This window comes from Trichomycterus rosablanca, chromosome 3, assembly GCF_030014385.1.
Source record: "Trichomycterus rosablanca isolate fTriRos1 chromosome 3, fTriRos1.hap1, whole genome shotgun sequence".
NCBI lineage: Eukaryota > Metazoa > Chordata > Actinopteri > Siluriformes > Trichomycteridae > Trichomycterus > Trichomycterus rosablanca.
The window spans coordinates 47,038,669-47,163,686 of record NC_085990.1 but is presented as its reverse complement, the minus strand read 5'-3'; the positions used below and the strand labels follow the sequence as shown (position 1 = coordinate 47,163,686).

At 39.0% G+C, this 125,018-nt stretch overlaps 5 protein-coding genes and 1 non-coding gene across 9 annotated transcripts; 1 reads left to right on the top strand and 5 right to left on the bottom strand.

Moving 5' to 3' along the window:
• Positions 1-3,360: 3,360 nt before the first annotated feature.
• LOC134310555 (glycoprotein endo-alpha-1,2-mannosidase-like protein) lies at positions 3,361-16,469 on the top strand. Its single transcript, XM_062992170.1, has 4 exons — positions 3,361-3,856; positions 5,688-5,797; positions 14,054-14,130; positions 15,770-16,469. Exons 1-4 carry the CDS (start codon positions 3,361-3,363, stop codon positions 16,404-16,406), a joined length of 1,320 nt encoding a protein of 439 aa, XP_062848240.1. The 3' UTR covers positions 16,407-16,469.
• Positions 16,470-17,984: 1,515 nt separating this feature from the next.
• yrdc (yrdC N(6)-threonylcarbamoyltransferase domain containing) lies at positions 17,985-24,478 on the bottom strand. Its single transcript, XM_062991397.1, has 6 exons — positions 24,316-24,478; positions 22,997-23,192; positions 21,794-21,908; positions 20,641-20,760; positions 20,412-20,542; positions 17,985-19,173 (listed from the first exon to the last, which is right to left on the bottom strand). The coding sequence occupies exons 1-6, from the start codon at positions 24,476-24,478 to the stop codon at positions 19,107-19,109; spliced, it is 792 nt and encodes a 263-aa protein (XP_062847467.1). The 3' UTR covers positions 17,985-19,106.
• A 3,836-nt stretch (positions 24,479-28,314) lies between these two features.
• Positions 28,315-28,388, bottom strand: trnan-guu (transfer RNA asparagine (anticodon GUU)). The gene has a single exon. It is a non-coding gene; the product is annotated as a tRNA-Asn (tRNA).
• Positions 28,389-34,392: 6,004 nt separating this feature from the next.
• Positions 34,393-50,657, bottom strand: mtf1 (metal-regulatory transcription factor 1). 3 transcript variants are annotated; one of them, XM_062991391.1, is made up of 11 exons: positions 50,575-50,657; positions 46,268-46,748; positions 40,510-40,748; positions 39,218-39,349; positions 38,981-39,054; positions 38,664-38,797; positions 38,059-38,136; positions 37,250-37,346; positions 36,166-36,740; positions 35,281-35,338; positions 34,393-35,111 (listed from the first exon to the last, which is right to left on the bottom strand). In XM_062991391.1, the coding sequence occupies exons 2-11, from the start codon at positions 46,742-46,744 to the stop codon at positions 34,660-34,662; spliced, it is 2,316 nt and encodes a 771-aa protein (XP_062847461.1). In that variant the 5' UTR covers positions 46,745-46,748; positions 50,575-50,657; the 3' UTR covers positions 34,393-34,659. The 3 variants fall into 3 exon arrangements, with proteins under 3 accessions (XP_062847461.1, XP_062847460.1, XP_062847462.1); XM_062991390.1 differs by lacking the exon at positions 50,575-50,657 and adding an exon at positions 49,989-50,022; XM_062991392.1 differs by lacking the exon at positions 50,575-50,657 and adding an exon at positions 49,376-49,454.
• A 2,637-nt stretch (positions 50,658-53,294) lies between these two features.
• On the bottom strand, positions 53,295-77,105 carry inpp5b (inositol polyphosphate-5-phosphatase B). 2 transcript variants are annotated; one of them, XM_062991393.1, is made up of 18 exons: positions 77,047-77,105; positions 74,768-74,849; positions 67,806-67,979; positions 66,855-66,956; positions 66,548-66,662; positions 65,290-65,406; positions 63,494-63,681; positions 63,298-63,409; positions 62,201-62,310; positions 61,958-62,093; positions 61,756-61,866; positions 61,461-61,626; positions 59,910-60,145; positions 59,323-59,433; positions 57,445-57,529; positions 57,238-57,365; positions 55,792-55,903; positions 53,295-54,226 (listed from the first exon to the last, which is right to left on the bottom strand). In XM_062991393.1, exons 1-18 carry the CDS (start codon positions 77,069-77,071, stop codon positions 54,129-54,131), a joined length of 2,208 nt encoding a protein of 735 aa, XP_062847463.1. In that variant the 5' UTR covers positions 77,072-77,105; the 3' UTR covers positions 53,295-54,128. The 2 variants fall into 2 exon arrangements, with proteins under 2 accessions (XP_062847463.1, XP_062847464.1); XM_062991394.1 differs by lacking the exons at positions 53,295-54,226; positions 55,792-55,903; positions 57,238-57,365; positions 57,445-57,529 and adding an exon at positions 58,971-59,208.
• A 9,173-nt stretch (positions 77,106-86,278) lies between these two features.
• On the bottom strand, positions 86,279-89,501 carry LOC134309932 (type II inositol 1,4,5-trisphosphate 5-phosphatase-like). The gene is made up of 5 exons (XM_062991395.1): positions 89,446-89,501; positions 88,915-89,012; positions 87,167-87,196; positions 86,930-87,040; positions 86,279-86,343 (listed from the first exon to the last, which is right to left on the bottom strand). The coding sequence occupies exons 2-5, from the start codon at positions 88,997-88,999 to the stop codon at positions 86,291-86,293; spliced, it is 279 nt and encodes a 92-aa protein (XP_062847465.1). The 5' UTR covers positions 89,000-89,012; positions 89,446-89,501; the 3' UTR covers positions 86,279-86,290.
• Positions 89,502-125,018: the final 35,517 nt, after the last annotated feature.

Genomic DNA, 125,018 nt, shown 5'->3' with positions numbered 1-125,018 from the left:
TACAGTAAACCCAGATTCATCCATCAGCAGTAAGACAGAGAGACAATGGGCTTCAGAGATGGAGATTTGGCTTTCCATAGTATTGTTCTGAACAGGTAAAATAATTGTACTGATTATTTCTTACTACGCAGCGCTCTCTAGTGGTCATGTATTTCACTTTCTATGTAAAAATACTTTGCTACATGCTAAAATATCACAAGCACACAATTTATCAGTGTATGTTTGTTTATTGGGATTTTAACATCATGTTTTACACTTTGGTTACATTCATGACAGGAAACGGTAGTTACTCATTACACAAGATTCATCAGTTCAGTTATATCGAACACAGTCATGGACAATTTAGTATCTCCAATTCACCTCACTTGCATGTCTTTGGACTGTGGGAGGAAACCGGAGCTCCTGAAGGAAACCTACGCAGACACGGGGAGAACATGCAAACTCCATACAGAACTAGAGTGGTTCTCTTGTTATAGCCCAAAGGTGCTGTGACCCCGCCTTAGTTCCCCGGAAGTGTACCGGCTTCTGGTCCGAAGGAAAGCCCAGCATCATGTTCTTGGAGAAAAACAGGTTGCCAACAGCGGAGCTTGCAACTCCAACAATTCCACCTAGAGCCAATTAACATTCAACAAGGTTTAAATGACTGTCAGTTATAAGAGACCAACATGTACATAATCTGCACATCCATGCTCCTTCTGGGGCAGCACGGTGGCTCGGTGGGTAGCACTGTCGCCTCATAGCAAGAAGGTCCTGGGTTCAGTTCCCAGGCGGAGCGGTCCAGGTCCTTTCTGTGTGGAGTTTGCATGTTCTCCCCGTGGCTGCGTGGGTTTCCTTCAGGAGCTCCGGTTTCCTCCCACAGTCCAAAGACATGAAAGTGAGGTAAATTAGAGATACTAAATTGTCCATGACTTATTAGTTTACAAGTTTAATGTCAAACACAATCTTGTGTAACCAGTAACTACCGTTTCTGTCATGAATGTAACCGAAGTGTGTAGAACTTGACGTTAAAATCCTAATAAATAAATAAACATGCTTCTTCTGCTAGCCATAAATGGCAATGCAGATTCTGTAACAATGCCCCCTCATTCCCAAATGATTTTTAAACATTACTGACATTTTCTTGAAGAACAGTTACCATAAACTATTTAGGATGTGTATGACAGCATTTCATTTGTGAACTAAGCTGTTTTGGGCACAACTATAGCTCGCACATGGAGCAAATTGGCACAGCATTGGCAGGTACAGTAATGTAAATAATATCTACAGCATTGTTTAGTGCTGAAATGTTAACAATAAAACAGTCCAGTACTTCAACTGCTGAGCCACCACTGACCTTATGTTCTTAACCACAGTTAGCTAATAGATATCTACCTTGAGGCATCCAAGATTTATCTTTATCTTTTAAAGACAGACCCCTTTTACACCCGCCCCCCTGTTTTGGCCACAGCGATAGTTAGCTGAATTATGTCAATAGCTTGTTTGTTATTTTGTCTAGACTCTATATTGCCAAAAGTATTCACTCACCCATCCAAATAATAAAATTCAGGTGTTCCAATCACTTCCATGGCCACAGGTGTATAAAACCAAGCACCTAGGCATGCAGACTGCTTCTACAAACATTAGTGAAAGAATGTGTCACTCTCAGGAGCTCAGTGAATTCCAGCGTGGTACCGTGATAGGATGCCACCTGTGCAACAAGTCCAGTCGTGAAATTTCTTGGCTACTAAATATTCCACAGTCGACTGTCAGTGCTATTATAACAAAGTGGAAGCGATTGGGAACGACAGCAACTCAGCCACGAAGTGGTAGGCCACGTAAAATGACAGAGCGGGGTCAGCGGATGCTGAGGCGCATAGTGCGCAGAGGTCTCCAAACTTCATGTGGCTTTCAGATTAGCTCAAGAACAGTGTGTAGAGCTTCATGGAATGGGTTTCCATGGCCGAGCAGCCGCATCCAAGCCTTACATCACCAAGCACAATGCAAAGCGTCGGATGCAGTGGTGTAATGCACGCCGCCACTGGACTCTAGAGCAGTGGTGCCGTGTTCTCTGGAGTGACGAATCACGCTTCTCCGTCTGGCAATCCGATGGACGAGTCTGGGTTCGGCGGTTGCCAGGAGAACGGTACTTGTGTGACTGCATTGTGCCAAGTGTAAAGTTTGGTGGAGGGGGGATTATGGTGTGGGGTCGTTACTCAGGAGTTGGGCTCGGCCCCTTAGTTCCAGTGAAAGGAACTCTTAATGCTTCAGCATACCAAGAGTTTTTGGACAATTTCATGCTCCCAACTTTGTGGGAACAGTTTGGGGATGGCCCCTTCCTGTTCCAACATGACTGCGCACCAGTGCACAAAGCAAGGTCCATAAAGACATGGATGAGCGAGTTTGGTGTGGGAGAACTTGACTGGCCTGGATAGAGTCCTGACCTCAACCCGACAACACCTTTGGGATGAATTAGAGCGGAGACTGCGACTGACCTGTCTTCCCAGAAGAGTTGAAGCTGTTATAGCTGCAAAGGGTGGGCCGACATCATATTAAACCCTATGGATTAAGAATGGGATATCACTGAAGTTCATATGCGTGTGAAGGCAGACGAGTGTATACTTTTGGTAATATAGTGTATGTACCTAATACATACAGCACTCTGCTGTACTTCGCATCCCGGCGCGCTCCCGTGGCAGCATTGAACTTGAGCGGCGATCTGTGAGCGCGCACCAAATATGCAGCGACAGTGAAATCGTGTCCAGCTCTGGCGGTGTACAGTTACAGTTCTACGCTGTGCAGTCTGCGGTGCTTTACAGGATGGGACGTCCAGCTCTGTATAAGCATCGGGTTGTGTTCTGCTGCAGGATGGTTCTTTGGATCTTCTCGGGAAGATAAAACCGGCGAGTTTTATTTATTTATATTATTTATTTATTTTTGCAGAGATACAAACCGGACATTTAAATTGCTGGATTAACTGGATGAGGATCTGAAGTGTTGCTGGACATTAGCAACTAGATTTAATTACAATCAATGCACGGTGTGTGTTGTCTTGTCTAACATTGTATTTTGAGGGTAGCAACAAAACGGTGGAGTGTATTAGCCTGGCACGAATAGATGCACTTCATAAAGCAATAATTAATGATATTGTACCTGAATATTTTACAGGGACAGACGAGTTGCAGCTACAGTATTAGAGGTATAAGCTATAAACCAGTAATGTAAAGATGTGCAGTATACACTGGTGCTGTGTCCACATATATATTGGTAAAGTGCATTAAGTTATGTTACTTGCAGGTGTGTTTTTTACTTTATTATAAAGCCTAAATTCCACACAGTCCTCTCTTTTTTACCCATTCTCTCACCCCAGCTGGATTTTACAGCATGGTTCGATTGCGTAAAAGATTTTGCTTGTTTCTGTTTCTTTTTGCACTCCTGGTGTTTGGAACACTGATGGGATTAAAGACTTATAAATCCTCTGATGGCTTCTTAGCACCAGGACTTGAGATGTTGCCAGTCATGGGAGAAAAGTTTGACAGACGCTCAGTATCCAGTGATGACCAGTCATCACCCGCACAGGCCGAAGATGATCCAAAACAAGCGGTCACAATCCCCAGTCTGGAGAAAGGTGTGTCCTATGATGTTCACATATTTTACTGCACATGGTACGGGAACCCACAGATGGACGAAAGGTATTTGCATTGGGACCACATCCTGGTGCCACACTGGGACCCTAAAATCTCCTCCAGCTATCCGAGAGGGAGGCATATGCCCCCGGACGACATCGGCTCAAGTTTCTACCCTGAACTGGGTCCGTACAGCTCAAGGGATCCAGAAGTGATTGAATCTCATATGGAGCAAATTGACACATCATTGGCAGGTACAAGACTAATGTTCATCTTAGTGATTTTTACAGTAGTGTTTATTTATTTATTAGGATTTTAATGTCATGCTTTACATTCATGACAGAAACGATAGTTACTCGTTACACAAGATTTATCAGTTCACAAGTTTAATGTCAAACACAGTCATGGACAATTTGGTATCTCCAATTCACCTCACTTGCATGTCTTAGGACTGTGGGTAGAAACCGGAGCTCGGCGCCTGCACAGGGCTGAGGAATAATGCTGATGGGGGTGTGGCCCTCCGTACACAGCGTCCATTAGTGTATGAACTCGACTCGTGCAGGTGAAAAATGCAGTCTGTACTGATTGCGTACCGGAGGGGGCACAAGTCAGTTGAGAGGCGTCCTCAGTCAGCGGTGAAGGGTCGAACCAGTATAGAGGACGCAATCAGGGTAATTGGACAGTACTAGAATAGGGGAGAAAAATAGATATTAATAAAAAAAAGATTGTTTAGTGCTAAAATGTTAACATTGTTAACAATAAAAACAATAAAACACAATAAAACAAAATTGTTATAGTCCACAGCTAACCCAGAATTATTTGTTATACTTTTAACATTATTATCTTTAACAATGCTTTATTCTAATTAGGGTGGTGGTGGGTTAGGTGCCATCTGGTAATAATTAGCTCTAATATACCCAGAACTGAATGCCAGTCGACCAAGACCCACATACCCATGCACTCACAAATATGTTCAGAAGACTATACCCAGTTTATCTTCCTCATGTTTTTGGGAGGGTGGGAGACAACTGGAGAACCCAAAGAAAACTCACATGGATATTGTGTCCCTAATGCCATGCTGTACTGACACTGTGTGCTGCTCCAGATTTGAATTATTATTACTTACAGTTATGACTGAATATAATTAGAGCAAATGAGGGTTAAGGGTCTAGCTCAGAAGCCCAACAGTGGCAACTTGGCAGAACTGGGGCTTAACTGGCAACCTTCTAATTACTAGTCCAGAACCTTAACCGCTGAGCTACGACTGACCTAAAGTTCTTAACTACAACTATTGGTCACAGCCAATAGACATCTACCTCAAGACATCCAATGTTTATCTTTATCTTTTGAAGACTTACCACTTTTGCTATTTGTCTGCCCGTCTTTCCCCCCAAGATAGTAAACATACTGTATTAAGGCCGTTACTTATATAACATACAGTACAATCATGTGCTTTTGTAAGATGAGATTTAGTATGATTAAAGGAGACACTTGGTCTGACAAGTTTAAGAACCATTTCTCTAGGCAGGCAACACATTTGAATATCCTATAGGTACATTATAAATTTCAGTAGTGTTTATTGGACAGCTTCTCATTGCTACCTTTACAATTTGGCATTTGGATTAAAACCTTTTGCCCATGGGTTTTTGCCCATACAGTTTGATTAAAATCTTTACACATTTTTGACATACAGATAAGGGATTGCATTATCACAACTGTGTCTGGTAGTTGACTTACTTTTGGTCTTAATTCATCGTGTTGTATTGATGTAATACATTTTAGTGCAAGGTGATGTAGACCGTGGTGTTCAAAATCTTTTTCCAAAGAAGGCTGCACTTTGCCTATTTAAAAAACAACCTGGTTTGGTTTTGCCAAACCATATTTATAATTTATGAACACAATCAACCCCAAAATCTATTTAGATATTGGTGCAGTACGGTGAAACAGCTGTTAGGGTGGGTGTAACTCGGTAACATGGGTCCTGGGAACCTGTTTGATGGATGCTTCAATGAGAAATTTAGCTTCCTCAACATACAGCTGCTTTAAATTGTGTTACAGTAAATAATTTCCCTTGTCTGAGTCTAGGTGTGCTGGTGCTGTCCTGGTATCCTGTGGGTTTGGCTGATAACTATGGGGAGCCCTCGGAGGATCTTGTACCATCTATTCTAGATTCAGCGCTCAGACACAATTTAAAGGTAACCACATCAGCAAGTATGGCTCCCTTGGTCTTGGTTAAGAAAAAAAACCTTTTTTTTTCTTAAAAGTAGTCATTCACTTATATTTAATATACAAACAGTGATGTCCTCATTATCAGAATATTACTGTTTTAAAAGGAACAACTTAATTCACCTCATAGATCCAGAAATACACGATATGGACAAGAATATGTGGACTCGCTTTGTAATGAATAAGTTTTTGTATCACATCAAAATGAATAGAGGCTAACATCTGTATTCCTCCATGATTGACTTCAAGCCCCCCACAAAAGTTCTTGCATTGTTAAGTAAGCCAACAGTGTTTGTAAGTGATACCCTTTTAAATTATTGTGTTACAGTCCATGGCCGTAGCCATGAATTGAACATTGGAAGGATCTGCTGAGGGTGGGGATTGGGGAGGGGGGTGGTCATGCCATTCGGATACATTTCTGCCATATCAAGAACTGATGGGAACACTGATGGATTGAAACATTATATAAAGCTAGTGAGTGGAATATGTTTATTTATAATTTTACATCAACATATTGGAGGGGATAAAATATCTCTAATATACATTGTGATTTTAGCCATGTCACACCCATTGCTAAAAGGTGTAGAAAATCAGTGGTATCGTAGTTTGTATGCTTTCTACTTTGTGACAGCTTCAGGAAAATACATGGCTTGATTTGAAGGACATGCATTTGATGTGAAGGAAATCTGGTGGCCTGCACAGAGCCCATCATCTGTGAACACCTTTGGGATAAATTGGAATGTCAATTCCGTGCCAGATTTTCTCACTCAACAGTAGTGCCTGACCTCACAAATGCTCTGTTGACTAAATAGGCACACATTCCCAAAGACCCATGTTTTGTGAAATACCTTTGCAGAACAGTGTGGCCTTCATTTATATTATTTCAACTACTAAAAGCATTAAAATACTATATAATATTTTATGTGCATGTAACCTTAGATTCTGTTTTTGTGTCTAAAAAGATATAATTTTACTATCTGATGCTACACAGTTTGATATAGTAGTATAGTGGTGGTGATACATGACCAAAAGTATGAAAACCTTAGGTGAACTGCTGAGATAGACTGTTCTAGGTTTTAAAAAGCTCTTTCTTTTTCTTTCTTTTCACCTGCTGTTAGTATACAGTAGCCCTCATTAATCTTTTAGTTTGCGTAATCCATTACGCTGCTTTATAAGCAAGCCCATCAGAATTCAGCTTCTCATTACTTACAGGCTACATGAATTACAGTCCCTTAGAAATAGCATATGGTAAATGGCTTTAATACATTACTATGTTAATACTGTCACACGTTTAATAAAATCTTTAAATTGAGACATATTCTTTCTCAAATCTGGTTTTGTACAATTAGGTTTGTGGTAAACAGGAGCAGCTGGAGGGCTTTATGATTTTGTGTATTTTAGCAAGCAGCTATTTTATGCTGTTTTAAACAGTGACACCTTAAGGCTTTTGTAAAATACACCGATCAGCCATAACATTAAAACCACCTCCTTGTTTCTACACTCACTGTTCATTTTATCAGCTCCACTTACCATATAAAAGCACATTGTAGTTTTGCAATTACTGACTGTAGTCCATCTGTTTTTCTGCATGCTTTGTTAACCCCCTTTCATGCTGTTCTTCAATGGTCAGGACCCCCACAGGACCACTACAAAGTAGGTATTATTATGGTGGTGGATCATTCTCAGCACTGCAGTGACACTGACATGGTGGTGGTGTGTTAGTGTGTGTTGTGCTGGTATGAGTGGATAAAACACAGCAGTGCTAATGGAGTTTTTTAACACCTCACTGTCACTGTTGGACTGAGACTAGTCCACCAACCAAAAATATCCAGCCAACAGTGCCCCGTAGGCAGCGTCCTGTGACCACTGATGAAGGTCTAGAAGATGACCAACTCAAACAGCAGCAATAGATGAGCAATCTCATGAGCAAAGTCTCTGACTTTACATCTACAAGGTGGACCAACTAGGTAGGAGTGTCTAGAGTGGACAGTGGACAGTGAGTGGACACAGCATTTTAAAACTCCATTAGTGCTGCTGTGTCTGATCCACTCATACCAGCACAACACACACTAACACACCACCACCATGTCAGTGTCACTGCAGTGCTGAGAATGATCCACAGTGAGTGGACATGGTATTTAAAGAAATAGATAAACTACAGTCAGTAATTGTAGAACTACAAAGTGCTTCCATATGGTAAGTGGAGCTGATAAAATGGACAATGTGTGTAGAAACAAGGAGGTGGTTTTGGTTGATCTGTTATGGTTGATCGGTATATATGTACATGCTGTATAGAGCTCTACATAAGAATATGTGCTGAGCAATTGGATAGCTTGGGAGCAAAGCTCCAGCTGATAAGAGAGATGTGTAAGGCCACCACTGAGCCCAATCAATAATGTACACTGTGTGTTCTCTCATTGCATGTCTATTTTAGCTCTCCCAATACTCTTGTTAAGAAGTGACATGGTGTTCTGTAATCCCTGCAAAAATTCTTTGTTTTTAAGCCATTTACTAATGGTAAATGGTTTTAGGAGAAGTAGTTTAGGACAGGGTGGTTGGTCTTTAAAAATACTTTTAAAGGGACAAAGAAGGTAAAAAGAGCTCCAGTGGTTACAAGGTTAAGCACAAAAAAGGGATTGTCTTGTTTGCTTCTTGAGTGCACCTTTTATTAGTACACATGCACAAGAATACTTAGAATACGTGATGCCCCATAAAATTCATCCACTCTACAGCATTTCTTACTCAACCTAAGAAACCCAAGACATTTATTGACAGTACAATGAAGAAGTATTTGTCTCCTTCTGGTTTTCTATTTCAGACCCTCCAAAAGGGTAATATAAGACAAGAAGAACATAAGGAAACACAATCTAATTAAGGTTATTGTTTATATACTGAAGAAAAAAGCTTATAAAACAATTATATATCACCCAGCAACAACTGCATCCACTATCAGGAGATTAAATTGAGAGAATTTGGGCCCACTCTTACTTTTCTTACTGCAGTGAGCTTTTAGGACATCTCACACAAATATGAAACTAAAATTACATTATTTTAGAATTTTACATAACAATCCATTAATATGCACTTAGGATTAACTACATACTGTATCATTGCTCAGGTAATTAATTGCCCTCCTTACCAGTGTCACATTGAAAGAATGAAAATGAATTGGCCTGAGCCACCTCAATCCATTAGTGTCTTTCTGCCCCAGGTTTATATAATACAAAACACTTTGTCCAGTAAGCTGAAGGAACTGTAAATGATAACTCAAACCGCCTAGTCATCATTTTATTTGTTGTACATTGTGTACAATTGTGCACAATCAAGTTGTAACAGTATAGAAAATGCAAATAAAAAAAGTTTCTTACATTGACTTCTATTTCATTTCAGACAGCATGAACCCAAGATATTTCATGTTTCGTCTGGTCAACATTTTATTTCTTAATAGACATCCATATCTGCATTTCAGGCCTCAACACATTCCAAAAAAAGTTGGGACAGGAGCAATTTAGGGCTAGTAATGAGGTGAAAAAACTAAATAATTATGTGATTCCAAACAGGTGATGTCAACAGGTGATTGTAATCATGGTTTGGTACAAAAGCAGCATCCAAGAAAGGCTGAGTCTTTAATGAGCAAAGATGATCAGAGGATCAACGGTGTGAGAAAACTATTGTACAATTTACCTCAAAGAAAGATTGGAAGGGATTTGCATATTTCTCCCTCTACAGTGCATCATTAAATGATTCAAGGAATCAGGAGGAATTTCAGTGCGTAAAGGCCAAGGGCGCAATCTTAAGCTGAACGCCCGTGATCTTTGATCCCTCAGACGGCACTGCGTCAAGAACCGCCACTCAACAATAGCTGATATAACCACATGGGTGAGGGATTACTTTGGTAAACCTTTGTCAAGCACTACAATACAGAGTTACATGCACAAATGCCACTTAAAACTTTACTGTACAAAAAATAAGCCTTATGTTAATCATGTCCAGAAGCGGCGTCGACTTCTCTGGGCTCGGAGGCTTCTAGGATGGACCATCACACAGTGGAAACGTGTATTGTGGTCATATAAATCAGCATTCCAGGTATTTTTTGAAAAAAAATGGACGCCGTGTGCTCCGGACCGAAGACGAAAAGGATCATCCAGACTGTTATCAGCAACAAGTCCAAAAGCCAGGGTCTGTCATGGTATGGGGGTCATGTCAGTGCCCTTGGCAAAGGTCATTTACACTTCTGTGATGCAGCATTAATGCAGAAAAGTACATTGAGATCTTAGAGCAACATATGCTGCCTTCAAGACATCAATTTTTTTTTTTAGGAAAGTTCATGCATTTTTCAACAAGACAATGCAAAACCACATGCTGCACACATTACAAAGGCATGGCTGCGAAAGAAGAGGGTGCAGGTACTGGACTGGCCTGTCTGCAGTCCTGACCTGTACCCCATAGAGAATATGTGGAGAATTTTTAAATGAAAAATGTCACAATGACGACTCGCACCGTTACACATCTTAAGACGTGTTTGCAGGAAGAATGGGACAAAATAAAAGCTGAAACACTAAATCACTTGGTCTCCTCGGTGCCAAAACATCTTTTAAGTGTTGTAAGGAGTGGAAACAGTACAAAGTTAAATGATTTACTGTACCAATGTGTTGCAGGCCGGTAATACAGAAATGAATGTATATTAACGAATGAACTAAACTTGATTAAAGAAAACATGAAATTCTAGGTTCATACTGTCTGCAATGAAATAAAAGTCAAAGTAAATGTAAGAAACACTACTTTTTTATTAGCATTGTTCATACTGTCCCAACTTTTTCTGAATAAGGGTTTTTATATCTTTTAAACCCTATTAAAAGAACTACAGTCAATATTGAAGGAATCATTTTTTAAAGCCATGCAGGAAAGGGTTGTGAGCGTAATTCAATTAGAAGGCTGTCAGCAGGAATATTCTTTGAGTGCGGTTGTGTTAAAATAATTATGACAGTATGCTGTGCAAAGTGGTGACATCAATTATACCATTTACAGCTTTACAAAGACACCCCACTCACCCCCAGGGTCTTGCCCACATATTCTTTATTCTCATACATTTAAAGTCATGTAGGATGTCAGGTTGAGGCTCTATCAGTCTGGACATTAAGAGGTTCTTGACTCATGGGCCATATTTGATATGTTTGGTGTATATTGGCTATTCTAAGACATTCACAAATTGTTTTACTGAGCTACAGCTATACTACAGTGGACCCTTAAGTTAGGAACGGTTTACCATATGAACATTTCGAGTTACGAACAATCTTTTTCAACTTAACGTATGAACAGAAATTCGCGAAACATGTGACGTCACAAACAAGTTCACTCCAACCTTCTCTCTCTCTCTATATATATATATATACAGTGAGCGAACATTCGGATAGCGTACAGTGTTTTTTCAGTGTTTTCTTTATATTTTGTAAAATTCTATATCAAAATGTCCCCGAAGAAGGTGCAGAGAAAGCGTAGTGGTGAGAAAATGAACAAATCTATTACTATTTGTTGTGTTGTATAATTACTCCTGCCAGTAGCTGTCACTGTGTATCAGACAGAGGGGACAGTCAGTGAGAGAGAAGAAGGAAATCGCTGAGTAAAGTATTCTTTCTTTCATGCAATTACACCTACAAAATACAACACTATTGAAATAAAGAAGGAAATAATAGAGAAATATGAGAGTTATTGTTGTTTCTGGTAGATACATTTTATATAAAAAGAAGGAAATGTATTATGGTGTATGGTACAGCACACTTACTGTACTGTAATGTGATGTGTGTTTATGTACAGTACTACTGTGTATTGTTGTTTATTATTGTTTATTATTGTTTATTACTGTAATGTCTTCTATAATTTAAGAATTAAGGTAAAATATACTTGTATTTATAACAAAAAAGACCATTTAAGACATTAGAAAGGTAAGTTAAGGGGGTGTTTGGGAGGTCTGGCACGGATTAATTCTGTTTAAATTATTTCTTATGGGAAAAATAGGTTTAACTAATGAACATTTTGACTTAAGAACAGCCCTTCGTAAGTCAAGGGTCCACTGTATATAGAGGCTAAGCTAAGATTGTGGACTATTATTATCCTTAACTAAATAATGGAATTTATATGTTAGTAGCACCGATTGCTAACAGACATATAAACTGAAAAAAATTATGTACTTGTTGTAGAGTATATACTTCTAACCTTGTAAAAAAAGTGTGAGAATGGCTCTTTCCTGATTCAGCATGATTGTGCTCATGTGCCCAAAGCGAGGTCAATCAAAAATGGCTTGAAAAACCTGGTGTGGAGAAACTTCTGTGGGCAGCATATTATCCTGACCTCACCTCACTGAAGGCCTTTTGGATGAATTTGAACATCAATTTTGCATAAAGCCTTATGGTCCAACCTTCGTGCCTGACTTACAAATTCTCTTTTGAATGAATAGGTATAAATTCCTACACACTCCAACAACAGTGAAGGCCGTTACTGCCTTTACTGTATTCATTCCCATGGTTTTGAAATAAGATGAGGAACAAGGTCATAATCAGATATCCACATGACTTTGTCCATATAGTGTGTTTTACCATACAGCAGTACAAAGAATAATCCTAGTGAAAAAGAAAAATGTGGCTAAAAGAAAATGTGTGAAATAACCTTGAGCAGGTACATGAGTGGCATGAGTACATTTCATCAGTAGTAATGGTTCAGCTTCAATTAAATTTGAAAAAAGAGATTAAGGTCGGCAAAAATGCATCTGGCCTTACACAGTTTCTAAAGATATGAAAAGGTAAGATTGGGTATTTCTATTGTAAGCATCGTGTACAGTTTTTTTTTTTACTTTATCAAGGTTAGTTTGGTTAGTCTTTTTAATTGCTTTTACAAGAAGTGACTTTGGCAATGAGGACAATCAAGAATGCTACAAAAAGCAGTAGTAGCTAAGAAGCGGAGGTATCAGACTAGTAATCAGAAGGTTGCTGTTCAAGCCGCACCAGGTGTCCTCTGTTGGGCCCCTGAGCAAGGCCCTTAATCCTTAATTGCTTGAATGTAATTAATGTCATAAATATAAATTGGTAAATTTGCTATATATGCATAAGATGCTGTACTAAAAGAGATAAAAGCTTTTAAGAAATATGGCTGAATGTGATTGCAGTAATGTGTCATACAATCACAAGATTAAAGCAGTATGGTAATACCTAACAAGAACTTTCTTGCTATACACTGATGAGCCATAACATTAAAACCAGCTCCTTGTTTCTACACTCACTGTCCATTTTATCAGCTCCACTTACCATATAGAAGCACTTTGTAGTTCTACAATTACTGACTGTAGTCCATCTGTTTTTCTGCATGCTTTGTTAGCCCCCTTTCATGCTGTTCTTCAATGGCCAGGACTCTCCCAGGACCATTTACATTTACATTTACATTTTCAGCATTTAGCAGACGCTTTTATCCAAAGCGACTTACACAATGAGCGGAACACGATGAACAATTGAGGGTTAAGGGCCTTGCTCAGGGACCCAACAGTGGCAACTGCGTGGTGGCAGGGCTTGAACCGGCAACCTTCTGTTTACTAGTCCAGTACCTTAACCACTGAGCTATCACTGGACCACCACAGAGCAGGTATTATTTGGGTGGTGGATCATTCTCAGCACTGCAGTGACACTGACATGGTGGTGGTGTGTTGGTGTGTGTTGTGCTGGAATGAGTGGATAAGACAAAGCAGCGCTGCTGGAGTTTTTTAAACACTTTTAAACATGAAGGTTTAGAAGATGACCAACTCAAACAGCAGTAATAGATGAGTGATCGTCTCTGACTTTACATCTATAAGGTGGACCAACTAGGTAGGAGTGTCTAATAGAGTGGACAGTGAGTGGACACGGTATTTAAAAACTCCATCAGTGCTGCTGTGTCTGATCCACTCATACCAGCACAACACACACTAACACACCACCACCATGTCAGCGTCACTGCAGTGCTGAGAATCATCCACCACCTAAATAATACCTGCTCTGTGGGGGTCCTGACCATTGAGGAACACTATGAAAGCAGGCTAAAAAGTATGTAGAGAAACAGATGGACTACAGTCAGTAATTGTAGAACTACAAAGTGCTTCTATATGGTAAGTGGAACTGATAAAATGGACAGTGAGTGTAGAAACAAGGAGGCGGTTTTAATGTTATGGCTGATCGGTGTAGTTTACAATTTACTTTTTTTAGGTGGCGTTTCATATCCAGGCTTATGAGGGAAGGACTCAGCATAGTGTACATGACAACATCAAATATATCATTGACAGGTTGGTAAAGTTCTAATTTTCTAAAAGAAACACAGTATTAACAAACAGTTAAAGTCTTAAGATATATTTGTAAGAAACGCATGTCTTCAGATTTTTGCAACTTTGTCCTGTCTGTGAGTGAATAATTGGAACATATGTTATTGCTCAAAATTTTTTTGTTTTTCCATGAAAGTGATTGAAACATATTAATCTCAATTTAAAAAAATATATTTCGCTCTGTCATAGCAATTGTACAGTTGGTAAAAAATCTAAAAATGTGGTAAATCTTTACAAAAGTGATGGCCTACCTCAATTTCCACAAGAGCACATCAAGGGCATCTTTAGTTTACAGATCGATCTGCAGCTTTTGTTTGGCGTAATTAATGTCAGAACCCACGATTGTAGCATTGTAATGAGACTGACCAAAAATAGTATTCATTAAAGAGTTGCAAAAACAATGCAGGAAAATAGGGTACAAAATTTAAAACAATGCCAGGACACGATTAATGGCACCCATTGTTTGGTTTGAAGCAACAAACAAAATCAGACGAACCTATGAGTAATTAGGAATTAGACTCATCTGTCCCCAGCTTGTCAGTGCTCACATGACTTTAATTAGCCTATGAACGGTGGTTTGATGCTTAAAAAGGTCAGTTTTATTCCCTGTTCCTTATTCACAATGGCAAAGACAAGAAATGCTACTGTCACCACACAGTCCAGTGGCCTAGCAGTCTAAAGTGTACAAGACTATCTCCAAAGACGTTGGCAACTTCAACAATTCAAAATGTTATCAAGGAATACTCATGGAACTCAAGAAGACCCCACTGCTTAAACAAAAGGCATTAAAAGCAACTGAACTTTGCCAGCATTTACATAGACAAACCACAATGCTTCTGGAAAAATGTTCTATAAACAGACAAAATCAAACTAGAGCTTTTTGGCAATGAAAACTAGCATTATTTTATAGACAAGGAAATTAAGCCTGTAAAGAAAAGTGCACCCTACCTACAGTGAAACATGGTGGAGGATCCATTATGTTGTGGGGCTGCTTTGCTACCTCTGGGACTGGAGGCCTTGAATGTCTTACAGGAACAATAAAGTCAGAGGATTTTCAGAGAATTTTAGAGCAATCATGCTCGTAAGTTTAAGAAAACTAGGATTGTGTCGTAGATCGAACAGTAGAATACTGACCCAAAGGACACATTTAAAAGTTCACAAGAATGGTTAAGAAAAAAATCTACTGATTTCCAACTGACCAGCAGCCTTCCAATCCAATTAAAGTTTTTTGGAGAGAGCTAAATTCTGCTACTGGGAAAAGTAACACTGGAAACACTCAAATGTCCAACAAGCTAATGGTCAGGTGTTCAAATACTTTTGGCTAATATACATTATCAATACAATAAACAACAGAATGCAAAAAACCCAATATGGATACTTGATACACCCCCAGGTAGGTCTAGCCCAAGTATAATGCAATACATGTGATTGTGTGTGTGCAAGTCCTTGTACTTGGGCTCCAACAATGGAGGCCAAAATAGCTGATTTAATTTACCAATTTTAGTATGTATTGTATATCTCAATTAAGGCTTTGTTTTATTTAACAGATTTTATTTAAAGGTTTACAACATTTCTCTAAAGGGTTTCTTTCATGTGCATTTAGGTATGGAGATCATGGGGCATTTTACCGCTTCACAACCATGAATGGCAAAACGCTGCCTCTTTTTTACATCTATGACACTTATATGACTGCACCTGAGGCATGGGCAGAGCTGCTATCCTCCACAGGCACACGGAGTCTGCGTGGAACCCAATATGATGGTATTTTCATTGCACTAATTGTGGAAGACAGACACAAGCAAGATATCTTAGCCGGAGGATTTGATGGGATGTACACATATTTTGCTTCTAATGGTTTCTCCTATGGCTCCTCACATCAAAACTGGAAAGAACTCAGAGCCTTCTGTGATGCCAACAAACTGCTTTTTGTTCCGAGTGTAGGGCCCGGATATATCGATACCAGTATACGACCCTGGAACAACCACAATACACGCAAGAGAGTGAATGGCCGGTACTACGAAACCAGTCTGCAGGCAGCGATAAATGTGAAGCCTGAGATTGTCACCATCAATTCTTTCAACGAATGGCATGAAGGCACACAGATTGAGAGGGCAGTACCAAAAAAGACCAGGAGGCAGGTGTACCTGGATTACCAGCCACATGAGCCAGATCTGTATTTAGAACTTACCAGAACTTGGGTGGAACAGTATTCTAAAGAAAAAACTCAGTGGCGTACATGATGTGTGGAATTGTCTGAGACATGGAGGGTGTTTGCTATAGTTGTTAAACGTGTTAGATTATAAAATAATAGCATTTAGACTTTAATCTACTGTGTGTTGTATATTCTTAAGAGTTGTCCACACCAACCCTGTCTGCGTTTAGAACCAACCAGAGGACCAGGAGTCATAAGTAGTTTATACACAAATACTGTAGGTTAGGTCATTATTTATTCATTAGGATTTTAATGTAATGTTTTACACCTTTTGTTTACATTCATGACAGTACAGGTAGTTATTCGTTTCACAAGATTCATCAGTTCAAGTTTAATGTCAAACACAGTCATGGACAATTTTGTATCTCCAATTCACCTCACTGTCTTTGGACTATGGGAGGAAACTCACGCAGACGCAGAAAGTACCCGGACCGCTCCACCAAAGAATCGAACCTAGGACCTTCTTGCTGTAAGGCGACAGTGCTACCCACTGAGCCGCCCTTGAGGTCATTAATATTTCCCTCCACAGATTTCAACAAACTATAGATTTAACAAGTTGTTTAGGATGTCTACCTTGTACATGACACAATCCAACAAAGGTTAACAAACATATTTTTACTTCTAATTCACTGTATAAAAATTTCACTGGATCAAAAGTTTACATACACAAAGTCAAATGTGCCCTTTAATATCAAGGCTTTAAAAGATTCTGATAGGCTAACAGACATCATTCAAGTAAGAAAGTTGTTGTGGGAAGGTGGGGGAGGTACACTAAAGGAAGGACTTGAGCACTTCACCATGATGATTATGATTAATAAAAAAAATTATGTAGTGATATTAAAGCAGCATCTCAAGGCATCAGCCAGGAAGTTAAAGCTTGGGCGTAAGTGGGTTTTCCATATAAACAATGACCCCAAGCTTACTTTCAGAGTTGTGGCAAATTACTTGTGGCAAATTACTTGTGGCAAAAAACAAAGTGAAGGATAGCTGCTCAGGTGGCGCAGCAGTAAATTACGCTAGTGCACCAGAGTTGGGGTTCTGAATGCATCGCATCTCGACTCCGACTGGGCTGGGCGGCAGCATGAACAACAATTGACTGTTGTTCAGGGTTAGAGGGTAGAGAGTCAGATCATAGGTCCTCATAACTGGTACGACTGCGGCCCCTGCTGGCTGACTGATGGCGCCTGCACAGGGCTGAGGAATAATGCTGATGGGGGTGTGACCCTCCGTACACAGCGTCCATTAGTGTATGAACTCGACTCGTGCAGGTGAAAAATGCAGTCTGTACTGATTGCGTACTGGAAGAGGCGCAACTCAGTTAAGAGGCGTCGTCAGTCAGCGGTGAAGGGTCGAACCAGTATAGAGGACGCAATCAGGGTAATTGGACATGACTAGAATAGGGGAGAAAAATTGGGGGGGAAAAGTGGGGGAAAAATAGAAAATAATAAACAAACAAACAAAAAACAAAGTGAAGGTGATGGAGTGGCCATCCCAAAGCCCTTACTTTAATCCCATAGAGAGGTTATGGCCAAACATTAAAAAATGTCTGCAAGCAAGGAGGTCTACAGACCTGACACAGTTACTCCTGCAACTTAAGCAAAGTAACCACCATCAAAATATGTACAAACGTACAAACAAACAAACAACAAATAAACTTCTATTTTGATTTATTTCTTGGAAAATAAAAAAAATCAAGTGTACATATATTAAACATAATTTACCAATATGCACAATAACCAAAATATATGAAAACTGAAAACCATTTGACACTTTGTTTTATGCATCTTACAGGATGTAGCTGATACGAGACATGCTTCCCAAAAAATTTTCATTTTGTATGATTACAATAAACAGTAAAAACCTGAGTATAAACTGTTCTTATTCAAATGTATTTATAGTTGGTTATCTATTAACTAGTTTTATCTACAATTACATCTTGTCTGAGCATTTGTATGAAGTGTGTCAGAGTATTATCTTAAGAAACATTATGAAATACCTCATTTAAAGTTGGATTACCTGATGTATTTTCCTATATTTAATAATCCCAAAAGGTTCTGCTGCCAGGTGCTCATGAGCCGTTTTATTATTTTTCCCCAGGTTCAATTTGTTTGCAACTGTAAGGCTTCTAAATAGATCTAATCAACTTTCAGCTCTGGTCAGCATATCCTGCTTAATAATTTGCTAAACAGAAATAGTTGTTTCATGGAAATAACTAGAAATTGGAACATCAAATTTAAATGATTTGTAAATAAGGGTGATGTGGAGTGGCTCAAAATTACGTTCAAATTACTCCACATGTGATGCATCTTAGATGAAGGTATTGAAACTGGTACGATATTGTGGGTTAAGGTGCCTAGAATAGTCTAATCAGATTTAAATCTGCAGTGCATCTTTAGCGTTTATTAACAGTAACATTTTTATAAATACCTAAAAATATAATTAAATTCTGACCCTTTAAAAAATAAATCTAAAGATGAATAAAATGACCACTTTTAGAAGGAGTCGGAGTGTTCAGCAAGGTCTAACCTTTAACTGACATATGGTTTAAATCCTAAACACAACCCCTGTGTCACTAAAAGAAAGAAGAATGAGCCTTACAAACTGCATTACAGTACATTAGCATAGCAAGTTTCCACAGAATTTTCAGTTCATTTAGAATCCAGATGGCTGCATCAGTCACTGGTTGTGCATTTTGGCCTGAGCGGAACAGTGGAGAGCTATAAACTCATTAACTAGATGAATCTTCCAATAATGCATATTTGTCCCTGAGTAAAGCAACTGTGGCTGAGAAGGCACTGTAAATAAAAAAAGAAAAAAAAACAGTGTTTATAAGCTTACAATGACAATTTATCTAAGACACATCAAAGAAATCTGAGGAGTAATGCTTACAAAAATCAACATGCTATTCCACAATTTCAAATGAGAAAAAAATAACATTCAAATGTAAAGAAAAGGCTCCTTAAACCTGACTGGTTTGAGCAACAGGAAGAGCTACGGTAACTAGAATAGAATGTACTGTACTGACAAAAATGTGTACATTTATACATAACAAATAGAGGCGTTCTGACTTAATCACACCTTACACAGGGGTTAAAAAAACAACTAACCAACTACATAAATAAGCATAAAAGAATCAAATTGTAATAAATGTTTGTGTTTAACTCAGACAGATAAGCAAATGTGCAAAATAACCCGAACATCAGCACAGATCTATGTTTGCATCAAACTGCTTTTTATAATTTATTACCCATCCACTTCAAAGTAAAAAAACAAAACAAAAAGGTAATTACTTCAATAAAGACTTATTTAATAGTCTAAACAGGCCACTGTTACATTAGCTTTTTTAAATGCATTTTTTCCCCATTTTCCTCTCGATTTAGCGCAGTCAATTTGTCTTTTGCTGCTGAGGGACATTTCCGACACTATTCTTCTCGCCCCTGCATTCTGCACAGGCATCTCTTCCGCCAATCAGGGTCCTTACACAGCATATGAAGATCCCACCCACACATAGTCCGGTCGTCCCGCCCTGGCAGACACGGTGGCCAATTAGTATCTGCTGCAAGTACTGTCAACTATGCCCGCCAGATGGCGCCCAGCCGACCGGTGGCAATGCCAAGTTTCGAACTGAATCTCGGTGCTGGTGTGATAGGGGAAAATCCCGCGGAGCCTATTTTCACCTTTTTTTCTGTGGGTTTCTTTACATTTAACAAAATAAAACAAAAGCAAAAGGTTAAATGGCAACTTTGGTTCAAGCGAGTCTTACCCTGCAACAGACTGCTGCACTGTCCAGGACATACTCCCATACTCTGTTTTAAGATGGCTCCAAACATAATAACTGGGCTAAGGTGGGTCTGGCTCCATCCCAGGACCACAGTCATACACTTACATTAACTCTGACTCATATAAAGGAGCACTTTAGAGCATCACATATATACCGACAAGATCTGACCCATGTTGTTGCACAGCACTCACATTCCCAGCTGTAGCTGGTACAGAAAATGAAATGTATTTTTATTAAGGAGAACGTACTCACCATCCAGGTCTTATGATGCTATATCTGCCAGGTACAGATAGGTCGACCACTGTTGAGCCTAGTCGACTTTGATCTGCAATTGTACCATCATCTACTACAACAGCCAATCTTGGCCAAAGTTCCTTAAACTCCTAGTTTTTGTAATACAGTTACAAGAAATAAACACATTAAAAATGTTAAACCAATAAAAGAATAACTGTGAGAAAGACCTGAAAACATCTGGACTCACATCAACTGCAACAGTGCTGGTCTGTGAACTGATATTAGCGCTTGTTAGAGCAAGTGGTTCTTCGCACATCTGACATAAGCGTCTCATGAAGGTGTGATCTGGGATGCGGACGCCAACAAGCTACAAGTCAGCAACACAATATGTAAGCGATATTTAAGAATGTATTACAATTATAAAACCAGATAATTAATAACACTATATTTTTATTAGATAGTGAGTTACAGTAAGTTACAATACAAAAGCATGTGACCCATATTACACGTCAAATTGGCCTGCTTTTCTAGTCAGGGTATATGGAGTACTGACCATAGCCATACTGGTCAGACAGGACATTTCTCAGACAGGAAAAGTTCCCATTACTCCAACTTAAAAGTGGCTTACAAGTCATTAACCAGCATTAGCATTAAGTGTATACTTGTTATTATTTAGCAAATATCCTTCTACAAATGTCCTGTTACTAAAATGTTACTTTCTGATTTCCAGCTTTGGTTTGGTAATGCAGAACAGCCAGAAAACTGGTTTGGCTTTACCATTTTAGCTGATAAGCAAACATGCTCGTGCTTTATTGAATCCCCACGCTACGAATTAGTATTTAAAAACAAAATAAGCTGTAATAAATCAATCAATTTCTAGAAGTGTTGAAGATCCAGATTAAAGCCATTAGAACTGGTCTAAGCTAGTGTGTAGGGTTTGAGCTTAAAGTCTTGACAACCCATTGACCTGCTGACAGCCCAGCCATGTGCTCTGAAACAGGCTGTACCTGCATCAATTCTTTTTCATATGACTGTAACTCTGGTATGGAATTTTCTACATGGATCCCTACTGAAACAGAGTCCATAGATCTTTGTTCATTTCAGTTGATTTTATGGTGGTGTTTCAAACAATTCCTCAATCAAGTTCATTCAGCATCCAGGCCATGGCTTTAGGTAGTAACCTTCCATAGCACCTCGTGTTGGTAAGTGACATCGGCTCTTTTTCCAAATATGTTATTATATATACACCCAATGTCTGTAATTCTAACAATTTCTTAAGAGATAAGATGGTTGCATAAGGCTGCCTGCCTGCATCAACAACCAGACACCACATAATATCCAAAAAGACATTCCCACAGTCACATGTACTGTTTTGCAATTAAAAACACTGACATACTTACCTTGGTGAATGGATTGAGATCTGCGTTGAGTGTTTCAGACCTTTCAAGAACCAGTGTGACTGGTCCAGGAAGGAGATCTTCAAGCAGTTCTTTTTTTACCACAACTTTACAGTACCTGTGCAGAAAATATGCCTTCAGAATAGTGTTATAATGCAGGGGTTTTCAACCTTTTTGGACATGCGCCCCCCCTTCGTGTGCCAACCGTGAACTTGCGGGAGCCCCCCCCCCTCCCCCAACTTGCGCCACGCCCCCTCCCCCAACTTGCGCCACGCCCCCTCCCCCAACTTGCGCCACGCCCCCTCCCCTTCGTCAACCACCGCACAGAAATCATTGAGAAAGCTTCTGACAAGCTAAAAGAACGTAATTAATGTTGTGCACATTATATAATTTTGCTGATTGAAAATATTATTTTAAAAAGATAATACAGTCCGACCCCATCTGAGCCGATTCTATCAGCACATTATATAAATTCGTGGTTCACTTTGGTAAATCATAAGCGGTTCTTGCTTTTTGATGTAGATGAGAGCAGAAAACGTTACTTCACAGAGCATAGACAAAAGTTCATCAATTACTAAGTTGGTTAGTTCGGGATCATCTGCTCTGACTGAAAACGTTTAGCTCCACAGGCAGAACGACTCTGACTCTGTGGTAATACTCAGTATAATTAAGCCTGAGCTTTTTGAGGTAAGCGAGTCACACAGAATGTTCTGTGGTAGTTGGTGTTTATTTACAACCGCAACATTCATTATAACAGTAAACACGGAGAGATAACCGAGAAAAGAAACTTACACTGCGCTTAAAATGAATTGACTCCCGAGTCACTTGTAATCGATACTGTGAACAGAGCGTCTCTCTTAAAGACACAAACACGTCCTATAACAGCGGTCATTGCTTTTGACACCGGTTATCTTTGCTGATAGCTCTATTTTGAAGGTTTTATTCAGATGGAACTGAATAACATTAAACGTGCGTGTGAGCGTGGTCAGTTAGAGTAATGAAATCTGTCTCCCGTGGGTGAAAAATGAATTGCTTTAGTTTTAGAAGTAAAAAAATCTTGTAATGCCAACACCCCCCCCACTTGCGCACTCGCGCCCCCACAGACAAGTACTCGCACCCCCCCTGGGGGGGAGCGCCCCACAGGTTGAAAAACCCTGGTAAAATGTAACCCTGCTCAGGTAAATAATTTATACTTTAAAAACTCACTTATATATGTCTTCTACTTCTCCCACACAAATAGCTAAAGGTTTATTGCCATTTCTGCCCTTGATATCATACACCCTCCTGATGGCTTCGGAACTCTGCGCCAGGCAAGCCAGTCCATATATCGTGTCGGTTGGAACAGCCACCACCTGTCCTCCTTTTAAAGCCTTTAATGTGGAGTGAAGGATTTGGTCTGCATCTGAAATTCATGAAGTCAAAAATTATTAAAAAAGACTGGTTTGTGCAAAGAGAATTGTGCAAACAACTACAAAAGGTACACGTATTGCCATATATATATAAAATATATAATATATAATATATATATATATATATATATATATATACATACTGATCAGCCATAACATTAAAACCACCTTGCTTCTACACACATTGTCCATTTTATCAGCTCCACCTACCATGCAAAAGCACTTTGTAGTTCTACAATTACTGACTGTAGTTTATCTATTTCTTTACATACCTTTTTAGACTGCTTTCACGCTGTTCTTCAATGGTCAGGACCCCCGCAGGACCACCACAGAGCAGGTATTATTTAGATGGTGGATCATTATCAGCACTGCAGTGACACTGACATGGTGGTGGTGTGTTAGTGTGTGTTGTGCTGGTATGAGTGGATCAGACACAGCAGCGCTGCTGGAGTTTTTAAATACCGTGTCCACTCACTGTCCACTCTATAAGACACTCCTACCTAGTTGGTCCACCTTGTAGATGTAAAGGCAGAGACGATCGCTCATCTGTTGCTGCTGTTTGAGTTGGTCATCTTGTAGACCTTCATCAGTGGTCACAGGACGCTGCCCATAGAACTCCATCAGTGCTGCTGGGTCTGATCCACTCTTACCAGCACAACACACACTAACACACCACCACCATGTCAGTGTCACTGCAGTGCTGAGAATGATCCACCACCTAAATAATACCTGCTCTGTGGTGGTCCTGACCATTGAAGAACAGCATGAAAGGGGGCTAACAAAGCATGCAGAGAAATAAATGGACAACAGTCAGTAATTGTAGAACTACAAAGTGCTTCTATATGGTAAGTGGAGCTGATAAAATGGACAGTGAGTGTAGAAACAAGGAGGTGGTTTTAATGTTATGGCTGATCAGTGTACTTGTCTTATGGTAAATAAATCAAACAAAATCAAGTTGGCATTAAACATGTGGATTAAGAGTTAAGGGTGCTACACAAACTTGTTAAAATAGTTTAATCCACAAAACAATATAAAACTAGACTAGTTACACTTGTGAGAGTGACTTGATGTTTCACTGTGGATGATGTGAGAGTGGCATCATGTAGCTAAACTCACCTGCTTTCTCTTCAGGTTGTATCGATGGTCCGTTGGTAGTTTGTGGTAATATTCGCAGCACTGTGGTCTTCAGCTCTTTACACATAGTTCTGATTCTCTCCGGCTTCTGGTGATAAATCTGAGAGGAGAATTTACACAAGCGGATACATGAACACACACTCATAGACTAACACTGAGAGCTGCAGTTTAACTCCAGCATGCTTTACTACTGACACACGAACAGTGAAGCGTCGTTTAGTGACACTTCTAACCTTCAAAATAAAAGTCACTGCTCTCTTACGAACATAGACCACTGAAGTCGTGTCGTCATTTTGTAGGCCACGCCATGTTGTTGCCCATATTTGGTAACCCGGGTCTAAGAGAAATTTTGAATGGGAAATATGAATGGAGATTTCACAAATTGCCTCTCTCGCATCCTGTAGTCATACAAATTTTTCCAAAGCTGTTACGTTTTGTCTTATGGAGATTCTTCTGTCTATTATCACTGGATCCTCTGAATTATGAAGTCGTTAAAGAGTCAAAATATGAATATTGCTACATGTAAGCTAATGCTACTGCGCACTGAATTGACGTCACTAGACTGGAAGCCTCTTAATGTTTTCTTTTTTCTTTCTTTTATAAGCCTCTTAAATAAGCGCACGAAGCAGCGCGATTCACCGGTGTAACTGTGGAGTGATATTCACAAGTTTTGGTTGATATTTTTAGTAGCTAGCTACATTAAAGTAGAAAGCAAGGATGGTTGGGTGTTACGCCTTTGGTTGTACTTAACAAAATCGAGCCGCTCGTTCCGTTGATTTGATTGGTGTAGTTCAGTGACGTCTAATTAATGTGCAGTAGCATTAGCTTTCGTGTAGCATTATTAGTATTACGACCCTTTAACAACCTCGTAATTTATAGGATCCAGTGATGTACAGGAGAAAAATGTACACAGGACAAAACGTACAGGGTTCTGAACATGTTTATTTAGCACAGGATAAGTTAGAGCCGGTTTTTTGAAAACCCCATTCAAATTTCCCATAGGAAATCTGAGTTAGACCCGGGTCTCCAAATATGGGCATAACGAGGACTACAGAATGACGCACGACTTCAGTGGTCTTTACACCAGATAAAAAGCGACATAACTTTATGATTTTAAAATCATTGTTGATAGCAAATTACTCTTGTACGAACGTGGATCTGTTTGTTTTACCTACAGCATGTAAAGTCCATCGTCCTAAAACTAAACAGGACTGAAAACTCTCACAGTATGTGGCTGCCCAAACCACCCTGATGCAATAAGATGCAAACATGTACAAGTTCTCAGTTCTCAGGGGAACGAAGCCAATTAAACTCCAGCGATTACAGAGTCTTTACCCACGAGAGCTCTTTGTTTGTTCTCATCATTGCAAACATTGTTTAAAGTACCCAAAAGTAACACCTGAGAACTACTTTTAAACTAAAGTTCATTCAGTCATTACATTTTACTACCAGCTTGGCTCAGTGGATAGCACTGTCCTGGCAAGAAGGTCCTGGGTTCAATCCCCAGGTGGGGGTGGTCTCATTTATTTCTTTGTGAAGTTTGCATGTTCTCCCCGTGTCTGCGTGGGTTTCCTCCGGGAGCTCCGGTTTCCTCCCACAGTCTAAAGTGAAGGGAATTGGAGATACAAAATTGTCAATGACTGTGTTTGACACTAAACTAAGCAAGCCGTAGCCTAGTGGTTAAGAACTAGTCTAGTTCTAGTAATCCAAAGGTTGCTGGTTCAAGCCCCACCACTGCTAGATTGCTGCTGTTGGGCCCTCAGTTAACCCTCAGTTGCTCAGACTGTATACTGTAATGTTGCTTTGGATAAAGGCGTCTGCTAAATGCCGAAAATGTAAACTTGTGAACTGATGAACCTTGTGTAATGAGCAACTACCTCGTTCTGTCATGAATGTAACCAAAGTGTGTAAAACTTGACGTTAAAATCATAATAAATAAATACATTACTACCAGTTTCATTTTATGACGCCACCCAAAGGACATGAGCACCAGTCAGAAACACCTTCTTGATAGTGAGTGTCTGCTTGAGTTTCCTCCGGGTACTCCTGTTTCCTCCCACAGTACAAAGACATGTAAGTGAGGTGAATTGGAGATAAAAAAAAATAAAAAAAAGTGGCCATGATGGTGTTTGACACCATACTTGAACTGGTAAATCATGTGTAATCTGTTACTATTTGTCATGTCATGAATGTAATCAAAGCATAAAGCATGACATTAAAATCCTAATAAACACACAAACAAACAAAGCAACTCACATTTACAGCAGCCCATTTTGCAGCCGTCAAGGAATTACTCTATTTGTCATAAAGTCCTACAGGTGCATAGGACAGAATTTTGGCTCAGGCGATTACAAGCTAAACAACAGCCACAGACTATGTTTTTATTTCTGCACCTTAATATGAGATGCTAAAAAGCCATGGTCAAGTTTTTAACAGTATCAGGTAAACTCTGACTTGACAGACCAGTTATGTTTCATTTTACTGAATCATACAAATGCTAAGCCGACGTGTTTGCTATTCTCTCAGACTGTATGTATGTGCAAAGTGGCTAATAATACTTTATAAAGTACTTTAATAACCAAGCAGTTTATTAAAAACATATTACATTTTTGTGAGATTTATGGTCGATGTAGCTTTAGATCATACAGACTAGCAGTGGGTGGCATGGTGGCTCACTGTCGCCTCCCAGCAAGAAAGTCCTTGGTTCGATCCCCAGGTGGGGCAGATGTGTCTGTGTGGATTTCCTCCCACAGTCATGCAAGTGAGCAAAGATGTCCATGACTGTGTTTGATGTTAAACAGATGAATCTTATGTAACGAATAACTACCGTTTCTGTCATGAATGTAACCGAAGTGTGTAAAACATGATGTTAAAATCCTAATAAATAAATAAACAGACTAGCAGTAGGTTTTAAGATCAGCAGTATTATACTGATGTTAAATAATTGTGACGCCAATATTAACAAAATGCCCTACTAATCTAAAATACTACATAATTCATCTTATATGTTCACTTGCTTTATCACTTAGCTGATAAAGATTTTTTAAAATATTTTCTTTATGCATTTTCTCCCTTTTAGCGTGTCCAATTGCCCGATTGCATCATGCTTCCTCTCCACCAATGCCGATCCCTGCTCTGACTGAGGAGAACGAAGCTAACCCACACCCCCTCCGACACGTGGGCAGCATGCCGTATGCATCTTATCACCTACACTTTGACGAGTGCAGTGCATCTCAGCGTTGTGTACGGAGAGACACACCCTGAGGGCATTCTTTTCTCATCAATCAGCCAGCAGAGGTCGTAATTGCACGAATGTCATGAGAGAGAGACCCCATCGGCCCATATCTGAACAACAGGCCAATCGTTGTTTATGTGGCCGCTCATCCTAGACGGCAGGCAGAGCTGAGATTCGATACGATGTATTCGAGATCCCAGCTCTGGTGCCAGCGTGTGAAAGATTTAATCTTTAAAGCAAAATCTATCTGTACAGAAAAGTGAGAGCATTTTTGGGTAGTTGGATAAGAGTGCAACTGTACATAAGACTGTACCCATTTAGAGAATGCTAACTTACTGTTTAGGATATGCCAAAAAGTTCAGACAGGAGTCTGATTAAATTAAAAGTTCAGTTATCAGTCCATGGCATGGGACAGAATTTTATTTATTTATTGTTGTTGTTGTTGTTGTTGTTGTTGTTGTTGTTGTTGTTGTTGTTATTATTATTATTATTATTATTAATAACCCAAACGTACCCACTTTTAAAGAGTATAAAAGAATATTGCTCAATTAAGGAGTTTTGCTTGCTACACTGACATCTAGTGGCTGAATTTGGCAGCACAGTTTCGCTGTATGCTGATCAGCAATTACTTGTATATATCAGATGCCATCCATGCGTTTACACACTTCTCTTTGTTGAATTCGTGATTAGATAAATAGATAGATACTTTATTTATCGCGTGGGAAATTCTTAAAGAAAAACACACTCGTCCCTGGGTGGGCTCGAACCACCAACCTTTCGGTTAACAGCCGAACGCGCTAACCGATTGCGCCACAGAGACGCAGCTCTAGATGATTCCTGACCAAGGTGACTTCTTAGTTAGCTAATTAACAAACGGCAACCCACCCCATGTGCAGGCAATAAGGACTAAGCTTCAGGGCTAATTAACTCACTTAGAGTTTGCTTTTCTACTCAGAATTCAGGATGGCGTCCAGTACAGGTAAGAAATATTACATTTTGAACTATTAAACAATTCATAACACGTGTTCTGGTAGCATATTGTTTTATTTCAGGTGAACTCGAAGACAGTGAGCTGACCGACTCTCCTGAAAAGCAGGTGAGTGTCTTTATATAGACCTCTAAGCAAGCACATAACATAAAAGCCCAGGTGTATTTTATTAATCTTGTGTTTTTTAGTTCCAAGATGATCTAAAAGCTCTAGATGTAGCGGTGTCTGTCACTGAGGAGAAGGTCACTCTATGTGACACGATCCTGAAAGATCTGGTAGCAGTTCAGAGAATTGTAGAGGTAAATTTGTATATTAACTTGTTTGTTTGCTGCTTTAATCTGGGAATCGTACAGCATCAATGCTTATTATTCACAGGAAAAAGGCCTTTGTGATGCATTAATTCAAGAACAGAAGAACCAAACTGATATTACTATGTGATCAGTACAAGTTTATAAATTGTTTGTGAATAAAGAGTAACACCAGACAAGTCTTGTCAAGATTTTACTGATATATTGCTTAATTAAATTCAAAAAGTTAGTACTTTTTCATAATACATAATACTTTTTGTTTTACAAAACAAGCATATGATCACATTTTCACATTATACATTCCTTAAAAATACAGATCCTTTAGTTTGTCCTCACACTTTGGGTATCAAAAGCAGTCCATAGGAAGCATGGTTTCCTCATTTGATAACTTTTGCACTCGTGTTCTGTTTTTTTTCCCCCCACACCCACAGCATGCTACAATTTTTGGCCTTATACAGCAAAACTTGAATGCCACAGAGATTTGGGATAGAATTTAACATTTAAAAACACCAAAATATCTGCATTATTATTATTTGGATGAGAAAATAACCGACTTTTTTTTTTTGTAATCAAAGCATAAAACGACTCGTATGTACTTGTATTGGACTACTGAGCTTAAAAGCAGTCATAACAGGAGTAAAGTGAGCAAGGTTTGTAATCTGTTGAATCATTGCACTTCGGGGGAACAACGACGTGTATAAACCCTAGTCTTATAACAAAATAAAAAGGTAAAAAACAAAAATGACAATTCTTACAACAGAATTATATAACAAAAAGAACATTTTAACAAATTAGATGACATACATTAATATTTGGGACACCACAAAACAGTTTCAATGATTACAATGCCCATACAGATGAAATGCCATATGAAAGTCATTCAAGATACTAAATCATTACAGATATTACACCTCCTGCAAATAGCAAGTCCTTTGTAGCCTACAGTGTGTTTTCATTGCAATTTGACTTAGCTGAGTAATTACTGATAACGTGATGATTAAATACTGAAGGAACTTAACGAAGAACTGTTAAATAATCTGGTTTAAGATGGAAATGATATTTTGCATAGATTTTTCTAACATGATTCTGCCTGATTTTAAAACAGGTGATACACAAAAGTATTTATTATAGATAAAACACATACAAGCAATTACACTTCATACACTTTGTTCGTTACTGGGCTTTATTCGTACCAGTTGAGTAGTGAAAAAGGCAGCCTTTTAAAGGCTGATCATATAAAAATTGTATTATAGTATTTTACCCCCAAATTGCCACATCCACACCATGTCCACACTAACACAGATAACTTGCGTGTTTTCTTTTTCTGGTTCTGCATTTCTACTTACATTAAACACGGTTTCTGACAGCACTGTTTGAACCCACTTTACTTGGAGGGGATCAGTGGTGCCTGCATAGAGACGGGGGATAATGGGGATCGGTGCACGACGTTCCGTTTGCTATAAGGACCTCCATATGAATTCGCCTCGTGCAGGTGAAAAGGCAGCAAAATGCGATCAGGTAATTTGATACAACTAGACTGGAAGGAAAAATAGAAAAAAACATAAAAAATATCTTGAATTGTACAATAACCTGTTTGGTAATTAGGGCTGGCCATCCATGTGAGCCAGGTCTGATCATCTGAGATTCAAATCTGTCAGCTCCACTGTAGCATCAAACAAACATAAGTGATGAAAATGACTTACGTCATTGGTCTCATCAGGTAACAACTTCTATAAATATATTTGTGCTAGTGTGGGTTAGGCCATTGTTCGTATGGAGGGCTGTGACTACCTGGCAATGCCTAAAAAGCTGAAACCAAGTGTGGCAATGAGTATTGCAATTAATCAATTACCTCCAAACATCACTTTATCCAATAGTGATTCAGTCAGACTGCTCATCTTCAAAGTCACTGTGAAGTTTTATTACTTATTTTAGGCATTTTTAACAGGTGAAGAAGCACAAATGCTACTGTGTATTAAAATTGCAGGGCAGTTTTATGCCAGAGTGCATGACTGTATGCAAAAACAGAATTATCCCAATTCCACACATTACACATTTCAAAAACTATTTTTGACAGGTGGGTTGCAAATAAAAAAGGGCAGTGCAGTGATATTCTCTATATCAAACCCAAAGTGTGATTACCCCACATAGTTCTATACAAAAATATGAATACAATCTAAAGGTTTAACATTTATCATTTCAAATACAGTACATTATATTTACAATATAATCAGCTCTTTAAAACCTCTACAGCAGTGGTGTAAAAAACGGGCGGGTTTACCAGTGCAGGGAAGTCAATTTGATTATCTAAAGAAACCTATTGATTATCTAAACCTTGGCTTGAAATGCACAAGCAGGCAAGACAACAGATCAAGCTTCTACAACTGTCATTATTATATAAGGGAGTGACATGTATACCTCTGCTTTAATTTTCTATATCCCTGAGCAGGCAACATCAGTGAAACTAACATGGGTATAAAAAGAAAAAAGGTCAAATAAAGGCTGAAATCAATTCAGTAACAAGAAAGCAGCGACTAGTCTTGGTTAGCTCATCTTTACTACATTGTCTGACCAGCAATCCAAAAGCACCAAGGAAAAACTGGTGTCTGATGGGTCGACTCCACCAAAGACGAGCAAAGAAAATAACATGGTCCACCAAGTCTGGGTAAAAAGCTATGTTACAATGTACTGCATTCATCTAATCATAGATTTAAACATTACAATAAATTAACATCTAAAATTAAAATAAGTTACAAGCAAGCAGCCAACCACATATAGTTATCAGTTATGTTAGCCAGGCAAGTCATTTCCACTGACAGAAACTAACATTCCTAGACTCACATTTAATGGGCTTCTGTGTTCCTACTATATTTATTACACATAAAATTCTTTGTTTTTATATCACTCTAAATGTACTGGTCTTTTATAACTGCTTTTCAAGGGCTTTGCTTTACATTTAAATTGATCAATAAGAAATGACTTTAAGCAGTACATTCTGGTCAATCAAAAAAAGTCACGGTGGTTCATTATCAGTTAAATAGTTAAATCAGTGCTTTAAGTCCCTGTACCATTTAAAACTTCCAGCTACTCCACTAAAACTAGATTATAATATAAGTAACTAGATTTATAATAGAAATGGTAAATCTCTTTTTTAAATCAATCATATTGCTTTTGTCTTGTAAAATCCGAGCTCGGAGATGCTTTTGTTTGGTTTTTCGTGCTTTACAGTCCACTACGTTCGTCCTTAATCTGTATCCCTAATATGCTACAGGTCATTGCAGACTGAAAAACTCATTTGACTGTTAAGCTGGTTTGAACAGACCACCAGCACATCATAAGGATGTCCCCCAGGACGACTGTGATACAGAGAAAACAAAGATAATCAGTCATCGAAACCTATTTCCAGTGGGGGACCAAAAAAAATGAAGAAGCCAGATTGTACTGTGACAAATACTATACCAAGATTTACATGAATGAAAGAACCTCTCTCCTCCCTGTCCATTAGATCAAATCATTAAAGGAGTATAAAAGAGCAAAGCTGACCCTAAGTATTCTTACTCACATGAACTCTGGCTTGCAGAGGATAAAACTGCAGTACATTCACATTTCAGCAAAGTAAGTAGATTTCCAGGCAGCTTTACATTCAATCTATAAAAGGGTAAAGAAGCTTACGGAAATGAGATTCCAAGCAAATGAAAATAATTATGTAGTGGGTACTGGCATGTTTTAATCAGTGCACAGAAACGGCATCAGATAAAGCACTGTGGCATCATTAAAAAGTATAATTTTATGAAACTGATCCAAAAATGCAGCACAATTGAAGCCCAATGTGTAAAGAAATTACTCAACTGTTTTACTGAATTAGTATTTCAACACAATTCTAACAGAAGATACATACTAGGGATGGAAGTTGCATAATAAATTTTGGTGCTTTTACTAACAAGAATAAATGTTGAAAAACACCCATTAGTGTAACCCTAACCCTAGAATTTGTAGTCACTTGGGTATCATGGTGGTACAGATGGTAGAGTGTGGATGCACTGCAGCACAGATCCTGAGGGTTTGTGTGATTCTCCTTCTCCAGTCACTGCCTATGAGTGGAGTTTAACAAGAAACTTGTAAGGCAAGTTTCACGTGGCCTCCCTACATCCTTCCATCTCTCAAAATAGAAACCATGCAGAAGGTGGAATGGCTGCTATGGATTGAGGTGTGAATTAATATATGAGTGTTTTGGATGAACTGTTGCATCTGGGTGATGCTGGACCAATAAACATGAGCCTTACAAGTATGTAGTGGTAAGTACAAATGAACAAGAGATCTGGGGTTCGAGTGGTGCACAAACATGATTGGTTAGTCTCTGGGCTTGGTTTCTCTGGGGTTGGGGTAAGACAGGGGTTTGGCCAAAATAACCTAGCCATTAGAAGGTGCTCTTGTACCAAGCCAAGTCTAGACCTCTTTCATAAATAAAAGTATGTTATATTATTTACTTTTTGATTGACTGGCTCTACATTATTACTGTAAATGCACTATATGGATAAACGTATTGCAGGAGTACCTACAGGAGCATTTATGACATCTCATTCCAAATCTATAGGCATTGAAGCTATAACAGCTTCCACTTTTCTGGGAAGGCTTTCTACAAGATTTTGTGTGTCTGTAGGCATTTTGCCCATTCATCTAGAAGATCATTTAAAAAGTCAGACACTGATGTTGGAGGACCGAGAAGACCTGGCTCGACCAGCTGAAACCAATGATTAGTAGGTTTTTCATCATGAACCATTACATCTGTGGGCGTGTCAAGTTGTAGACAAAAGAGAAAGTCTTCTAATCACCAGTAGTTGATTCATGCTTGCTTGCTGGACAAAAAACAAACATCTGTAACAACAGTACAAATGTTCGCTGGTAGTCTATGTGCTCTACTGTTTACCTCCACGGTGCGTTTTGTAGCACCCTCTGTTATTGCTCATCCTCAGTTCCAATAAAAACTGGTGCAAATGTGAGCTGTTCTCTGATCGAACCAAGGTTTAAGAAGCCTGAATGAAACCAGTTCAAGATCTAAAGTTATATAGGTCAAAAGGGGCTATGTAAAGGCCAGTCAAGTGTCTCTACACCAAACTCACTCAACCATGCCTTAATGGAACTTACTTTGTGCACTGGGGCAGTCATACTGGAATAGAAAGGGGCCTTGCCCAAACTGTTCCCACAAAGTTGGAAGCATACAATCGTCCAAAATCATCACACTCGTGTTCAGTGAGCTCTTTAGAAAGACTCGTTCTTTTACAAATGTTTGTACAGGTAGACTGTATGGCTACGTGCTTGATTCTATACACCTGTGGCAATGGGACTGAGTAAAACACCCGAATTCACTGATTAAGAGGTGTGCCCCAATACTTTTGTTCATATAGTGTACCTGCATATATACCTTATACCTCATTTAAAAAGAAGCAGGTTTGACCTCAATAATACAATGAGCACTTGCTTTTTTCTCTGCTGAGTACTTGACCACGTAAAACTGCTGAACATATAAAATCATTTTACATGACTTTTATTTTTACTTGATGGAATTAAATTAATCTTAAAAGCTACAATATATTAATGCACAAACTCTGCATGTCCTGAACTACGCATTGATGAACCTGCTTGCATTTAATGTAATTTTGAATGCTGGCAAGTTAGCATTCAGCTTTGCTGCAGTGTGAAGGTACTCTTAAAAAGAAAATGCATAAGAAATAATGTTAAAAGAAATGAAGAAGGGAAAAAAGACTTTTTTTCAGTTTTTCCACTTGTAGCTTCCTCTAGGTTGCGTTGGCGCTGCTGTTCTCACCCATGGAGAATTCATCAGCAACCATAAGCAGAGCCTCAATGTTTGCAGTGGTCTCAGGGCTGAGAAGGTCCACCACATCCATATTAGACAGGTTGTCCAAGGGGCTACTGGAAACCAGTGTCTCAGTGTTGATAGTCTGAGTACAAACAGAGGTAAGAGGCGGATTTATCTTGCTGGAACAGCACTGTGAAACAGCCTGTGTGACTAAAGGAGGAGGTGGAGGAGGTGGAGAAGGAGGAGGTGGAGAAGGAGGAGGTGGAGGTGGTTGAGAAGTGTCTTTAAACTCCTGCTGTGAGGAGGGAACAGTCTGATTGGAGCTCCTTTCTTTAGCCGAGTCTCTGCATGCACAGTGACACTGGCAAGACTCCTCCTGTTTAATGATGATGACGGGGAGACTAAGGCCGATTCGCTGCACAGGGTTACCTACGGCAGAATAAACAACATATCACATGCAGTGGCCAGTAAATGTATGCTTTAATATATTTAATGCCAAATAGAACTATTAAATAACAATAACGCAAAACAAAGCAAACACAACATTAACAATTAAAAAAAAGTACATAATCAAAATGAGATGCACCATGAACTATACCTGAAGATCCACCTACTGGTATGGCTGTTGTAAAGAATACCTTTTCAACTTTTGGGCCCTATTAAAAACATAAAACAGTTAAAAAACACTTTATTTAAATTAGGATCAGTAAACAATTACCAAGCAAAACACTGATCAGTTATGCATGTAGAAGTTTCTTTCATATGCTTAATATTTACAGATATTTTAAGAAATTCTACAATAAAAAACATATTTTATGGCATAATATGTCTCGAGGAAGACAAGCATCAAAGCTCTTCTCTGTACTTGCACCCAAGTGGTGGAACGAGCTTTCCTTGTCTGACCGAACATCTGAATCTCTCGCTGTCTTCAAAAGATAATTAAAAACCCCTCTTTACTAAGCATGTAAGCTGACATGCACTTACTAATGTTCTTTATTTCTTGCATATATATATATATATATATATATAAAAAAAAAAAAAAAAAAAAAAAACACACACACACCTTTGGATCTAACAGGGTTTTCAGCAAATTTGTATTCTTGGACTGTTGTCTTTTTAAACTAGAGTAAGGTATGGAAGCACTTGGAAGCACTTCTGTAAGTCGCTCTGGATAAGAGCGTCTGCTAAATGCTAAAAGTTATAAAATCAGACTCAAAACACCAGTGTGCACTAGCCATAATGTGCACTAAACTAAAACTTCAAAACAAACCAGAGAGCAAAGAAAGCTCAATGTAAAAATGCTTTTTTTTCACTTGATGGAACTGAATTAATCTTAAAAGCTACAATATATTTCTGCACAAACTCTGCATGTCCTGAACTATGAATTGCAAAACTATGCAAAACTAAAACTTCAAAACAAACCAGAGAGCAAAGAAAGCTCAGAATTTGTATTTTTGAGATTTAAAATCCTAAAAGCTCTGACCTGTTGTTCAGGGTTGTGCTGAGCATTGGCTGCACTGCTGAGGATCCACTGTAGGTTCTGGTCAGACATGACAAGGCTGGGCTGCAGGAGGCCCTGCGTGGGCGCAATGGTGATGGTGGGGGTGGGCGTGGGTGCGGGTGCAATGCTGGCATTGCCTGCTAAAGGCACTGTCTGCGTTATCACTGCTGCTGGTCCCGGGCTGATGGTTGATGCAGTACTGGAGACGCTGACCACATTTGGGACAGAGCCTGGCAGGGAGCTGGTTGGGGTTGAGGGGACCACTGGTACGTAGTGTTGAGTGACGGCAGGTGCAGCAGGAGTGGGCACTTCTGGTGATTGTAGTGAGGTATGGAGGAAAGAGGGGAAGGTGGTAGTCTGTGGAGAGGTGTGTGTGGAGCTGCTGGTGGAAGATGTCTGTGATGAGGAGCAGCATGGCTGTATGGAGTTCTCAAAGACAGGGGTGTTGAGAGAGCTGGAAGAAGAAGATGATAAAGGCAGCTGAGAGAAGGAAAGAGTAGGGTCTGGCACAGAAGTCCGTGGTGGTGTGTCCAAGCCAAAAGCCTCCACTAGGTTATCTGGAAAGGCAGAAAAATGAAGTAAGACTGAGGCTACATTCACACGATACATGATTGAACCACTTCTGCACTGACATTGCCATTGTTTCCTATGAAGGATTCTAATTACTGGGTTTGAATCCATGTGGCTTTATTAGAATTGTAAAACTACAACTCAGTGGGTAGCACTGTCGCCTCACAGCAAGAAGGTCCTGGGTTCGATTCCCAGGTGGGGTGGTCCGGTTCCTTTCTGTGTGAAGTGTTTGTGAGGTCATTGGAAATACAAAACTGTCCATGACTGTTTTTGACATTAAACTTGCAAACTAATAAACCTTGTGTATTGAGTGACTGCTGTTTCTGTCATGAATGTAGCCAAAGTGTGTAAAAACATGACGTTAAAATCCTAATAAATTAATAAATAAACAGAACTACAACTGTATGATGTTTATGTGAGCACTGGAATATTTACATTTGAGAACATAATTAGAAAAGCAAATTTTGATAAACTACTTATGCAAAGAGGTACTTGCCAGAGGGATGAGACTCCTCATGATTTATGCTGTTTTCAGGGCTCTGCAACATCAACTCGAATATCTTCACAGCAGTGATGTTATTCAAGCTTTGAGACTGAAACGTACATGGTGAAAAAAAGTGCTTGTCAAATTTTATGCTCTGTTAATTTTAAGGTTAAGATAACAAAACAACACCATCCAGATCGTTACCAGAACAACGTTTAAAAGTCAGGGCCCATCATGTCACTCATAGAGCACTTTATTACAGCATTGACTTAATTATTTTATAAGCTACGCCTACCACAAAGATACATTTTGTGGGTATACAATTACTGAATGTAACCCATCTAATGCTCTATACAGTTTTTTGCTATTCTATGTAAGCATTTTCTCTTTTCTTCCAATTTAGCTTAGTCAATTTGTCTTCCGCCACTGGAAACTCTTCTAAATTCACATGTGAGGCCAGGGACCTTGGTTCATTAATTTCCAACCGGCAGGCTTTATTGGCCAAATTATCTGCTGCAGATAGTGCAATTATGTTTACAAAGGGGCGCCCAGTTAACGGTAGCAGCGCTGAGATGTGAACTTGGGGAGCACAGAATCCCAGGACTAGTGTGCTCCCGGATTATCCCGCTGCACCATTTGGGTGCCTCTCCAAGCTCTGTACAGTTTGTCACATATTTTTTATGTATTGCAACAAATTGTCTCCAATTGAAGTGTGGCACATTATAAAGCACAAAACACTGTATCATTAAATAAGCAAAGCATTGCTTGAACAGCTGATCATACATAAAAAGAAAGATTATCCAGCACTGACAGTTACTTACATTGTTGAGATTTTCTCGGACCTCAGAGTCTGTGGAAATGAGGCTTAAATCACTGAGGCACAGAGAATGATTTGTATCCTGTAACAAAGATTTCAGTAAGCTTGTAAACCAGTGAAAGCCAAAAAAATGAGATCTGTGTTTCTAATTGTATGCACCTTATTATTTATGAGTCATTTTAAAACCACAAATGACAATGATATTTTCATTAACTGCTTTATCCTTATCAGAAATGCTGCATGACCTGTTTCACCTTAAAACACTGGGCACATTATTATTATGCTATTACGCTAGCTCACAACTGCTTAGATGCAGGTTTGAATCTCAGCAGTGGTGAGTTAGTTTAATACACCACTGTGCCACGCTGACATAAAATTACAATTTACCTATTGACTTAGATATAGACATGTAGTATTTCAATGACACTATTAATGTGAAGCGCTTAATTGTTGCACTTCATTTGTTTTTATTAAATAAACAAACCTTTTTGCTTTAAGGATGTTAAAAAGCATTGTCCAGAATGGAGCAGTTTATAAGTAATGATTACTAGATAACACAAAACAGTATCAACAGACCATTTTGAGCATATGCAAGGCCAAGCAACTTACATCTGAGAGAGGATGGGTGAGGGTGACCATGTATGGTAAGCCTTTATCATGGCCCCGAATGTGACTCTTGAGACTGTACTGTGAACTAAATGTCTTTTCACAGCCATCACTAGGGCAGAAAAAAGGCTTCTCTCCTAAATGTGAATAAAGGAAATAAAACAAATCGAAGCTTTATCACATTATTTTAACCTTTAAAAATCACATTAGCCTCATTATCATTCATAAACATCAATATACTCTAACCTACTGGCAGTAAATAATCTGATGGTGCTAGCACCTGAATTAGGGTGAAATAAAACAATCAAACATCAGTTTACCAGTGTGTGTCCGCACGTGTGTTTTGAGGTGGTGACTAGCAGCAAAAGCTTTACCACAGCCATCATGATCACACCTGAAGCAACAAAGATAAATTACATTTCTGTTTTTAGTTATAAATGACCTTATTAAAATTACCTAACTAGAATTGCAAGTAAACAACACTCACTGTGCCAGTAAATCAATTTCCCAGAAGCTAAATACATAAAAATCATTAAGAGAAAAAGAAAGAAACGTACCGAAACGGCTTCTCTCCTGTGTGGGTGCGAATGTGCTTCCTCAGGTCACTCAGAGTGGTAAAGTACTTTGTGCATCCTTCTGATTCACAGTTAAACGTCTTCCCCGTGTGCAGCCGCTGATGTGCCTTCAGCCTGAGGAAATGCAGTCAGAAGTTACACTGAGCAAATTGAATTTTACTGAATAAGAAATTTAAAATTAGCTGCTCAAACCCCCTTCAACATGATTGTCAATACTTGTGCTTTTGTATAAAAGGCTATGTTTTTTTCAGGGTTTCTTTCTCTCAACTCTTAAAAAGCTCATTGTTTAGTAACACATTTAGACACAGCAGTAATTGAGTGTCAATCTCCTCCTAGCAGTTTGACTCAGCTTTGTGAACTGGCCTGTCCTACTGTGGCTGTAGTTTTATATCTTCTTTACTTCTTAGTGTTGAACAGAATCAAGCTCTGGTGTTAGGAAGTTAAATTTTTATCAATAACTTTTAAGTTTAATGATTAATAAATAAAAAGTACTTTAGGCAGCTGAATACTGTACATGTAATCAAGGTGCTGTACATGTAGCCTAATAATCTGTTTAAAATAATACAGTAAACGAATGAAAGCAAATAGCAATTGCATTTGTTGTCTTGCAAAATACTAATAAGTGATTATTTAAAATACTAATAAATAATAAGTGATTATTTTACTTTCTACTTAAAAGGAAATGTAATTTATACAAGAACCAACTAACACCAATAGTTCATATTACCAAACATCTAAATAAAACATTACAAAGGCAAAGCCTTGCACTGTGGACTACCTCAACCTTAACTGAGAGGCAGAACACAGGTAAGTAATGTGATTATTACAAACAATGTGTTTTGGTGTGGAGTTGAACAGGCCTGTGCCTCTGTGGTCACGCATGGAAACTTACAGTAAAAGGCAGACATTCATCTGTTCTTCCCAGTCCAAGTGAAGTTATGACTAGCAGCTGTCCAATAGCAAATCTCCATCTACTGCATGACTGACAACTAAAATAATGCTGACTAGATAATAACACTAAGGATAAAACACTGTTAGCTCATTTGTTTTTTAATGATGGAGGCACAATGTGTAAAAAAAAAATGCTGATTGCTGTTTTTAAGCCCATTTTTTGTGGAGCAAATGAACACATGAAACACAGTGGCACATATTCAGCTCAGGCTTGTGGTGCCCATGTAGCAGCATTTAAATGCGGTAATGGTTCCCTTTATGGGCCTCAAACTCTTTAATAACTACTTAATTGCCTGCAGTGTTTTCCCTAAAGCAAAACTCACCTGTAAAGTGTGTTGAAGGCTTTTTCACAACCCTGCACATCACACTCGAAGGGCTTTTCTTTAGTATGCACTCGAACATGGATTTTTAGGCTGTAAGACGTGAGGAAGGCTTTGCCACAGCCCTGCTGGTTGCAAACAAAGGTGTATTCACCACGGTGTGTTTTTTGATGTGTGCGCAGGTTGCCCGCCGTGCTGTAGGTGCGTGTGCAGCCCTCAAACGTGCACTGGTACCTTTTCACCTGCAGGACACACATACCATTGAGAAAATGTCATTACACAACTTCTCTTATTACTGGGGTAAACAATTATTGCCTTTCTACAGGTTTTAAAATAATTTTATAAACTGTATATGGTAAAATCCCAAAAATCTCAAGCAATAATGCAGTGAGAGTCAAATCTTAAACTGCTGGACTATTCGCTCACACAGGTTTTTGCAATGTGGCAAAGCTTGACCCATTCTTGCTCACAAATGACAGAACTTTTTGTTATTTGATCCTTTTATACCCAATCATAACAGCCACCTGTGTAAAATTTCAGGTGTTTTTAATAACTGCACAAACCCAACTTTTTGGGAATGTGTTGCATGCAGCAAATTACATATAAGCATATGTTTAAGGCTAGGTGAAGATTTTTTGTAAAGACAAGTAAAAATGATTTTTGTAAATATTTAGATTTTACTTACTATGTTGGCTTTTTGAAAACTGTATTTGTACACACCTTTTAGTTAAAATGTCTAAGTACTAAGACATGGTGTGTACGGGCAGCACGGTGGCTAAGTGGGCAGCACTGTCGCCTCACAGCAGGAAGGTCCTGGGTTTGAAGCCCAGGTGGGGTCTAGGTCCTTTCTGTGCAGAGTTTGCATGTTCTCCCCGTGTCTGCGTGGGTTTCCTCCGGGTGCTCCGGTTTCCTCCCACAGTCAAAAAACATGCAGCCAGGCTAATTGGAGACACTGAAGTGTCCTATAGGTACCTATCCGCTAGGATGCATAAACCAGTGCATTGTAGTGCCAGTCCCAAGCCTGGATATATAGGGAGGGTTGTGTCAGGAAGGGCATCCGGTGTAAAAACTGTGCCAAATCAATAATGCAGATCATGATCCGCCAGCGACCCCTAACGGGAGCAGCTGAGAAAATAGATAGATGGTGTGTACATTTAAAATGAATATATGCCCTAAAAAGTGTATTAAATAACAAAAACAAAGCCCCATAAATTCTTAGTAAACATGATGGGCATGGAAAAGCACAGAAGAAACAAATGACATGCTTTTAAAGCCTAAACGCTAATCAAATTTGAAATACTTTACTCGATCTACAAAGCAACTTTGTCATGACTTTATTCAAATTCCTTTCCAAGCTCCAAACACAAAATGTTAAGAACTAAACAAAAAAAGAAACTACTAAGAGGTAACAGGAACAGTTAATGTTGTCAGTCATCACTGTTTTAACTGTACATTGTCTGTCCATCAGTTTTAACCACTTCCAGACAATGCGTCCCTTTTTCCACCTAGTATATCAGTGCCGTGCCTGCACTATGGTTTTGGTTTATTTGTATTCAGCTTTGTATCATTTTAAATGAGGTGGTGACGTGTAACCCATGTCTGCAAAAGAGACAGGAGCAAAGCTGGAGTTGAGGCTGGAAACACAAGCCGATCATTTGCATGTCCCTGTGATGCAAATAAAGATGGGTATGACATCCACAGCATCAGAGATACTGAAAAATACCAGAACAGGGAACTGACAGGAAACTGCTTAATATATCAATTGAAGTTTGTAAACATGTTTGGCCACCTTTGTATTGAACTAGGAAGGCAGCTAGAAGAAATGTTATAGAAGAAGTTAATGCTGCAACCCAGTTATTGTTTGTGTATTCTATTTATTTTAGTTCTTTTACTGCGTGCATGTGTGCACATAATAAAAAACTGCATTACTTAACACTTGGCTTGGGCTGACAACCCAAGCCCCCACTTTTAACAAGGGATGTTAATCAAGCAGTTAACTGATAACTGACAAAGAAGTTACTGTTAATGCTGTTATACATATACGATATTATACGATTTATGCTGTTGGGTAAAATGTTATTTAAATTCATTTCCAACAGCAGAAGCTTGATTCCAATTGAGAGTAAAGCTACTGTCTGTTGTAGAGTTAGAACTCTGATGTAAGCATGCACCATTCAGAAAGCTGAACTGGTTTTGCTCACTGTGTTTATGTTTATCTTACTGTTCTACATTACTTCCGTGTTCTCTACATTATGCTGTTTTTCATTCAATAAAGCATGTGACTTGTTGATATGAAACTTGTTGATATGTGTTTTTGATGGTATGTTATGAGCTTGTCAGTTATCGGTTAAAAGAAATGTCTAAAATTTGCATCTATACTCTGTATTTAAAACATCTTTCTGCCTGCCTGTAAGATGGTTCTCTTGCAAAGAATAATAAACTCACTGTTAAAGGAAATCTAGCCTTTCACTAAACAGGATGAGTCAGAGAACGTGAAGTTACTGGACTTGTGGCTGTGAGAGCAAGAGAAGTTTATCACGTGGCCACAGGAAAGCAGGGGGCATGTGAGGACAAAATGTCTTTCATGCCTTCCTCTGCACATGTAATGTGTCAGGCCATCTTAACATAAAATCACTAGCAGATAGAGAGATAGATGTGTTCATAAGAACACTGTAGCCTACATTACACAAAAGCACTTTTTAGTCTATTTCCCAAGACTTGTTAAGACTTATGAACTTCAGATTTAGCCAGTGGTTTCTGTGTAACCTCCTACAGATCTGAACACGATCACATTTACACATGAAAACACAGGTGAGCATAGTACCACTACACACATTAACTTTATAAGTTATTAAACATCACACACACACACACACACACACAATCAACATTTTACACTTTACACACGGTTTTAATGCTTAGTCTGTGTCTGTATCAGTCCAAGAACACAAATCTGCTGAAACCCTGTTAGAACCAATTTTTTTGTTGTTGCAAAAAATTAATAAGAATAAGAGCATTAGTAAGTAAGTACATGTCAGCTTAAGTGCTTAGTAAAGAGGTGATGAAGGTTTTTAATAGTTTTTTAAAGACAGTAAGAGACTCAGATGTTCGGACAGACAGAGGAAGCTCGTTCCACCACTTGGGTGCCAGTACAGAAAAGAGCCTTGATGCTTGTCTTCCTCGAGTCCTGGGTGAAGGATCAAGTTGAGCGAGACTAGTAGCTCGGAGGTTGCGTTGTACAGAGCGGGGTTTTATTAGACCTTTAAGGTATCCTGGGGCTGGTCCATTTTTGGCTTTGTAGGCGAGCATCGGTGTTTAAACTGAATCAAGCAGCTACAGGAAGCCAGTGCAGAGAAGGCAGCAGTGGGGTGATGTGGCAGTGTTTAGGTTGGTTAAAAACCAGACAGGCAGCTGCATAATGAATGAGCTGCATTCTTGCCTTAACGGCATGATTTGCGTATAAACATAGATTTATCTGCAACAGAGTTAATAAACTGTTTTTAAATCATTTTCCTAAGGGAACAATAAAGATCTCTGTCCATCCATCCATCCACCTACCGACCTATCTGTCTCTGCCTGTCTATCTAAAAATTGATGTACCAAGACATCATCCATCCATTCATCCACCTACCTATCTGTCTCTGTCTGTCTATCTAAAAATTGATGTACCAAGACATCATTCATTGATCCATCCATCCATCCATCAGCAATTCATCCACCTTTTTATCCATTAACCTACCAATCCATCCATCCATCTAACTGTCTGTCTATCTATAAACTGATGTACCAATACATCATCTATCCACCCATCCACCAGCAATTCATCCGCTTTTCTATCCATCAACCCATCCATCCATACATACATACAAAACCTGATGATGAGTTTTATATTTTATCGGGACGCTATGAGCTTGTCAGTTATTAGTTTAAAGAAATAAGCAACATTTTCATCCCTACCCCATACCTACTTGAAACATATTCCTGCCTGACAGTAAGCTGGTGCTTCTGAAAAGAATAATTAACTACTGTTAAAGGAAATCCAGCCTTTCACTAGACAGGATAAGTCAGAGAGACATGAAGTTACTGGATTCGTAGCTGTAAGAGCAAGAGAAGTTTATCACATGCACTCACAGGAAAGCAGGGGGCATGTGAGGACAAAATGGCTTTCCCAAGAAGAAAAAAGAAATGAAGCCTATCTCATGAACACTGCACACAAGACAGGAGTACACAATGGACAGGACACTAATCCATCACATTGCGTGACTCACTCACTCAGTTATGCATTCATTCACACCAAAGGAGTAATTTGTAGTAGCCTATTCACCTGGCATGTTTGGGAGAAATGCACAACACTAGGAAGAAATTCACATGGACATGAAGATTATGCCAAAAGCAAGCCTGGAGCTGTGCAGCACCATCTCTACAGTACAACTATTTGCCTAGAACTAAATACCTTTGATTTGTTTTACCATCAATCCCGTCATTTATGGTGGAAATATGACGATACACAAACAGTACTGAAAACCAGTACACAGAATTGCTGTACACAATTTAATGTACGAGAAACAAGCGAGATATACACTGATCAGCCATAACATTAAAACCACCTCCTTGTTTCTACACTCACTGTCCATTTTATCAGCTCCACTTACCATATAGAAGCACTTTGTTTGTTTATTAGGATTTTAACGTCATGTTTTACCCTTTTGGTTACATTCATGACAGGAAACTGTAGTTTATCTTCACACAAGGTTCTTCAGTTCACAAGCTTATTTCGAACACAGTCATTGGAAGCACTTTGTAGTTCTACAATTACTGACTGTAGTCCATCTCTTTCTCTACATACTTTGTTAGCCCTCTTTTATGCTGTTCTTCAATGGTCAGGACCCCCACAGGACCACTACAGAGCAGGTATTATTTAGGTGGTGGATGATTCTCAGCACTGCAGTGACACTGACATGGTGGTGGTGTGTTAGTGTGTGTTGTGCTGGTATGAGTGGATCAGACACAGCAGCGCTGCTGAAGTTTTTAAATATAGTGTCCACTCACTGTACACTCTATTAGACACTCCTACCTAGTCGGTTCACCTTGTAGATGTAAAGTCAGAGACGATCGCTCATCTGTTGCTGCTGTTTGAGTTGGTCATCTTCTAGACCTTCATCAGTGGTCACAGGACGCTGCCCATAGGGCGCTGTTGGCTGGATATTTTTGGTTGGTGGACTATTCTCAGTCCAGCAGTGACAGTGTGGTGTTTAAAAACTCCATCAGTGCTGCTAACGCACCACCACCATGTCAGTGTCAGTGCACGGCTGAGAATGATCCACCACCTAAATAATACCTGCTCTGTGGTGGTCCTGACCATTGAAGAACAGCATAAAAAAGGGGGCTAACAAAGTATGTAGAGAAACAGATGGACCACAGCCAGTAATTGTAGAACTACAAAGTGCTTCTATATGGTGAGTGGAGCTGATAAAATGGACAGTGAGTGTAGAAACAAGAAGGTGGTTTTAATGTTATGGCTGATCGGTGTACTTCATGCGGTTCTTTAACTAAGCCTAACTGGAGTAATTTAAAAATGACACATAACAAATCTGACAGAGCAGAAGAATGAACTACAACTTTCAATGTCTCTTAATACTGCTGTGCTTACAATACTGCTACATTTTTACATTTCTTAAGTATTTTCACCCCTGCTAAAATCCAACAACAAATTTAAAACACTTTAGTTATTTGCCATTCTTAAAAAGCTGAAAGTGCATACCTCTCTTTGCTTAGTCTCTGGACATTCTGAGTGCAGTGTAAGAGTGGCTCCTTCAATGTTGCGAGGCATGGGTGTGGACCCAGGGTTGATGATGAACTGGATCTGGTCGGGTGAGATGGTGTGGTGTATGTAGCCCTGTGCCATACCATCTGGATCAGCCATGAAGGCCAGCGACCCCTCCTCATCTTCATCGGCCAGAAAAGCCTCGCCATCCTCATCTGCCCCACAGTGGCCATCCTCCTCTCCCTCCTCATCCAGTCGAATAGGGTCCTGCTCTATAAGCACTGTAGTCTGATCATATACCCGTGCTGAGGAAGATGAGGGCTCAGAAATGAAAGAGTTCTCCTTGCCGGCCTCATCTTTGCCTAGTTTGTCGATTTCGTCTTCATCCTCCTCAAAGAACATGGCTGTCTCAGTGAGCGGGCCATTCTCGCCCATGGTACCAACAATGCTGCTTGGTCCTATAGGCTGTCCCATTCACCTGAATTCCATAAAAAGGTGAAGTTCAGTATTATAATTCAACACAAACTGGTTCAAAATTATTTTGCCAAATGCAGAAAACCAACATGCTGTGCACAGACTGGCATCTAGATTGGCTATTTACCTTCTAGACATGGGAATAAGATAAAACAAGACATTATTTCTGGTTGGCTGGTGGCAATTTTTTAAGAGCAGTGACACAGTTTGTTTGTTTGTTTATTAGGATTTTAACGTCATGTTTTACACTTTCTGGTTACATTCATGACAGGAACGGTAGTTACTCATTACACAAGATTCATCAGTTCACAAGGTTATATCAAACACAGTCATGGACAATTTAGTGTCTCCAATTCACCTGACTTGCACGTCTTTGGACTGTGGGAGGAAACTGGAGCACCCAGAGGAAACCCACGCAGACATGGGGAGAACATGCAAACTCCACACAGAGAAGACCCGGACTGCACCACCTGGGGATCGAACCCAGGACCTTCTTGCTGTGAGGTGACAGTGCTACCCACTTAGCCACCGTGCAGCCCTGGGTTAACTGTATTAAATGTTACATTGTTCTTGCCAACTGGGAACTTGGGAACTGTGATACAGAACAAGCAAGGAAAAAATAAATAAAAAACCCTTTCAGCCAATAAAATACAACAAAACAAAACTGCTGAAACGCAAGAGGACAATTACCTATACTCTCACTAACAAGTTTGGTGTGCCTAGTACATGTACAGTGTTGATAAACTATCAGTACTGCTGCACTCGCAAATGACACACTAGCAAATGACACAGTTTATTATTCAAATAATGTCTGGTAAATGGTGGTTCTATAGAGGTACAGGGTGACTTACAACATGTGCATAGCAACGTAAGGGGTACCTACTTTGTAGATATATGTTAGGCTTTGTTCATACACAGATAATGAGCGCAAGTTATGTGTACCTGATGACCAAGCAACCAAGTGTTTACTGATCTAAACAATGCTAAGAAAAAAGGGATAAGAATCACGTGGCTATTGAAATAAGACACTGGGCCAACATAACAGAACATTCCGGCCGACACACACACAAAAAAAGAATTTGATCTATTGTTGCTGTTGGGCAATTACTTGTTCCAAAACATACCAAAAAAATGTCAGCAAAATTTAAAACTGGTTCACAAACTAGCTCAGGGACACCTATGACATCCATGCCACAATCAACCCACACTAAAACAGAACAATTAATCATGAGAAGCATTTTTTGCCATAGCAATTAATCAGAATAAACTGATTTCTTTGTCCTGCATTGTGTGTAAAGCAAATTGGCCTATAGGTAATCAGCTTACATTTATGATCTTTTCATTCTGTTGATATACTATTTTTTTTTAAGCTGAACAATTAAGACATTAAGGAATGATACTATTTTAGACACTTTTTAACCTGGTGGATGGATGGAATATAGATCCAATAACTGTTGCCGTTTGCTGTATATATTCTCTTCATACAAATTTTTATCTTTTTGCTTATCTGGGAACAATAAATATATTGGTTCATTTCTCATAGCCACACTATATTGTTTGTTTGTTTATTAGGATTTTAACGTCATGTTTTACACTTTGATTACATTCATGACAGGAACGGTAGTTACTCAATACACAAGGTTCATCAGTTCACAAGGTTACATTGAACACAGTCATGGACAATTTTGTATTTCCAATTCACCTCATTGCATGTCTTTGGACTGTGGGAGGAAACCGGAGCACCCGGAGTAAACCCACACAGACACAGGGAGAACATGCAAACTCCACACAGAAAGGACCCGGACCGCCCCACCTGGGGATCGAACCCAGGACCTTCTTGCTGTGAGGCGACAGTGCTACCCACCGAGCCACTGTGCCGCCGCCACACTGTATAAAAAATAAAATAAAGTAAAAGACCTAATATTGCTAATACAAAAGGTGGGGATTGGCTAAGTGAGGTTGGGCACACATTAAGTTAAAGTATTTCCAAACGACTGATTAAGTATCTTTTTCCCTAAAAAAAAAAAAATCCAGTTTCAGAACCTGGTCTGGTAAATTCCTGCAATCTGTCTGGACAGTGGATTTTTCCCAACAATTCCAAACATTTGCCATGTTTTTCTGATTTAAAGGCTCAAACCTGTTTTACATCATATACAAAATGTATTTAAAAATAGAAGCACACACAAAATGTGCAGAAATTATTAGTTTAAATAATTTCAGTTAGAATAACTGTATAAGCTATAATGATGTATATAATGTGTATACACATTATTTAAGTCAGTGATACTCTTATCTTTATACCAACCAGAAATTAGTTTTACCTGATAAAAGTAACTGGTAGTTTGATGACCAGGACCAAGTAATTAACCCAAGGGGGGTCAGGTGAAGCTATTATTGCCCTTTTTTTACTGGACAGTACCCTCTGGTTCGCTATGTTTTAAAATATGTGATCCCACATTTAGTTATTGTGTCCAGTACTAAGGTACATAAAAGCTGGTAAGCTGAATGAAATTATGTATTTATTTTTTTCTAACCTTCATCCTGGTCAGTGTCCCGGTGTATCCACTGCCACCGGGAAACATCAAACACGGGTATAAATAAATTTTATACAATTTACAGTAGCCAGTCCACCTTCTGCATGTTGTTTTCGAGAAGTGTGATGAACCCAGGGCAGTAGTAGCTCAGTGATTACGGTACTGTACTAGTAATCTAAAGGTTGCCGGTTCAAGCCCCACCACCGCCAAAGTCGCCACTGTTGGGCCCCTGAGCAAGGCCCTCAACCCTCAATTGCTCAAAAATTGTGTTCAGTCATAACTAAGTCGCTTTCGATAAAAGCGTCTGCTAAATGCCGAAAAAGTACAATGTAAATGAAAGCGGAGAGCCCAGAGAAAACCTGTGGTGGAGAAAATTCTGGAACTTTTATAGATAGTGACAGAGCAGTGACAGCTCTGGTAAAGCTAGAGACCTTATAATAACCCATATAAATACTATAATAAATGCAATTACTAAAACATGAACACTGCTATTAATAATTACAGCTACGTTTTTATTTTTTTTTGGCACGTTGCTGTTTATGATACTTAAAATAATACAAAATCTGATAACAGTCAAACGATGCAATGCCGAAGCAGCGATAGCCTAGGTAGCTAACCTCATAGCTAATTTAGCTAACGTATAAGAATAATGCCGTTTTACAATGTGCACAATTACAAGGCAAATTTCTAACCTTAACACAGTGACTAACCACTTAAACATGTTGACACAGTAGTAAACTGTTGGTCGGTAGTTCAACAAGAAAGAACTGTAGCTACGACGATAGCATGCTAACTAAGCAAACAACCGAAGGCTGCGTTCCAAACCGCCTATTAAAAAGTAAACAGTCTGTCACAAGATCATTAATTATGTACTAATTTGACTCACCTTTTAGTACAATAATGTGCGGATTGGGACGCATCCCTTGGCTCATTCATAATCACGTCCTAGCTAGCTCGTTTTGACAGTGGGTGTGAGCTACAGGCACGCAAGCTAAATAAGAGTGCGTTTAACGTTCTTACCCATTTCAGTAAACATGACAACATGAGAATTCATAAGAGTTTTGGAGAAATAACAAAGGCTGTTACTGACTAGATATAAACACAAGAGCAGCTCTGGCAAAGCGAGCTACATGGCTAAAGCTAGCTCGGCAGCTCCAAACATCAGCTAACCAGCTGAGCTGCTAACAGAGACACGCTGAACTCATTCACTGCGCGAACAAGACAACCGTGAACATAACACAACACAAAACACGCTTTACTTCACAGACCACCAGAATTTAAACAACACGGACTTACCCGTATGAAGAAAATCCCAAAAGCTGGCTAAACTCGGGTTACAGGCACTTTCTTGCCATCCCCTCCCCAGCGGTACCATGGTTGAACAACAACGTCAGATTTCCAGTTCCTCGTCCAGAAGCATGTTGGGAAAGTCGCTCTCCAGTCCCCTTACCCAGCCAGCCAATCCATCATCAAGTCACTGCTGCTCCACTTCACCTGCACCTCATACTTTCACCGTTCCTCAAGTGCAGTTTTAATTTTAATATATTTACATTTTCAGCAGACGCCTTTATCCAAAGCGACTTACATTACAGTTACAGTCTGAGCAATTGAGGGTTAAGGGCCTTGCTCATGGGCCCAACAGTGACAATCTGGCAAAGCGACCTTTTGATTACTAGTCCAGTACCTTAACCACTAGGCTACAGCTGGCCCTATATATAGCTATACAGCAATAAATAAATAAATAAATACACACACAGTATCATCAGATATATATATATACCACAATTTCTGATGATGACCGTCTTTGACATTATTCCAAAAAACGAAGTAATTGTTTATACTGCATAATCACAAAACTCTTGCATTGCCACTGTGACATAATTTAGCCACATAAGCTCAGAAGTGCTTCAGAAAACTGTTGTCACTTAACAGTCCATCTCTACATTAAGAAATGTAACCTGCAACTATACACAAAGAGCTAAACATGCCTGTCCCATTTTTCTGGTGTGTTGCAGGAATCAAATTCTAAACATACGTATATGTACAGTAACCACAATTTCTGATGATTATCATCTTTGACATTATTCCAAAAAACAAAGTACAGTGAGCACTTACTTGCATCTTAATTGTTTATTCAATCACACAACTTTTGCATTGTCTTCAGTCTTTACAAGCAAAGAGGGGTTGTGGCTCACAACTGTTCAAAACCTCTTAAGAGAATTGTCAATTAGTTCAAACTGAATATTTTTCAATGCAATAAAGCATTTAATATAGGTCTTTCACCATCTACGACATGGCATGAAAACGTCATGCTACTGTGATAAGTGCTTCAGAAAACTGTTGTCACTTAACAGTCTGCTTCTGCATTAAGAAATATAATTTGAAACTAGTAAACAAAGAGCTGAACATGCCTCTCCCAATTTTTTGGTGCGTTTGCAGAAATCTAATTCTAAACGTGTCTGATGATCTTACATTATTCCAAAAAACAAAGAACTCTTGCATTGCCAAAAAAGCACAGTCTTCAGTCTTTACAAGCAAAGAGGGGTCATGGCTCACAACTGTTTAAAACCTCTTAAGAGAATTCAGTTTAAAAATAATATTTTTCAATGCAAGAAAGCAACTAATTCAGGCCTTTCACCATCTACGTTACATAAAATGTTTAAAAAAATTCAGGAAATCTGGAAAAATCTCAAACTGCTACTGAATGTGCATCACCTTCAGGGCATTGCATGTAAACATAATGCTACTGTGATAATTTAGCCACATGGGCTCAGGAGTGCTTCAGAAAACTGTTGTCACTTAACACAGTAGACCTCTGCATTAAGAAATGTAACCTGAAACTATTACACAAAGAGCTAAACATGCCTCCAACACAATTTTACTGTGTTGCAGGAATCAAATTCTAAATGTGTTTATATTTACAAAATACAATAAAGTTTATCAGTAAAAACATTAGAAATCTTTCTACTTTTATCAGATTAATAAATATTCAAGAAAAAAAAAAATCTTAAATTCCTCCTCTGTTTATTGCATTTTACAAAATGTCCCAACTTTTTAAACAGAGTACAAATAGGGTCTGTACTTTTTAGCTCAATCTTTATTATTGTATAAACAAAGGTTAGGTACAACAGATAAAATATCAGTATTGTTTAAAGTGAACTAAGAGCAAAACAGCATGTCATGATTCTGTAATTTAATATTTTAATAAAAAAGAATGTGCTTTGTATATACAAACATCAAAAATACAAATACATGTGTTCTTTACAAAACTGCTATTTTAAATATAGAGAAAAGTTATTAATCACTCTGCCTTGCAAAAAATGCACAGACATTTTTGGGTCAAGGCCCTTTGGGGAAAGGGCACCCCTCTAATAATAGTTTATAAAAATATATAAAGTAGCACATCTTTTAATTATTTACATATTTATTTATGCAGATGTTTAATACTCAAAAGACTCAAACTTAAAAAGTAATGTATTAAATTAGAAAAAAAAAGTCTTGCAAAAAAAAGGGTGCTTATCTAGTCTTAGGGTCTATCTGTGCATGTGCCTGCTATACTCTCATGAATCTAAAGTAAGAGTTGCTCATACGGTTGCTCTATTCTGATACACTGTTAACTCAAGAAATACAATATTGCATAACTACAATTTGTAGTGGATATACCTTTTTCTATTATACATGAGCTTATTTTACACAATGCTTCAACTGTTTATGTACAAATAGTTGTCAAGTTTAAGTGTGTGTTGAGCAAACAAAGCCAAGATAAAGAGATAGTCACCTTGAAGTACTACTCCTAGATGATCTTGGACCTCAGTGACTAAGAAGCACTTCTAGTTGCACAATTACTGACTGTAGTCCATCTGTTTCTCTGCATGCTTTGTTTGCCAGGACTGGACATGAATCTCCCAGGACCACCACAGAGCAGGTATTATTTAGGTGGTGGATCATTCTCAGCACTGCAGTGACACTGACATGGTGGTGTGTTAGTGTGTGTTGTGCTGGTATGAGTGGATCAGACACAGCAGCGCTGATGGAGTTTTTAAACACCTCACTGTCACTGCTGGACTGAGAATAGTCCACCAACCAAAAAATATCCAGCCAACAGCGCCCTGTGGGCAGCGTCCTGTGACTACTGATGAAGGTCTAGAAGATGACCAACTCAAACATCAGCAAAAGATGAGCGATCGTCTCTGACTTTACAACTACAAGGTGGACCAACTGGGTAGGAATGTTTAATAGAGTGGACAGTGAGTGGACACGGTATTTAAAAACTCCAGCAGCGCTGCTGTGTCTGATCCACTCATACCAGCACAACACACACTAACACACCACCACCATGTAATTGTCACTGCAGTGATGAGAATGATCCAGCACCTATATGATACCTGCTCTGTGGTGGTCCTGACCATTGAAGAACGGCATGAAAGGGGGCTAACAAAGCATGCAGAAAAACAGATGGACTACAGTCAGTAATTGTAGAACTACAAAATGCTTCAATATGGTAAGTGGAGCTGATAACATGGACAGTGAGTGTAGAAACAAATAAGTGGTTTTAATGTTATTGCTGATCAGTGTATTAAAGAAAAAGTTAAATTGTGCCTGTTCTACCTGTTAATGTTTTAGCATCAGTGCAACTTAAGAACAAAAACTGATTGGCTGATTGATAGATAAGTGTATAATGTGCAAATCTGATTCCCCTCAACTTTTTTAAAATTTAATAATGCTGGTTAGTATTATTCTAAAATACACTGAATCAAAATTCCTACAGTGTAACACGAACATGTTACAACTACAACTTCCAATAATATGCAGAACAGTAAGCTGATAGTTCTAATACATCACTGGAATTCTTAAACCAAAAAATGCTGGAAAAACTCCTTTGCTTTCCTTTTCTCTGAATGGTCCTGTTTTGTGGGGGGCCGAATCATTAAGGCAGAAAATGTTGTGGCTGTGAAAAAGAAAGAAATGACACACTTATTGTTTATCTAAAAATATTTTGCATTTGTGTATTCATTATGTGAGAATGACTTAAAACTATGAATAATAAACCAAAACAAAACCCAGAAGATTGACTTTCATCAAAAGCATTAAACAAGCTTCATATGAATATTCAGAATGTTTTATGTAATGTTTAATAAACTAAACACTACTAAGAAATCAGTAAAATGGTGTACACTTCAGTGTTGGATTGTGGACATTTAATAATACCTGCAGATCCCACTTAAGTATTGATAATGTGCAAAAATCTTTACACACATAAGCCACAGTTAAATCTACATAAAAATATGCATAAGTATGTCAGTACAGGTTTACTCAGAAAATTGTGTAAGCTGAGTAACAGTGTCTTAACGTTCTTTAATACTAACTATTACGTGAAAACAATACATATGCCATGGGTTGTGTACTGACTTTATTTATTTATTTATTAGGGTAATAACATCATGTTTTACACTTTGGTTACATTCATGACTGGACAGGTAGTTACTAGTTACACAAGATTCATCAGCTGAAGTCTTTTAATGTCAAACACAGTCATGGACAATTTTCTATCTCCAATTCACCTCACTTGCATGTCTTTGGACTGTGGGAGGAAACTGGAGCTCCTGGAAAAAACCCTTGCAGACACGGGAAAAACATGCAAACTTCACACAGAAAGCACCAGGTCCACCTGGGAATCGAACCCAGGACCTTCTTGCTGTGAGGCAACAGTGCTACCCACTGAGCCATAGTGCTGCCCCTGTGTACTGATTTGACAGCAGTACACAAAGCAGGAGACTAGGCCAGTAACACTGCAGAACTCGAGAATGTAAACCCTCTGCAGTAGTGAGCTGGATTTTTGGACACTATAAAGTCTTGCAGAAATATGATTCTACTTCTGCTTTCCTTCACGTGCCCACAAAATACTAAAGTGAAAAATGTTCAGGAAAAAGAGAACTAAAAGTACAGCTGAACAGTAATGGCTAAATATTTTTTTTCTTAATAAAATCACAGTTATTATAATCAGCCAATCTAGTAACAATCTTTTTTTTCTTATCATGCTAGATATTTCTGTTTCAATTGTCATTTGTCTTTTTAATTACTGTGCATCAAATCAGCCACTGTAACACTGTAAAATACCAGCAGTGCATAGAACGTAATGTTAAGGACTACTCTATCATTAAGAAAAAAATTACTTTATTTCATTTGCAATCTTCAGACAGCCAGATTACAACGCTGAAGACAGTTGGCTTTTAACTTCGCTGTAATTTAGGCAACTTAAACTCTCCTTCTTCTAATAATATGAATGGCATAAATAATATAAGGCCTATTATTCTTATTACAATAACTAAAGGAATATCTCAAATTTTAATATACTTACAAAATAATTTTAAATAAATAATAATTACAAACAAATCTGCCAACACAGTATGTATAGGAATTGTTAGCCATTACTGTAATTTAGTCCTTATTTTTACCCAACTGACAAACAAAATTAAGTGTACAGTCCTAAGTAGAAGAGTCACCTTTACTTACCTAAAATGTTGACATCAACGTGATTGTGTGCAGAGTTCTTCAACAACTCACGGAGAAATGCTGTTAAGTAGTTAAAAACATTTTTATGGCACTGAGGTAGCATGGAAATAATCTGAAAAAGAAAGACACAAAAATAAAATGTAAAAATGATGTAGGGATGTAAAGTTTCTTTTAACCAATAAATAAAGATCATTACTTAATGAGTAACTGATAACGAACAAGCTTATAGCATCCAATCAAAATATGAAACAATCACAGTTTCATAACAAGTTTGTATATTTCATTTAATGAAAAACATCGTAACGGAGTGAACACGACAGTAATGTAGAACAGTAAGATAAACTCCGACCTGCAAGCAGCCCATAGCGGAACCCTTTTTCGCACCTCTCTATCAGCTAATCAGGGTCCTTACACAGTGTTTGAAGACCCCACCCACATAGTCCGGTCATACCGCCCTAGAAGAAAAGTGTCTGCTGCAGGCACTGCCAATTATGCCTGCTAGATGGCGCCCAGCCGAACAGTAGCAACGCCGAGTTTCGAACAGCTGGTGTGTAAGCGGAATATCCCGCTCCGCTACCTGGGCGCAGTAAAGCTATTTCTGATAACATTAGAGTAGGTCTTATAAAATAAGCAATGTTATAACTTCATCTATGAGAACTTCTACCTTTGCTTATAAAATGCTAATTTTCCCCACCAGACATAATGATATAATGGTACTCACTGCCTAGGCTACAAGAGCAGTTGTAGCCTAGTGGTTAAGGTACTGGACTAGTAATTAACAGGTCACTGGTTCAAGCCCCACTGTTGGGACCTTGAGTAAGACCCTTAACTCTCAATTGCTTCGACAGTATAATGTCACAGTCTCTTTGGATAAAAGTGTCTGCTAAATGCTGAAAATGTCAGAGAGTCCTAGAAAGAGTCCTACAACTAGAGAATGTTCTTTATAACACAAGTATGATATTTATGTAGTTTACAACATTTGTCAGCTCTTGCACGGAATAGTGTTTCTGTACAAACTTGACTACTTGACTTTGTTGGTGGTTTCTACAGTTTCTAAGTTTCTACAGAAGTTTCTTCAGATGAGTAATTTGTATTTTTAACAGGGCTGCCTAAAATCAGTTTACCTGTGTTAATTAGTTCAATTACTAAATGTGATTAAATGTGTTAAATTAATTAAGGTAAGCAAGTGGGCAATTGCCTTTTTTACAAGGGTAATGTGCATGTCGGGAATAAAATTATGTTCAAAATAATAATAATAATAAAAATTATGTTTATATTCAGTGTGTATTATAAATTGTTAAATAATAATGATAAATTATCTGAAATCATGCATTGTGACCAATTTGCTATAACAAAGTAAATCAGAAATCAGCTGCAATATTTTACTAGGTTAATTAGAAAGTGAAAATGAGAAACCCCTTACATGTAACTTTAAAAGCCACAAACCTGTTTACACTGGCTGCTGTTTGAACAACAGTCCAGACATTGCTGGTACAAATAGAATGGGACCACTGGTTGAGGAAGAGCATCCAGAAACAGCAGCAGAGCTTCACCCACTGAGTGATTGCTTCCAGCTAGTAGTCAACATAGTCAAGGATGTAGACAGCTGTTATACAGAATTTAATAATGAGCACAGACAGTGTAAAAGGATACGGAGGGAGTCGAGCGTGCCTGTGTCTAAGCAATCGCGAATCTCCTCAAATTCACTGCGTAGGCCTGGCTGCTGAAAGAGATCTTCCTGCAATACAAATGAGTTAAAATAAGGCACACTACAACATCCACAAGCTGATCTAATTAATGATAAGTGATTAATAAATGTTTAGTAAAAATGAATACATCATAATTTATTTGTTTTGTTCAGCTTTGTTCATCCTTTACACAATGGTTCTTATTTCAAATTGACTAACACAAAAAAAATATTTCTCAGTTTTGTTTTCCTTTAAACAAATGTGTGGCTTTATCTTGGTATGACATAAACTTCTGTTTACAACAAATTACTAGCCTTTAAAGTCATAGTGCACTGAACATGACAACTGAACATGTAAATGTGGTAGCTGCATTAATAACCCAACCAGAGAACACAGTCGTACACTGATAGGATTTGCATGTGTTAACCACATAAGCCAAATGATTTTAAACAAAATATAACATTTGACCACTTGAGGGCACCACATTGATAACAGAATCCCCTCTATATCTCTGTGGTCTGTAACAGAGAAGACTTGAGGGAAAACCATCAGGTCTACATTAGGTAACCCAAGGTAAGGTAAACTGGAGAGCTATCTAGAATGTTTCCCACAGACTTTATTTAGTAATGACATGCTAAATAACTACCATTTAGCTAGAACACAACACTTACACTGATCAGCCATAACCTTAAAACCACCTCCTTGTTTCTTCACTCACTGTCCATTTTATCAGCTCCACCTTCCATATAGAAGCACTTTGAAGTTTTTAAATACTGTGTCCACTCACTGTCCACTCTATTAGACACTCCTACCTAGTTGGTCCACTTTGTAGATGTAAAGTCAGAGACGATCGCACATCTATTGCTGCTGTTTGAGTTGGTCATCTTCTAGACCTATATCGTTGGTCACAGGACGCTTCCCACAGGGTGCTGTTGGCTGGATATATTTTTGGTTGGTGGACTCAGTCCGGCAGTGACAGTGAGGTGTTTAAAAACTCCATCAGCATTGCTGTGTCTGATCCACTCATACCAACACAACACACACTAACACACCACCACCATGTCAGTGTCACTGCAGTGCTGAGAATCATCCACCACCTAAATAATACCTGCTCTGTAGTGGTCCTGGGAGAGTCCTGACCATTGAAGAACAGGGTGAAAGGGGGCTAACAAAGCATGCAGAGAAATAGATGGACTACAGTCAGTAATTGTAAAACTATAAAGGAATGGCTTTGGTGGTAAATGATGTTTTTCAAAAGCTTTAGCATTACACTATCTAAAACATCCAACTGTGATGATTTCCCTTTAAAGACTTTGACTTTACTAGATAAAAGCATTGTCTTGTACCAGTTATCCTTAAGAGTACCACTATTTTAGTGTAAGTAAAAAAAAAAAACATTTGATAGTCTACATGGATTTGACCCCAAAGTGTAACAAGCAACTCAAAAATGACTTCAACAGAAATAGATTTGGTCATTTTGATTTTCCCCATTGTATTTCCATTAGATTTTCCTCAACCGCTTTATCCTGGTCACAAGGCAGGAATACCCTGGATAGGGTGCTAATCCATCACAAGGCTTCAGCCACATTCCCTCAGACACAGTCAATCATATCTATGTAGACGTCTGGCCAGCAGATAGCACCGCTGAGATCTTAGTGGTGGTGGGCTAGCGTAGTAGAACGCTGCCTCACTTGAGGCCTTTAAGATTTGTTCATTCTTGGTTTTTGGCCTATGGGATGAACAGACCTTCATATAAAAAGCCCCGTTAACCCCACAAAAACAGAGAGAGAGACAGGAAGAAAGACAGAGAAAGAGAGAGAGAGAATATCACAAGTGTCCAGACCTGTTTGCTGGCATTACGGTAAAGATGATCCACCATCATCCATATTTCCTTTGGGATATCTAACATCTTCTCAGCTTCTGGACTGTTTAGCTCACTGGGTGGTGATGAGTTCTTTTTATTTAGGAAAAAAAGAGAAAATATACATTACACACACACACACACACCCACCCACACCCACACAATAACATAGGAGGGATTTAACAACACTTCTGTTGTGGTGGTACTAGATAGTACTTTCACATGACTAAGTTGTAAATAATAAAATAAAATGATAAATCACATGACCTTAATGACCATTACACATCTTTTAATACAGTTGTGATTATGCCTTTTTGTTGTAAACATGGCTTGGACAAAATTACTGGTATCCTTTGAATGTTGTTAAACAGTACTTGCAAACAAATGCTTGATTGTAGCCATTGTGCCACAGAATATTAAATTTAGGGTACCAACATTTTCCATGCAATTTCTGTTCTGTTTTATACTTAAAATACTATGTTCAGCAAAAATAAAAATAAATTAAATTAACATTTACCAATAGATAAGAAAGACAGACAGTCAGGTAGGATGTGATTTTTGTCACTCACCAGTTTGTAAACTGTCTCTCGGGGCATCTCCTGGATGGGTTCTCTCAGCTGGCAGAGCGTGTAAATGGATGAGCCAAAGCAGCTAGGCAAGTATGTGCCAGAGACAGAGATAAAGTAATCTTTTCCTCTTTCCAGATGCAGCACAAGAATGTCTTCAAGCTCTTGCTGGCCAGAGTTTAACTCAGGAGCCGTAAAACGATTCACAAACACCTCCAGGTCGATGTCCGTACTTGCTCCTACAATAGATAATAGAATAGAAAGAATAGATAATAGCAGTAGGAATTTTTTCCCTTTATCTACTAATCCAGTCATTTCCAAATCCCGATGGTGTATCCGCTGCCACTTGCAGAACCCCCAATTTGATCAAGCAGAGCCGGTGCAATCTGCTGCCTCTTCTTAATGCTTGACATTGTTGGGTTCTGACACAGAGCTGTATCGAGCTTTAACCAGTCTGGAATATCACATCCGACTTTCCCTCCCTTGATGCCTGGCCAGATCGTGGCTCTGCTGAGATTCAAACTGCTGGGTTTGAACACTCCCCAATGATGTGCTGGTGCGTTAGTACGCAGCGTCTCCAAGACATTATTCAGTAAAATTATTTACTAAAAATGTTGACTATAACTAATATTAATATTACATATACTGTACATTTAAAGCACAAATTAAGTATGTTTAAGACATATAAAATCTCTAATGATGTTAGAGGATTCTCATACAAAGAGAAATAGAAAATGTTCCAGGAAATATTTATTTTAAAAAACCCAAATCTACAATAATTCATAAATCAAATAAATCAGATAAAATTATTAGACAGAATATATGCTTCCAGATCGGCTTTAACATTTTGGAAATGTTCCTTTCCTGTTCCAGAATGACTGTGCCCCTGGGCACAAAGGAAGGTCTATTAAAAAGAGGTTTGACTGAGAGGAACTTCACTAATCTGAACTGAGCCCCGAATTCAACTTCATAGAACATCCTTGGGAAGAACTGAAATTATTTAAAGCCACTTTTTAAAGATCAGTTTCTGATCTTACAAATGCTCTTTTATTTAATGGGCACAAGTTACCCCCAGACAAGACTCTTTTCATAAAAAGACAAAAACTTTTAGAGAGATGAAAGCAGTTAGAGCAGAAAACAGAGACCCAATTTTATGGGTCTGTTTAAAAACCTAGTGAGCTGTCTTGCTCTCTTACTGTCTACATAGGCAGCTGCCCAAGTAGAGAGGATTCTAATAAGTCATCGACTTGTAAGGCAGGTTATTTGGACGCACTACTTACACAGCGATTCTATCGGTTTTCGCTTACTAAGCTAAGACAGTTAGCATAATGCCATTCAAACAAATGCTCATAGGATGACATAAAATGCTGTCTATGTAGAGAGCTCACTAGGTTTTCGAACACACCCCATATTAATGTCCATGATTTTAGAAAAGGATGTCCAGCAATCCTGACAATATGATCAGGTGTCCACACACTTTTGGCTGTTTATTGTACCACAGTGTAAATCACTATAAATATAAATAACACTTCTGTGATTAAGATGTGTACTTACCTTGCGCCACAAAGCCCTTGGGTGGGTTGGCTGTGAGCCAGGGCTTGCAGTAGGCAGGCTCATCCAGCTTCTGAATAAACTCAAATTGGCATGGCACTTGTCCATCGTTGTGCAGGGTCAGAGTCAGTGCTTGGTGTTGCATGAACTTGACGTCCTTAAAGTTGAACTAAATGACCAGGAAAAAGAGTAAATACAGACATGAACCTTAATGTAAGTAAACACGCTATTCTGCATACAACTGTCATAATTACAAAAAAACTATTCCATTACATTAATATTCCCTGTGTACTCTCACCTCTATCTGAGATAAAGACACTGATGGAATGCACTCATTTTCTAACTTGTCCAAAGTCCGTACTATATCCTCAAATGTCCTTTTATAGATCTCCTCATTCACCACTTTGATCTGGAAAAAAAGAGTAGGTGAATTCATATGGATGTACAAGTAGGTGATGGTATTTAAAAAAATAAGGCTAAAACATGGCTGACTCTCTCACCCCTATCTCCAGCATAGAGCTGACAGGTTTGTGATCACTGGTTTTTATCTTCATATGACTTTGATAATGTAGCTGGGTTATATTCTTTCCTCTCCACAATATACGATCACACCAGGCTGGGACTCGACACTTCTCACTGTGCATGTTTGCATAGACAGACAGAGACAAAAGCATAAATACCTTCAGTTAAATCTGCTCTGCATGTTAAATGTTATAAAAAGAACTAGAATATGATAAGCGTACCTGGTGTCCCATTCGTCTGAGCCAGTGTCATACTTGTAAGTTGGTTGGAAATCAATATCTCCCTCCACAAAACCCACAAATACAGCTTCCTCATCCATTTGCCTCTTTAGCTAAAACACACACACACATACACACAAACTTTATATTATCTGGAAAAACATCACAGGTTGCAGGTTTTATTTTTATTTTTTAAACTTCTTCATTCTGTTAAGGTCACAGAGCCTGCATTAATGTCTGTAAAAAAAAGTGGACTCCTCTGACCACAACACAAACTTGTCACTGTCTTTTGGTTCATATGTGTTAAGCTAGGACCCAGAGGTTGTGTTTCTGCACAGAATTGATGTTTGGCTTTCTCTTTAAATAACAGATTTTCAGTTTGCATTCCTTGATGCAGAGGTGGACTGTATGTGTCAACGGTTTTCCGAAATACTCCTGAGACCGTTTGGCACAAACTAGTGAGTAATGACCCATCATTACTTGCACTGACTGAGCTTTTGGCGGATCCTCCTCTTTAACCCACTTATGCTTTTCTTACCTGTTACCAGTTCACCTGCTTATTGTTAGTTTCACTATTATTTGACCGCTGTCACACACTGCAGTCTGCATGTGTCCTAAAGTCAAAAATGAATACTTGTTTAATGCCACTGCAAAGACCTAATTCTACACTAAACAGCCAAAAGGATGTGGACATGTGACCATAAGCTTGTTGGACATCCCATTCCAAAACCATATGCATTAACTTGAAGTTGGTCCACCCCCTTGAGGCCTACTCCTAATGCTTTTCACAAGATTTTGGGGAAATTTGTAAAAATTAGCCAAAAGATCATGTGAGAGGTCTGGCGTTGTTACATGGTACATAGCATGACTTCATATACGCCATACAGCTCTGTGGAGGAACCCACCAATGGCAGGTCTCCTACAGTCTGCAGCTCTCCTTGGCCTAAACAAATGTGGTGCATGCAGCAGTGTAAATAGAATGAAGAGAATGTGTGAAAAAGAGTTAAAATAAATAAATAAAATGTTTGAAAATAAGCCTTTTTAAGGACCAGCTTTTTCAACGTATTCTACTATTAGAGAAATTTACAGTGAAGACCTACCTGGTCGAAGTTGTGAAGTGTCTCAAACTCTTTTTTTATTATTAGGTCCTTCACATGGTTAGCCTCTAGGTCACTTATTCGATAATTTAAATCACCAAGCCACAGGACGACGCTGCAGACAGAACAATAATGTTACAGATAGCCAACATTTAAGTAGTCAGCTAAGGGGAAAAACAGGGCTGAAATTAAACATTACCCGTGCTTCATGATGGTAAAAGGCGGAAGCGTAGGATCAAGCTGTCGGAAGAGCAACCTGCTGCAGATGTCCTTGTAGTCTTGATTGCGTCTCTCATACTCCTCTACATGAGCTGCTAGATGGGAGTTCACTACACAGATATCTGAATTGTGGAACTTGAAACGGATTGCTACGGCACCTTTATTACCCTAGAAAGAAGAATTAGAAGTTCTTATGACTGTAATACCACAGAATTGCACACCAATTTGCTACAATAATTAATTTAATAGTAGTATGTTTAGTAATGATGTAGTAAATATGAAAGGTAAGAATTTGGTTGCGAAAAACCAAACAAATTTTTTTACAAATAAACAAATTATTAATGTGTGTCTTTAGACTAACTGCAATTACCCAGCAGACCCAATTCACACAGCCACAGAGCAACATACACAAGGCAAGGCATAAAATAAGATGAAATAACACAGCATTAGAACTACCATCTAATGTGAAGAGAAATGGGTGTTCTACTATTGTTCAAATGTGAACGTCTTCTCAAAATTATGATCCGCATTTTGGTTGGTTGGTTGGGTTTTATCGCCATTATAAGCTCTGTATTTAGAGCCATCTCTATGGTGTGCCATTTGTATGTTTTAAATAGGGCTGTCAAACGATTAAATTTTTTAATCGCGATTAATCTCAGAATTGCATATAGTTAATCGCGATTAATCGCATTAAAAAAAATCTGTGTAAATGTTATAGAAAACAAGGATTTTTAAGTGAAATGTTACAATTAAAATGGTGAACACATTTTATGCTAAATGTACTGATGTTAAAAACTGCTGGGACAAGAGAAAACTGTAAGGGAGTTTATTCACTCACATACTAGGCAGTAAATGTCAGATTGTAGGTTAGAATTTCTCCATCAGCAAACATTGTAGATCAGCGGTGCTTTAGGTGGGATAAGGCGTAGTTATTGTATCAGACTTGTCTGTGGTTGTATCGTGACGATGGTTTGATGGACGTTTCTACACGAAGTGAGTGTGTTTTGACCCTTTGGGGCTTCCATAGTTCATGAACTAACGTGCTCGACTCAGCTTTCCGGTATTCGGTACAGAAGAAGAAGTTAATTAAGTGTAATAAAGTGTTCTGCTCCCGACAACTTGTGAATATAGCGTGTATTTATTTCTTTATTATGCAAGTGCATCACTACCACGATCGGTTACATTATGTTAACAAACCGCAAATGAAAAACGGTGGCAAGTCCGACATTAAAACGTTTGTTCTACCAGTCAAGTGTCAACATGAACTAGAATTTGCGTTAATGGCACTAATTTTTTTAATCGCATTAAATTGAGGTCGCGTTAATGCGTTATTATCGCGTTAACTTTGACAGCCCTAGTTTTAAAACATTCTTATTAAAAAAAAGGTGTTAAAACCATGAAAGGAGTTTTAGGATACAGAGATATATAGTTGTTTACATGTGCATCAAAACTGTAGAGGTTAAAATTACAACAAATGTTTCAATTTTATGCTTTTCAGAAATTTTAAAATCTTATAATAAGCAGTTTTCCTAAAAATGTAATTTATGTCCGATCCCATCAGGTACAGATTTCTGTCCTGGGTACAAACTTCCGCATTTTGGTAAACAGTGCCAGCCAACAATAGCACAGAAACAGGACACAGAATCTGACTTTATTTGATGTTTTGCCAATTAAACACTCTAAATAAAACAACATCAAAGTTAGATTTAAGTCATCCCTAAATACCTAAACTGTGACACTAGTACATTGACAAGCATAAATACTGTGTAGCCTTACCATTCTCCCCATGATGCCTGTGCCCACAGTTTCAGCCTCCACCTCAGAAATGTACTCTGCATGCTCCGTCTTCACATAGAAGAGCAGCATGATCCCCACCAGTCGCACCACCTTTACCTACAACACAAAGCAGAAAATTACACTGTTACAAACAGTACCAATGTGTTTACCATTATTAATGTGTAACACAACTCGTCCTATGGTGCCACCCAGTGGTCAATCTAAGTACAACAGATTTTATTTATTTATTTTTTTCAAGTTTATTGAACAAGTATACTGTACTACATAAAATTGCATATCACAGCCAAAATATAAAATACAGAAAGCAATTCAGATAATAAATAATTAAAACTTATAACTCAGTTATAAAAAAATAAAAAAATAAAATAGCTAAAGGAATTCATAAATATAAAAATTAAAATTTTTATAAACATTGAGAGAAAAGTTTTTAAGCAGTATTAATGTTCTTTTTGCCTTCACATTTTTACAGTTCTACTGTATTAACATAGGACGTAAAGCATGCCTCAAAAATGTTAAGATTTGGTCTATTATTCATGAATTTACAACAATGAATGTGATATTTGGATAATATGACAATATAAATAAAGCTTGACAATATAAATCCCATCTGAATTTAATATATCACTTTTAAATATCTCAAAGAGAATAAATAAATTAGGGTTAATTTTCCTGTAAATAAAATTATTAAGTCAATCCAAAAGACTAAACAAAAACCTGTAACAAATATATAATTCATTTCTTGTTGGTTTTCACATATTTGCTAACTTTAGATAAATTGATGATTAGATAAATTTATTTATTTATTGTTTAACACCATGTTTACACATGGGTCATTTTCATGGCAAGATAGGTACCTAGATTATGTTCAGGTTATTTATTCATGTTCTTTGTCTAGTGTTCTTTCTGTGTTTAGTTCTAGATGTGTATTATCAGTTTTGTAATTTTCAAAAAATTGATCAGAGTCTCTGCTTTGGTTTTGTTAAAAAAATGTCAACCATTGTATTTGGTATTGCAAGTCTTTGACATCCTATGTTATATTTTGTGCACTTTGTTAATAAATGTTATTTGTGTATTACAGTGGTCTCAGATTAGATCAATTATAGTTATTTACATATTATTTCATCTAGCTTACGAATTGGTCTTATTTGATTTGTCCAAAGGTCGGCAAAACCACAGCAGTCATTACATTTTCTTTGCAGATGAAGTTGAAAGTATTTTTAAGGAAGGAAGTCCTTACTAAGGCATACTTGGCATCTGGGTGAAGGCCTTCAGAAACTGCCTTCATCCACTCAGGTTCCCTGGGTGTGTCGTTGAAGAAGAACGCCTCCTTACTCAAGTCTAGCTCCTGAAACCTAAAAAAAACAACAACAAACAAACAATGTAAACAGTTCCCCTTGTGGAAAAAGGTCTATGTTGGTTTAAGTGGACAAACCCCAGTTTCTTATTTAGAGTTAGTTCCTTTGTTTAAACTTTTTAACAGTGTGTACATACTGTACATAGATACTGTATATAGAAGTGATGGATGGCAGTATTTTGAGTCCTACCCTATACAGTAGATATCAGGAGGCTGAGGAGAGAAGGCCAGCCATGGGCGTAAGCATTCCTTTGGTGACTGCCCATTTACATTGTATGTTCCCAGGAAAAAGCTGAAGAAATAGAAAAGGCGAGCATTTAAATATTGTACAACTGTATTACACTATAAGCATTTTAAAGTTTTAAACAAACACACATCTGAAAAAGTATGAAAAAACACTAAGTTAAAAATAAGCAAACAGAATAATGTTCCATAGTTTGATGGCTCTCTGGAAACATATCACCATCTTAAAGAGTCACATTAACAACATTCTTATTTCTCTTGTAGCAATTAGGTTGACCTATGTAAAATAGCTAAGATATATACACTGATGAGCCAACCTGCCTAATATGCTGTCAAAATAGCTCAGAGATGCTGATACATGGATTCCCGAAAAACTCTGACGGAGTTCTGTGGTATCTGGCACCAGAATGTAACCTGCAGGTCCTTCAACTTCTGTATGTTGTGAGTTGGATTATCGTACAGTGTATCTTGGTGCCATCCCTTCTGTGGCTAAAAGATCGGAGAAAACAGGATTCACCATGCCAGGCGAGCTTATTTCATTGCGCTGATGCCTGCATGGCCATTGTAGATGCTTTTGATGTTGGACAGAAGTTAGCATGGGCACTCATAACACAGAAAGGACCCAGACCACTCCACCTGGAAATCGAACCCAGGACCTTCTTGCTGTGACGCAACAGTACTACCCACCAAACCACCGTGCCGCCCCCTTGCCATGCACATTTTTAGTGCTGGTCCTAATGTTATGGCTGATCTGGGCATTTTAAGTAATCTTACTGTTTCAATGTAATGGAGGATAAGAAGTCCAAATCACAAATAATTATAAAAAAGGAAATAAAAAAGAAAACAGAAGTCACAGCCAAGTATTCTATGTAACCACTAATACAGATTAACACCTTACGTGAAGTTCTCTATGTATGTGTAGGCTTCCTCATTCTTGAGGAGTTCACACTTGATGAGGTTGTCTCGTAGGCCGAACTGAGGCATGGCGAGCATCTGGGCTTTGTTGGATACAGTGTATTGAGCTGAGCGAACCTGCTCATCCCTCCTCTCACCTTTCACTTTGTCCTGGCTACTGCAAAGTTCAAAACATGCTTCCATTAGGAGGACACAAATAGATACAAGCTTCTAAAACTAAAATGTAAATCTGTGTGTGTTTATTTGCCCTAATGCAACTTACAGGTAAAACAGAACACAGTCCACGCATGTAGCTGGATAACAGCTGTAGTGTTTAAATCCAGTCCAACCAGAGCCCAGCACAGTGAGTATCTTGCTTAATAACCTTTCATTATTTATTTACTCGCCTACATGTAACTAAAAGCTACACAGGTGTCACTGTTCACAATCAAGTAAGCTTTGAATCTCAGTGGGTTTCGAGGCTGACGTGGACACCTTTCACTTTGTCCTGGCTACTGCAAAGTTCACAATATGCCTCCACTAATAGGATACACAAATAGATACAAGCTTCTAAAACTAAAATGTAAATCTGTGTGTGTTTATTTGCCCTAATGCAACTTACAGATAAAACAGAACACAGTCCACGCATGTAGCTGGATAAGAGCATACATGTAATTAAAAGCTGCCGCAACACATGTGTCGCTGTTCACAATCAAGTGAGCTTTGAATCTCAGTGGGTTTCGAGGCTGACAAATGAGAAAGAAGCCCCTGCTCTAAAGGCTTAATGTTTGTTGCCAATCACATGGATTAAGAAAAAGCTTTCTGGACCAGAATTGTTGGGTCAGATTAAATAAAGACTGACAGATTTGGCCATAATAACCAAAGTTAAGCGGGAAGGGTAAATGTAAGGCATAGTGGATAGTGGTAAATGACTATCCAGAGCCAAGATCAGGCAGCAGCAGACAAACAGGCTAAACCGACTGTCTGCGAGTCGGCATCAGACGTCACCTGAAATCCTTAGGTCCCAAACCATTGAGACTGTGTCTGTTTACCGTGGCAGTTGTAAGCAAAAACATTATCAAAAAGTATGTCATAATAACTTAATTAAAATTAATCTAAATGAGCAGCATACAAACAATAGTAAAGTTAAACTAAAGTTAGGACTAATAAACATTAGATCACTTGCGTGTAAAACTGTAATTGTAAATGAGATTATCACAGATAACTGTCTTAGTGCACTTTGTTTAACCGAGACCTGGGCTAGACCGGGTGAGTATCTAGGTTTAAATGAAGCATCTCCTCTGGGATACAGTTATGAACATAAGCCACGTCTTAGTGGTCGTGGAGGAGGAGTGGCCACAATTTATGATAAAGACATACAGGGGTTGGACAAAATAACTGAAACACCTGTCATTTTAGTGTGGGAGGTTTCATGGCTAAATTGGACCAGTCTGGTGGCCAATCTTCATTAATTGCACATTGCACCAGTAAGAGCAGAGTGTGAAGGTTCAATTAGCAGGGTAAGAGCACAGTTTTGCTCAAAATATTGCAATGCACACAACATTATGGGTGACATACCAGAGTTCAAAAGAGGACAAATTGTTGGTGCACGTCTTGCTGGAGCATCTATGACCAAGACAGCAAGTCTTTGTGATGTATCAAGAGCCACGGTATCCAGGGTAATGTCAGCATACCACCAAGAAGGACAAACCACATCCAACAGGATTAACTGTGGACGCAAGAGGAAGCTGTCTGAAAGGGATGTTCGGGTGCTAACCCGGATTGTATCCAAAAAACATAAAACCACGGCTGCCCAAATCACGGCAGAATTAAATGTGCACCTCAACTCTCCTGTTTCCACCAGAACTGTCCGTCGGGAGCTCCACAGGGTCGATATACACGGCCGGGCTGCTATAGCCAAACCTTTGGTCACTCGTGCCAATGCCAAACGTCGGTTTCAATGGTGCAAGGAGCGCAAATCTTGGGCTGTGGACAATGTGAAACATGTATTGTTCTCTGATGAGTCCACCTTTACTGTTTTCCCCACATCCGGGAGAGTTACGGTGTGGAGAAGCCCCAAAGAAGCGTACCACCCAGACTGTTGCATGCCCAGAGTGAAGCATGGGGGTGGATCAGTGATGGTTTGGGCTGCCATATCATGGCATTCCCTTGGCCCAATACTTGTGCTAGATGGGCGCGTCACTGCCAAGGACTACCGAACCATTCTGGAGGACCATGTGCATCCAATGGCGGTGCCGTGTATCAGGATGACAATGCACCAATACACACAGCAAGACTGGTGAAAGATTGGTTTGATGAACATGAAAGTGAAGTTGAACATCTCCCATGGCCTGCACAGTCACCAGATCTAAATATTATTGAGCCACTTTGGGGTGTTTTGGAGAAGCGAGTCAGAAAACGTTTTCCTCCACCAGCATCACGTAGTGACCTGGCCACTATCCTGCAAGAAGAATGGCTTAAAATCCCTCTGACCACTGTGCAGGACTTGTATATGTCATTTCCAAGACGAATTGACGCTGTATTGGCCGCAAAAGGAGGCCCTACACCATACTAATAAATTATTGTGGTCTAAAACCAGGTGTTTCAGTTATTTTGTCCAACCCCTGTAGGTCTTACTGTAAAATCAACTCGTATAACTAACTCATTTGAAATTCTTATAGCCGACATAGTCAATAAATCTTCATTTGATAAAACTAGTATGTTTAAACTGGTTACTATTTATCGACCCCCTGGTCCTTGTTCAGAATTTTCTTACGAATTTGCAGATTTTCTTTCTAAATTAGTCTTATCAACTGAAAACATCAGCCAAACGGTTTAATCTTGGATGCAACTGAGTGTGCCAAGTCAAAACGTTTATAACGAATAAATAGAATTGCCCTTTAAAGTTCACAACCCAGTCTAGATTATGTGAGCTGTACCACAAAGTCAATCCTGTACCAGAAAACCAAAAAACTGTGTTAAACTGTGTGGTGTAAGCCTCATTTAAGATAAGATAAGATAAGATAAGATAAGATAACACTTTATTGATCCCGAAGGAAATTGCAGTAGAGATTTGTGCTTGCTATTAATTGTGTGGAGCAATACATCAACAAAAATGCACCAGCTTATGAGTAACGAAGTTTATACAGCTTGAGCCATAGAGGGATTATGAGATTCTGAAGGTTAAGTAATGTCCACTAGGCATTTGCTGCAGATTACTGTAGCATAGTTGCATGTTACAAATTCAAAAGCAGATGTTTGTGGACAAGTCAAGTTTCACAGATATCAACCCTGGTCTTGGCCTGAGATAAACTTCCCTTCCATCAACAGCAATATCAGTATAATGAATAAAGATTATGGCTGATCTTGGTCAGATCTTTTTCAAAAAACTGTGCACACGAACAGTACAACTGACACAACTTTACATTTAATAAACAAGCTTACTAAGTTTACAATTGTGAGTGAAAGGATACACAGCACCACAAAGGCCTGACACCTTTCCAAAGGCTTTCAGTGATGGCAAATTACTGATACTTCAAAGTGAACTTAACATGAATTATTGGACAGATATATTTCAGCACTAAAACTTCAAGGCCAGCCATATCATTATGACCTTTTTCCTACTGTGACTATTTGCAAACGCTTTACAAATGCACACTACAGAGTTAGGGATGGGCGATATGATGACGTCTTATCTTGGTATGCTAAGGGTGGAGTAGTATAATGTTCCCTGTAGTAATAGGTACCAGTGGGTGGGGAACCTGCCCATCATTTTCAGCTAACAACCAAAGAGAGTCAAAGCATTCTCTGGTGAATTTGATAACCCCTGGGCACACAGTTTTTTTTTAATTAATAAAAAAAATACAGTTCCACCAAAATTATGTAAACCTGCATGTTGCAGCCTACAGTTTCAAACTGGCATTATTTTATTACAATATAAAGTGAACTCTTACATTATGCTGATTCTTTAAAAAGTCGGATATCCCATAAAAAAGGGATTATGGTGATGTGTATCAAACTAAATGAAAATATATAGCAAGAAGTGTCATTAAACAATAAAAAATACTGATATATACAAGCCATTTGATAGCATTATTTTACATAATTGTATTTCATTACACTTCATGACACTGTAATTCAAATGTAAATCATTTTAACATATTATTGCTATATACACATTAGCTGGTCTGTCTTGTGCGTGTCTTGCATTCTTATCTCCCATGTAGTGCTCTTGTTTGCAAATTTAGTCCCTTGTCTTCAGACCCTTATTTAAACAGATCAGCTTTTTATAGTTTACTTGAAAGGATAAGATCTCCTAAGAAAGTTGAGAACAAGACCTTTCCAACGCTATGTGATGTTTGAGATGCATCATACGCAGAGGCAAACATTTTTATATGTATTCTGTATAAAATTTGTGATACCAAATTCAATACTTTAATCCCCTAGATTTTTTGTGTTTTGACCTATACATTCATTAAATGAAGACCCAGTAAAGACAATTTCAATGATATACACCGAACAGCCATACCATTCAAACAACCTCCTTGTTTCTACACTCACTGTCCATTTTATCAGCTCCACTTACCACATAGAAGCACTTTGTAGTTCTACAATTACTGACTGTAGTCCATCTGTTTCTCTACATACTTTTTTAGCCTCCATTCATGCTGTTCTTCAATGGTCAGGACTCTCCCAGGACCACCAAAAAGTAGGTATTATTTGGGTGGTGGATGATTCTCAGCACTGCAGTGACACTGACATGGTGGTGGTGTGTTAGTGTGTGTTGTGTTGGTATGAGTGGATCAGACACAGCAATGCTGGTGGAGTTTTTAAACACCTCACTGTCACTGCTGGACTGAGAATAGTGCACCAACCAAAAATATATCCAGCCAACAGCGCCCCGTGGGCAGCGTCCTGTGACCACTGATGAAGGTCTAGAAGATGACCAACTCAAACAGCAGCAATAGATGACTGATCGTCTCTGACTTTACATCTACAAGGTGGACCAACTAGGTAGGAGTGTCTAATAGAGTGGACAGTGAGTGGACACAGTATTTAAAAACTCCAGCAGCGCTGCTGTGTCTGATCCACTCATACCAGCACAACACACACACACACCACCACCATGTCAGTGTCACTGCAGTGCTGAGAATGATCCACCTCCTAAATAATACCTGCTCTGTGGGGGTCCTGACCATTAAAGAACAAGGTGAAAGCAGGCTAAAAAGTATGTAGAGAAACAGATGGACTACAGTCAGTAATTGTATAACTACAAAGTGCTTCTTCTAGAAACCAGGAGGTGGTTTTAATGTTATGGCTGATTGGTGTAACTTTCCTAATAATTTGGCAAGCTAAATGTCCATCTTTTGTTTTTACTGCAGCTGCTTGCCTATACGGGTCACTGTGCTAAATCAGGTTAACATTTACATTTGCCATAGTGTGTTTAAAGTCTATTATCTGGTGTTAGACAAGATTTGTAACATAATTCTTGCCCACCTGATCCACAAGTTCCCACTAATTTCATGCTTGCCTTGAAAAAACAAATCCAACTTTTTGTAATTTAGGCACATCACTTTAATTTAATGTGTAGTTCATATATCTTTTAATTTTTGCTGACTTGAATGAATCCTAATGAAAGTGATTATTAAAATTCTATCTCTACAACATCATTCTTAGATAAACTTAAATTTGCATAAGAAAATATGCACTTAGGCTGTTTTTTGTCCCATTAAGGGCTCTGTGTAAGATATTTTTATAGATTGTTTCTAAATGGGGAGAGAGAAAGACAAAAAATGAAGTGGGCTGGAAAATGAAAGCCACTGGCAGCAGGATAAAAAAAAAATGCTTGACATGTCATCCAATGTTACTACTTCCCTCTATTACTTCTCTATTTAGGTGACTAAGTTTAGCCTGTCAGATCACAGTCCAGTTTCACATTTGCCTATACAAACAAAGTCAAATTTTTTAACAAAGCAGTCATGAATAAAGTAATAAATCCAGAAATAGCACATTATATTGATGTTATTATGGCTAAGGGTGTTATGTAAAAACCTTCACGGCTTTTACATGCTATCATGGTAGCCCACAAACTCTTATGGTTTATTCTAATTAAAACTTTACTTTAAAAATGACTATAGAAACAAACTAAACATTCATTATTGCTCTCCAAATATTTGAATGTAATATAAATATCACCTGCAATAAACAATCTGTCCATATAGTTTATTATTATTATTACGTATGTCAGCATGTCTTCTTTATTCCTTTTCCTGATTTTTGCCTCTCTGAACCATTTGTCCACTTAAAACTGAGATCCATAGTCTCCATGTGTAATAGGCTGCAACAGGTTAACCTGGACCTAGAGCTGTTGTTTAACTTGTTTAGCTTTCGTTATCTTATCTTATCTTAAATGTCTATTATCTGTTTTTACTAATAAAGAAATCAAAAAGTTTAAACCATGTTAAAATGAACAAATCTACATAATTAAAAGGCAGCTTTACAAGCATCTGAATAGTAGAAGACACGTGCATATTATAGCTAAAAATATATAAGCATCATCTTTTTACAGATGTCTTAAGGATTCCCATATGTAATTAATAAAGAGCTGGTCTGTAGACAACCAACATTATACAACAAGTTACAAACACAAAATCAAGTTTTTATGAACTCTAACTTGGAGTTGCAGGTAGTGTTAGCAGGAAAGTGAATTTAGTATATGTATATATCGTACAAGGTTATAATCTTACAGATATTTCAGTAATGACTGATAGGACCTCATTATACTTGGAAAACAAATGACCAAAAAATGTGAGATTAGGTTTAGTTTAGTTTTAGGCGGCTGTCCAAATAGTACCTATGTGTGGAAACAAGCTCAAAATGTGCTGAGAAAATGTAAATACTAATATGATATTAAGCAATCATAAAACATGTCTAATTTACCAAAAATATTTATTTAAATCCACTTACATCTCATTAAGACTGTCTCCTCTGGACTTCTCTGTGCTCGAATTTTTGGGTTTGTCTTCTTTGTCAGCTGTGTGGGATCTCTCTGTAAAAAGAAGAGAAGATTACACATCAGACACCCAATAATTACTGTGATGCTCATCAGCAGTTGCAACTGGGCAAGCATAATTATCCAAAATGCTACCCACACACACACACACACAACAGGCAATGATTTACTGCATAAAATACCTTCTAATGCAAAATTTTCCTGATGTTAAGCATGTTTTTGGTTACTCAGCTCAACTTTGTATAGTTCTAGTTTCACCATCTTTACTACCTTTACTTTTATGAAATGTGAAAAGACCCAAAACAAAAACCTTTCAACAACAACAACAAAAAAACCCCAGAATGGCAATAAAACATGCTGCCAATGCTTTACAATCAATCAAGGGAAATGATTTCACACAAAAAAATCTACTTTGAATAACTTTGAGGACTTTAAAAAGGCCAAACAGTAGTGAGAGCTTCCTTTTAGAGGGTCCAGCTACAAAGGAAATGGAAACTTTACACTGCCCAACAAAATGAACCCTCCCAGGAAAACATGGGAGTGCAAGAGTGACCTACATCATGAGGCATTTATTGACACAGTGAACACACAGTTTACTAATTTAAGTATTTTTAATTAAATTAAATGGGTTTAAATCATTTACATGCGTTTACTAAACATATGACAACCCCGTGTAAGTCAATTTATGATTTCTCTTTTTTTTTACATGGCAACATCTAAAAAGTCGCACAATTTTAATCATTTCAAAACCCTGTAAGGCAATTTTAGTACAATCCAGCTGGTAATTATACATTTTATATTATTCATAATTGCCTCTTCAACATTCTCCCAAGCTTAATTCCTAATCTACTAATTACTGTAATATGTAATATATGATTTTAGGAATGTTTCTTTAGATTAAGTCTAAATCATTTTTATTTACAAAAGTTTATTTAAAAAAAATTCTAGCCAGGGTTGCAGTGGTCCAGAACCCACCAAAAACACTGGACATGAAGCAGTAATACACAAAAAACAGACTGCTAGTCTCTTATACTTAAGGTCACATTAGAGTAGCCATGTACACTGTCTGCATGTTGGGAGGATTTCAGAGTAACAGAGAAAACATTAAACACTTCACAGACAGCAAGAATCAAACATGTGAGACACTTATTTTATCAGCTGTGCCCATTGTGTAACCCTTTTCCAATCACTTTAAAACACTGTGTTTACTTTTTTTTTTAGCTTTAAGTTTGAGGCTGGGGCATTTACCATTCAGTGTAGCAAACATTGTAAAAGACGAACAACATCAAGAAGAAAAAATATTCATTTGTAGTGTCTAAGTAAATGTTTCAGGAGCAACATTATGTTGCAAAATAGTATTTTATTTTATGATAACAGAATCCAGGGCATGTTCTCAAGAATAGCATTCAAATTATTCCCTGTTAAATTTTTCCAAGCTTACAGCCTTAATGTTTTATAATAGTATTGTATTCATTCATTTACATTTTATAAAGAAATGATAAGATCTAGAATAAACAGTAAGACATGTACCATATAACAGAAATGCAAAACTCTAACAAATTAACCGGTATAAAATAACAACTTAGATACAGATAGTCACTATCTTAAAGGCCTAAACCAACAATAACTAAAACTTGATTACAGAATAAATGGATTATATTGACAGTGTAAGCAATAATAAACCAAGTATTTGCCAATACATGAAAACGTAAAACTAAAATCTAATATTTAAAGCATTTACCTACAAATAAATAACTGCAACTGCAATTTTAAGACAATAAGTTAAGAAGCATTATATATAATATTTTTAAAGGAATTTACAGTTATAAAATATTAATATTTTGCACATTTGTTGTAATGAGAATTAAATGTAAATGTCGAATACAAGTCATGTTTAAACTTCAAACTCCTGTACGTCACTAATAAATGAACGGTTGTTAAAATGCACAATTCTTATTATTTAACAATTACATATAAAACTCGTTTTTAGTAATTTGGCAACATGTGTATAAAAGAACGCCGGTTATCAATTCAACACATGAAACCAAATCATTGCTCAGTACAAATATAAGACGTCAGGAAAGTTAGCCAACAAGCTAGCGACCTGAAAACATCCGTCACTTACACTTCTATACTATCTAAACAAAACTACACAACGGACTACTAAGTTATCTAATTAGTTTAATTAGTCTTAACAGGTTTTTATTACATAAGGTTGCGCCATTTTCCTCACCAGCATTTGTGCCAACACCAGACATTTCCTTCCTTTCCCACTGGCATTCTGTAGGCAAAAAAATGCTAACACAACACTACCTGTCTCATCCATTCAACTCACAGCATGCCATCTACTGACAGAACTGCGCTGTGTTCAAATTAGTGTCGCGCTCCCTACCCCGAACACACTACACAAAGTGATTTAAAGTGCTCTAGACACCGCTGACAATAACACAAAAGTACAACTATAAGTGACAAGGATTTTAAAAACGCACTTGATAAAATACCACGTTTTGAGATACGTTAATTAATCAGCAAACATCCCTAACAAGTGCACTACAGAGTACACAAAGTGTGATTTAGGACGCACATATTTAGCAAGGCATAAGCGAAACGCTCTCAGACGCAAGCAATCGATCAATAAGCTTTTAAACCCTAATGACAAAATATCTTAAGTGTCCTCTATAAGAGATTATAAACATCCTGTACACTGAATTACACAACCGTACGTCTGTGTTAATACTTGGACTACTTTCAATCACTTATTTGTTACGTTTTCATCAGTATAATAAAAAATTTAGACTACTGACTGACTGAAAACACCCACACAGTGCTGTGAAAGATTTGCCCACTTCCCAATTTCTTCTGTGTGCATAATTGTCACACTTGTATCTGTTTCAGATCAGTAAACTACATTTAATATTACCACCAAACATTAATCCACCAAAGGCTTAGTCTTTACATTTACAAACAAGGATGAGTTATGGTTCACCACTTTGTGCCAGTTCAAAGACAATGTTTCTCAGCACAATACTGCAAAGGATTCAGGTCTACATCTACAGTTCATAATATCATAAAACAATTCAGGGAGTCATAGGTGCATAAAGACCAAGGGCAGAAACTGCTGCTGAATGTGCGTGACCATTGAGGCTGTCACCAATTACAAGTGCAAAAACCGGTGGTCTGCATACACCAATCAGCCATAACATAATCATTTTATCAGCTCCACTTACCATATAGAAGCCCTTTGTAGTTCTACAATTACTAACTGTAGTCCATCTGTTACTCTGCATGCTTGGTTAGCCCCCTTTTACGCTGTTCTTCAATGGTCAGGACTCTCCCAGAACCACCACAGAGTAGATGTTATTCAGGTGGTGGGTCATTCTCAGCACTGCAGTGACAATGACATGATGGTGGTGTGTTAGTGTGTGTTGTGCTGGTATGAGTGGATAAGACACAGCAGCACTGCTGGAGTTTTTAAACACCTCACTGTCACTGCTGGACTGAGAATAGTCCACCAACCAAAAACATCCAGCAAACAGCACCCCGTGAGCAGCGCGTTCTGTCACCACTGATGAAGGTCTAGAAGATGACCAACCCAAACAGCAGCAATAGATGAGTGATCGTCTCTGACTTTACATCTACAAGGTGAACGAACTAGGTAGGACTGTCTAATAGTGTGGGCAGTGAGTGGACACGGTATTAAAAAAAACTCCAGCAGTGCTGCTGTGTCTGATCCACTCATACCAGCACAACACACACTAACACACCACCACCATGTCAGTGTCACTGCAGTGCTGAGAATGATCCACCACCTAAATAATACCTGCTCTGTGGTGGTCCTGACCATTGAAGAACAGAGTGAAAGCAGGCTAAAAAAATATTTAGAGAAATAGATGGACTACAGTCAGTAATTGTACAACTACAAAGTGCTTCTATATGGTAAGTAGCTGATAAAATGGACAGTGAGTGTAGAAACAAGGCAGTGTTTTTTTTATTATGACTGATCGGTGTATAGATGGTAGTAACATACAAAGTTTAGATGGTTTATATTGTATTTTATTTACACTATATCCACCCAGCTCATATCATTTAGCGTTTCAGAGGACAAACTAGAGACTGGTATGCAGACGTACTGGTCTGGTTTTGTAAGACAGGTTTGTCACATAAGAAGGAAAAGCAGTGTCTTTATAAAGAAAGTCAGGTGGCCTGGTGAGGAAGCAAATAGCATTTTTGTCATGATGAGAAAGTGTGAGTGTAGTGCTAATTAAAGACAAATATAAACAGCACTGAAGTACTAACTGCCTAAAGGTTTACTGTGCTCAAGTAACAAAGATGAGAGACATACCACACGTCTCCTGGGTTGAGGCTGACGGATGGCTGAGGCCCAGCGAAGGATTGGCATCCTGTACAGGATGTGTTACTGCACTGCACCCAGTGGTTCTGGGGAAACCGGACCCACAATGACCCTGTGGAATGAAATCCAATCCGTCGCAGGGCCTCAGTCACCTCACAGACATAGCCAGTCATGTCTGTGTGTACACGCCTGATAGGCTAATAGCACCGCTGGGGATTTAAACCCCTGGATCCCAGTTGTAGTGGGCAAAGTAAGTTACTACTGTGCCTAATGAGAGTGCATTTTTATTTATTTTTTGCATACATTTATTTATCTCATTATTAATCTCAGCATTTGACAACAAATTAAATTAACGCCCCGTATGACTTTTCTGTAAAGGAATATTACACAATAATTTAGACTATCCACTGCATCTGTTATGTAATTGGGAATACTAACAAACATTTCAACACATTTTCTTATACTGATAAGCTGTCTCACTATAATCTTACAGCCTTTTCTGTGACAGTTGCTCAATAAAATATGCTTTTCCTAAAATATAATTTTCTTGTTTGGAATGTAGCCAAGTTATTTAAAAATGTAATAGAATAGAATGCCTTTATTTGTCGTATATACATATACAGTTGTACAGTACATCATAATTCTTGTTGTTTGGAAGCTGGGGTCAAAGTGCAGGGTCAGCGCTTCTGGAGTTTTTAAATACCGTGTCCACTCACTGTCCACTCTATTAGACACTCCTACCTAGTTGGTCCACCTTGTAGATGTAAAGTCAGAGACGATCACTCAGCTATTGCTGCTGTTTGAGTTGGTCATCTTTGAGATCTTTATCAGTGGTCACAGGACGCTGCCCATGAGGTGCTGTTGGCTGGATATTTTTGGTTGGTGGACTATTCTCAGTCCCGCAGTGACAGTGAGGTGTTTAAAAACTCCATCAGCATTGCTGTGTCTTATCCACTAATACCAGCACAACACACACTAACACACCACCACCATGTCAGTGTCACTGCAGTGCTGAGAATGATACACCACCACCATGTCAGTGTCACTGCAGTGCTGAGAATGATCCACCACCTAAATAATACCTACTCTGTAGTGGTCCTGTGAGAGTCCTGACCATTGAAGAACAGCATGAAAGGGGGCTAACAAAGCATGCAGAAAAACAGATGGACTACAGTCAGTAATTGTAGAACTACAAAGTGCTTCAATATGGTAAGTGGAGCTGATAAAATGGACAGTGAGTGTAGCAACAAGGAGGTGGTTTTAATGTTATGGCTGATCGGTGTATGATCATGACTGTCAAACAACCGACTAACTGATAGCACCGCAGGAATTTTACATGCAAGGACTAATATAGAAATAAAAATACACTTGCCCTTTTTCCCATTTTTTTCAGTCGAGTCTGTGATCGTTGGTATTGAGACAGGCTGTTTGGAGTTTTTCTGGTATTTATTAAGCCAGTCAAATTTTGGGGCAGCTGGATACTGCTCACAAACATCTAAAGAAAAAAGAAAAACAAGTATTTAAGTAGATGAGCATTTACATTTTATGTAACAGGTCCAGCTGGGCCCATTTACAGAATATTGCTTCATCTGCCATGCTGATTATGTCCTCCAAATGGGGCACTTGCCCTTGTTGAGCACTACTTCACTTCAGGTAGAAGAGTTTCTATATATCACGGTTTCTCTCTCACAGATTTGCCAGCTACTCTGTTTGGTAACCTGCTGTTTTTCTGGAACCGTGATGCTGGGCTCAGTCTGGCCTGTTTTTTTTTGTGCATGTGAGGCCAGCACACTTTGATCTCTTTCTGAGAACTCACCCGGTGTTGCGTAACATTTCAGGCATCATGATGTAACTGCCCTGGATGAGCGAGCTGTCCCAGAGGCACTTTTTTCCAGAGCGGATCTCACATGTAAATCCAAGTTGGTTGGTAGTGTTGAGGAGACACTAGTGTATCTTTCCTCTTTTTTTCTCGAGAATTAAGCCGTCACAGAGGGCCAGAGCAGCCTGTCATACAGTTCTCAATTCTTTGCTATCTCTATTCTATCTATACTCTTTCTCTGTTGATGTTTTCGTGCTGCAGATGTTTTTGTGTCTTTCATTTCTTACTCTGTTTTATTACTTTGGTAGGAGTGTCTAATAGAGTGGACACAGTATTTAAAAGCTCGAGCAGCGCTGCTGTGTCTTATCCACTCATACCAGCACAACACACACTAACACACAACCACCATGTCAGTGTCACTGCAGTGCTGAGAATGATCCACCACCCAAATAATACCTGCTCTGTGGTGGCCCTGTGGGGGTCCTGACCATTGAAGAACAGGGTGAACAAGAAGAAACAAGGAGGTGGTTTTAATATTATGGCTGATCTGTGTATATGCTTAGAGGTAATAAATATAACGGTACAGGTTGTTCTTGTCAGTAGCAGCCTGTCATACAGTTCTCAATTCTTTACTATCTCTATTCTATCCACTTTCTCTGTTGATGTTGACATGCTGCAGATGTTTTTGTGTCTTATATTTGTTACTCTGTTTCATTACTTTGGCCACATCCAGGGTGTTACTGTGTGCCTTGCGTCCACTGAAAAGCTGGGATAGGCTCCAGCATCTCCCCAACCCCCCACCCCCACGACCCTAATTGGATAAGCGGTTAAGAAAGTGAGTTTCATTACTTTGGCCATTGCATTTATTTGCGTCTAGTGGCTTTTTAGAAACAGTATTGTTCTACCTTGGTTTCAATATCCTGCACTTGTATTAATTTTAAATTCTTACAGTTGTGGGGTCTGATCTAATACGAAAATTCTATTATTTTCCAAAACAAGAAGCTGCATGCAAAACTAGTCAGTGCCCTGAATGTATGCCATCTATCTTCAGAACACTGATAATCGACTTCTTACATACCAGAAATAAAACCAGTAAAAAACAATACTGATAAAGCTACAGTATGTAAACCATTCTGAGTGATAACATCAAGAAAAGATTCTACAGTGTAGATACTTTTTCTACTTATTTACTTAGTTACTTTTTTTTCTTTTACATTGTTTTTCACATTTCTGACTGTAACTGGACCGTTCATGTACAACACAAGCAACACACTAAAGCTTCTCTAAAGGATCCATTCCGATAGATTTAACAGATTAAACTGGTGTATCAACCTTTTTAAGCAGAAAGCATGTACCAAAATTACTGGTAGATGTCATACTTCAGAACAATATTTAACAATGAACATATTTTAAATTAATTGGCTTAACAGCTTAAGGGGTATTTAAAACATTTATATATATAAAAATCAGTTTATTTGTGGCTGGGATTTTCTGAATGCTACAGGGTGTCCCAAAATGAACTGACATTTTAAATTTGCCGCCATTTTTTCGCGGCAAAACCAGAGTTAGAGATTTTTAAATTGCTGTCATTAGTAAACGTTGAGGTTAAATCATGAAAGGGTACACAATCGAACAACACGTAGAAATTGTTCAAATTAACTTTAAAAATGGTGGTGAATTGGCCGCCAAGATCATGTGACTTGGTGCCGTTAGACTTCTTTCTTTGGGGTTATCTTAAGGATAAAGTGTACACCAACAAACCACAATCCATTGAGGACCTCAAAGAAGAAATTCGACACAACATTGCTGAAATTTCTCAGCAATTATGTCAACGCTTCATGGAAAAATTTCATCAAAACGTGCTGCCACGGTCGAGGCGGTCGTTTGTCAGATGTTTCGTTTCATACATAACCTCCATGTCTTTACTTTTAAATAAAGCAAAAACATTATTAATGTTCAAATAAAAAATTTATTTTATTAAAATTTTTTAATGTCAGTTCATTTTGGGACACCCGTTATACTCATACATTCACTGTGATCACTTAAACACTGATAGCATTCAGTTTTACAAAACATCCAAATGTGACTTTGCTTCCGATTTCATTTCAGTTGAAACAAGCTGCAACATTATTTAAACTAAAACGGATTCTGAGAAGTAAAATGCAGCCTTCCATGAAACAAATCCAACCGAGCTGACTTGTTTAGTAAATAAAATAACAAGAAATCACAATCTGTCTTTAGATACTTGTATCTAAAACAGTGGCTTTTAATAGTTACGCAAACTAGCTAGTTTGGTTTGTTAGGTACTTTAAGCATTACAACACATTTAAAATATATGACATTCTAAGCTCATCTACATTAAAGATATAAACTATTTATTTTCCCTCTTTTATTAGGTCATTGTTCAAGTAAGTGGGTTTACAACTTCTTAAATGTTCTTCAACTAAATATAGAAAATACTCTGTATGGAATTTTGTATAACTTTTTTGTCATTGGAACTTACATGCCTTTTAAATGTGTCTAATATTCTTGGACACGTCTACATATTATACATACACCAATCAGCCATAACATTAAAACCACCTCCTTGTTTCTACACTCACTGTCCATTTTATCAGCTCCACTTACCATATGGAAGCACTTTGTAGTTCTACAATTACTGACTGTAGTCCATCTGTTTCTCTGCATGCCTTGTTAGCCCCCTTTCATGCTGTCCTTTAATGGTCAGGACTCTCCCAGGACCACTACAGAGTAGGTACAATTTAGGTGATGGATCATTCTCAGCACTGCAGTGACAATGACATGGTGGTGGTGTGTTAGTATTAGTGGATAAGACACAGCAGCGCTGATGGAGTTTTTAAACACCCCACTGTCCCTGCTGGACTGATAATAGTCCACCAACCAAAAATATCCAGCCAACAGCGCCTCATGGGCAGCGTCCTGTGACCACTGATGAAGGTCTAGAAGATGACCAAATCAAACAGCAGCAATAGATGAGTGATCGTCTCTGACTTTACATCTACAAGGTGGACCAACTAGGTAGTATAGAGTGGACAGTGAGTGGACACAGTATTTAAAAACTCCAGCAGCGCTGCTGTGTCTGATCCACTCATACCAGCACAACACACAATAACACACCACCACCATGTCATTGTCACTGCAGTGCTGAGAATGATCCACCACCCAAATAGTACCTGCTCTGTGGTGGTCCTGTTGGGGTCCTGACCATTAAAGAACAGGGTAAAAGCAAGCTAATAAAGTATGTAGAGAAATAGGTGAACTACAGTCAGTAATTGTAGAACTACAAAGTGCTTCTATATGGTAAGTGGAGCTGGCAAAATGGACAGTGAGTGTAGAAACAAGAAGGTGGTTTTAATGTTATGACTGATCGGTGTATATGCTTAGAGGTAATAAATATAATGGTACAGGTCGTTCTTGTCAGTAGCTTCTTATTGAATACAAAAATAATTATGAAAGATAAAATGCCACCAAATTACGATAACTGGCTATTTCTGCTGGTATGCAAAGGGTAAACACAACAGTTAACTTCATATATGAAGTCTTGATTCTGTTGCTGTTTGGTAATAATGCTTTAGCCAGACATGATGACACTAAATTTTATTAACACTGCTTAACTGGTTAAATGAACAGAATTTAAATGAAAAATGTAAATTCATTTTCACTGCTTTTCTCACTGTTAGACACAAACTTCCCTTTTTTAAAAATATTCTTCCTGATTCCCCCGTAAATATTCAAGAGAGATCACAGTGATACTTCTTACCTGGCAAGTTTTTCAGATTCTTCCTCGCAATAAAAACATCTGCAGGGTACATCACTGTGAGTGCGAGTTTACAGCGTACTGTACCACAAAATACACGACACACTTCAGGTTGTTCCAAGTTTGCTAATTTCTAGAGTCTAGAGTTCCTCTCTGACTAAAATAACCCAGTCTAGGGTTTAGTGTATCCAGACTGCGGCTTCAAAACAACAGCCAAACAGCTCCATGTCCATTACAGATACCAGGACAATTCAATTCTGACTGCCAACAGTGTTCATACATTGCAGAGCAACAGGCATAAAACCAAAATAAAATACACAGTCTCCTCCTCCACTTCTCTTCCTTCCCCCTTTAGTGTCTGATCACCTTCTGTATTCTGTGGTTTATTGTGCCCTGGCATGTGCATACTAAATGTGGCTTCTGGCTGACAGCAGTTAGCATTTGTCTGAAATTTCCAAATGAACATTACCTCATGCTCCACCCCAAAACAAAACCTGACTGTGCAATAGTGGTCAACAGTTTTGCAATTTTTCAACTGATGTATTAAGTTAACAAGTTGTTAAGCAACATGCTATCCTATGGCTGTCGTTGTGCCTATGGTTTCTGAACAAACCTGAACATGTCACACTACTTTGAACAAACAATTAGATGTATTAGCATAACACTATTAAATAGTACATTTTCATTTTGCTTAACCAATATACTAAGTTGCCTACTTGCTGTTTTACCTTTTTTAAACAGTAAAATATAACTTATTTCTGGGACTGTGGGCGGCTCGGTGGGTAGCACTGTTGCCACACAGCATGAAGGTCCTGGGTTCGATCCCCAGGTGGGGCGGACCGTGTCCTTTCTGTTTGGAGTTTGCATGTTCTCCCTGTGTCTGCATGGGTTTCCTCTGGGAGCGCCAGTTTCCTCCCACAGTCCAAAGACGTGCAAGTGAGGTGAACAGAGATACAGAGAACTGTCCATGACTGTGTTTGACAATAAACTTGTGAACTGATAAATCTGGCATAACCAAAAACTACCTGTTTTGTCATGAATGTAACCAAAGTGTGTAAAACATGACGTTAAAATCCAAATAAATAAATAAACAAATTACTGGGACTGTGTGTATAATTAAGTGGTTAATTAATGTTAATTAATCACACAAGTAATCTAAATTTAATTAACACATTCAGTTAAAGTCATATGTTTATACACACCTTATTCACATTCATTTAAACGCCATTTTGTACAATTCCTGACATTGATTCCTAGTACACAGACCCTGTCTTAGGTTAGTTAGGATTATTGCTATGTTTTGAGAAATGTCAAAATAATCCTAAAGACTGACGTGTTTCAGTGATTTACTTAATCTTTTATTCCATATATTTGTTCCATATTCCAACTATGTCCAGTTGGAAACAGTAACCAGGCTTGTTACTGTGGTTTTGGAGCAGTGGCTTCCTACTTGCTGAGAAGCCTTTCAGGTCAAGTCGATATAGGACAAGTTTTACTGTTGACATAGATACTTTTGTACTCCAGCATCTTTATAAGATTGTTTGTTTCTTGGATTTGTATTTTTCACACCAATGTATTTTCTCTAGAACAAAAGAAGATCACCTTCCTGAACAGTATGATGGCTATGTGGTCCCATGGTGTTTAGACTTGCATACTATCTTTTGAACAGACAAATATGGTCCCCTCAGGTGTTTAAGAATCGTTCCCAAGGATGTATCAGATTTGTGGACATAGTATTTTGGACAAGAGGCAAGTATGCTTCTAAATCCATGATGTAATTTTCTACAATTTTCCAAGCTATTTAAAGGCACAGTCAACTTGGTGAATGTAAATGTCCGACCCAATAACATTTTGTTATAATAAATTATTAGTAAAATTATGAAGACAACTTGCTAAAACTAGTTTTTATATGGAATCTGTGGGAGAAATTTTAATGACTTCAACCTGAGACTATATAAACCTATAACTTAAGTTGTATCTCTATTCCCACTGTCACTGTGGGGATATTTGAAGTTTTGTCCCAATATTAAATAGACTTATAGAATTTACAGAATCAAAACCAGAACATCTAGCAGACAATAAAGTAAAGTTAGCCTAGACTAGACTTCTACAAAGAGTTCTTCAAGTATGATTGATAAATGAAAAAGGGGAGTCTAAAAAAGTCTTACCACACCAGGCTTTGTTGACCTCAGTGAGAAAAAGGCGCGTGTGGGAGCCAAAAGGTAACTTTAGCTTAATCTCCTCATTAAGAAATGTTATTCTTACTCGAGTATCAGCTCCTAGAATTAGATAAGGAAATATAAAAAATACTCTAGAACATTTTAGGAAACCAAATAATTTTATAAGGCAAAGAAAAAAACGGTTTTTTTTTTGTCCAACATCAGGCATCAAAATTATTTACTTACCAACCACAGCAAGTTCATCTGGAGAGGACACTGGTAAGGCAGCAAGAAAGAAAACCATAAAGGTACCAATAAACAAAAAAGCAATTATAAAGTGTTTTGCTGCAACAAAGAATAATTCAAACAAACGTGGTGCCACTGACTGTGCACAAATGGATATTATGTATTATCTATTAAAGTTAGAAATGTCCATAATTCCTAAAGATATGTTTGGCGCAAAAACAACACTACTTATTACCAAAAGAACACCATACCCAATATGAAGCATGGTGGTGGCAGCATTATGCTTTCGGGCTGTTTTTCTTCAGCTGGAACAGGGTTTTAGTCAAGGTGGAGGGAAACATGAACATTTCCACATTCCACCTTCAGGCCTTTGCTAAAAAGCTAAAGATGAGGGCAAATTTAACTTTCAGCATGACAACGACCCAAAGTGTACCTACACATCAACAAAAAATGTCTTCACCAGAAGAAGATTAAAGTTTTGGAATTGCCCAGCCAGAGCCCAGACCTGAATCCAATTAAAAGTCTGTGGGGTGACCTAAAGAGGGCTGTGCACAGGAGACACCCTCACAATCTGACAGATTTGGAGTGCTTTTGCAAGGAAGAGTGGGCAAAGATTGACAAGTAAGATGTGCTATGCTGATAGACTCCTACCAAAAAAAGACTGGATGCTGGCATAAATGTGCTTCAACAAAGTATTAGATTAAGAATGTGCATGTTTATACAACCACATTATTCAATTTTTTTTTATTATACTGATTATAGGTCACATTAAATGAGGAAAAAGTTCTAAAATTATTAATTTCGATCTCATTTTTTATCACAAAAACCTGTAACGGGTAATCAGTAATCAGTGTTTTCTGATACAATAACAAACTTTTCTATAATTACTATTATATCATAAGACAGTATTGGCAACTTTAAATAAATGTAAACAATTTTACAGTGCATTTACCAGAGGGTGCCAGTATCTCGAAATAGTTGAACAGGTTTGGCATGCAATGTTTTTTATCTATCCAGATAAATATAGGTTCCACCACTAATAATTAAAATTAGGCACTTTGTTTGTAGTGTTTAGAACTATAACATGCTCAATCTTAGATACTCAAAGCTTGAGGACAAAATGTATTAACATTTATACAACAGTTAGTTCCGACCTTACAATCTGATTGGTTGAGAAGCGTTCTAACCGTGCTGATTTTTGTGATAACAGCACGGCCTTTTCACACCACAACTGCTGACGCGTTGCCAGTAATGACAAGCTTCATGCACACAAGCCGCCGGTTGTTTTGTAGGCCTATTTGTACTTATACACATCCAGAAATCGATACGGAAGTGTGAAGATTAACATATACAAATAACGCAATAACTAATAAATCACTAAATTCTACCTTTTAATTCTTAATTAATTTTATTTTTAGCTTTTTCTCCTTTTCCTTTCATCTTCGCTTATAAATTTTTGCTTATTATTTTTATTCCAAACTAGCATTATTTTGTAGTGTTAAACTATATGCCTTTTTTTAGGCTACTGTGTTAAGGCAGGGTAGGGATTGGAAATTTTTACCGTTGCACAGCAGCAACTCATTCGTTGTGGAACTACTTTTTGGCGGAAGGTATTGTCAATATTAAAGCATATTCAATATGAAATTCAGGGCTTCTTTGATTTATTTTCTTTCTTTATTTTGTAAAAACTGATGTATCCATCGTGTTCTATTGCTTAAACATGTATGTATGTATGTCCTATGGCTTACCTTCCACAACAGAAAAGTCATATGAAATAGGAATGATTTCATGCAGCGTTACATCATTGCCAGTGATTGCCATTCTTCTGTGCATGTAGAAGAATAATCTGATGAGGAAATGAAACAGGAAATATGGTTACTTTATTTATACAAACAGCACTAGTCCTCAATGCGGACAGTTTTAGTACTGAAACTACTTTTACCAAACATTCCAATGTTAATGATATCAGTCTCAGTAACAGGCTGACGCTGGCAGTAAACTCAATAACTAGCAATTTGATCCTTGTACATACAGGCCAGTGTGCACTATAGACAAGTGATCAAAATAATTATAGTTTACATTTAAACATTTCTTAAAAACCAATGATGCATTTTTTAAACTTGTTACCTCTGTGTAAACATACTGTAAATTCTTTAAATTCATAATGCAACATAGCTTTACAACATTCATAAAACAACTTATTTACATTTAACAGCAAAACATTTAAGTATCCCCATACAGTTCCAACTATACAAACAATATGCAGTGATAAATCTTACGCATTTTCTTTGCCATGCTGCACTAGCCCCAGCAGTCTGCTTTCTGTACTGTTGTCAAGCTGCAAAAAACATTGTGCAGCATGTTTAAGGTAACTGGTTAAGGACATACATTCTGAATTGTTCCAGTAACCAAGTAAAACCAGCTCCGTCCCTTCCCCCATTTACTTTCCCAATTCTCTGGTCTCGTTAATGCTAAATCAATCCCATTTATACAAAAACCTCAACTGCCAAAAAGTCGTCACAGTATCTCCAATTCACCTCACTTGCATGTCTTTGGACTGTGGGAGGAAACCGGAGCACCGGGAGGAAACCAACACAGACACGGGGAGAACATGCAAACTCCACACAGAAATGATCCTGACCGCCCCACTTTGGGATGGAACCCAGGACCTTCTTGCTGTGAGGCGACAGTGCTACCCACCGAGCCACCGTAAATATGTGCTCTGCCTACTTTTAAGTAAGTAAACTAGAACTAATGAGCTTTGACTTGGTAAAACAGCTATGTCTCTAAACCAATCAACAACAGAAAAAAACACTTTTAAAAGAGAAGGAAGCTGCAACCTAATTATAATACTAGCTAAATATTACATTCATAAAGCTAATTTTTTTTTTATTTATTTTATAAAGTTAGATTTAACAATATATTTGCAGCAAATTCCCCTCCTTGAACAATAAATTATGTAGATCGTGTCTAAAAGCACTAAAAGTACTAAAAGCTGTTTTAGTTTTTGTTAATTATTTACTAATTATTTTTATTACACTAATTCTTAATGTTACATTTTTACATGTTTGGTAATATGTTAGCATATAATACACCAATCAGCCATAACATTAAAACCACCTCCTTGTTTCTACACTCAATGTCCATTTTATCAGCTCCACTTACCATATAGAAGCACTTTGAAGTTCTACAATTACTGACTGAAACAAATTCATCTGTTTCTCTACATACCTTTTTAGCCTGTTTTCACCCTGTTCTTCAATGGTCAGGACCCCCACAGGACCACCACAGAACAGGTATTATTTAGGTGGTGGATCATTCTCAGCACTGCAGTGACACTGACATGGTGGTGTTGTGTTAGTGTGTTGTGATGGTATGAGTGGATCAGACACAGCAGCGCTGCTGGAGTTTTAAATACCGTGTCCACTCACTGTCCACTCTATTAGACACTCCTACCTAGTTGATCCACCTTGTAGATGTAAAATCAGAGACGATCGCTCATCTATTGCTGCTGTTTGAGTTGGTCATCTTCTAGACCTTCATCAGTGGTCACAGGACGCTGCCCACGGGGCGCCGTTGGCTGGTTATTTTTGATTGGAGGACTATTCTCAGTCCAGCAGTGACAGTGAGGTGTTTAAAAACTCCATCAGCGCTGCTGTGTCTTATCCACTCATACCAGCACAACACACACTAACACACCACCACCATGTCAGTGTCAGTTTAGTGCTGGGAATGATCCACCACCCAAATAATACCTGCTCTGTAGTGGTCCTGACCATTGAAGAACAGCATGAAAGGGGGCTAACAAAGCATGCAGAGAAACAGATGGACTACAGTCAGTAATTGTAGAACTACAAAGTGCTTCTATATGGTAAAATGGACAGTGAGTGTAGAAACAAGGAGGTGGTTTTAATGTTATGGCTAATAATAAAGTAGTGAATGAGCATGCTAAACTTATAGCCATTATTGCACAATATTGCATTTTTATCTCTGCTGCTATTAAAATCGCACGCTGCTAAATGTATATCAGTATATGGTTTTTTTTTACCTCACCTATCATTTACTCAGAACCATGTACTGTCCATTACTGCACTTGTTTCTAGTCTTGTCTCCCTTAATTACTTTTTTAGATTAGAAATGTCTTTTGTATTTATTGTAGGCCTTTCTGTATTTAATGTACTATTTTATAGCTGTACTGTGTATATTGTATTGTCTTGCACTATTTGTTCTATGTTGCACCCTGGTCCTGGAGGAACGTTATTTCGTTTCAGTATGTACTTGTATAAAGCTGAAATGACAATAAAAACTCTCTTGATTATGTATTCTCTTCCTGTCCTCGGTAATACATGTTAAACATGAGCGACCCCGTGAGGAGCAATCCAATAATACTCTGCATAGCTGACAGTAAACAGGAGTCTACTGCTGGGGTCGGAGAAATAATAAACTAAGCAACTTTTCTGTTCATATCTGCAATGAGCATATTACTGAACGTGTGCAGGATGTAACACTGGGTTGTTTACACAGACATGATGTGATATGATCTGATCTGATCTAATGTGGATATGTCTCAATCACTGAAAGTCGGTCTGCATGCCCACGTTGTTGACGAAGTTAAGACCCCCCCCCCCCCCCCCCCCCACACACACACACAGAAAAGGACTGAAAACATCTGCAGGATTTATAGAGTTATAAACATGTATTGTTATTATTATGTATTGCAGTAAATGCAGGATACTATGAGGCAGTTCTCCCCGTCACTCAGGGTCTCCTGGATGGCCACAGACTGATCCATTCCCCGCAGCCTGGTCTACTTCAAACCGTTAGCTTATCGCGGCTAGTCTGAAGCTTAGGAAAACTTAAGAAACTATTCGAGATATTATTTTAAAAAGCTAAACGTATTCTGTACACAATCCGCCTTTTATAAGAGCTTCAGTTCTTCTTAAATAGTCTTTCATTTTGCAGCTAAACATCCCGTCTAGTCCAGCTGTTCCCGTCCTCTGCCACGCAGATCCCGCAAGTTTCACACGACGTCACGCAGGCAGCGCTCAAACGGCTTTTTGTTCATTCTTTAGTGCACTAGATAGGGTTCATAATCCATGCATTCCATTCCTCACATTGTTTACCTATATAGGGAGTAAGAGGTCATTTGAAACTCAGCCAGAGGATCTGCGCTTTAGTGGATAAGGAGCTTCAGGGTCAATCGTTTCTCACATCCACTCACTGAGCACTTTATTAGGTACATCCATGTTCATCTACACCTACGATACAGACAGACAGACAGACTTATACATACACGTATACAACTTGATACATTAACTTAGGCGTAACTAGGAGCTCATGGGCCCCAGTGAAAAAAAATTTGGGCCCCCTTAACAAATTTCGTATATATATATATATATATATATATATTAGTATTATTAGTATATATTAGTATTATTATATACTGTATATACAGTGTATCACAAAAGTGAGTACACCCCTCACATTTCTGCTAATATTTCATTATATCTTTTCATGGGACAACACTATAGACATGAAACTTGGATATAACTTAGAGTAGTCAGTGTACAGCTTGTATAGCAGTATAGATTTACTGTCTTCTGAAAATAACTCAACACACAGCCATTAATGTCTAAATAGCTGGCAACATAAGTGAGTACACCCCACAGTGAACATGTCCAAATTGTGCCCAAATGTGTCGTTGTCCCTCCCTGATGTCATGTGTCAAGGTCCCAGGTGTAAATGGGGAGCAGGGCTGTTAAATTTGGTGTTTTGGGTACAATTCTCTCATACTGGCCACTGGATATTCAACATGGCACCTCATGGCAAAGAACTCTCTGAGGATGTGAGAAATAGAATTGTTGCTCTCCACAAAGATGGCCTGGGCTATAAGAAGATTGCTAACACCCTGAAACTGAGCTACAGCATGGTGGCCAAGGTCATACAGCGGTTTTCCAGGACAGGTTCCACTCGGAACAGGCTTCGCCAGGGTCGACCAAAGAAGTTGAGTCCACGTGTTCGGCGTCATATCCAGAGGTTGGCTTTAAAAAATAGACACATGAGTGCTGCCAGCATTGCTGCAGAGGTTGAAGACGTGGGAGGTCAGCCTGTCAGTGCTCAGACCATACGCCGCACACTGCATCAACTCGGTCTGCATGGTCGTCATCCAAGAAGGAAGCTGACGCACAAGAAAGCCCGCAAACAGTTTGCTGAAGACAAGCAGTCCAAGAACATGGATTACTGGAATGCCCTGTGGTCTGACGAGACCAAGATAAACTTGTTTGGCTCAGATGGTGTCCAGCATGTGTGGCGGCACCCTGGTGAGAAGTACCAAGACAACTGTATCTTGCCTACAGTCAAGCATGGTGGTGGTAGCATCATGGTCTTGGGCTGCATGAGTGTTGCTGGCACTGGGGAGCTGCGGTTCATTGAGGGAAACATGAATCCCAACATGTACTGTGACATTCTGAAACAGAGCATGATCCCCTCCCTTCGAAAACTGGGCCTCATGGCAGTTTTCCAACAGGATAACGACCCCAAAAACAACCTTCAAGATGACAACTGCCTTGCTAAGGAAGCTGAAGGTAAAGGTGATGGACTAAACCCAATTGAGCACCTGTGGCGCATCCTCAAGTGGAAGATGGAGGAGTTCAAGGTGTCTAACATCCACCAGCTCCGTGATGTCATCATGGAGGAGTGGAAGAGGATTCCAGTAGCAACCTGTGCAGCTCTGGTGAATTCCATGCCCAGGAGGGTTAAGGCAGTGCTGGATAATAATGGTGGTCACACAAAATATTGACACTTTGGGCACAATTTGGACATGTTCACTGTGGGGTGTACTCACTTATGTTGCCAGCCATTTAGACATTAATGGCTGTGTGTTGAGTTATTTTCAGAAGACAGTAAATCTACACTGCTATACAAGTTGTACACTGACTACTCTAAGTTATATCCAAGTTTTATTTCTATAGTGTTGTCCCATGAAAAGATATAATGAAATATTTGCAGAAATGTGAGGGGTGTACTCACTTTTGTGATACACTGTATCAGTGGCGATTTCTCTAAGACTACAAGGGAAGCTCAGCTTCCCCTAAAATATCCAAAATTAAATGGTCAAATATGTACAGTTGTGTTAACATTTCATTGACTACAAATGCGTTAGAACACGTATATCTCGAAGATGAGTTCATTCAGAATCAGCTAATTATCACAAATCGACTCGAATTTATGTGTAAATAAATTGACAAATTTTATGATGTAAACCGACAATGAGCTTCCCCTCTTTGAAAGACCAGCAGCCGCCACTGATATATACTGTATATATATATATATACAGTGTATCACAAAAGTGGGAACACCCCTCACATTTCTGCAAATATTTTATTATATCTTTTCATGGGACAACACTATAGAAATAAAACTTGGATATAACTTAGAGTAGTCAGTGTACAACTTGTATAGCAGTGTAGATTTACTGTCTTCTGAAAATAACTCAACACACAGCCATTAATGTCTAAATGGCTGGCAACATAAGTGAGTACACCCCACAGTGAACATGTCCAAATTGTGCCCAAAGTGTCAATATTTTGTGTGACCACCATTATTATCCAGCACTGCCTTAACCCTCCTGGGCATGGAATTCACCAGAGCTGCACAGGTTGCTACTGGAATCCTCTTCCACTCCTCCATGATGACATCACGGAGCTGGTGGATGTTAGACACCTTGAACTCCTCCACCTTCCACTTGAGGATGCGCCACAGGTGCTTAATTGGGTTTAGTCCATCACCTTTACCTTCAGCTTTCTCAGCAAGGCAGTTGTCATCTTGGAGGTTGTGTTTGGGGTTGTTATCCTGTTGGAAAACTGCCATGAGGCCCAGTTTTCGAAGGGAGGGGATCATGCTCTGTTTCAGAATGTCACAGTACATGTTGGAATTCATGTTTCCCTCAATGAACTGCAGCTCCCCAGTGCCAGCAACACTCATGCAGCCCAAGACCTTGATGCTACCACCACCATGCTTGACTGTAGGCAAGATACAGTTGTCTTGGTACTTCTTACCAGGGCGCCGCCACACATGCTGGACACCATCTGAGCCAAACAAGTTTATCTTGGTCTCGTCAGACCACAGGGCATTCCAGTAATCCATGTTCTTGGACTGCTTGTTTTCAGCAAACTGTTTGCTGGCTTTCTTGTGCGTCAGCTTCCTTCTGGGATGACGACCATGCAGACCGAGTTGATGCAGTGTGCGGTGTATGGTCTGAGCACTGACAGGCTGACCTCCCACGTCTTCAACCTCTGCAGCAATGCTGGAAGCACTCATGTGTCTATTTTTTAAAGCCAACCTCTGGATATGACGCCGAACACGTGGACTCAACTTCTTTGGTCGACCCTAGTGAAGCCTGTTCCGAGTGGAACCTGTCCTGGAAAACCGCTGTATGACCTTGGCCACCATGCTGTAGCTCAGTTTCAGGGTGTTAGCAATCTTCTTATAGCCCAGGCCATCTTTGTGGAGAGCAACAATTCTATTTCTCACATCCTCAGAGAGTTCTTTGCCATGAGGTGCCATGTGGAATATCCAGTGGCCAGTATGAGAGAATTGTACCCAAAACACCAAATTTAACAGCCCTGCTCCCCATTTACACCTGGGACCTTGACACATGACACCAGGGAGGGACAACGACACATTTGGGCACAATTTGGACATGTTCACTGTGGGGTGTACTCACTTATGTTGCCAGCTATTTAGACATTAATGGCTGTGTGTTGAGTTATTTTCAGAAGACAGTAAATCTACACTGCTATACAAGCTGTACACTGACTACTCTAAGTTATATCCAAGTTTCATGTCTATAGTGTTGTCCCATGAAAAGATATAATGAAATATTTGCAGAAATGTGAGGGGTGTACTCACTTTTGTGATACACTGTATATATATTAGTATATATTAGTGTTTGCTATATATTTCCTGTTTGGCTTGCCATAATACATGCATATTACGTGCAGCCAATGGGGGGCAGTGAGGTGGGTGGTTGAGTTCATGTCGTGGAGGGCCCCCCCCCCCCCCTGCCATGGGCCCCTGTCCCCCCCCCCCCCCTGTAGTTACTCCACTGTATACAAGATGAGCATTGCATAAGAGTGTTGTGTAAGTGTAGCAGGAGCAGCAGTGTTGTTGAGTGTTGTTAAACACCTCATTGTCTGTGCTGAGCGGAGGTGCATGCTCATTAGCACCCTGTAATCAGAAAGTGTCCATTGATAAAAGACTAGAGGATGGTTGACACACATTAAGCTAGCACCATATGTTCCATATGTTCATGTCCTCCAAAAAGTCCACCTTTGACCCTGTAGGACACAGAATACTATCTCAAAAACCTTGAGGGTCATAGTGTACAGTGACCTTATCTGAAGTCTGTGAGGCCTGCAGTTCTTTAAATGTTTGTCTGGGTTCTTTTGTGACCTCCTTAATGAGTCACTCATGCGTTCTTGGTTAAATTTTCATAGTCAATAGACCAATGAAGGTTCACCACTGTTTCAAGTTGTCACTTCCTGTGGCTTTCTAGACTTCTAGAGCCTTAGCGATGGCTTGGTAACCCTTTCCAGACTGGTAGATTTCAATGCCATTGTTTTGCATCTGTATATGAATTTTTTCAGACTGTGGCATCATGTGATGCTTTTGGAGACCTAGTCTGCTTCACATTGTCAGACAGGTTCTATTGAAGTTTAGATTCACCAGGTAAGGCAGTAATTATGTCTGAGTCTGACTAGTGAAATTGAAACTGTCAATTGAATTGTTAATTTAATAGCTAAGAGGGCAATTCTCCAGGTAGTTCTATTACTTTAATGAATTTTTACTTAAGTATAAGTAAAGTTACTAGTCTAAAAATCTACTCAAGTAAAAGGTAACTCATTTAAAATGTACTCAGAGTAAAAGTTACTTAGTTACTTTATTAACAGCAGGGGGGTCTCTTCTGTGTAATGCAAACAGGACAAGTGGATATAAATCTCACAATAGTGGTTTTTAATTCAAATATAATAGAAGAAACATGTTGATACAACATTTAAAACATTTAGGGGTGTGTAATGTGTCATTTTAGTCCCATAAAACTTTTTTAAACTGTATAACCACTAGTGATGTGTCGTAGAATTATTTGAATCTATTGAACGGCCCTTTAAACTGAAATAAAGGAATCGATTCGCGCTTCTGGGAGTCGTTATGTATATATACGGCTCTTTAAAAGGAACCAAACAAAATATCCGACTCCCCGTCACAGAATTCACTGCAGCAGTTTCCCAGACGCGATTTCTTTAGCGTTTATTATTTTACTCAGTAACGGATCTTATTTAAAATGTAGCGAATTACAATTCTTAATACAAAATATACTTAAGTAAAAGTAAAATTACAGGCTGTGAAATCTTTAAAATACTTAAAAAAGTATAAGTACACAAAAAACAAAAAAGTACACTCAATTACAGTAACGCGAGTAAATGTAATTCGTTACTTTCCACCTCTTGTCTTAACTAACTTTAATCCACAACATGGACTGATTATTATTTGTATGTAGACATTTTCAAACAAAAGTGCTCAACCGGGATAAAGAATATAAAAAGTGCTTAAGAGTTGCTGCAGAATTTGCTGCAGCAGATGTTGTGCTAAAAGAATACAGAAAAAGAGTCTAGTCTTTCCTCTCTTATCAACTATTTCTACTGCTTCTTTTTTAACTGTGGATGCTCGTTCACTCACAGCTGTTGAACTCATTTAGCCGCTAATATCCACCGTGTTGTAGCGGAGTGTAATCAGAGCGGTAACGCTGAGCACTGGCTTCGTGCCTGTGGCGTACGTCATCACACACTGACATATGCATATCGATCGAATTTGTTTAAAAATCATATCACCGTTATTGAAACATTTTCTATCGCGATATATATCGATATCGAATTATTGTCCAGCACTAAGCTTAACATAAAAAATATAAGAAATGGGAACACGCAAATACTTTTTTTTAAAGCCCTGTAAACATGTTATGTAAATAGGATGCAGAAACAAATTACAAATACAAGTTTACATGTAAATGGTAAAAACAAACATAATGAAAGACTGGAGTTGTCTAGTCAAGGTCTTGACATAAATTTAATAAAGGTGTACTGGCAAGACCTAAAATGAGCAGTTCATGTCTGAACACCTAACTTTTTGTCTGATTTCAAGTAGTTTCTGTTGTATTGTATTGGTTAAAATGAGCTCACAGTGATTTACATTTTTAAATCAGCTGGAGCCTATCCCAGCTTTTCAATGGGTGCAAGGCACACAGTAACACCCTGGACAGGGCGCCAGTCCATCACAAGGCAGACACACATACACACACCCATTCACCTGTAGGGCAATTCAGTGTCTCCAATTAACCTGACTGCATGTTTTTGGACTGTGGGACGACTAATGGGTTTGGAATGGGATGTTTAACAAGCTTATAGTCATATAGTGTATGTTGAATTATCTCACTTATTGTCAAGTAAAATTTTTCATCTGTGATATTTGAATATTTTTTCTATAGAATGTTTATTGTTGGTGTGAACAAATATGACAAGAGGTTTTGTGCATTTTTGGACCCATTTATTATTAAGTATCGAGTACAAATAAAACATGCATTGAATGTTATTAATTATTGAATCTGTAGCATTAACTAAACATGTGTATACAGTCATATAATGCAGTAAATATATATTTTTTTTATTGAAATAAAGCTCTCTGTTTAACAATATTAACTAAATATCATCTGCACACAACCAAGCCACATCTCAGACATTGTTTAGATTACAACTGTATGGTCTTAAAGTTAGAACGTTCTTATGTATGTTTCTGTTTGTTTGGTAGTCAGTTCTTTGTTTAAAAAAAATGTCCCTGTCCCTCAGGGATCAATAAATTATTCTATCTAGTAATTTGTTTAAATAACATTATTGTTGTTCTCTCATGCAGCCTTCACGAGTTCAGTGAAAAACCATAAAACAAGATTATCTGATTGATTGTTGGGTTTTGATTGTCTTCATTTAAACAAGAAAAGAAGAACTGCTGAGCAGGTATTGTGATCCATATTACCCAAATGTCTGAAAACAATAAACACCAAACAGAAAGGTTTTAACTGACTTAAACTATTTGCTATTTCATGAGATTTTACTATATATAAATGTAAAACAAAGCATGTCAAACAGAGACAGATAATTCATATATACGTCTATGCAGTGAGTTCATTAGCTTACTGTATGCCATTGCTCACTCTGTTTATATCTTAATGTATAGAATCTACACTTACTGAGCACCTAATTAGGTACATCTATCAGTTCCAAATATTCATTGAGTAATTTTAAGCTATGTATTATATAAGCTACCATACAGATGAACTTTGTGGTTATACAAATAGTAACAATAATGTCTCTTTTACACACAGGGTCTCTTTTTTTGTCACCGTGTTCCATTTATCTATCAAAAGGAACCCGAAACGGTCTCTCACCAACCAGAGGTTATTTGGGTGGTGGACCATTCTCAGCACTGAGATGACACTGACAAAGTAATGACATGATTGTGTGTGTTGTTCTTATATAGTGTATCAGGTGCAGTAATGTTACTTGGAATTTATCACTGGTAATGCTGGGAAGCGCAGCGGTAAAACACACGCTGGAACTAGAGCTGGGATCTCAAATACATCATATCGAATCTCAGCTCTGCCTGCCGAATAGGCTGAGCAGCCACATGAACAACGATTGGCCTGTTGTTCAGATATAGGTGGAACTAAGCCGGATGAGGTCTCTCTCTCACTCTAGACTGATGCAATTACGACTTCTGCTGGCTGATTGATAGCACCTGCACAGAGATGGGAAAAGAGTGCTCTCAGGGTGTGTCTCTCCGTACACAGTGCTGAGCTGCACTGCACTCATCAAAGTGTGGGTGATAAGATGCATACGGCTGCTGCCCATGTGTCGGAGGGGGCGTGAGTTAGCTTCGTTCTCCTCAATCAGAGCAGGGATTGGCATTGGTGGAGAGAAAGTATGACACAATCGGGCAATTGGACGCACTTAAAGAAAGAAAAAGGGAAGAAAATGAATAAATATATATATATATATATATATATATATATATATATATATATATATATATATACTGTATATATATATATATATATATATATATATATATATACACAAAGTGTACAGAGTAATTGTATACCCATACATTTTCTCCATGTATAACTAGCTTACAAGCAAAGAGAAAGTATGACACAATCGGGCAATTGGACGCACTTAAAGGGAGAAAAAGGGAAGAAAATGAATAATATATATATATATATATATATATATATATATATATATATACAAAGTGTACAGAGTAATTGTATACCCATAAATTTTATCCATATTGTAGAAGTAGCTTACAAGCAATTACTGAATGTATACAAAATATGACTACCTTTTAAAGTGCTCAGTGATTGTATGTGTTAAAAACCTGGCATTAAATTATAGATGTTATTGTATATATTATCTTCTTATATTTTATACATATATAGCATTCTAGCTTCATTTAACTTGCAATTCAATAAATAGCCTACATTCTTTCATGCACAGGCTTACAAATCACTCTTACTTTCACACACACACACACACACACACACACACACACACACACACACACACACACACACACACACACACACACACACACACACACACACATGCTCTCATGAAATTACAGTTTATCTTTTAGATATCTACATCTCATAAGCTCAGGCACGTTGGGCACGTATGATCTAGTTTGCACTAGCCATGTAATTAATTCCTATGATCTACCCATATGATCTACCCATGCTCAGTAGCCAGAGAAAGACCGAACACATTATCAGCAGGACGTGAGACTGCAGAGCCGTGGCGCCAGAGAAGAAAATGTTCACTTGGCCGTTCAGCTTCAGGCAGGAGGCTGTGGTGGTGGCGTTACAACACTCAAGGATGCAGGCGGTGTTGGCTGCGCTGCACACAGCTTCCTTGCTACAGTCTTCAATACAGCTTGCTGTCCAGCTCACGACAGTCCCAGACGGAGTTTTCTTCAGCTAAAAGGAATGATAATAAAGTTGTAAAATATAAATATATATAAAATGAGTTGCTCTACTACAAGTAGCCTTTCTGAAAGACTGACCAACTACAGCCAGCAATAATATAACAATATCCCAGTTTTATATAAACTAAATACAACTATAACAAACACTATAAAGAACAATGTAAGTTTGGGTTTTACTTACCATGCAGAAGTTCTGAGTAGATGTACACATTGCTACATTTGTAGCACCTGTATAGCAGGTTTCTCCAGTACAGGTCAGCTTATGACACTTCTTGCCCTTTTGGGAAGGACAATACCATTACATTGTTTACTCTGAATCTTGTAATGTATTATCTGTATATCTATATTATATTCTGGAATACACTATATGGCCGAAAGTGTGTGCACATTTGACCATAAGCTTACTTCATTCCTCTGGAAATACTTATACAACAATAGCAATATTTTGAATCTGAATAAGAAAGCCTGACTCATAATCACTGCTTCAATTCATCCCAGATGTGTCCAGATGGGTTGAGTTTAGGGCTTTGTGTCTGGCATAGTACGGAGTTCCTCCACACCAAGTTCATCAAACCATGTCTTGATGAACCTTACATTGTCATGAACCAACATTGTCATGACAAAGAACAAAGCCTTTCTCAAACTGTTGCCACGAAGTTTCATTGATATAATTGATTTTATACACCTGTTAGGAACACTAGAACTCACAATTAGGAAAGTTTTCTACATATTTTGACCATATAGTGTATATCCAGTCTGTTATTATAACACTGTAGTTACAATACATCCACAGTGAAAAAGTATTTACCCCCCAACGTGCTAAATGATAGAATTTTGAATTAAAATTTTAAATGCTAGATTTTTGTTAGCTATTTACAAAAATATTACAAAAGTAATTTTTTCTAGAAATGGAGTGTTTTAATTATAATAATTTATAAAAAGATATTACACTACTTCTACTTACTTTTAAGTTACACTTTGAAAGCCATATGAATCTGTTCCAGTTCCAGACTGCATCCTCATAGTACTTTGTTACACCATAAAAGCCTGGTTTTGCCTGTTCTCCTATTGTTTGTGGGGGTTTCTTTCAGGTACTTCATTTTCCTCCCATCTTCCAATACATCTATTAATATTGGTTATTTTAAATTGCCCCTAACTGGGAGAATGTGCTTTTCTAGAATTGAATAATACTCTGTCCAGGATCTTTTCCTGCCTTGCAACCAGTGTTTTCAGGTAGCAACAAACCTACTGAGACCATAATCAGAATGATGTGTGTACTCACTCACTTTCTAAACCGCTTATCTAATCAGGGTCGCAGGAGGTGCTGGAGCCTATCCCAGCTTTTCAATGGGTGCAAGGCACACAGTAACACCCTGGATGGGGCGCCAGTCCATCGCAGGGCAGACACACATATACACACACACACACACATTCACCTATAGGGCAATTCAGTGTCTCCAATTAACCTTGACTGCATGTTTTTGGACTGTGGGCGGAAACCGGAGCTCCCGGAGGAAACCCATGCAAACACAGGGAGAACATGCAAACTCTGCACAGAAAGAACCCAGGACCTTCTTGCTGTGAGGTGACAGTGCTACCCACAGAGCCACCGTGTCGATGACGTGTGTAGTGAAGATTAATTTACAAATGACTCAGTGGTCTATTATGCTAACCCACCACTGGTGAGATTCAAACCTGGTTCTATCAGGTATGATAAGCTATGTCTGAGGGGGTAGTTGAAGCCCTGCAATGGATTGGCACCATGTCCAGGGTATTCCTGCCTTGCACCTATAGTGTTTCCAGTGGAACTGGACCTGCCACAACCCTGACCAGGAAAAAGCAGTTGATGACAATACAGTGGGGAAAATAAGTATTTGATCCCCTGCTGATTTTGTAAGTTTACCCCCTTACAAAGACTTGAACAGTCTATAATTTTTATGGAAGGTTTATTTTAACAGAGAGACAGAATATCAACAAAGAATCCAGAAAAAAAACATTAAATGAAGGTTATAAATTAATTTGTATTTAATTAAGGGAAATAAGTATTTGATCCCCTACCAACCAGCAAGAATTCTGACCCCCACAGACCGGTTATGTGCCCATGAGGCACACAAATTAGTCCTGTCCCTGTATAAAAGACTCCTGTCACAGAATCAGTTTCTTCCATTCAAATCTCTCAACCACCATGGGCAAGACCAAAGAGCTATCAAAGGACGTCAGGGACAAGATTGTAGACCTGCACAAGGCTGGAATGGGCTACAAGACCATCAGCAAGAAGCTTGGTGAGAAAGAGACCACTGTTGGTGCGATAATTCGAAAATGGAAGAAATACAAGATCACAGTCAATCACCCTCACTCTGGAGCTCCATGCAAGATCTCACCTGGTGGGGTAAGAATGATTCTGAGAAAGGTGAGGTCAGTCCAGAATTACACGGGAGGAGCTTGTCAATGATCTCAAGGGAGCTGGGAGCAGAGAAATGCTGGATATGACCCCAAGAACACCATCCCCACTGTGCATTTCTCTGCCTCCAAACACGGCGAGTGGAGTTGATGCCAAAGAGCTCAATTTTGGTCTCATCTGACCATATCACATTCTCCCAAGCTTTCTCTGAATCATTCAGGTGTTCATTGGAAAACTTCAGACGGGCCTGTACATGAGCCTTCTTGAGCAGAGGGACTTTGCGGGCACTGCAGGATCTCAATCCATTACGGCGAAGTATGTTACTAATGGTTTTCTTGGTGACTATGCTCCCAGCTCCCTTGAGATCATTGACAAGCTCCTCCCGTGTAATTCTGGACTGACCTCACCTTTCTCAGAATCATTCTTACCCCACGAGATGAGATCTTGCATGGAGCTCCAGAGTGAGGGCGATTGACTGTGATCTTGTATTTCTTCCATTTTCGAATTATCGCACCAACAGTGGTCTCTTTCTCAGCAAGCTTTTTGCTGATGGTCTTGTAGCCCATTCCAGCCTTGTGCAGGTCTACAATCTTGTTCCTGACATCCTTTGATAGCTCTTTGGTCTTGCCCATGGTGGTCGAGAGATTTGAACGGAAGAAACTGATTCTGTGACAGGAGTCTTTTATACAGGGACAGGACTAATTTGTGTGCCTCATGGGCACATAACCGGTCTGTGGGGGTCAGAATTCTTGCTGGTTGGTAGGGGATCAAATACTTATTTCCCTTAATTAAATACAAATTAATTTATAACCTTCATTTAATGTTTTTTTTCTGGATTTTTTGTTGATATTCTGTCTCTCTCTGTTAAAATAAACCTTCCATAAAAATTATAGACTGTTCAAGTCTTTGTAAGGGGGTAAACTTACAAAATCAGCAGGGGATCAAATACTTATTTTCCCCACTGTATAACGAAATGACATCCACAATTGGCTAGGCACCACAGATGCTAATAAGCAGTCAGTTCTGATACTTAAAACATGAGCTAAATTATAAATATATTTTGCATTATTAGTATGTTGTTTGATTAAATTAATAGAATGATCTGAATTATGTTCATTTTTATTCTCTCAGTAATTGTAATCTGATCCAGCTGTAATTCATTACCTTACCTATTTACAGTTAAGAGTAATAAGCTGACAGTAATCCAATACTTTGTCTTGTCATGTATTACCCACAGCAAACACTGATACAACACTCATTTTGTCAGTGAAGACCAACACAAAGCCCTATTCACACAAATATGATGATGCTATTAAAAAAAAAAACACTGTGTGGGCTTGGAGGCACAGATGACTGATGTGCCAGTTCCTCTCATTTCCATATTTTTCCCTTTACTCTCTTTTGTAGATTTTAAGCCACCATTTTGTTCTACCTTTGTTAAGCATCCTGCACAGCATGATTTTTAACTTAGGTTCAGGGCTATACCTGGCGCTTCAGTGGCATTCATGGCCCCCTCCCATCCCATCACAATTAATGTATGCTGTATGTTTTCTGTGCTGTTTTTATATTCTGTACATTTTGAGAAGCTAAGCTTTTCATTCAGTCTTACGTTGGTTGGAACGGTGACAGTCGCAGCAGTGGTAGCTTTGGTTGTGCTGGGTGCAGTGGAGGCAGTTGGTGTATTTACTGGTCAGAAAACAAATACAAAAAAATAATTGATTCAATCAGGACCATTTCACACTCACAGATGTTAACCACAGTTTTGAAGGAAAATTTCACTCCTAATATAAGATCAGACATAAAATTGAATAAAAAAAATGAACAAGATGAATAAAAAATAGCTACTGATTAGAGGGGAGTTGGTCAGGCTGGAGACGGTAGAATTAATGCAGTCGGTACTGTTACAACAGTTTATGGAACAGTCATTCTGAGAGGTATTTGCACAAGTTTTGAAGCAGCTGGAAGTGCAGACTGTTGAGTACATTGTTGAGTTTCCCTGTGAAGTTCTCCTCAGCTTGTAAAACAAAGAGAAACTCATTTATTAGCACTGTCAATTTAAAAAGAGTTTGGTATAATAAATGGAGATGGTAACAGTATGGAAAGAATCTGAAATTGTTAAATAATAATTGGGCAACATGTAATACACGTTCAACATATGGACATTATTCTGTTACCTCACAATATTTGTCAGAACCTGAGCAGACGGAGTTGTTTGTGTTTTGGGATATATTGGAGCATTCTGAGTAGCTACAGGTAAAAAGTTGGCAGGGTAGCTATTAAAAAATCAGATCAGAGGATTAGATGAGGTATTTTAAAAGCCATGACAATGAACACTGAGGACTGATGTGTGTAATACTTACTGAGCTGCCATTGTTTCCAACTACAAAAAAATATATGATAACAAGTGAGAAGAATAAAAATTAACACTATTAAACATTATTATTCTCACCTGTATCTTGTAAATAACCAGATAACCAACCTACTATTGTTTTCTCTAGTGACCACTTACTTGCAGTTGTTTGATTGCTCAAAGTCATGTTGGTCATGCACGTAGTGGAGTTTGTAGTGGTGTCAGTGAGATTAGCACTTAGGGTGCAGTTATTATCCTGTGCTGTTACAAACAACAGCAAACTCATTTGAAAACACACAAAAAGAAGAAAACCTGTTGAGATAAAAGCAGAGAGGTTAAAACGTTGGTATGATGCTTAAAGTGTAGTAAATGCTTTTATAGCTTCTAAATTAGACTACGGCAAAGGTGGTTTACAATAGAGATTGTCATTTTCACCAATACACATCAGTTAGACATAAGATTTTTAAAACTAATATCATTTTGCTTTGGGATCATAAAAACTAAATCACTAAGCATTTAATTTAAACAATATAATATAATGTATAATGTGATATAATGTGACAGTAGATTAGATTAGATTAGATTCAACTTTATTGTCATTACACATATACAAGTACAAGGCAACGAAATGCAGTTTAGCACCTAACCAGAAGTGCAATAAGCAGCAAGTGCAGGATAAACGGTATCTACGATATACAGTGTATCACAAAAGTGAGTACACCCCTCACATTTCTGCAGATATTTAAGTATATCTTTTCATGGGACAACACTGACAAAATGACACTTTGACACAATGAAAAGTAGTCTGTGTGCAGCTTATATAACAGTGTAAATTTATTCTTCCCTCAAAATAACTCAATATACAGCCATTAATGTCTAAACCACTGGCAACAAAAGTGAGTACACCCCTAAGAGACTACACCCCTAAATGTCCAAATTGAGCACTGCTTGTCATTTTCCCTCCAAAATGTCATGTGATTTGTTAGTGTAACTAGGTCTCAGGTGTGCATAGGGAGCAGGTGTGTTCAATTTAGTAGTACAGCTCTCACACTCTCTCATACTGGTCACTGAAAGTTCCAACATGGCAACTCATGGCAAAGAACTCTCTGAGGATCTTAAAAGACGAATTGTTGCGCTACATGAAGATGGCCAAGGCTACAAGAAGATTGCCAACACCCTGAAACTGAGCTGCAGCACAGTGGCCAAGATCATCCAGCGTTTTAAAAGAGCAGGGTCCACTCAGAACAGACCTCGCGTTGGTCATCCAAAGAAGCTGAGTGCACGTGCTCAGCGTCACATCCAACTGCTGTTTTTGAAAGATAGGCGCAGAAGTGCTGTCAGCATTGCTGCAGAGATTGAAAAGGTGCGGGGTCAGCCTGTCAGTGCTCAGACCATACGCCGCACACTACATCAAATTGGTCTGCATGGCTGTCACCCCAGAAGGAAGCCTCTTCTGAAGTCTCTACACAAGAAAGCCCGCAAACAGTTTGCTGAAGACATGTCAACAAAGGACATGGATAACTGGAACCATGTCCTATGGTCTGATGAGACCAAGATTAATTTGTTTGGTTCAGATGGTCTCAAGCATGTGTGGCGGCAATCAGGTGAGGAGTACAAAGATAAGTGTGTCATGCCTACAGTCAAGCATGGTGGTGGGAATGCCATGGTCTGGGGCTGCATGAGTGCAGCAGGTGTTGGGGAGTTACATTTCATTGAGGGACACATGAACTCCAATATGTACTGTGAAATACTGAGCAGAGCATGATCCCCTCCCTCCGGAAACTGGGTCGCAGGGCAGTGTTCCAGCATGATAATGACCCCAAACACACCTCTAAGACGACCACTGCTTTATTGAAGAGGCTGAGGGTAAAGGTGATGGACTGGCCAAGCATGTCTCCAGACCTAAACCCAATAGAACATCTTTGGGGCATCCTCAAGCGGAAGGTGGAGGAGCGCAAAGTCTCGAATATCCGCCAGCTCCGTGATGTCGTCATGGAGGAGTGGAAAAGCATTCCAGTGGCAACCTGTGAAGCTCTGGTAAACTCCATGCCCAGGAGAGTTAAGGCAGTTCTGGGAAATAATGGTGGCCACACAAAATATTGACACTTCAGGAACTTTCACTAAGGGGTGTACTCACTTTTGTTGCCAGTGGTTTAGACATTAATGGCTGTATATTGAGTTATTTTGAGGGAAGAATAAATTTACACTGTTATATAAGCTGTACACAGACTACTTTTCATTGTGTCAAAGTGTCATTTTGTCAGTGTTGTCCCATGAAAAGATATACTTAAATATCTGCAGAAATGTGAGGGGTGTACTCACTTTTGTGATACACTGTACATTATACTTGTATACAGGATATGGGCAGTGATATGACCAGATATAGCTGAATATATTATTGAATGTACTATAAACAAGATTTATAGCTAAAACATAATATACAGATTAAGGTGCAGATTAAGATTAAGGTGCTATGCAGATTAAGGTGATACAGATTAAGGTGCTATGACATAATAGAGGAATGTATATATAAACATAGTAAACAGATGTATACAGTATAGATAAAGATGTGTAGGATGCCACCTAGGAAGTAAATGTTGACTTGCTTGGAATATGACTGAAATATGTTTTGCCGGGCAGCTGCATTGCAGTTTCATAAAATAAGCTTTAGATAGCTCAAATTGCTGTGACACATACTGTGTGCTGTAGACCAGTTCTTTATAAAATTCTCAGTTGGCTACAAAGTCCTGCTAATGATCGTTAAATGCTGCATTTGTATTTGACTTACTTCAGAACTAAGAGCTTTATATTCAAACTACCACCAGAAAATGATGGATGAAAAAAGCCTTTAAAGCTTGTCCTCATTTTGGTCTGTCTAAGCACCAAATGTTCACAAATAGATTAATATTCCACATGGTATACATGTAACCAACTACTCTATTAGTATGTTGATAAATCTAATTTAGGGTTGAGGAGACTTTACAGATTTTAATAGCTGGGATTTCCAGTTAAAGGGGTGTTTTATTTGTCTCTTTCTATAGTCTATATATAATTGTATATTCCACTTGGAAAAACGGTTAATACGATTAATTAGCCCTTAAACACTTGTTGTCCCGAGTAATATCAAGACACAGCCTTTCCAGCTGTTTTAATTTAGATTAAAAAAATACATGTTTTTATACAAATTGTTTGGGAAATACCCTTTTCTATTCCAGTATGACTGCACCTGTGTGCACAAAACAAGGTTTAAAAAATCTGCAAAGAGCTCTGACCTCAATCCCATTAAATACTAATGAATTGAAATGTAATTTGTGAGCAGGACGTCTCATCCAACATCAGTTATTGTTCGCACAAATTATCTTTATAATAAATGGACACAAAGCAGACAAACTCGGGTGGGGACAATTTATGGTTTTGAAATGGGAGATCCAACCAGCTCATGATCAGTTGTGTCCAGTTTTGGTCACCTGCATAGCATTTAAAATTTCTTAATTTAGTTACTTTAGTTACTGATTATTTTATTAACTTTTATTACTAAGAATAATTATTTCTATTTTTAATTGTTAACTTAATTGACGAATTGTCTTACCTATGTTGTGAACATATATTTGTATTGTTTTTAAATTATAGTATTATTGTTCATAAGAACCGGATTGAACTGAAATGAAGTTTTGGTTTTATTATACATGCGTATAAAGATGTATGTATTGCATTCTTTATTTAATTTTACCTTTTGCACAGGTAGCTGAAGCCATTGTTTTATTTTGAGTCCTCTGATATTGCCTGTAAACACACAATAATATACTGTAGAATTAAGTCAACCCTTGTATTATAATAGTTATTCTACATCCCCTACAGATTATACCTCTGTATTTGAAGATATATTTTCTTTGTAATATGCAAAATTACAAACAAATTATGATAAATGTTTTTAATAGCATACATTTTTTATGAAAATAAGCTCTATGTTCAAAGCTTGTTGCAATGAAAATCAAGTCATTTACATTTGCATATTCAAATACATTTGCTAAATATAACAAAGTTATTTTTACATGTAAAGAAAAGAGAAGATATGTTAATCTTAGAGATTAAAAGAGATTAATCTTAATCGCCTTCTAATAAACAAGCATTAATTATTAATAATCTCTTTATTTCATACATTTAAATAAAAGTATCAAAAATTTAAATATAGAAAATGGCTAAAAGAGAAGATCACACCCATTACTAACTTAAGACTTGCTTTCAAAGGGACTTGATGCTCACATACAATTAACAAGTTGTTTGTTCGAAGTGAGTCCCATGGGTGTAAGAGCAAAGCATGGCTCGTTACTCTGCATCCCTAGAGGATGATGTATAACCTCCTTCAGGAAATTGCTGTGGAAACCACCATGTATCAACAGGTCCTCCAAAATGTTCTCTCACCCTGTAACTTTCTCCAGTTCCTTTTTTCTTACCATGTAAAGTATTTAAGACAGTTTGACTTTAATATAGGGTAAATGGTAAGTGTAAATCAGGATGCTTAATCTGTTGTCTGTTGTTATGTGATGATTTATAAGATAATTTATACAGAATAATTACAATTTTAAGTAATTCTATTAACACTATTAACCCATGTACTTGGAATAATAAGCTGTTTGAGAGGCACTGCAATCATTTATTAGTGTGTGTGTGCTTTATAAACACAACCTGAGCTACTCATGGCTTTTAAGACACATATGAAAACAAAATGGCTATAGATTAAATATAATTAATTTAACCCTATGATACAAATTGCAGTAAATGACAATAAATACATACATTATACTAAAAATGAAAATCCACCAGATGATTCCAGATGAAATACATATCTTTTAAGGTACCAGAAATTCTTTACACAATGTCATAAAAGCACCATGTTTGTTTCAGAGAACAACCTTTTGATGGATGCTCCTTTAAAATGTTCCTTTAAAGAAACCCATTATCACAACCCAACTAAATTAATTTATTTCTATGGCATCACAGTATAGAATCTTTTCAGTCACCTTCATTTTTAGAAAGTTTATCACAAAGAAAAACTGTTCTGATTAACACTGTACCTGCTGTAGTACCTCTTTGCAGCTATAGTAACATCCCAAACTTGGCAGTATAATTGCCTGAGCACTCACATCACCCACATCCAAGACTGTCCAAAGTTACACCAGTAAAACGTTAACAAATGCAAAATAAATAGCAAAATGCTACTTACTTTAGTTCAGACTGGTGGAAAGGGATGTTTTGCTTGGAGATGGCAGCTGTGGATGAAGTCAAGAGTGTCTCCTCTCTCGTTCTGTCCCTAGTCGGCCTCCTCCCGCAACACCCCCCCCCCCCCCCCCCCTCCCACCCCCACACCCTCCCGGTTCTGTTGTTACCTTTTTGCTGACATCACAGGAGAGGTGGCCTAATGAGTGGAAACTTTTTTTGGCCGTATGTCCTGATTGCATTTCCAAATAGCAGGAGCTGGATAAAATTTGGACAGCTGGGTTAGAAGAATCAGTCCATTCAGAGGGTGTTCCGCATGAACAACATTACGTTACACAGAGGCTTAATGGCTGGACATTAAGAGATTAAAGGATAGATTCTCATTTCGTAGAAAACAAATTGTTTTTCTAACTAAAATGTGGACATAATTTATGACGGTCGCTGTTTCATCAGCAAGATCCATGATAAACATGTTAGGTGGCTTCAGTTTTGAAGAGCCATTATGGTTAGTGGCTCATGTACTGGTAAACTGATTAGTGCCCTTTAACAAGGCCTTTAAACCTCAGTTACTTGGCTTGCATCAACTGATTTGTTTGGTTGTTAGTCATTTCAGAAATAAATGTCTGTTAAATGCCAAAATGTAATGTACTTGTAAAATGCAAAAACAAATGCAAAAACAGATTTCCATGCACTGTAATTACAATGCTTACTAGAGCATTTTGCATAATCACATTTCCAGGTACACACCCTCATGACTAAAATATTAAAGCTAAGCAAAGCACAAGCTCAGTATAACACATACCTCTTAAATCTGATGTATAATATAACATACACTCTCACCATACACTCACTGAGCACTTTATTAGGTACAGCTATTTGATACATATATCCAGTGATTATTTTATAAGCCATCCTTACCATACACATGAACTCTGTGATTATACAGTACAATTACTGATTGGAGCTTGTCTGTTTCTCTGTACATTTTGTCACCCCCCAAACCCCATTTATCAATTAGAAGGGACCCCATTGGATCCCACTGACCAGATGTTATTTGGGTGGTGGCCCAATTACACTAATATGGGAATGACATAGTACCATGGGGCAGCACGGTGGCTAAGTGGGTAGCACTGTCACCTCACTGCAAGAAGGTCCTGGGTTCGATCCCCAGGTGGGGCGGTCTGAGTCCTTTCTGTGTGGAGTTGGCATGTTCTTCTTGTGTCAGCATGGGTTTGCTTCGGGTGCTCCGGTTTCCTCCCACAGTTTGTTTGTTGTTTATTAGGATTTTAACATCATGTTTTACACACTTTGGTTACATTCATGACAGGAACGGTAGTTACTCGATACACAAGGTTCATCAGTTCACAAGTTTTATATTGAACACAGTCATGTAAAACATGATGATAACATCCTAATAAACAAACAAACATAGTACCATGTGCTGTGGTAGTATGAGTGGTATGTTGGGATTACCCACTTTAATGTCAGTGTTGGGAAGAGAATTCTCAGCTGTAGTTAATCATAAGAGACTGAGTTGCAAACTTATAGTAAATGGTGAATTGTATTAAATTATTTCATTTACACAGATCAGCCATAACATTAAAACCACCTCCTTGTTTCTACACTCACTGTCCATTTTATCAGCTCCACTTTCCATATAGAAGCACTTTGTAGTTCTACAATTACTGACTGTAGTCCATCTGTTTCTCTACATACTTTTTAAGCCTGCTTTCACCCTGTTCTTCAATAGTCAGGACCCCCACAGGACCACCACGGAGCAGGTATTATTTGGGTGGTGGATCATTCTCAGCACTGCAGTGACACTGACATGGTGGTGGTGTGTTATTGTGTATTGTGCTGGTATGAGTGGATCAGACACAACAGCGCTGCTGGAGTTTTTAAATACCGTGTCCACTCACTGTACACTCTATTAGACCCCCCTCCTTGATGGTCCACCTTGTAGATGTAAAGTCAGAGACGATCGCTCATCTATTGCTGCTGTTTGAGTTGGTCATCTTCTAGACCTTTATCAGGACACAGGACGCTGCCCACTGGGTGCTGTTGGCTGGATATTTTTGGTTGGTGGACTATTCTCAGTCCAGCAGTGACAGTGAGGTGTTTAAAAACTTCAGCAGCACTGCTGTGATTTATCCACTCATACCAGCACAACACACACTAACACACCAGCACCATGTCAGTGTCACTGCAGTGCTGAGAATGATCCACCACCAAAATAATACCTGCTCTGTAGTGGTCCTGGGAGAGTCCTGACCATTGAAGAACAGCATGAAAGGGGGCTAACAAAGCATGCAGAGAAACAGATGGACTACAGTCAGTAATTGTAGAACTACAAAGTGCTGATGAAATGGAAATTGTGTGTAGAAACAAGGAGGTGGTTTTAATGGTATCGCTGATCAGTGTATATTCTAAGTTGCTGCAGAAACTGAAATATATTCAAATGTATTCAAATGGCTTGGTGGGTATATAAGGTGTGTGATAGGCTGTCTGCACATATATCCCTCGTTGCTGCCATGGGTAAAATTGCCCTCCCTGGGGCGAATGGGATCTTCCAACAAGACAATGCGACATGCCACTGGTTGCCATTGGTTGGAAGAGCACGACCAAGACTTCCAAGTACTACCCTGGCCCCCTAATTCCCCAGACTTGAACTCAATTGAGCATCTGTGGGACCACATCAATCGTCGTGTTCGCTCTATGAATCCTCCCCCACACACCCTCCAGGAGCTGTGGGATGCACTGCATTCAGCATGGCTCCAGATACCTGTCGACTGAGTATTACATTGTGTGTACAGTGGAATTCACAGTTTTATGTAAGACTGACTCCCTCAATAATAATAAGACATGAATACCATACTTTACAGTTTAAATGTCATAAAAGGGTAAAATTCCTGAATTTCATTAAAAGGTAAAATTCTCTGTTCTGTCTTTGTTTTCTTTCTTTACGTTTTGGCCAGATTTAACCAGTTTAAAAAAAAATTTGACTCTTCACTGGACTGTGACTTGGCCATTCCAAAATCTTACATTTGTTTCTTTTGAACCATTGGATGGACTTGCTTGTGTTCTTTGGATTATTGCCCTTCTGCATAATTCAGCAGTGATTGAGCCTTAGGTCACAAACTGATGGGTGGACATTCTCCTTCAGGATTTTCTTATAGAGAGCAGAATTCATGGTTCCATAAGTTATAACAAGTCATTCAGGTCCTGAGCTTTTGTGTTATTTTTGGTCAGCAGTGGTTTGTGCCTTGCAACTCTCCCATTGATGCCAAATTTTGCTAGACAAGACACAGCCGGGAAAGTTCACCAATGTTTCAAGTTTTCTCTATTAAAAAATGTAATTGTACAGTTGTGGGCAGGAATTTAACAGCTTGTTTTTATTTTATATCCTTCAGACTAAGACACAATATCTGTAGTTTTTTCCCTTTGAAGTATGTGTTTAAATAAAGTAAAGTAAGTGTTTTAACACTAACAAAGATAAGTGATAGGGAAAAAATTAAGTCCATAAATGAATCCTTAATACTTTGTTGCAAAGTCATTGTTGCCAGCTTTAAGATATCTTACCATAAAATAATTCATGTTTTGCAACTTAAATTTTTAAAATAGGGGTCCCTCTAATTCAATGGAATTAAAGTTTCTATTTCATTCTAGTCTTCCGTATATATATTAGGGCTGTCAAACGATAAAATTTTTTTATCGCGATTAATCTCAGAATTTCATATAGTTAATCGCGATTAATCGCATTAAAAAAAAACTGTGTAAATGTTATAGAAAATAAAGAGAAAATAAGTGAAATGTTACAATTAAAATGGTGAACACATTTTATGCTAAATGTACTGATGTTAAAAACTGCTGGGACAAGAGAAAACTGTAAGGGAGTTTTATTCACTCACATACTAGGCAGTAATACTGAACCTACACAACACAAAATTGGATTTGTAATAGATTAGGGAGCTGTAGTCTCAAATATAAGACATGTAGTCACATACTACTGTGTCTCAGTTCAGATATGTGTAACAAAAGAAAATAAAAACTAAATAAAACTTCAATTGTGCTGGAGTTGTATTCAGTCACAGCCTATAGGACTTCACAGTACTGCGCAAACAAAAATAAATTATGCAAAGTTGGACTTCATTAAAGACATATTGAAATCTCACGTAATGCAAAGTGTATACAAAAAGCCATCTGGCAAACTTTTGAAATGAAACTTCCCATTTAACAGACCTTTCTCCATCACTCACTTACTCCTCTACTCTTAATGAGAGATGCCGTGCACGGTCAAGTCTCAACATGAACTACGGATGACTCGCAGGGCCAAACAGAATTTGCGTTAACGGCACTATTTTTTTAAATCGCATTAAATTCAGATCGCGTTAACTTCGACAGCCCTAAAATATATATATAGTCATAGTATCATAGTAAAATGACACAATGAGTGCAAATTTAAATTGATTATATATGCCGTGAGAAGTACATTTAACTAAAATGCACATTATCACATTGCACCTGTGGTTCTCTCTTCATTAATATTAAATAGCTGAATAAGCTTCAGCCGAAGTAAAAAAAACAAAACTCAAGGTACACTTTGTTCATAAATGTAAGTACATAACAGCCACATCACTAAGAATTTGTAAACACATTCATATTAGAAATTATATAACTCTTTTCTGTACCATGTTACCATGTTGTTTTGACTTTCTTCAAAACAGGACAAATTTAAAAGAGAAAAAATACAGCTCTTGGGTATATTGTGCTTTCACAATATTTGGTCTTTAATGTTCATGTGCTATTCCTCATTTCCATAAGCAGTATGACCCATATGCAAATGAAGTCATGCTACTTTATTTTCTTTATATGGAAATCCAATTGTACACTGAATAAACTTAACAAAGCAAAAAATAAGCAAATATACTGTCACTGTACCTGAACCTAAAAATAGGCTGGAGGTTTGTGCCACATTATAAATCATCAGCAAAACTAAAGATTAGCTTTAAAACTCTTAAAAATGAATTAATAACACATGTAACTTACAGTATTATTTACTGTGTGAACACAATGAAATTATATGAAATATATATAATATATATTTCCAGTTATTTATTTTTTTTACCAAAAACAACAATTGTTATGCTCAGGGGCCCAACAGTGGCAACTTGGTGGCAATCACTAACCAGTGACCTTCGAAACATTGAGCTACCTCTGTCCTGAAGGCATATTGTCCCTTAACGCCTAAGTGTCTTACCAAGCGAACATTATATGCATTCTTCTTTCATACTTTTGATTTATTTGTTAATGCTATCTAACAGCTTGAGTTAAATAATTTGGTGGCCACATTATCACAGTACACACACACACACACACACACATGTATATACAGTGTATCATAAAAGTGAGTACACCCCTCACATTTCTGCAGATATTTAAGTATATCTTTTCATGGGACAACACTGACAAAATGACACTTTGACACAATGAAAAGTAGTCTGTGTGCAGCTTATATAACAGTGTAAATTTATTCTTCCCTCAAAATAACTCAATATACAGCCATTAATGTCTAAACCACCGGCAACAAAAGTGAGTACACCCCTTAGTGAAAGTTCCTGAAGTCTCAATATTTTGTGTGGCCACCATTATTTCCCAGAACTGCCTTAACTCTCCTGGGCATGGAGTTTACCAGAGCTTCACAGGTTGCCACTGGAATGCTTTTCCACTCCTCCATGACGACATCACGGAGCTGGCGGATATTCGAGACTTTGCGCTCCTCCACCTTCCGCTTGAGGATGCCCCAAAGATGTTCTACTGGGTTTAGGTCTGGAGACATGCTTGGCCAGTCCATCACCTTTACCCTCAGCCTCTTCAATAAAGCAGTGGTCGTCTTAGAAGTGTGTTTGGGGTCATTATCATGCTGGAACACTGCCCTGCGACCCAGTTTCCGGAGGGAGGGGATCATGCTCTGCTTCAGTATTTCACAGTACATATGTTATGGGGATTCAAACAACCCCTAGAGGTTAGTTTGGAACCACTACTCGGGAAATCAAGCTCAGAAACAGAAATCAATGAAAGAGGGTTTTAATACCAGTACCCCAAACTACAATCAGCAATGTAACAAAATACTACAGCGTAAGTAAAGGAAGTTAATGTTCATAAGCACATAACACATGTCCAGACGAACGGAGTCGGTTCCAGGGCTTCTAAAACGTAAGTGTCCCAATCTCCAGTATCGCCTGGACCGCTCCCACCTGCAACAAACAGAATAAACACAGCCGAGGTAAAGGCTCAACAAAATAGGAACAGGGATCTACTAAGAATGCTCTAGTCCGACGACCTAACGAGACCAACTGGCAACAAGGATTCCCACACCACTTCTATATATAGTGCTCGTGATTAGACTACTTAAGCCCCGTGCACCAATAAGAAAAGAACAAAAGGTGTGGCTAAAACCCTCCACCAATGTGACCCCGTAACAGTACCCCCCCCTTAACGGGTGTCTCTCGGCACCCTAACCAACTTGCCCGGGAACTCTCTCCGAAACTGTTGGATGAGCGAAGGGTCGAGGATGGCAGATCTCGGCACCCAGCAACGTTCCTCCGGTCCGTACCCCTGCCAGTCGACGAGGAACTGGATCCCCCTGCCCCGTCTCCTGGAGTCCAGCAGCCGGCGCACCGTGTAGGCGGGTTGATTCTCCACTAATCGAGGTCCTGGTGTCTCATTCGGGGAAGAATTAAGTGGAGAATGCAGCACCGGTTTAATGTGGGACACATGGAATGTGGGATGAATCTTCATGTGGCGAGGAAGCTTAAGCCGAATTGCCGATGAACTGATGACACGAGTAATGGGATAAGGACCAATAAATCGGGGGGCTAGTTTGTTAGATTCCACCCTTAAAGGAATGTTTTTAGAGGATAACCAAACTAGTTGTCCCACCTTGTACAGCGGGCTCGGCCGTCGCCGTCTATTCCCGGAGATGACCGTGGTCGCTTGGGCTTGGCGGAGAGCGATGCGCGTGTTCCTCCACATCTTCCTACACCTCCTCATGTGATGAGCTACTGATGGGACTGCTATGTCCACCTCGCCCTCCGGAAATAATGGTGGAAGATAACCCAAAGCGGCCTCGAACGGCGACCTTCCTGTGGCTGCGCTTCGTGCCGTGTTGTGAGCGTACTCCGCCCAGGACAAGAACTTGCTCCAGCTGTTAGGGTGTTGAGCGGCTACACAGCGCAGCGCAGTCTCCACCTCCTGGTTAGCCCTTTCCGTCTGACCATTAGACTGCGGGTGGAACCCCGACGAAAGGCTGACCGACGCCCCCAATGCCTTGCAAAAGGCTCTCCAGACCTGTGACACGAACTGTGGTCCTCTGTCCGACACAATGTCCGCGGGAATCCCGTGGACCTTAAAAACATTGTCAAATACCAAAGTGGCTGTTTCCAGCGCGGAAGGGAGTTTAGGTAAAGCAAACAGTCTGATAGTCTTGGAAAACCGATCCACCACATTTAAAATCACAGTCTTACCGTTCGACGGTGGAAGTCCTGTGATAAAATCCAGAGCTATGTGGGACCAGGGCCGCCCTGGAATCGGCAGAGGCTGAACCAACCCCGCAGGTGGTGCATGAGACGCCTTGTTGCGGGCGCAGACGGGGCATGCTGTGACGAACTCCCTCACGTCAGTAGACAAGGAAGGCCACCAGAAATGTCTCCGAACCAAATCTTCCGTCCTGGCCACCCCCGGATGGCAGGCGAATTTGGAGTCGTGCGTCCATTTCAGTACCTCCGATCTGGCTGTTGTAGGCACAAACTGGCGGTTGGACGGTCCTGTGCCCGGGTCAGGGTCAGCGCGTAGGGCCCTCTCGATGGATCGACGAAGCCCCCAAGAGACCCCAGCGATCACTCGAGCCGTCGGAAGTACGGACCCCTCTGCGTCTGTGTCCTCCGCCCCCGGATGGAGTCTCGAAAGAGCGTCTGGCTTAGTGTTCTTGGTGCCTGGACGATAGGTGAGGATAAAATTAAATCGATCAAAAAATAACGCCCACCTTGCCAATCTGGAGTTCAGTCTCTTGGCCGTCTGCACATAGGACAGATTCTTGTGATCGGTCCAGACCACAAACGGTTTCTCTGCCCCCTCCAACCAATGTCTCCATTCCTCCAGGGCCATCTTAACTGCCAATAGCTCCCGGTTGCCGATGTCATAATTCTTCTCGGCCGGTGATAGCTTCCTGGAGAAAAAAGCGCATGGGTGGAGACGACTTTCCTTACCCGAACGTTGGGAAAGAACAGCTCCCACTCCCGTGTTGGAGGCATCCACTTCAACCACGAATTGCAAGGATGGGTCCGGTTGAGCCAGGATCGGGGCGGACGTGAATCGGTCCTTCAAGTCCTCGAACGCGTCTTGAGCCTCTCTGGTCCACTTGAATTGTCTCTTCGTCGAGGTGAGGGTCGTCAAAGGGTTAGCTATATTGCTATACCCCTTAATGAACTTCCTGTAAAAGTTCGCAAAACCTAAAAAACGCTGAAGTTCAGTACGAGAAGAGGGCACCCTCCATTCACGAATCGCCCGAATCTTCTCTGGATCCGCCTTAATACTATTGGCCTGGATTATAAATCCTAGGAAGGAAATTGAGTCCTTGTGGAACTCGCACTTCTCAGCCTTTACAAATAGCTGATTTTCTAAAAGTCGAGTCAGGACCTGCCGGACATGTGCAAGGTGCTCTTGAACTGAACGCGAAAAAATGAGAATATCGTCCAGATAGACAAACACAAAATGGTCAAGGAAATCCCTTAGAACGTCATTAACTAAATTTTGAAACACGGCAGGTGCGTTAGTGAGACCAAACGGGACCACGCAATATTCGTAGTGCCCACTAGGTGTGTTAAATGCCGTCTTCCACTCGTCGCCCTGTCTAATCCGGACCAAATGATAAGCGTTCCGAAGGTCCAATTTAGAAAAAATTACCGCCCCTTGCACGGATTCGAACACCGTAGAGATGAGGGGTAAGGGGTACTTATTACGAATAGTAATCTTATTCAACCCCCGGTAATCAATGCAAGGCCGTAAGGACTTGTCCTTCTTTTCAATAAAAAAAAATCCCGCCCCCAGTGGCGACGAAGAGGCACGTATGAGACCCGTAGCGAGACAATCCGCAACGTAGGTGTCCATAGCCTTCCGTTCGGGAATTGACAATCGAAAAGACTTGCTCTTGGGGAGTGGTGCGCCCGGGAGGAGGTCAATAGCACAATCGTAACTGCGGTGTGGTGGTAACTGACAGGCATTGTCTTTAGAAAAGACTTCCTTGAGATCGTGATAAATGGATGGAACGTTAGTTAAGTCAGTAGAGACCCTAAGCGACGCCACCTTCTTCCCTTCGTCCGAACGTAGACACCGAGATAGACATTCCCGGCCCCACGAAGTAATTCGCCCCTTGCCCCAATCGAACTGAGGGTTATGAGTACGCAGCCACGGATGCCCAAGAATCACTGGTGTGTCAGGAGAAAGAAAAACAGAAAAACAGATCATCTCTTTATGAGTCTGCTTCACTGTCATCCAAACAGGAACTGTGCGGTGCGTAATATGAGTTAATCTACGTCCATCCACTGCGATAGTGCTTAAGGGAACCTCTAACCTTACCAGTTTGCAACCCAAACTAACTGCAAACTTGGCGTCAATCAAATTCTCCTCTGAACCAGAGTCTATCAGTGCCCGAGAAGAGAATCTTCCCTTACTGGTGTGCAGGGAGATAGTTATATTACAACGGGGAACACGGTTAGTAGGGATTCGGCTCGACCATGCCCCGTAATTCACGGTCGAGCCTGATCTTTTGACCGATTAGGACACCAGGCAGCCCAATGACCCTTCTGACCACAGAAGCGGCACGTCCCATCCTTGTGAGGGGATTGGGCCCGCCTTTCAGTGATCTGGGTCTTACCCAGTTGCATGGGCTCGTGTACCTCCAAGGATCTGGGAGAGAATGAAGTGCCCCTTCTACCTATAGGTACCCCCCCACTAGGAGATTCCGCTCTAAGCCCCCCGGTCTGAAGTGCCCCCCCCTGAGTCATCCCATCCAGACGAATGGCCAGGTCTATCAGTTCTTGGAGAGAGTTAGGCTTCTCCCTGTTGGCCAATTGAGTCCGGATGTGAGGATTCAAGGCCCGTCTAAACACTGCCTTGAGGGCGGTGTCATTCCACCCTGCATCGGCCGAAATGGTAACAAAATCCACCGCGAATTCTGCCACCGACTTATTACCCTGACGAAGATCTAATAATCTATCGTCCGCGTCGCCAGCACGTTCAGGTTTATCAAAAACCGCTAAAAAACGCTGTAAGAACGCTTGGTAGGTACAAACCGCCGGAGAAGCGGTGGATTGTGAAGCCTCCGCCCATGCGAGCGCCCGACCACGCAATAAACCAATAATGTAAGTGATCTTGTGCACATCGGTGGGGAAACCGGAGGGACGGATACCAAACACCAATTCACATTGGTACACAAAACCACGGCACTTATCTAGGTCACCGAAATAGGGTTCAGGATGAACCGTAACGGAATCGGTACGAACCTGAGGTGAGTCGGCAGGTAGCGGAACAGCGTCGGCCGTGAAAATTCCCGACGAAGCCGGTCGTGACGGAGATGGAAACGGGGGGGCAGGTGCCGCGATGGCTTCCGAGATACGTTGCACCTGACGTGCCAGATCCGACACGAAACGTACGATCTCACGGTTGCTCTCCACGAGGGACGCCATTGTTGGGTCTTGGGAATTAGCTCCGGGTGGAAACGCGGGCGCAACGGGATCTGATCCGGGCTGATTTCCCGAGGGTTCCATAATGGGCCAGTTGGTACTGTTATGGGGATTCAAACAACCCCTAGAGGTTAGTTTGGAACCACTACTCGGGAAATCAAGCTCAGAAACAGAAATCAATGAAAGAGGGTTTTAATACCAGTACCCCAAACTACAATCAGCAATGTAACAAAATACTACAGCGTAAGTAAAGGAAGTTAATGTTCATAAGCACATAACACATGTCCAGACGAACGGAGTCGGTTCCAGGGCTTCTAAAACGTAAGTGTCCCAATCTCCAGTATCGCCTGGACCGCTCCCACCTGCAACAAACAGAATAAACACAGCCGAGGTAAAGGCTCAACAAAATAGGAACAGGGATCTACTAAGAATGCTCTAGTCCGACGACCTAACGAGACCAACTGGCAACAAGGATTCCCACACCACTTCTATATATAGTGCTCGTGATTAGACTACTTAAGCCCCGTGCACCAATAAGAAAAGAACAAAAGGTGTGGCTAAAACCCTCCACCAATGTGACCCCGTAACAACATATTGGAGTTCATGTGTCCCTCAATGAAATGTAACTCCCCAACACCTGCTGCACTCATGCAGCCCCAGACCATGGCATTCCCACCACCATGCTTGACTGTAGGCATGACACACTTATCTTTGTACTCCTCACCTGATTGCCGCCACACATGCTTGAGACCATCTGAACCAAACAAATTAATCTTGGTCTCATCAGACCATGTTCCATGTTCCATGGTTGACATGTCTTCAGCAAACTGTTTGCGGGCTTTCTTGTGTAGAGACTTCAGAAGAGGCTTCCTTCTGGGGTGACAGCCATGCAGACCAATTTGATGTAGTGTGCGGCGTATGGTCTGAGCACTGACAGGCTGACAGCACTCCTGCGCCTATCTTTCAAAGACAGCAGTTGGATGTGACGCTGAGCACGTGCACTCAGCTTCTTTGGACAACCAATGCGAGATCTGTTCTGAGTGGACCCTGCTCTTTTAAAAACGCTGGATGATCTTGGCCACTGTGCTGCAGCTCAGTTTCAGGGTGTTGGCAATCTTTTTGTAGCCTAGGCCATCTTCATGTAGCGCAACAATTCGTCTTTTAAGATCCTCAGAGAGTTCTTTGCCATGAGGTGCCATGTTGGAACTTTCAGTGACCAGTATGAGAGAGTGTGAGAGCTGTATTACTAAATTGAACACACCTGCTCCCTATGCACACCTGAGACCTAGTAACACTAACAAGTCACATGACATTTTGGAGGGAAAATGACAAGCAGTGCTCAATTTGGACATTTAGGGGTGTAGTCTCTTAGGGGTGTACTCACTTTTGTTGCCGGTGGTTTAGACATTAATGGCTGTATATTGAGTTATTTTGAGGGAAGAATAAATTTACACTGTTATATAAGCTGCACAGAGACTACTTTTCATTGTGTCAAATTGTCATTTTGTCAGTGTTGTCCCATGAAAAGATATACTTAAATATCTGCAGAAATGTGAGGGGTGTACTCACTTTTGTGATACACTGTATATATATATATATACACCCCATGAAATATTTTGTCTTTTTGAACATATTTAAACATGTGAACATTTGAGCTTCATTTTAACAGTACTGAGAGATGGAGCTTATATAACTAAACAACAAATATGTTAAAAATTACTTTTAAACACAAGTTGTTGAACAAAAATGGAAATTGATTGTGAGGAAAAAGTTAGGACAACCCCACATTTATTACTACTTAAAATGTCTAAAATTAGAATCAGATCACCACATCAGCTGCAATGATTAGACCATTGTTAGTGGACATTAGTCTGGTTTGCTCTTGATTGTTGAAGTGAGTGTTATCACCATGGTGAGAGCTAAAGAGCTCTCTGAGGCCTTCAGAAAGAAGGCTGTAGATGCATATAAGTCTGGGAAGGGATTTAAGAGGATCTTAAAACGATTAAAAATCAGCTATTCCACTGTCTGGAAAATCATTTACAAGTGGAGAACATTTACAACAACTGTCAACATGGCCAGGTCAGGCTGTCCTAGCAAGTTCAGCCCAAGAACAGACCGCATGATGCATAAAGAAGTCTCCAATAATCCTACAATGTCATCACGGGACCTACAGGTAGCTCTTGCCACAGTTGATGTCAAGGTACATGCATCTACCATCAGAAAGAGACTGCACACGTTTGATTTTCATGGGAGGTGTGCAGGGAGGAAACGCTTGCTGTCAAAAAACATCAGGGCAAGACTAAAGTTTACAAGAGAACACCTAGACAAAGACCAGGACTTCTGGAACAATGTGCTTTGGACAGATGAATCCAAAGTTGAACTATTTGGGCACAGTAACAGAAGACATGTTTGGCGCAAACCCAACACAGCATTTGAGCAGAAGAACCTCATACCAACTGTGAAGCATGGAGGTGGAAATGTCATGGTTTGGGGCTGCTTTGCATCAGCAGGTCCTGGCAAGATCTCCATTGTAGAATCCATGATGAATTCTTCACTGTATCAGAGGGTGCTTGAGGAAAATGTAAGACCATCCGTCCAAAAACTGAAGCTAAAGCGGAGGTGGACCATGCAGCATGACAACGACCCAAAACATTCCAGTAAATCCACCAAGAATGGCTCAAAAGAAAGAAATGGAGAGTTCTGGAATGGCCAGGTCAAAGCCCGGATCTTAATCCTACTGAGATGCTGTGGGGCAGTGCATGCAAGAGACCCCTCAAACCTCACACAGCTGAAGAAATTCTGCATGGAGGAGTGGGAAAAACTTTCTCCCAGTCCATGTCAGAGACTGGTAGATGGTTATAGGAAACGTCTAATTGAGGTTATTTCAGCCAAAGGGGAAATTCCCAGTTATAAGGGCATAGGGTGTCCTAACTTTTTCCTCACAATACATATATATATATATATATATATTGTATATATAAGATGCAAGGTGGCAGGTCCAAATGAATGTAAAAGTGTGAAGCAACACAACTAATATGAAAGCCTGCATGCTCA

Excerpts from the sequence above, each read along its gene's own strand:
- LOC134310555 (XM_062992170.1), top strand. The coding sequence starts at position 3,361 with ATGGTTCGATTGCGTAAAAGATTTTGCTTGTTTCTGTTTCTTTTTGCA. Across the intron at positions 5,798-14,053 it reads CGCTCAGACACAATTTAAAG|GTGGCGTTTCATATCCAGGC; the intron begins GTAACCACATCA and ends TACTTTTTTTAG. Across the intron at positions 14,131-15,769 it reads ATCAAATATATCATTGACAG|GTATGGAGATCATGGGGCAT; the intron begins GTTGGTAAAGTT and ends ATGTGCATTTAG.
- yrdc (XM_062991397.1), bottom strand. The coding sequence starts at position 24,478 with ATGAGTGTGTGTTCATGTATCCGCTTGTGTAAATTCTCCTCTCAGATT. Across the intron at positions 20,761-21,793 it reads ATCTCAATCCATTCACCAAG|CTTGTTGGCGTCCGCATCCC; the intron begins GTAAGTATGTCA and ends GCTGACTTGTAG. Across the intron at positions 20,543-20,640 it reads CCAGCACTGTTGCAGTTGAT|GAGTTTAAGGAACTTTGGCC; the intron begins GTGAGTCCAGAT and ends TACAAAAACTAG.
- mtf1 (XM_062991391.1), bottom strand. The coding sequence starts at position 46,744 with ATGGGACAGCCTATAGGACCAAGCAGCATTGTTGGTACCATGGGCGAG. Across the intron at positions 39,350-40,509 it reads GCCTTCAACACACTTTACAG|GCTGAAGGCACATCAGCGGC; the intron begins GTGAGTTTTGCT and ends GCATTTCCTCAG. Across the intron at positions 37,347-38,058 it reads TCCGAGAAAATCTCAACAAT|TCTCAAAGCTTGAATAACAT; the intron begins GTAAGTAACTGT and ends TGTACGTTTCAG.
- inpp5b (XM_062991393.1), bottom strand. The coding sequence starts at position 77,071 with ATGTCTGGTGTTGGCACAAATGCTG. Across the intron at positions 63,682-65,289 it reads CAGGCATCATGGGGAGAATG|GGTAATAAAGGTGCCGTAGC; the intron begins GTAAGGCTACAC and ends TCTTCTTTCTAG. Across the intron at positions 61,867-61,957 it reads GCTCTATGCTGGAGATAGGG|ATCAAAGTGGTGAATGAGGA; the intron begins GTGAGAGAGTCA and ends CTTTTTTTCCAG.
- LOC134309932 (XM_062991395.1), bottom strand. The coding sequence starts at position 88,999 with ATGCACAGAAGAATGGCAATCACTGGCAATGATGTAACGCTGCATGAA. Across the intron at positions 87,041-87,166 it reads AGATGAACTTGCTGTGGTTG|GAGCTGATACTCGAGTAAGA; the intron begins GTAAGTAAATAA and ends ATCTAATTCTAG. Across the intron at positions 86,344-86,929 it reads GGTCAACAAAGCCTGGTGTG|AGAAAATACATTGGTGTGAA; the intron begins GTAAGACTTTTT and ends CTTTTGTTCTAG.